This window comes from Salarias fasciatus, chromosome 11 (assembly GCF_902148845.1).
Source record: "Salarias fasciatus chromosome 11, fSalaFa1.1, whole genome shotgun sequence".
Lineage (NCBI taxonomy): Eukaryota > Metazoa > Chordata > Actinopteri > Blenniiformes > Blenniidae > Salarias > Salarias fasciatus.
Window position 1 is genome coordinate 1,602,843 of NC_043755.1, and position 125,515 is coordinate 1,728,357.

Consider the following 125,515-nt stretch of genomic DNA (forward strand, 5'->3'; position numbering starts at 1 on the left):
TCTTGCGTTGTAATTGAAAACTGTTACAGAGCTGCTGTCTCTCAGTCCTGAAGACTGTTATCTTTTCATTTTTTTAGAAAAAAAAAAGAAAGAAAAAACTTTAGTTTAACATAGAAGCAGTGGCCCAGTGATTTATTCCCAAATAATGACTTAAACAGAAATGTGTATTTCTTTAAAAGACTTGTGTGCTGTTGTTCGCATGTTGATAGTTTATTACAGCTGTTTTGTTGCAGCTTCTTCTCTTTTTCTTGTCATATTTAATTAAATTGAACTGAACCATCATGACTGAAAACACACAGACGACAACCAAGTTACGAACCTGTGAAATTTGTTTTTTACAAAACAAGATTTTGATTACATCTATACTCAATAAAAGTGCAATCCAGAAAGTGCCAATAATAACACAAAATAGTACAATTAATACAGTATATGCATCATAGTTATGTATTTAATGTGATGAGCTTGTTTCTGAGAAATAATTCCCTGTGTAGCTGTCGCTGGTTCCTTTTATCTGTCGTTGCATTTGCATTGAATTTGCCTGAGGGCTGGAGCTCAAACCGTCCACAGGATGAGGCCCTTCTGCGGCGGCAGGAGCTGCTCAGGTCCTCCAGAGAGGGGCCTCCTGCGGCCTGCGTTCGAACCCCTCTGCAGCTGTGCGGCCGGAGAACCGCACAGACACACAACATGTGAGTTTGCGCTCTCTGAAGCAATGTCGGTGAGGCACTCAGTCTGGAGATATACCAGGGTTTGGTCTGAATAGTAACTGTTCAGTGTTGAAGCCGCAGGTCAGGTCATCCTTCATGTGAACTCACAGGAACCACGATCTGAAAACCCTTTAACCCAGTTCTGCATGTCAGTGCTGACAGCTGCGTCCCTAGAGGTTGTGCATGCAGTGAAAGTCAAAATACCAAAACTGAGATGATGAACTCATGTCTAAAATGTCTAAACTGGAACAGTCTAAAATGTTTTATGAGCACCACAGTTTGACTTTCAGTCATCAGGCTGGCCCACACAGCGCTGACAGATCAGATCATTTCACAAAATTTCATCAAAAGAAGAAAAAAGATCATAAAACAAGGAGAAAAAGGGGTGGTGTGTGTCTCACCTGCCTGACTCATAAATCCTGCAACAGAAGGATGTTTATGAAGTATAATGTATGGCCTTGACTATGGCTCTGAAGCATCAGCAGCCTGACTGTGCCAAGCGTCAATAAATCACACTATTGATAAATATTCCCAGTGGGTCGTCGCTCCTGTTCAAAAATAACAAATCACTTGCTGTTTGCAAGTTTGCAAATACCATAAGACAGATAACTGGGCGAGGAACTACAGACATTTTTTTTCAATATACGGTTTTATGGCCATTTTTGAGGAGTTGCTTAAAACAGTTTTCCTGACCTCTTTGAGTCTTTTGGATAATTATTTGTCTTTAAGACAAAGAAATACAAGGTTTTAAAAAAAATGTCAGGATATTAAAATCCAAATATCAAACATGTGAAAATACTATAATGAGCATGATAAAAATAATTGTAAAAATATATAATAATAAATAAAAAAAATATGTTCTTTATCTGTTCAGGTCACATATTTTTATTTCTATATCAAAATCTGATACCATGAAGTCAATGAGAAATTAATCCAATACAATGTGCATGCGTGTATAAGTCAAAAAGAGATGAAAAACATTGTGTTTTTGGCAAGACATGAGGCAAAAAAAAAAATTACGTAAATGTCTTTATGCAGAAACACAATATTATTGAGCAGAAGTGGTTGAAGTTAAAGGCCAGTAGCTCCACATGTTGGCCTATATAATTATTTTAGATCCGTGGAATACTATCTATCTATCTATCTATCTATCTATCTATCTATCTATATGTTTTTATTATTGATTTCTTTCTTGGTTCATTCATTCATTCATTCATTCATTCATTCATTCATTCATTCATTCATTCATTCAGTCAGTCAGATCAAGTTTATATTCTGAGTGTGCAGCTTCCTGTACATTTCATGCAGAGACTGTGTGGTAATAGTGAAGAGGAACCCTGCTTTTACAATATTAATATTGTTATTTATCGACATATCACATCATTTCCAGTAAAATCGTCCTCTTTTTAGACTGTCATCATTCCAGATAAAGCTGGACATTTCTCACTTTTTTTAGGCTTCCTGTAAGGCTATATTAGTTCAAGGAAACAAACTGTCTCCAAAAAAAAAAAAAAAAGCAGAAACAGAAAAAGAGCAGAAACCCCAGCAGGGATGCTGTGTCTCCCTGCGGTGATGCGGATCCTGAGCTGCAGCTTCCAGCAGCTCCGCAGCGCCCTCTGCTGTTATGAAGAGTTACAACCACTGCAAGACTGCTGACATGAACTGAAACTGAAGGCAAATCACATGCATAATGTATTAAAGTTGCTCATGAAGCTGATAAATCATGGAAACAAAATCTGACTGCATCCTTGAGAAGGAACTCTGACTGACTGGCAATGAGAATAAACGATTACCTGAATGATATTGATTGATTTTATGTAATAGCGCACGCACTGTCTGTGCCACAGAGTGTCTCAGCAGTTTAAATCCTGCAGATGGAGCTCTGAGTTTATCATGACTAACGGCCTCCCAGACACAGAATTACACGGTTTTCAAAATATGGACAGGACTCCACTGAAATCTGGAAGTGGGATCATGTTGAAAAATGATTCTAGACCATTATGACATTATTGGCTGCTTGCAGCATTTGCTACTTTACAAAATGAGGGTCTCATTAAGGGGGAAAATGAGACGATTGATGAGAAAAGAATTTTTATTTACCTACTTACTGAATACAAAAATATTGAAAAATGTAATTGAGGATTTCAACAATACAGAATGGGACTCTTGAGAAAAGCGTTGCAGAGCAACAGTAGCTCATAAAAACTGAGTTTAAAAAAATGATCAAGAGATATATCTACTTGAATAACATTTTTTATTTGTGTGCCACAGTTCCAACAATAACTTTATAAACAGAGTTAAATTAACACCAATAGATTACCCAAGTAACACTGCACATATCCTTTTTTTACCATCTATCCTGGTTTATGTTCGCTTTACTAACCCAAGTGTCACGTTATCTATACTTAAAATTATAAATAAAAGTTATTGAACAAAATAATTTGAGAAAAGGATTCTTTACCGCTTGCTCTATGATCAGGGTTGAGGGTTGCTGGAGCAAATCTCAGCTATGAGTGAAGGCAGGGAACAGCCTGGACAGCTCACCACATACTGAGGGCGATCTGGAGCCAGTAATTAATGTCAAATACATGTTTTTAGACTGTGCACGGATGAATTCTACACATAGACAGGAAGAACATGCAAACTTGATACCGACTCACAGCTAACATTTGAACCAGGGGCCTTCTTGGCGAGAGGCCAGAGTGCTAATCACCAAGATGAGCCTGTAGTTACATACCATACTGATAGCACACAATTAAATCAAAATCAACACTGACGTGATCTACCATGCCGGATAACTCCAACACCGAACATCATTTAAATCAGAACGTGCTAAAAGCAACACTCCAGTTTTTGCAGTGTTTACACTTCTGGAATTCATTTCTGTTTGTAATACAGATAAAAAGGAAGTGACACACATTTGTTCATCCAGTCAATCACGGTGAAGCATTCAGTACAACGGAAGAGAACATTGCATGAAATGGCCATGCACTCACAAACCAGAAGATGGTGTTCAGCATCATGAAGGAAGTTCAGTTGAGTGACGTCAGCTGCTGCAAGTGAAAACCAATTGGAGGCGTTGGACACATCTTTTTGGATCACAGAAGGCAGAACAGGTATGAAGCATCAGTACTTTCTCTTCCTTTTGCACTTTGTAAAACTTCCATGTACAGCAAAATGGTTCTGATTACATAACAAAGGTCAGATTTAAAACTTATTTGACCCAAAATATCATTAAAACATTTAAATGTTGTCATTATAACGTAAATTACAGCTATGTTAGACAGAAAAGTCAGACTGACACAGTAACCTTATACCGATGATGTTGCCGTTTGTGTTTGGAGTAACTGAATTTGTCACTCTTCAGAACTTTCAGTGACGATATAAACAAACAATATGAAGTACCTGCGTTAAAAACCGGTCTATCTGACACATGTTTGAGTTATGTAACAGACTGTCTTTCAGATAACTGACCAGACTTCCAATGGCCCATTATGGCTTCACTGTCGCCCTGTTATTTCTTTGCAGTAAGTATTTAGAGCTTTGCTTTCTTTCTCTTTGCGTCGTTTTGAACTCACACTCGACACTTAGGTGGTCTCTTACAGGAAAATGAAACCACAACGGAAGCTTGGCAGACAAATGTGTTGCTGAGTGTCATATTTGTGCAAAAACTCTGAGCATTGTTTTTGGTCTCTTTCTCCTGCTTCCAGGCGTGACAGCTGCAGATGCAGGTAGGTGCAAACATTAAAACTGCACTAAACTCTTGGCTTCGTGAATGGGAGCGTGTAGGAAACAAGGCAGACTGACACGACCAGAGACGATGAGTCGAGTTTTTCCAGCTGTGGTTGTTCCAGCTTCCCACTCACTCGTTAACCGTCTGTGTTCATCAGACACCGCCGTGTCCTGCTACAGGATCGAGCCCGCCACGGTGGCGGGCATCGTCTGTGCAGATGTGCTGCTGACCCTCGTCGTTGTCGTGTGCACATACCGCTGGGCCAGCTCCAGACGTCAGAGGAGAGACAGGGGTAAAGGAGCCGGGGGAAATTAGTCATGTTCGCACAGTGTGTGTGTGTGTATCTGCAGTGTGTGTCGGTGTGTGTGTGTTGGCGTTTAAAAGGTTACCAGTCACTGTCTGGTTTCTCCAGCCTCTTTTTTTTTTTTTTTGTACTTTTTTATGCTGAATATTTGTTTCTCTGTTCACATCAAAAGTGTCTCTGACTGATGTCTCTTCGTTCATTCTGCCACAGAGTATTTGAAGTGACATATTCCCTCTTTTTCTGTTTCTCTTTTCAGCTGACAAAGTGTACATGAACGTCCGGGCCAACTGCAAAGCCTAATCTGAGATGATAATATGTATATATACCGTATGTTAACATATACTGCATGTGAAATATAAAATAAATTTTTTTTACAAATCTGATGTAAACTGTTGACTTCCCACAATTCAACAAAATTTTGTCAAAACTACATCATCAGCTCATAAATATAAAACTGCAGATCAACAGTAACTATTCTTGTTAAATATTAAACATCATTAAAAGGAAATTCATTTTTCAGGCAATATTTATTTGTTTTGATCAATTCATACCCAAGACAATTCAAAATGTTTCACAGCCACACACATATAAGAAAAAAGATTTTAACCATTGAACAATATACAAAATAAGACAGATAAAATCAGTCCGTAGAAGCATAAATATTTTGAAGTTCAGTTCTCTGATCAACAGGAAGTGAAGTCAGAGACTTGACTAATATGGTCGTACTTCCTGGTTGCGGTTCTGGATGTACTGCAGTCGTTTCACAGTTCCTGTAAGGAGCCCAGCATGGATTAGTCTCTCCAGATCTGGTTAAGATGCCTTGATTTGGGCAACATTATTCAGATGATAAAAATTGAGACTGTGTGAGGCGATTTCCCTCCTCCGTTTATTTTCCTGTACTGTAACATTACTGCAGGGTTTTTCTCATAAAGGAGGCGGATTAGTTTGTAATAACGTCTGTTGTGCTCTGAGGGCTTTCTGTGGTCTGTTAGCGTTTCAGTGAAACCTGAAGTTGACCAGAGTCTATTTACTGCCTTCATGGAGCTGCTTCCTCTTCATTACCACTTTTTGTCTCAACTTTGTGAAATCATTGTCTTCCTAAGACAAAGTTGTGGGTTCAATCTCCATCTTGATTTACACATCGATTAATTTGTCTGCTATCCCAAGTTGAATAAAATGGTATAGATAGAAGATGAAGTGTTCTTTATCTGTTAATTAGTTTGCAGTTATAAGGCAGATTAGACATTATGATGAAATACGGTAATTTAAGGCTGAATATCAAAGATTAATTCTCAAATCAAAAACAGTCACACTTTTTACCTTAAACAAAATATTATTTGATTTGATTTGATTTGATTTGATTTGATTGGCTTTATTTCGAAAACATGTATCCCATTATGGATATACAAGAGTACAAACAAACACAAGATTCGAAAAGGAGTAGGAAGAAGTGAAAAACTTATATGAATCCTACCCCTTTGTCCACTACAAAATCATCAGCATGAATCAGACAAAAAAAACATCACAACATTTCAGAATTATTCACCAATTCTCTCAATTTCTAGAGAGAATAATGACTGGCATCACTCAACATTTTCTCAACATAAATACTTTCATTCATTTCTATGGTTGCTGAACACAACATCTTTATATTTTCTTTTAAACACACTCAAATTAGTGGTTTTCTTTAGACCCTCAGTTTATTCCATAAATCCACACCACAAATTGAAAGACAAAAGCTCTCTTTTGTCGTACGGTGAAACTGCTTTTTGAAGTTTGAATCCCCTCTCAGATTATACCCTCCTTGCCTATTTGAAAACAAAACTTGTATATTACCAGGTAATGTGTTTTTTCGTGCCTTAAACATAAGTATTGCCGTTTTAAATTTGACCAGATCTGGGAATTTTAATTCCTTGGATTCCAAGAACAATCTGTTGGTATGTTCAAGGTATCCAGCTTTGTGCACTATTCGTATTGCCTTTTTGTGAAGTCCCACAAGTGACTGTAAATTGCTGGGATATGTATTGCCCCATATCTCCACACAATAACTGAGGTATGGCATTACTAATGAAGAGTACAAAATATATCGTGCTTTGTAATTTAAAAAGGTTTAGTTTTGTTCAGTAATCCAATACTCTTCGCCATTTTTGTTTTTATATTCTTTATTTGTGGCTTCCAGTTCAACTGTTCATCAAGTATTACACCTAAAAATTTAGTCTCAGTTACTCGTTTAATTTCGTTATTATCTATAATCATCCGTTCCTCAGTTTTTGTGTTTTTGTTTCCATATAAAATATATTTAGTTTTTTCCATATTTATTGATAATTTGTTTAGCCTGAAATATGGAAAAAACTAAATATATTTTTTATGGAAACATGTCATAACGAGATTCGGCCTGAGTACCTTAAGTCTCTGGATGTGCAGGGACTGTTTTGGTTGACACGTCTCTGCAACATCGCGTGGCTGTCGGGGACGGTGCCTCTGGATTGGCAGACCGGGGTGGTGGTCCCCCTGTTTAAAAAGGGGGACCGGAAGGTGTGCTCCAACTATAGGGGGATTACACTCCTCAGCCTCCCGGGGAAAGTCTATTCCAGGGTACTGGAGAGGAGGATCCGACCGATAGTCGAACCTCAGATCCAGGAGGAACAATGCGGTTTTCGTCCTGGTCTTGGAACAGTGGACCAGCTCTATACCCTCCATAGGGTGCTTGAGGGTTCATGGGAGTTTGCCCAACCAGTCCACATGTGTTTTGTGGACTTGGAGAAGGCGTTCGACTGCGTCCCTCGTGGTGTCTTGTGGGGGGTGCTCCGGGAATACGGAGTCCGGGGCCCCTTGTTCAGGGCCGTCCGGTCTTTGTATGACCGGAGTAGGAGTCTGGTCCGCATTGCCGGCAGTAAGTCAGACCTGTTCCCGGTGCATGTTGGACTCCGGCAGGGCTGCCCTTTGTCACTGGTTCTGTTCATTATTTTTATGGACAGAATTTCTAGGTGCAGCCAGGGGCCGGAGGGGGTCCGGTTCGGGGACCACAGGATTTCATCTCTGCTTTTTGCAGATGATGTTGTCCTGTTGGCTTCATCGAACCCAGACCTACAGCATGCACTGGGGCAGTTCGCCACCGAGTGTGAAGCGACAGGAATGAGGATCAGCACCTCCAAATCCGAGGCCATGGTCCTCGACCGGAAGAAGGTGGCTTGCCCCCTCCAGGTCGGTGGAGAGACCCTAGCCCAGGTGGAGGAGTTTAAGTATCTTGGGGTCTTGTTCACGAGTGAGGGACGGATGGAGCATGAGACTGACAGGCGGATCGGCACTGCAGCCGCTGTATCGGTCTGTTGTGGTGAAGAGGGAGCTGAGCCGAAAGGTGAAGCTCTCGATTTACCCGTCAATCTACGTTCCCACCCTCACCTATGGTCATGAACTTTGGGTCATGACCAAAAGGACAAGATCCTAGATACAAGCGGCTGAAATGAGCTTCCTCCGTAGGGTGGCTGGGCGCTCCCTTAGAGATAGGGTGAGGAGTTCAGTCACCAGGGAGGAGGAGCTCGGAGTAGAGCTGCTACTCCTCCACATCGAGAGGGACCAGCCGAGGTGGCTCGGGCATCTGGTTAGGATGCCTCCTGGACGCCTCCCTGGGGAGGTGTTCCGGGCATGTCCCACCTGGAGGAGACCCCGGAGAAGACCCAGGACACGCTGGAGAGACTGTGTCTCTCGGCTGGCCTGGGAACGCCTTGGGATCCTCCCGGAAGAGCTGGAGGAAGTGTCTGGGGACAGGGAAGTCTGGGCATCTCTGCTGAGACTGCTGCCCCCGCGACCCGGCCCCGGATAAGCGGTTGAAGATGGATGGATGGATGGATGGATGGACTTTGGCCATCTCCATTTTCTGTGGAAAAACTCCAGTAGTAAAAGAGAGGTTACAGATGTAGGTTAGTGGATTTTCTATGCTATGTATTACATTTTTTACTATCGTCATGTCAATCCCATTGCAATCAGTTGAAGTCTTGTTTTTGAATGATTTTACTGTATCGATAACCTCTTTGGTTTCTACCTTGCTTAAAAAGATTGAATTTGGATTCCTTGATATGTTTTCAAAAACAGTTGGATCAATGATCTGATTTCCTCCCATTTTCGCAGCCAACTTCTCCCCAACACTTACAAAATAGTCATTGAATCCCTCAACTATGTCTTCTGGGTTGCTAATGTGTCTGTCCTCACTAAAAAAAACGTTTGGGTAAACTTGAGTAGTTTTACTGTTCCTGATTAAATTATTAATTAATTTCCACATGCCTTTAATGTTATCTTTTCTTTTTTCTAGCTCTTTAGTATAATATTCTTTTCTGGATAATTGTAATATACTATTTAATTTGTTTTTATACTTTTTGTATTTGATCTCTGATTCTTTTGTTTGGTGCTTTATAAATTGTTTATTTAACAGATTCTTTTTCTTACAAGCATTTTTTAGACCCTTTGTGATCCATGGTTTATCATCATATTTCGAATTACACTTATTTTTTCTTATTGGACAGTTTTTATTGTATAATGATATAAATACTTTTAAAAAGTATTCATAAGCATCATCAACATGTTTCTTGCTGTATAACAATTCCGAATTAAATTCTTGTATTTCATTTTTTAGGGGATTTATGGTCTCTTCTGTTCTCCTCCTTGAATATTTGATTATATGTTTTTCTTTTTGTTTTAGTATTGCACAGTCATAGATAACAAAGATCGGCAAGTAATCTGAGATATCATTGATCAATAGTCCACAGTTAAGACTGCTTCCCATGTGGTTAGTGACGATGTTGTCAATCACTGTTGCACTATGAGCAGTTATTCTAGTAGGTGATATAAGCCCATACTAGAAATGGTCTCTATAAATTCATCAGTCATTTTGTCTTTTCTTTCTTTGGACAGGTCAACATTGAAATCACCACACACAAACATGATCTTACCTGTTGTAGGAAACAAACTCTCCAAACTTAGATCAATACGTTATGTTAAAGATATTAAAAATGTCAAATATGATTTCGAGCCCAGCGGTTTTCTGTACATTCAGGGATGACAACTGACAAAATGAAGAGAAATTCATAAACTGAAAAGCTCAGAAGAGAAAAGTTTCCCTTTAGAAAACGATGAATACAAGCAAAAACCATTTTCACATCCTCACAATTCTATTTAGTGATTTAAAAACTATACAAGAGCAAAAATCTCATGGAAATTAATCTAACAGTAATCAAGCAATTAGTTACACTTCAGAAAACCTATTATTTTTATTGTTTTATTGTTACTGTTTCGTTAAAAAATAGCAATTCAAGTTCCATTTGTCTTGTAACTGCAAAACATGAGACTTCATTATATCGTTCTTTGATTATGCACACCTTCATTTGTACATTTTCATTCAGAAAGCTTCTTCTGGCAGCTTCTACAGAGTTTGTTTTTCCAACATTTTCTATCATGATTCTGGTTTTCTGGCCTCCTGGTAATTTGCAGTGAAAAGTTCTTCCTCTGCTGTCAGAGCACATTTCTTTTAAAGGTGTAATATCCATTATTTTCATTAAATTCCCCACAGGATAATGCATTTGAAATTATTTCAAAATGAAACCAACATTACTGTAACACTGATGTGTATGTGTATGGCAACAATCTGTTGTTATTTGAACGTTTCATAAAGGAAAACTTGAATCTTCTCTTGGCCAAAACAAAATGAAGCTGTACTTTCATTTCACTGAAAGCGGGTGGTTTAAGAAAGCCTCAGAGAGCAGCAGCCGCACCTGAACATACACTAAACCACAGGTCAAGAGGAAATGGCGTTATGAACACACTTCAGAAGTGAGAAGTCCGATGTGAGGCGTCTAATCTTGATCAGCCTGAGACAAAGACATGATCTGATCAGTTGGGATCAAAGTCTAAATCTATATTGCAATTACTTCTTTTCATGAGACCAACAATCCTCATGATATAGGAGAGGCATAAAAACAAATACCAGGCTCCTCTTTGCATGGTGGACTGGCTCCTCCTCCTCCTCCTCCTCCTCCTCCTGTCACAGTCGAATGGTGGCAACGTGAAAGACTGACAGCTCCTCATCTGTGAGCCTCATGACCCTCTGGCTTCTCACATCGTGCCCTCTGGCGCCACAGCTCTGACACCTGGAAGGGAGCCTCTCCGTCTCGTTTCCCCCTCAGCCAGAGACGAGCATCAGAAGATGTCCAACGCTTTCTGTGTCGTGGAGTCGCTGTTTGGTGAGTGAGCCTCACCTGTTTTGACATATAATGTTTTTATCATTTGTGGTTTTATGAGCTCCTTTTTTTTTTCTTTGCATACAGGATCAGCGGCAGGACAACAAGGTATATATTGAATCTCTTCACCTGTTGATGTATGAAGCTCTGTGTTTTGAATTTGCATCTCTTAATCTATCTATGGACTTTTCCTCCCAAGAATGTGGCTCCTGCTACCTGGTGAGCATGGAGTCGGTACTGGGCATTATCGCCTCTGATATCATCTTGACCATCTTCATCTCCATCTCCGTGTTTTGCTTCGCCACTCACCACAGAAGGAGGAGTGAACGGGATTCACACGATGGTGAGCACTGACTTTGTGGGAATTACTGCTCATTTAAAAAAAAAAAAAAAATCCTTCCTGAAACTTTAATTTTGCTCAACAGGCAAAAGAAATCTGTCATCATCCGTTTCAAAGAAAGCAGCCACAGAAGTCACGGAATCTCCCTATCAGGTAAAGTAACAGTACACATTACTTTAAGTGCTGTATTTGCGTTGCAGTGATCTCAAACTGATCTGTCTTGTCTTGTAGGAGCTACATGGAGTCCAGTCAGACGTATACAGTGAACTTCGACACTTTAGGAAATGAAAGTTTAAAAGGGAACTGATGGCAGCAGGGAAATGGCAACAATCTCTAAAAGGAACCACATTAACAATCTTTTGATTTGCTACCTATGTAAACTATTTTGTATTTGAAATAAGAGTGAAATGTATCATATTCTGTACTAACTTTAAGTGTGTTGTGTGTCCGCTGTGAACTATGAATTCATGTTTTTAATTTAATGTAAATTAAACTGCACCTTAAACCAGATGGCTCTCACAGATTGTGTTTTATGTGACTGAAAGGTTGTGCAGTGTTCATCGAGCAGCATACGCCATTAAGATAGTCCACACAAGACACCAGTGTCACAACCTTTTAATTTTCAAGTCTTCTTCACATGATGCCAGGGGAAAAAAGATACATGTAAAAATCTAAATATAGGATGGAAAAAGTTCCAAAACTTGTGGAAGAAGAGTGTCTGCTACTGGTGAGTCAACAGACACAGGTCCCTGAATCACGAGGAGGAAGAAGTCCAATCTGGAATAGAAGAAAACAGAGATGTTCAACATCAAATTGAAAATACAACAAAGACAAGATGCAGAAAAGTGCTTTTTTCTTAGATGTGAACTTTAAATGCATAATATGTCATCAGCGGTTTAACTGATCAGGAAAAGACACATGCAGATAATGTTTCAACAGCAAAATACAGAAACAGACCTCCGCTATGAGCATCAGGAGGTACGACTCCATGCAGGAAAAGATGGCTGGATGGGACCGGGTCCTGGACGTGCTGGATCAAGAAGAAGAGAGCTTCAATTAATCTTTTTGGAAAGCAGTATTCACAATATTTATAAGTGGAAGAAAAAAAACTTACCATACGGATGTATTTCAGAACTCATGTACTCCCGGGTTTCTGAGGGAACATGAATGAAACCTGATTGCTCAGGCTGTAGTTTCTGTAACATCGTATTTGTTTGATTTTGGAGAATCTCGTCTTACCGTCATCGTCTGCATCTCGAGCTTTACCCACTGCAGCCAGTCTTTCCTCCAAACTCTCTTCATCTGGCCTTTCTCCACTCTGGCTTGGAGCCAACCTACGCTTCACCCCGCCGGTGTCTCTGCAGTGAGTTCCTGACAGGCTCCCAGTGTCCTGAGGCCGCATCATTGCTTCTTCCTCACTGTTCAGATCAGTGTGCTCTCCGCTGGCCTGCTGTTCCCCCTGAGGCCCGCTGTGGTCCGAGCTCCTGAGGTCCTGCTGCAGCGTGCTTGTGGTGTCCGCCGACTGCACGTCGTCACTGTTCACTCCTCCTGTCCTCCTGGAAGGAGACCTGAGGGTCTCACGGCTGCCGAGGTCTTTGAACGCATCACAGAAAGACAGAAGTTGTTTCAGCGCCAGCGTCAGTGTTGCAGACAGTGTGAAGGTTTATACTGCACCTCTGCTTTCACCTCCAGTTTGCTCAGGAGCTTCTGGCACTGAAACTGTCAGAAAGGGTGTTTGGTTGTATTTCTAGCATATTATCGTTGTCAATTCATTTGCTTGACATCAGATCTCACGTACCTGGGGAACGACTGTTGTGGAACTTCTCTGCAGATTTTCCCACTGACATATCTGCAAATTCTTCAGTTTGAAGAAGAAAAGAAACTCAGGAATGTGTGGAAAAGTTATTTTAACATTTTGATTAGAAAAAAGGACAAAAAAACCAAAATGGAACCTTCAGATTTTTTTTCTTCCTCGGGAGCTCTTGCAGAATTATTGCCTGCTGCAGAAATAAGAAAAATTATGATGATGATGATTTTAACAGTCAGATGATAAACTATTTATCACCCAACAATAAACCTGAGAGCAGGACTCATTCAGCGTGACTTTCTGTTCTTTTGTGATTTCGATTTTATTTTCTTCAGAAACCATAAGTCCTTTGAGGATCTGGCATGAAATATTATCCACCCTTCCTCTTTCATAATCGAATCTAAAAGTTGACATAACAGCAACCTGTTGAGCTACAGACCTGTGATTTTTGTTGGTATGGCCTTTTCTGTTGTTGCACTAAATGCATCTGCGAAAACCGAAAACGCACAAGTTAATTCAACAATTCAAACGCAATTAAACCTACTTTGCAAAGATTGAGTTAAGTCAGAATAACTTATTAATTAACCTCACCATTCAGAAAGCTTAGCACATTTTCCCTCCGGGCTGGAAAGGGAAATGAAGAATTGGTTTCATCCCTCCTACATAATTTGATTAAATCTTTACACATTTAGTGTGCTAAATGTAACATTTATTCACAGATTTTCCCATATGACTGCAGGTTACCTCTAACTGGGGATGTTTCCACCACAGCTGCAAATGGAAATAGTAGCAAACCACAAAAGAAGCTGAAATGACCAACATAAAAATGCAAATATTTGGATAAGATAAGATAGCAATGATTCATTTGAAGGTTTGCAATGATTGTATTGTAAAATGACGAGTGAAATAAATTTTATTAAACTCAAAATAATATCAAGTACTCACAGATTCATTGTTGATTTTGGCCCACAGTGTCCACTGTCTGTGGGGGAATGGGCAGCTTGGCCTTTTTGTACCGCCACTGTTCATTCATCAGTGGGCTTCGCCCTTGTTAATTACAGATTCTGACGAGATGTATCAGGTTGAGTTTGGTTCAAAGGGTATTTCTGCGTGTCGATCGGTGCGTGACGCGCACACAGAGAACCAACAGTTGTGCTACAGGTGTCCGATAAGCAAAACAAATCCCCATTCATTTCAGGTCAAACTGAAAGCAGCTGTTTGAAACATTCAAGCTCACAAAAGTGATATGATCTGATCTGATCTGATCTACCTATTATGTGCTGATTGCAGGTAAGTAGTTACTTTGTTAAACTGCCCCACTGACTATTCTGGTGCAGAACAGAGGAAGTCAATGTCACAGAGCTGGCATTGTTTTTTATAACTGTTGCACCATTGTCCATTCACACAGAGAAGCTCTATACACCAGTCATTCATCGGCATAATGCATTGTGGTCCAACACAAACGTTCTGCCTTATGAAGTCTTTACATACAAAATGATGCCCACACTTTGTTCACATCTTCATATTAATTGATTTATAAATTCTTTTGAGCTGCTGACCACACAATGCCTCACAGGGAGAAAACTCCTGCTTCCACATTTCATTGTAGATGTTTTGGCACAATGTGTGAATTTTAATGCTCAATTAGACAAAGTCTTGGTCAACATTAGTCCGTCAAAAAAGTTTCTGTGAGATTCAGGGTACATAAAGAAAAATGCTTCAGAAGTCAAGCACAAGTAATTGATCCATTCGTCATCTGGCAGAAAGACATTTAGTATCATTATATATTTGTGATAAACACAAAATGTATGTAACTTTACCCTTAATCCTGCATGTTTGCTGATTTCTGGCAGCTGTCTGCCTCCTGTCCAGGCCAAAAGATCCTTTTCTAAAATGAATAAAGTCTGTTAACTACATTTGAATCCAATATCAATAAGAATGATGCCTTATATGTTGGAAATTGCATGTTAAGATGGAAACTAATGTATTATTCTCGATCCAATACAGCCAGTTTACAGTCATTAGTTTACCTTTTCTGCCCTGGACAATGCTTCATGTCCCACTGATCATATGACCTCAGTGGTCTCATATACAGTTACAGCGTATTCTGAGGCTACACTGTATTGTATTTTGCATATTTCAGGATGATATTGTATTGAATATTGTACATTTCAGGAGTATTTTTTTATTGGACATCCCACGTTTCAGGGCTGTATTTCATATTTCAGTTTTTTTACTACTATTTTAAAAATCTTGCTGAACTCTTTTTCATGCTTGTGTTCTGTATTGTCTTACTTTAATTCTAGGTGTGATGAAATTTCAATTCTAGCCTTGTCTTGTATGAACAGCAATGCAATAAACCACCAGCAGGCCTGATGCAGCCACATGTGCTCATTATGTGCTCATTATATGTTGATGCGGTGATTCTGGGGAAACAATTGAGAAGTGTTGAGAGGGCAGTGGATGGCGTGACGCGAGGCACCAACACACATACAGAGAAGTTTCTGCTGGACTGAGACCTGTTGGTGGCAGCGCGAGCTGCAGCCCCCCTCGTGCTGACAGAAAAAGGAGAGCGCCCCCTGCAGGCGAGGCTGTTCCCACTAAGCTCTTCATCTCGAGCATCGCCATATTGACGTCCCAACAACGCTGAGAGGTAATCGTGTTATTTAATCTCAAATCGTCGTTGCTTCGGGGCTACCGTTGAGGGCTCCGGGTGCGGGGTAAAGCTGAAAACAAGTCCGACAGCCACGGTACCACCCGGCTGCCCGCTCCGCGGGTTTATTGGAGGTTTTTTCAAGGCGTTGTCAGCCAGTTGCCTCGCCAGCCAGCAGGCTATTCACTCCCCTAGCCTGTTAGCTTAGCACTTTTGTAGCTTCAGGAAATGTATTTTTCGAAGCTTTTTGTCTAGTTTTGCCGCAATAGCGACCGTTCGAGGGGTGTTTCGGCTGTTTGGGACCTCAGTTGCTCTTTTCACACGGGTAAAGTTTGATAACGTGGCTGAGTTGGTTGTGACTTTCCAGCCGGCTTTTCTTGAGCTAATGCTAACTAGCCCGGCTCGCCCGGTGGCTAGCTGCTAGCTGCTCGCTGTTAGTTCCGCTGGAGGCCTTCGGGCCACACTGGGTTTGTGCGGGCTGCCTCTCACCTTTTCATCAGACTATGACGCGGGCAAACTGCCTCTTATCTAAACCAACGAGTTCCACCCCGGGGACTGTTTGTGGTCTGAATGTTCATTTATTTAACACAGCCTCGCTTACGTTCGCTGTGTCGGTGCCGTCCGCTGCCTCTCACAGTTTGCTTTAATTGACAGTATTGATTTTAATCAACCTACTTTCTGCCCTTTTCCAACAGGAGACACTGCCTTGTTGTAGCCCCCAGTGATGACTGTATTGAACCCTGTACCTCCTGATTAGACTGGTTGGATGCCCCCATTTAACATCCAGGTTTCTCCATTTCGTACGCTGCCATATTTCTACAGAGCAGATAATGCTAAAGATTATACTGAAGTTTGATTTATTGACCTTTTACTGCATATCTGAAGTACGTGAGGAACGTGCACTCCTAATTTTTTGAGGAAATCAACATTCTGCAAAACAATTTGCTGATTAATTGTTTTCAACCTGTCGTTTAAACACTGCAGTGCCTCTTTATTTTAACAACATTTTTTTAAATTATTATTTGTGTCGTTCATTTAGATTTCTGACTGTAAAGGCATCTCAGACACTCTTGCTCCACTTTATCTTTCACCCTAATCCTGGAGGAAACCTCCCAGGTACTCCTGAATGATGAATTACTACTCATTGTGAAATTTTTTGGGGTTTTTTGTCTCTTGTAATTTTCTGACAGGTACAACAGATTCACAGTCTTTTCTTTTTCCCTGTTTTAGGAGATTTAGAGAAGATCCTGTGTAGAATATGTCTGGCCCTGTTCCAAGCCGCTCTCGAGTTTACCCCGATGTAAACACACAGAGACCTCGAGAATACTGGGACTATGAGTCCCATGTTGTTGAATGGGGGTAAGGCAGCTGGAAATTGTTTGAATATTTGTCATAGACATGCTTTGAATATCATTGACTGTGTTAATGTGTCTTTTTAGGAACCAAGACGACTATCAGCTAGTCAGAAAACTAGGGAGAGGCAAATATAGTGAAGTGTTCGAAGCCATAAACATCACAAACAATGAAAAAGTGGTTGTCAAAATACTGAAGGTATGGGAACATTGATTTAATATTTATTCTTTAAATGATAATTAGTGGAGAGTTCATGTGTGTCACAGTAGTTTTTTTTTTTTTTGTGTGTGTTGCCAGCCTGTCAAGAAAAAGAAAATCAAGAGAGAAATAAAGATCCTGGAAAATCTGAGGGGCGGCCCAAATATCATCTCACTGTTAGATATCGTCAAGGATCCCGTGGTAAATAAATAACTCTCCTTTTCGTCGCGCCATACTTCAGAATTTACAAAATTGCAAAAACTCAGGAATGCATGCTCTCTTCGATTCCAGTCCCGAACTCCCGCTCTGGTCTTTGAACATGTGAACAACACAGACTTCAAGGTAATAATTGATGCTTTTGTAAATTGCTAACATGAGATATGCTGTTTAATTTTATTCATTCACGTATTTTCTGGTGGCTAATGATGTTTTATTTTTACAGCAATTGTATCAAACTCTGTCTGACTTTGACATACGGTTCTACATGTACGAAATCTTAAAGGTGAGACTTTATCACATTTTCCTAACTATTTCCACCAGTTTAATCATGATTGCTAGTGTTATAAAATAGTTTTTTTTCTCTCTCTCTCTCTCATTTAGGCCCTGGATTACTGCCACAGTATGGGAATTATGCACAGAGATGTCAAGCCACACAATGTAATGATCGACCACGAACACAGAAAGGTATTGTGTGCTCGTTCATTCCATCTCCGGTCTGCCACACCAGCTGTCATTGAAGCATTTTATCTCCCGTTCCTTCAGCTCCGTCTAATCGATTGGGGCCTGGCAGAGTTCTACCACCCGAACCAAGAGTACAACGTGAGAGTGGCGTCCAGGTACTTCAAAGGACCTGAACTACTGGTAGATTACCAGGTGAGGCCCATCCGAGTGTGCAAATAATGAGATAAAGCAACAAGAGATTTGCAGGAAGTACCTGACTGCTGTCCTCCCCCACGTTTTACTGTGTGTGTAGATGTATGACTACAGCTTGGACATGTGGAGTTTGGGCTGCATGCTCGCCAGCATGATCTTCAGGAAGGAGCCTTTCTTTCACGGTCATGACAACTATGATCAGGTATGAGGAATCCACTCTGCTCGCTTCTGTCTCTGTTACGAATGAAGGGAGTGTGTGTGGCTGTATTCCATGAACCATTTCAACATTTATTACGCAGTTTATTTAATATAAACAGATTATTGATAACGCAGAGAAAAGACGTCTCTGGTATTTCTGCTCATTCCTAGTTTAGATTTAGGTTTGGCTAACATTCAAATCATCGTGTCACATTAAAACATTTTGAGATCATTAGAATTTGTTCACTCCCTCAGTTTTGATGTGTACCCACTTGTTGATATGCCGGAGGCTAAAATGCCTCTCTGTGTCACTACCGTAATGTCATATGATGAAGCGCACCCAACTATATAAGCCATAGCCACTAATTGAATTAAAAAAAAAAAAGAAGGGTTCGAACATTGATTGACGGTGCAGGCGTCCAGGCCCTTGTGGATTTTTAGAACATTAACAAAAGGCAACACCAGTAAAAAAAATTTAAATAAAGCAGCCCATCAGAAAAGTCACTGATCGCTCCCGTCATCCTGCTGCTGCTCACTGAAACCACTGAACTCCTCCATCTTGGTGTCGGAGTTGAACAGTCTCAGAAGAGCTTCATCTGAACCTCGTTCATATTTACGGTGTCGTGTGGTGCAGTGGAGTGCTCCGCTATCTTTGTCTGAGTGAATTTTCGAAACTTTTTCCTTGTACTTGGGAGGGAGCTGCAGACATAGTCATGCACGTCCTGATTGACAAGACGTTTCTCATCATAAATCTAAGACACCACGGTGATCCGCCATTAAAATCCTCGATCTTCCGCTCAGTGACGATTGTTTTGGCTTTTAGTCAGGTCTGCGTCGTGGAAACGCCTCGGCCGTCTGCTGAAGCTGTGTGTGTGAGACGCGCAAAATGACCGATCTGAATGTGGCTGAACTTTTCGGCTGCATTAAATCTTCTGCTTGCTGGCTACACAGGAAGCACCATGAACTCTGCTGCATTACGTGACATGACACTGGACCATCATATGAAGTTCGTTGAAACTGGGGAAAAAAGTCATAAATAAGCTGCGTTATTGTAAAAGCAGCAGGTTTCGAGATGTGTGGGGGAAAAAGTAGCGGCTTCTTGTCCGACATTACTGTAGTTGTGATTTAGGAAGCTCTCATTTATTATCACAGTTTCTAACTACGATTTAGTCTTGACGTGAATAACAAAAGCAAAATAAGATTTATTTAGTGAAACAAGGATGTCATCCAAATAAAAGATCTTGTAATTTACAGCTAAAATCAGGTTGTTTCATTGTTTGATATGCAGGGGAAAACATGAAATATGTTAACCCTTAAAGGAACAATACAAACATTTAAACATTCAAGTGTTTGAAAATACAATTTATTATAAAATCTAAGCAAGCTCACTGGAAAGCCTCAGTGACTTGAACACTTCTGATCTATAAGCTGGAGTTTGGGCCTGAATGTTTTGTCTTCCACCATGTGAAAAGTTATGGGATCCTGACTCTGCTACTTCCTGCATGACAGTGACTGAACACTGCAGCCTGTTTACATGCACACAGCAAAATCAGATCATTTTCTGCAGTTAACAGGATAACGTCTTGATATGACGACGAGGAATCAAATTAAAGCATTTACAAATCTCCTCAGTAATCTGTCTCTGTGTACCTGCTTATCTGATTTGCTTCATGTTTCTTCTCTGCACGTGTTTAAAAAAAAAAAAAAAAAAAAAAAAAATCTAAACTAATGTGGCGTAGTCAAAACAGCAGCAGAAGACAAACAGTACGTGCAGCATTGAGCTGTTTAAGGGTCACTTCAGGAGGAAGGAGGAGCCTAATTTAATGTTGAATGAACCCTCAGTGTATCGGCACTAAACCAGCTGGCATCGCCACGTTCACCAAGGTCAACCAGATGGTTTACAAACAACCAGAAGTGCGAGTCCGAGGTCACATGAACAAAAAGTGTCATGAAACTCTGCCTTTTTTTAATTTTTCACCTTCGATCGTGAAGGCATGACGTTTTGACATGGAAGCGGGATGATCAGACAGTTCTTTATAGGCCGAATAAAGGAAAGAGTTTTATTTATGTAATTTTCACACCAGTTCATATATAATTGATCTACAGAGGCAAAAACTGGAAATATCCTTTTTATTTCATGGGTACTTAAACAATGCTTTTGAGTAAAATTGTTCTCATTAGTGAGATGTTCACCTAAGAATACATTTATTTTGTGGTTAAATGTCTTGAGACGACTTAAAATTGCTGTTTTTGAGAATGCAGTGTATCAAAATAAACTCACTCTATAACACTTTATGACATTTGTGTCAGCTGTAACTGGTTTTTGCTGGTGAATAATGCCTGTTTGTTTCCTAAACTTTGCAGCTGGTGCGAATTGCTAAAGTCCTGGGCACAGAGGACCTGTACGACTACATCGACAAGTACAACATTGAGCTGGATCCACGGTTCAATGACATCCTGGGAAGGTGAAACCTTACAGCTGCTTGACCTCAATAAAGCATCCATGAAAGATTTGGGACAAGGCTTTGACAGATGAATATTCTTTTTTTTTTTTCTTTCTTTCTTCCCTTTTCTTCAGACATTCCCGCAAAAGGTGGGAGAGGTTTGTGCACAGCGAGAACCAGCACCTAGTCAGCACAGAGGCCCTCGACTTCCTCGACAAACTGCTGCGCTACGACCATCAAGCTCGCCTCACGGCCAGAGAGGCCATGGATCATCCCTACTTCTGTGAGTTTATTCCGGTCCGAGCGCCTCTCTTACCCCACAGCACACACGGGTTTGAGGCGCTCACACTCACACGCGCCTGTGTTCTCAGATCCCATCGTCAAAGATCAGGGAAGGGGGGCCACTCCTGGAGGGATGGCTGCCAGCTCCACTCCAGTCAGCTCCTCAAGTATGATGGCTGGTAGGTCACCTCTCGACCTTGAATCAGGATGAAATCAAAGAGACACACACACACATCAAGAGGTGTCCACACTGAAGCCTGCATGCAAACATCAGCATTAATTATTGACTGGCAAGTTTTAAGAATATCATTGAATGGGCTCAACATGACACTTTACTGTATTTCAGATCATTCAAATGCATTTTTTTACACCCCTGAACAAATGGTGACGTCCTAGATTGAGGTCAGAGGTGTCTAACATAAGGCCCGTGGGCCAATTCCAGGCCGTAACAGCCTCCATTCCGGTCTGTTTTTTTCCCCGTTCAGCCCATGCAAGTTGAAATTGGACTGTTTGTGGCCACTGAACTGAGCTGTGTTCAGCACGTCAGCAGCTTGTTTTGAAGCTCGTCCCGTATGTTATCTATTGGGTGTTGGAGGATCGTTGATGCATGTTTTAGAATGACTCACAGCCAAGTGACCTGTGTATAATCCAAAAAAAAAAAAAAAACCCACACACACTGATTAAATAAATGCCCCATCGCAGCTGGTTGAAGCTTCCCTAAATGTAGGGATTTAACAGAATCAGCTGAACTGAATGAGGCGCTCGGTGAAAAGAGTTAGATTTTTTGTAATCAGAAAACTTCTCCAGAAAAATGTTCAAATCTGAAAGATTGAAAGGGATCCTCTGTCTTTTGAAAGTTAAATAGTTTCAGTTATTTCCACAAACAATGAAGAAAAGAATCTTTTAAAAATAAATTGTTTATATGGCCTCTAATAAAGCTTTATGAAATATACTAATACTCTTAGATGCTGTAATTTACTTTAATAAGACAAAAATGACTTGAATCTTTCAGCTTGTGTGATACATGTGAAAGTTTTATTGTCTGAAATATTGTGAAAATCAGGTCCTATAAATACAATGCAAGTGTCAAGTCACTAATTAAAAAATATTAATTGCAATTAAACTTCTTTTTTCTTTTTTTTTTAATACATTGTCAGGCAATTTTAAGTTTGAATTTGATGTTTTTACCAATTGTATTAAAGTGAAATGTGTGGATTTTATCGACGATGTGGCGTCGGCGTGAACGTTTCCACGTGTGTAACGGTCCTGCCGTCTCTCCTAGGCATCACCTCAATGTCCTCCTCGCAGCCGCTGGCTAACATTGCTGGATCCCCCGTCATCTCCGCCCCCAACACTCTGGCCACACAAGTCCCCGCCGCCACCGGGTCCCAGCCCTGAAGCCACTTCCTCTCCTGTGTTCATGTGCGCTCGTGGCCGCGTTCCACAGAGCTCTGGCCGAGGCTCGGGGCCACGGCTCCCCTTTTTATGTTCAGAATAACAAAGAAGATTTAAAAAAAAAATTGCTTTTCACATTCAGTTATATTTTGACACCTGGACTTGACAGAAACGTATTGTTGCACCTGTCAGGATTATTAGAATTAATTTGGGTGTGTTATTTGACAATGCCATTGTCTAGAAATTCTAATAAGATGTAGACATGAAGAGAATGGATAATAAAATTTATTTTGTATGTTCCAAATATACAGTCTTGCTTGAAACTGTTTGATGGGGGATCCTGCTGTATTACACTGTGAACCTTTACACGACTTCACATCACAGAGTCAGGAGCCCGGTGCGCCCCGCCCCTGGACAGCGCTCGCCGGTTGCACACGATGTAATGTGCAGGAGTTGTTGGTGTGTTGAAGTTGTTAGATGCTATCATTCATTAATTGGACTCTTGTAGATATTCTACAGTTACTGTCAGGTTGCATGCACCCAATGCTGAGTTTCACAGGGTCAATAGTTTGCCAATTTTATGTTACTTTCACTTCTGTATGTGTATGTATGTGTTCATGTTTGTTTTTTATGAAGTCTCTTACACATGATTTTGATTACATAGACAATTTTGTAACTTTTTTGCTTTATGTTGGGAGGAGTCATCACCTACAAAAAAAAAACAACTTCAAAAATAAACAATTTAAACAGGGTTTTTGCAAGCACTACATTGTTATTGAGTGGTTGCGTTGGCAATAACACGAGCAAATTAACTGAATTCAGAACGCGTAATCCCATACCTTTGGGACGCAGTGGAGTGTATTTGCTTTGACTTGAACTGTGAATTTCTCAAGATTTCTTGAGCTCTGTAAGGCTGAAAGTACGTTTTTGGAAAAAAGCCGTGAAGTGCGTTCAGTCAGATGCTGTCAATACTGTTAAAAAACTGAAGTTGGTAATAAGTTAGCTTATTGAAAAGCTGAAGCTGCATAACTCCTTTACAGTGTGGCCTAAGATGATGAAATCCAGCTTGAATCAATCATTTAAAATGCAATCGGAAATAACTCCTGCCATTACGTGTAAGCAGACCTCTGAATCATCGAGCACCTGTCCTCTGTCTCCTCATCCAGCTTATGGGCAGGAGGCAGGATCGGCTGAAATGGTCTGAACAGAAACCACACATGTATAAATTTATCCATCAATATTCTTCCTCACATACTGGACATGGGGTAGCAGTATAAAGAGCAATGAAGCCCAGACATTCCAGTCCCTCCAGCTTCCTCCAGCTCTTCTGGGAGGGTGTAGAGTCACTCCCACGCCAAACCAGGGATGTAATTTCTCCAGCGAGTCCCGGGCCGACCTCGGGTCGTCCTCCCAGCTGGAGGCGCCTGGTGAACTTCTAATGGCAGTCGATCTGGCAGCAGATCAATGCACACAAGCAACCCTCCTCGCCACAACGTTCCGATACACTGAAACTGTGGATTTAGTGATCTCAGGAATCCTTCATAGATAACACCTCAAGACTCTCAAACTCCCCCACCTGAAGAATATCCTCCTACTCTAGAGATGCTGCTCTTCATCCTAACCTCTTCACACTCGGCTGGGAGCTGTTCCAGCTTCAGCTGGAGGCGATCATGTGATGATGCCACAGCATCATCAGCAGGAAAAAAAACAAACAAGAAAAAACGTTATCTGACCTCCCACGTGAAGCCTTCCTGACCTGGACTGTGCCTCGACACCCTGTCCATAAAGATCGGTAACAGAAGACGAGGCGCAGCCTTGGCAGAGTCCAATGCTCACCTTGAACAAGCCCGACTCAATGCCAAGTATTCAACCACAGCTCTCACACAGGAGTACAGAGATGGAACAGGCCAAGCTCCCAAAGCACCCCCCACAAGATATTGATTTAAAAATAGAGGAGGAAACAGAAAGTTATGGACAAAGCAGTAGAATGGAAACGTCCCCAAACCTGGACCAACTGATTTTTCAAACTGAAGTCTGTGCTGATTTTAATGTATTCCCCGATGATCTACTGTATTAATTACGGCTGGGACTGAGCCAAGGGATGAGTGAGGCAGCCCTGAAGCAACCTCACTGCAAGGGAAGCAGCATTGACATCAAAACCATACTGTGGGTGGAAATCTATAGCAACAGAAATGCTCTAAAAGTAAGATCAGATTCGATATACCAAATGGTGTATGGTAAGTTTGTTTACATTTGCTGGTTTGTGTTGCAGAATATGAGATATTTTGCTTGTATTTAAAATGCAGGTACATTATATGAATGATAAAAATTTAAGATCATTCCGTTTCCTGGTGATTGTTTATCTTTTTTGTGTGTGCTGGCCTCCTGCTGTATTCTTCTCAACTATCCATCACCATCTTTTTTAAATTCATTTATTTTTTTGAATAATTATCATGATTTTACATGTCAACGGATGTATGTTGCTCCTCAATCTGCAGAAAACCAATCCCAGTTCAATGCAGGAAACAATCTGTAAGGCGTTCATGAAGGCCTCTCGTGATCATTGATATGTTGCATTCAGGTACTTGTCAAATGTCGGAAATGTTTCTTTCAAAATTGAAGCAGCGTTCTTGTCCTCTTCCGTGGACAGGGCATTTGTGTAAAGCGTTGAGCTTTGAAACTGTATAGCAATACAAGGTTTCTATGGTGTGAGAAATTTCTACCAAGGCACCAAGAGAAAAAAAGGAGAAGTCGTTTGTTGTGGTATTTCCGTTGGTCGTGAACGCAGCAGCCTGCAGACGCGCCTCTGGAGACGCGCCTTCGGTTCAGCAGTCGCTCAATCTCACACACTTTGAAGAGTCTCTTTCATGATTTCACAATGGGGAAAGTAGTTGTCTTCACGCTTGCTGTCGCTGCGTTGTCGTTGCTTTTGGGAGAGAGAGTGATGAACTTGAGGTAATGTAGATTTCAGCAGTATCATCATGTGGTGGGATGTTTATTCCAGACTTTTTATACTGTATTGAAAACTCTTCAGGAAAAGGGCTCTGGCTTCCAGAGAGCTGGTCAAGAAGCACCTTCCCAACTGCGTTTTTCTGAAAGATCTTGGTTTGTATTGGTCTAAAAACAGCTGGATGGGTGATGTGAAGTTCAGGAAAATGTAGAATTTTTCATCTATTTACTTTTTCAGAGAATGGATCCAATGACATAACGATCCTTGATGATGGAATTGCGTTTATAAGCACTGTAAGTATTGAACCTGTATTGACCGGCTGGTATTGCAAACCTGTCGTAGTCAGTTATTCAAACCCAAATACCCTGAAATCATAAAAAACACAACCATCTTAGTTTTTCACATAATGCACTGCTTTTGTTTTTGATCACAAAATACTTTAAATTGTGTTCAGCGATCACAAAATCAACAACAAAATCGATTTCACGTGATGTGACAGTTTGCTGGTCAGTATATTTCATTTCTCTGGAACTTTCAGGGGCGTAAGGTTCCAGGACTGCCGACCTCAGATGCACCCGGAAAAATCTTCTACCTCGATCTGCAAGATCCTGACCTGAATCCAGAGGAGATGCGTATCAGTGGAAACTTTGATCTGGAATCATTCAACCCTCACGGCATCAGCCTATACATGGACCCAACTGGTAGAGTCTATAATAGCCTACCTGCTCTCATGACACACACACACACACACACACACACACACACACACACACACACACACACACACACACACACACACACTCATCTCTACAAATGTATACCTAATTGACCAAATGATATTCCTGTCAAATTGTGTCACATTCTGCTAAATCCATGACGCCAGTTTAAGTAAAATGAAAAAGCATTTCTTTTTAGCTCACTTGAGCTGAAGGCTCTTTACATGCAGCTGTTGCTGGTCGACATGCAGTTGGGTGTGTGTGTGTGTGTGTGTGTGTGTGTGTGTGTACAATATGTGGCCAAACCTGCTGCGATCACTGGTGGAGAAGAAAAACACTTGTAACATTATGAGTACAAAAGCCAGGGCAGTTTGGGGTGTGTCTGAATGTTTTGAGCTGAATGAACGAAGAAATCTCTCACTAACCGTACATCTGTGAAGCACATGTAGCATTTACGGTATGATTTGGTTGTTTGTTTGTTTTTTAAGGAAAACTGCAAATAAAAATGTGTTTGTGGCAGTTTATTGAAAAAAAATCTTGTAAAACAAGCCAGGTCAAACTGTAATTACGCAATCCTGTATCAACAGTCACCTTTGGCTTTATTGGCCGGCAGGACTTTATTTCCTCAGATGATTAACGCGTAGAAAAATGTACCTGTGCACATTATGAACAACTATCAGGCTTTAAATCATCTTGGCGCCTGTGCTGTATACTTCCTCGCTGTTTTAACTCTCTCAGGTCGTCTTCTCCACATTTTCATGTCCAATGCTTCCGTTGTGTCTCGTCGTTTCTTAGACAATAAGATATACCTCTTCGTGATCAATCATCCTCAACAAAATAGCCAAGTGGAGGTCTTCATATATGATGAAGGCAACATCTCTCTGCTTCATGTGAAAACCATCAAACACGAGCTCCTCCACAGGTAGAATGGTTAAAAAAAAACACTCATATTCCACATCCTGCTTTAGTACAGCGGATGTGTGTGTAGTCAATGTCATGCTGAAATGTAATTTTTTTTTTCCTTTCCCTCCAGTCTGAATGACATTGTCGCAGTGGGAGTAGACAGCTTCTACGCCACCAACGATCACTACTTTACTCAAGACACCATCATGGCATATGTGGAGCCATTTCTGGACCAGCCTTGGTGTAACGTTGTGTTCTACAGCCCGGGGGAGGTGAAGGTGGCCTCTGAGGGTTACTACATTGCAAATGGAATCAACATTTCACCAGACAGGAAGTAAGAAGGATTTTCTCATGCTGATGTTTCAGATGTCTGAGTTTCTTCTTCTTCATGATTCCTTCTGTTTACAGACACATATATGTGGTGGATATATTAGACCACAAAGTCCATGTGCTGGAGCGACAACATGACAACTCACTGGCCTCAGTGAAGGTAATTCATGACTTTATTTCAGTTTACAGATTGAGTAAATCATATTCTCTCAAATGTCTCTGGTACATGGTTGTTATTATTCCAGCATTGTAAACCTGATCTTACATTTGTCCTAATCGTCATGGGTCTCACCAGGCCGTGGACGTGGGCTCGCTCTGTGACAATGCTGAAGTTGACTTAGAATCCGGTGATCTTTGGTTGGGCTGTCACCCGAACGGATGGAAAGCTTTCATTTTCGACCCCCAAGATCCACCTGGATCAGAGGTTTGTCTTTTCCCTTCAACAAGACAAGAATGCGGAAATATAAAATCTGCTTCCACATTGATATTTATCTCACTTGATGTGTTTTTCCTGTTTCATCAGGTCATCCGCATCCAGAACATTCACTCCGACCAGCCGGTGGTGACTCAGGTGTATATGGACGACGGCAGTGTGATCATTGGCTCGTCTGTAGCAACCGTCTATGGAGAGAAGCTGCTCATCGGCACTGTCTTCCATAAAGCCCTGTACTGTGACTTGAGATGAGAACTAACTGTACAGATTAAATGTGTTTAGAGTGCAGCATAAACACTGATAACCAACAAACATTTGTATTGTTTCAATTATGAACTTCTTTACAAACAAAATATTTCAGATTGTTTCTTTTTTTAAAATCAAATAGGGTGACGATGTGTGACGAATAGTCACAAGCAGCTGGACCATGAAGGGTTAAATCTACTCTATATGGGCCGATATAATTCACCCAATATATAATCAGAGAACCTTAATAATGTGTCTTTCTTACATTTCTCCCCAGTCTCCAAAGTCCACAGCACCACATTCCAGTGAGATCTGAGAGATCTGTCTGCAGGACAGCGTGGTCCTTGTCTCTCTGTTGAGTTAAGGCAAGGCAAGGCGAGCTTATTTGTACAGCACCAGTCAAGACAAAGAAACGCATAAAATCACATTAATATCACTGAAACATGAGACATCATGAAAGGAACAGCACATTTAAAAGACAGTTGATACAGAAGAATAAGCTTATTTGCAGATGATGTGATGTTATACATAATAGACCCGTCTAAACCCCTTGTTCGACTACAATACATGGTTGGTTTATATGGTCCACTTTCAGTGTACCCAGTACATTATGATAAGAGAGAAATCATCCCACTGTCAACATTCAATCATTCTGAATGTCAAGGTATCTCTGCATTTAAATGGTCTCCCGAGGGTTTGAAATACACTCAACAAAAATATAAACGCAACACTTCTGTTTTTGCTCCCATTTTTCATGAGATGGACTTAAAGATCTAAAATTCATTCCAGATACACAATATTACCATTTCTTTCAAACATTGTTCACAAATCTGTCTAAATGTGTGATCGTGAGCACTTCTGCTTTGCTGAGATAATCCGTCCCACCTCACAGGTATGCCACATCAAGATGCTCATCAGACACCATGATTAGTGCACAGGTGTGCCTTAGACTGTCCACAATAAAAGGCCACTCTGAAATGTGCATTTTTTTTTTTTTGCTTTATTGGGGGTCTGGGGACTCAGAACCAGTCAGTATCTGGTGTGACCACCATTTGCCTCATGCAGTGCAACACATCATCTTCGCATAGAGTTTATCAGATTGTCAATTGTGGCCTGTGGAATGTTGGTCCACTCCTCTTCCAAGGCTGTACGAAGTTGAAAAGAACACCTCTCCGACGTGCCAGACGCCATCGAATGTGAGCATTTGCCCACTCAAGTCTTTTACAAGTCTTTTTAAAGACTTTTTAAAAAAAGTCTTTTTAAAAAAAAAACAAAAAAACAAAAAAAAAAAAGTCTTTTACGTCGACGATCTGGAGTCAGGTTAAAGCGATACTTCAACATTTTGGCAAATTGGCCCATTTAGCGCAATTATTTAGTCATTTCGAACAGCATACTTACTTTTTTTGTGAGGGCGAGCTGTTGTTTATTCAGAGGTGAGTCGGGGAAGGTTTTCGGGATGGACACAATGGAAGTGGATGGTATTTTGGTTCCCCCTCGTCAAACTCATCAAATACACAATCCAACAACCCCAAAACACTTTGGTGGGCAAATTATAATCCGCACATTCACTACGCTGTGGAACACCAACAAATAATATTGTAGCGTTACGACACTGAAGCAAATACTGGGAACTACTTTTTCTTTTGAAATCACTACGCCCAGACAAGTAGTTCCGTCTTAGCAATCTTCGCATAAACAACTCAATCTCGTAATTTTGCATTAATATTTCACAGCGTAGTGAATGTGCGGATTATAATTTGCCCACCAAAGTGTTTTGGGGTTGTTATATTGTTTATTTGATGAGTTTGACGAGGGGGAACCAAAATACCATCCACTTCCATTGTGTCCGTCCTGAAAACCTTCCCCGACTCAACTTTGAATAAACAACAGCTCGCCCTCACAAAAAAAGTAAGTATGCTGTTCGAAATGACTAATGAATTGCGCTAAACGGGCCAATTTGCCAAAATGTTGAAGTATCGCTTTAAGACCCCGATGAGGACGACGAGCATGCAGTTGAGCGTCCCTGAGACGGTTTCTGACAGTTTGTGCAGAAATTTTTTGGTTATGCAAACCAATTGTTTCAGAAGCCGTCTGAGTGGCCGGTCTCAGATGATTTTGGAGGTGAACCTGCTGGATGTGGAGGTCCTGGGCTGGTGTGGTTACACGTGGTCTGCGGTTGTGAGGCTGGTTGGACGTACTGCCATATTCTCTGAAACGCCGTTGGAGACGGCTTATGGTGGAGAAGTGAACATTCATTGCACGAGCAACAGATCTGGTTGACATTCCTGCTGTCAGCATGCCAATGGACTCTACGCACAACTTCACCACTTCCTTAACTTCAGGAGGCTCCTTGTTTCCTGTCTTTCATGATAGGACGAGCTGATTAATGCAGGTGTGTCTGACCTCTGTAACAACTTCAGACACACCTGTATTAATCAGCTCATCCTATCATGAAAGACAGGAAACAAGGAGGCTCCTGAAGTTCAGGAAGTGGTTGAGTTGTGCAGAGAGCCCATTGCACGCTCCCTCAATGCTTGCGACATCTGTGGCATTTTGCTGTGAGACAAAACTGCACATTTCAGAGTGGCCTTTTATTGTGGACAGTCTAAGGCACACCTGTGCACTAATCATGGTGTCTGATGAGCATCTTGATGTGGCATACCTGTGAGGTGGGACGGATTATCTCAGCAATGCAGAAGTGCTCACTGTCAAACATTTAGACAGTTTTGTGAACAGCGTTTGAAAGAAATGGTAATATTGTTTATCTGGAATGAATTTTAGATCTTTGCGTCATCTCATGAAAAATGAGAGCAAAAACAAAAGTGTTGCGTTTATATTTTTGTTGAGTATATCTTGGTATAACTGTGGAAAAAAGCTTAAAGAATCTGTATAAATTGAATTATAGCCCACTCATTAAAACGATAGAGGAAGACCTACACAAATGGTGAAGCTTACCAATCACTTTGATTGGAAGAATTAATTGCATTAAAATGAAAATTTCAGCAAGGGTGCAATATCTTTTTCAATCTCTTCCTGCTTCACCGACCAAGCTTTTCTTTTTAAACTCTCTTAACAAACTGTTAAGCAATTCATCTGGAATGGTAGAGTGGCCAGACGGTCTTTAGAAATACTGTCATGGGATTACAAATCAGCAGGAATTCAACCTCCCAACTTTAAAAATATTGTTTTGCAGCTCAAATGTGATTTATTTCATCCATGTTTGATGGTGAAACAACTCCTTCTCAGATAAATATTGCATTTCCCTCTTTGAGAGAGTTGCCTTTTGTGTTACTATAACAAGTACAACCTGAAAACCTTGTCCAAATTAACAGACAACCCAATATTAAAACATTTGAATAATTTATGGTATGGCATACAGTACGTAAACGTGTTGTACAAAGAATTGGTCTGTTGCCAAAATGTACATTTGAAGCATAATTATCTCATTTCGTTGACTTTGAACAAGATCCCTGAAACCTGGTGCCACAATGGGATCAGTATGTTGGAAGATCGGTTAATGGAAGGATCTTTGATGACTTATGAACATCTGAAAGGCAAATACAACCTGTGAAACGAAACGTTTTCCTGTTATCTCCAATCATGGTCGTTTCTTGGTAGCTCACTGGGAAAGGATATGGTGAGGCCCAACCTTACAGTATGTGAAAAATGATTACATAGTGGTGAACCATGTCAATTTATTTCCTGATTGAAGTCATTCTTGATAAAATATTATCCTAAACCAGCACAGAGAGGTAGGGAAACTGAATCTCTCTGCTCTGATTTATGTCAGGACAGCATATCTGCCACTATTAATTAGTGATATGGATGATCCATTACAACTTTCTCCATCAATTATACCTAACTCCAGAAAAAAATCCACAAGTCCAAATCTAAACTTTCAGATCTATGTTTTTGGTGTAAAATTGAAGTTGGCTCATTCATGCATTGCACATGTTGTGTGGGGATTTTTGGCTGGACCTGTGAGACACACCATCAAATGTTATGGAGGCCAATTCTCCTGGACCCAGAACTCTGTCTCGTGGAATTTTAATGAAATATTGAATTATTGAAGACGACCAAGCCTCACAGGAAGCCATTTCAAATTAGACACACTGGGGACTGAACAGTTCGTTTTTGTAAGTTGTTTCTACATTTATAACATTTGAACCTGAAGTTTCATCCATCCATCCATCCATCCATCCATCCATCCATCCATCTTCTATCTCGCTTTCTCCTGTTCAGGGTCAGAGGACACTGGAGCCAACCCCAGCTGAGTGTGGGCGAGGGGCAGGATACAACAAGGACCATCAGATCCATCACAGGGCCAACACACACACACACACACACACACACACCACACACACACACACCACACACACACACACACACACACACACACACACACACACACACACACACACAAACACCACACACACACACACACACACACACACAACACACACACACACACACACTTACATTCACTCCTAGAGGCAACTTAGGTCCAGCAGTCACCTTCACATGCTTGTTTTTGGACTGAAGGAGGAAACCAGAGTAATTCAGGAAAAAACAACTCATACTAGGAGAGAACATGCAAAGTCCACATAGAAAGACCTGGTCGGTATTTGAACCTATGACCTTCGCAATGTGAGACATTGAACTGAGATGCTGTATATTTTATGAATAATAATAATAATAATAATAATAATAATAATAATAATAATAATAATAATAATAATAATAATAATGATACCAGCTTTTTGCTTGGTCCCTAATGATAAGTTGTAGTTGTAGTAGAAGAAGAAGAATGCTTTATGTGTGACTAAATCCAAAATATATGCCAGTTTCACTGATTCAGTCTGATGATGGGAAAAGAAAATATTTCCATTTTATATATCTGGATTGATCTGTATCTGTAGCAGTACGTTTAAATGTAGCATAAGTATACTTCTGATTGAGCTGAGTCTGAATAGAATTTAAAAAAATGGAAATTCCTTAACTTTTATCCAGACCATGAACTCAACACAGAGCTTCAGCAACTCCACCTGTGCTGCGTTCACGCAGTTAACTCAAATATGATAATTCCAGGGACGATGGTCTTTTGGTTTATTTTTCACAGTTTTTGACAACATGTAGCATATAATCTGAATTTACTGGATCGGTGGAGATGCATAGTCAAATTCCTGAACACATTTTTTTTCATGTAGAAGACGAAAATGAAAAGAATTGTAAAATAATACGTCTAAAACACTGTTGTTGTAGAATTAGTATTAAATGTCGAACAGGAAGTCCGATAGCTTTCTCTGTGAATCGAATCAAAAACCTTTATTCAAAATGATTAAATCCTGAAAGTGTTTGGATTCAATATTTCCGATCACCGTGAACGCATCATGTAGTCACGCCTTTTTAACTGTGGCGGTCGCTTCTTCGCAAACTAAAGTTTTGCCTTCAACATGGGGAAAGTCATCTATATCTCGCTTGTAATAGCTGCATTATCGGCGCTGTTGGGCGAGAGGATTCTCAACTTGAGGTAATGCATAAAGAAACAGAGTTTATGTTCACTTTTCTTCTTGAAATTATGCATTTAGCGGCGATCACCTGCAGTTGTGTGAAATAATTCTGAAATCCCTGCAGGAAAAGAGCTCTCGCCTCCAGGGAGGTGGTCAATAAACATCTGCCCAACTGTGTCGCACTGAAAAACGTGGGTAAGTAACGCCAGCACGAGCCAAATGCATGAGATGTGTGCATGCAAAAACAAGTAAAGTGATCGTGCAACTATCGTGCTTGCAGATTCTGGGTCAGAGGATATCACGATCCTGGGGGACGGGCGCGCCTTTATCAGCACTGTGAGTATATTAGTGCTGCAGATCAGCCGAATGTGCAACCGCCGATCAATGCTTGAAACGTAAACTTACTCACTAAACATACATGTCCCTCTAGATTGGGGCCTGAAAAAGCATAGTTTTGCATAAGTGCTTTAAAGTGATTATTTTCTTTGCAATTGCAACGCATTCAAGCAAAAGTTGGACTTTGACTGAGTCAGATAATGAGAAAGACTAACTACACTAGCCAGGATAGGAAATGCCAGGGTTTCATTCCTGTCCAGCTTGACCTCATGTGACTTGTCTGCCTCACAGAGCCGGTCCTAGCCAGTGTGGTGCCCTGGGCAAATTCCATAACCCCCCCCCCCCCCCAATAAGATAATGACACTCAATTTCCATGCTTAAAATAACGTAAAAACATCAACATACTGTATATATGATGGTTCCTTGAAAACAAAAAAGAAAATCCCAATAGATGCATGTTGTCTGCTTTTCATGGATGATATAGATAGAGTGAAATGTAGATTATCAGATGAAAAGTTCAGCCTTTTTTCTGCTCTGGTGACGTGAAGTAGTAATTATTGTGATAATGTTGCATGTAAATAACATTTGCACATCATTTATACAATGGGAGCTAAAGGCGTCTTCACAGGTAAAACTGGACCATCTGGTTTGTGTTCTCTGTTTGCCCGTGCTTAATGACGGCCTGCTTTCTCCGGTCGGGCTGTTGGACAGGTACAACAAGGAGGAAGTTTTCAGGACCGATCCTCCCTTTTGTTTGCTGACTTTTAGTGAAGTTCAGATTCCCACAATAACAATTTAATCCATATCATGTGACTCATAGATTCAAGAAGAAATGCCTCCAAAATACAACCGAACCAAGTTTAAGCTCAGATTAAATGAAGCCTTGTAAAAACAAGTTGTATTGCAGAGACCAATACTCCTGTTGTCCATCTCATCAATTCTTTTGCACTGTGCTGTTTTTTGAGTTTTTTTTTAATTTTCTGGAATGTTTTTGTGTCCAGGGCCTCAAGTATCCTGGCATGCCGGTCACAGAAGGGATCGGAAAGATGTTGTTGCTTGACGTCCAGGACAGCCGGATGAAACCTGTGGAGCTGCGAATGCCGAGAAACTTCGACCTGGAGTCTTTCAACCCGCACGGCATCAGCGCTTACGTCGACCCGCGTGGTAAAAGAGTTACACCACGATAATGATACTGTGTGAACTAAAACACGGTCCTGCAGGGTCAAACCACTGCAGCACAGGAAGCCATTCCTATAATGAGCAAAACTGAATCCTGTGAAGGTGGAGCAGGGGGACAAACCTGTGGCCTGATACAGGAACCACAGTGGGTTATTTAGTGTTCACACTTCAGGAAGATACATAGATATCTAATAAAAAATGTTAAATTGTACCAATGGGAGCCTTTTATTTTCACTGATATTTCTAAGACAAACTTGAAATGTTTTTTTTTAAATGTATCTTCTATTGCTTTGCAGATTGTTTCTGACCAGTTCGGCTGTGATGCGTTTAAGGTCTAAAACCATTTGGGAGGCTTTTCTGAAGCAGTAGAGTTGTTTTATTTTGAGATATCATGGATTTGCTTCAGTTTTGAATCACGCCTTTGTCCTGCTGACTGTGCTTTGGGCTTCCTGTCCAGCTGAAGGCTCATGAGATCCACCTCAAGCCTTGTTTTTCACACTGGATTTTTTTTTTCTTTTTTAATTCTCTAAAACACAATTCAATCCTCTTTGGTCCCACACTTTAAGTGAAATGAGAATAATGATAATCTCCTTTTTTATGTTCATTCTTTGATTTTTTTTTTTTTTTTTTTAGTTGACTTTTTGTTTCATATTTTCAATTTTACACATTTCTATATATTTCTTTACTAGCGCTGCATCTCAATATGATGATTGAACGTTTTCGAGGTGAATTGTTAGAAGTCGTGCTGAGCTTTTGTGACTTTCTGTGTCCAATGTCCTCCCTGTTTCTCACCGTCGTCCAGATGACACGGTCTACCTGTTCGTGGTCAATCATCCTCAACACAAAACCCAGGTGGAGATATTCAAATTCGTTGAGGACGACCTCTCTCTGCTGCACGTGAAGACCATCAAACATGAGCTCCTCTACAGGTACACAGCAGTTTTTCCTTACATGTAAATCCAGCATAATCTTTTTTAAAAGGTCTTTCTGTCTCATAATGTGTATCTTGGCATATTTAACACGCGTGACGGTCGTGGTTTCCTTCCAGTGTGAATGACATCGTTGCGGTGGGAGTCGACAGCTTCTACGCCACCAACGATCACTACTTCGCCCAGGAATTCCTCAAAGCTATGGTGGAGCCCCTGCTGTGCCAGCCCTGGTCTAACGTTGTGTACTACAGTCCAAACGAAGTCAAAGTGGCCGCCGACGGTTTTTACTGTGCGAACGGGATCAACCTGTCACCCGACAAAAAGTAAGAATGATTCTTTAGCGATGTCGGTTCAGTCATTAGTCTCAGATTTTCATACGATGTTTTATCTTCTTGTTTACAGGCACATATATGTCGCAGATATATTTGACCACACTGTGCATGTGCTGGGGATAAAAGATGACAATTCACTGGCCCCTGTGAAGGTAACGAATGCATTTTTAGCAGAGCTCATTACATAATTTAATTTTTTTTTATGTATGATTCAAAATTTCTGATATATCAGCAAATATTTATGAAGTCTTCATACTGAACCAAACGCTGCTGGTTCAGTTATTCTGCCTTTTTCTGCTGCAGTAGAAGTAGCAACAGTGTGTGTAAGCCTTGTAACCACAGCACAGCAGGAGCACGCACACTATCAAATTATATGTCATGACTTCAGCCAGCGTTCTGAATTTATACACACACACACACACACACACACACACACACCCACACAGGGGTCATTTCATGTCACTGCTGCTTGTCTCGACCCTGTAAGCCTGTGTAAATGTGGCAGTTCACTGTTAGAGTAGAACAATGAGAAAAGTTTAATATGGGAAACAATTGAGAAAGGTTTTCTGTTATTGTGAGTCACTTCAAAAGGTGCAACATGGAGCTCATCTTGGAGAAATCTTCCGTTAGAAAAACCAAAACTGAATAAGCAAACAGGTGAATACACTCACTGTGGTGTTATTAAAGCTGTGTGTAAATGTTGGTGTTTAGTGTGTGACCCTGTGGTTCAGGTAGAAACACCAGGTGTGAAAACGCTGTACTTTTCTCCGGCTGTGTCTCCAGACCGTGGCCGTCGGCTCCCTCGCTGACAATATCGAAGTCGACCCTGAAAGCGGCGACCTCTGGATAGGCTGTCACCCTAACGCCTGGAAGCTTTTGATATTTGACCCCAACGACCCGCCAGGATCGGAGGTTTGTCCATTTTGCGTCGATGATGACCTGAGCAGTTGGATGAGTTAAAAGTTGCAGATACACTCGTCCGTGAACGCATTCATCCAGTATACCGAGTTTCCCCACTGGTTTTGTTTCGTGTCTTCAGGTCATCCGCATCCAGAACATCCACTCCGACGAGCCGGTGGTGACTCAGGTGTACGTGGACGACGGCCGTGTGCTCATGGGCTCGTCTGTAGCAGCCGTCTACGGAGGAAAGCTGCTCATCGGCAGCGTGTTCCACAAAGCCCTGTGCTGTGATTTGGAGTGAGCACGGAGTGTTGCAGCCTGTCCTGCTTTTAAAATGGTAGTTTTCATCTGGAATGGATTATTGAATCAAAGATAAAGAAACAGAGAGCTGTTCCCTTTTATTAATCAAGCTGATAAGTGAGGACCGAACTAAACCAAAGTTAACCACTTGTGAAAGTGTTTGTCATTTTTTTTCCTATATTGTGTAATTTTTTTTATTTTTGGCAGAGTGCCACCTGTACTAATTCATAGACTTAAAAACAAAAAAAGTGCAGGAAAAGCATCTCACTCTCAGGGATTTGAACAGAATTACAACTATGTTGCACTCACAAATCCGGATAAACGGCTCCACCGCAAACAAAGATAGTTTCACCACTCTGCAGCGTAAACTGCTCATTTTGCCCTCAGATCCTGAAGTATATATTTTCTCTGTGGAAAAGGTAGATCTGGTTTAGCTCTTTCCAAACAGGACAATGAAATCTGATCACTACTTTGTCATGTTTTCTGCAAAGAGGAAATTCAAGTCTGCCCTGCAGAAAACGAGGATCTGATAGCAGCTGAAATGTCTCGGTCTGAGGCGTGTCTGAGGATCCCTCACACTGGGCCGGAAGAGGATCAGGTTTCTTTTACCCAGACAGTGATTTCAACACCTGTGAATTTCTGTAACTAGCCAGAAATCTGTGCATCTGTGAAATAAAACAATGCCTCAAAGGAAGCGGTGTATGCAGTGGTGTGTTTCCTGTCATTGTTGATTCAAATGCATCGTGTATTTGTGAATAAAATTGGGTCACAGATGTATGAATGCACTTCACTTATTTCTATTCTGCCTCTCTTCCTCTTTACTCTTTGGGACAGAATCATGTTAAATTAGTTGGTGACTGAATTGCCCAATTGTGTGTTTGACTCTGTTGATCTTTCCACAGAATATTTATCCATTATCTGGTGTATAAGTTAACATTATGTCCCGTTTCAAACCTCTTCAACACGTCAGGAGGGGGTTTCATTCACAGGTAGCGTTATTGCCCCCTGTGGTGCAGCTGTGTTACTACACCTCTCAGAAGTCCCCATCTCTAAACTTTGACCGCGGTAAGGCCAGCCCTCTCCTCGGAAAACGAAATGCCGCGGTGCGCACCTATACTGGGCATTACGGTAAGAAGAGCCTTCCGAAAATATTACTTCTGGAATTACATTTCCCCTAATGCGCTATTCCTGGAGGGCTGTTATTTTGAAATGCCACACCAGATTGTTCTGAAGTTTGTTGAGTGACATCCTGGGATGGCCTACTATGAGTGTAAAGTGAAATGGATAGTGGATATCAAAGGGGATTATTATAAATAATTTTTTCGGTCCTTTTTTGTATGTTTTTCTTTTCCCATCTTTTCTTCTTCTTTCATCTCTTTCTCTTTTTTAAATGTGCTTCATTTAACTTTTTCTGTCAATAGTGTTGTGGTACTATTTTATTATTGCTGTTGTTTACAGAGACAATGTTCTAATGTTAGACTGTTCTGTTTTAAAAAAGGCAGATAATATTCAATATTTTTGCTGCCCTGTATTGTATTGCCGCTTAAAAAAGATAAATAAAAAACTTTTTTTTTTTTAAATTTGGGTAAATGTAATCCCAGATGTGCCATTTTTGGAAGGCTGTTACTTTTAAATGCCATATCAGATTGTTCTGAAATTTTGGTGAGTGATATCTTGATATGTTGGGATGGCCTACTCTCAGTCTGAAGTGAAATGGTTCGGTGAGATCAGAAGGATTTCTTTCTTTTCTTTCTTTTTTTAAGCAAGTCCCTTATGAGCGTGCCTGCGCGGTTACCGTAATGCCTAGTATAAGCGCGCACCGCGGCACGTAGTTTTCCGAACAGAGGGCTGGCCGTACTACTGCGGCGGTAAACTAAACTTTTGCCCAGTTCAACATGGCTGTCTCGAAGAAAGTGGTGCTTGCTGTCGTTGTCGGTGCCTTTGCAGCATTCATTGGACATGCATATGTCAGAATACAGTGAGAAGTGTCTCTTTAGGAGGACCCCAGATGGCGTTGAGGGGCACACAGCAGATGAGTTGACTGAGCGATTGTGACTTTCTGTTATTGTTGCATTAAAGTAAGTGAAAGTTCATGTGTGGTCATGAGTGCTTTACCTTGAGCAGGAGCTTTGGATTAGAAGGCCGACTGGGAGTCAAGCAGTGACCATGCTTCTGATCTGTTCTGAATAAATGTCTGGAGTTCTGTTGAACTTTCCTGCAGGAAGCTGCGCCTGGTTGACAGAGAGCTGCCTGTCAAGCACCTCAACTGTCACTACTTACAGGGCATTGGTATGTATGTATTTCAGTTGTCATACTCCAATTTGAAATGTTATTTGTTAGTTTCATCCCCCTCTGATCGTTTTCTACACAATAAAAACCTTTTCTTTCTCTGTTGTAAACTAGACGGTGGGATTTTACCACCTCACAAGTCAAAACTTCCCACTTTCCCAGTGGGAATCTTCCAGTTGAGCCACAGTCAGCTGCCTTATTCCCAGTGACCTCTGAGCACTGTATGTTTATTGCTGTGTCCTGTGCAGATTATGGAGCAGAGGACATCACTATACTGAAAGATGGACTGGCCTTCCTGAGCACGGTATGTTGTTGGAATAATATCACAGAGCAGCATAAATTACAATTACTTTGACTTTGCATTGTGTTAAATGATGGGTTATCATTTTATAGCAAGGTGAATTTAAATTGCACCATGCATTCACGGTGCTTTATAAAGAAGCAAGTTAGACGTGACAACCAGCCAGTTTGTGAAATTCTGCCTATGAAGATGAATTTGTTTTTCACGCAGGGGCTGAAGTTCTACGCTCTGCCGTCGTTCTCTGACGACCCAGGGAAAATGTACATTCTGGATCTGCTGCACCCGAGGCCAACGCCAGTGGAGCTGCAAATCAGAGGAGACCTGGACCTGAGCTCATTCAACCCTCATGGCATTAGTGCTTACACTGATCCAGCAGGTAGCAGACAGAACGTGCACCAAGTCTCAGGTCCATACAGAAAAAGACTTGATGTAGGGTTATAGCAGCCAATAATGAAATTATGGTGTAATATCTGCCAATATTTTTAGTTTTTTTAGTATTATAAATGTATTCAAGTCTAATGATTCTTGCCAAAAGTGTAATAACAGATTAGAACCAACATTTTTCCCACTTTTTCTTCACTTCTTGATTACTGACTTGAATGCAAACCAACACATTTAAAAACTGTGTTGGAACTTTAAATTCTTACTTTTAATGAATAAATTGACATAAAAAGGCACAAATAGCACAGATGCACAGCGGAAGAGTCTTGAACTTGAGTCCAATAAAAGTAGTTCATTTTGCTTGAATGTCAGACTTCCTACAGTTTTTCACATAATATTGCTTTTGGGATCTAAAATGAAAGTTTTTTGTTTTCTCCAGCTAGTTTGATGTTTTTAGTTTTAAATATAACCCATGTCTTTTTCAGTAAAATTATTTTATCATTTAAATCTGCCTCAGTTACAGATCTAATTAATGACTTGCTGAATATGTATAGTTTGATGAATTTCACTGGGGAAATATATTTTTTCCAGATGTGATCAGGGCCGATAATGCATAACGTGCTGGTCTTGCGTTGCAGATGACTCCGTCTACCTGTTTGTCGTCAATCACCCAGAAGATAAAAGCCAGGTGGAGATCTTTAGATATGTTGCTGAGGACACGCTTGAGCACCTGAAGACCATCATCCACCCTTTACTCCACGAGTATGTATTACATCAGGGGTGTCAAACATTAGGCCCGTGGCCCAAAATTGGCCCGGGAGAGGCTCCAAGTCCGCATAATTCAACAGTTATGGAAGAAGCTTCTTGACATTTCACTGTATTTTGCACCAGAAGGTGTCATTCAGATCGTTCTCCGGGGTTTTTAGTGTGAACGACGTCCTCGCCATCGGGGTCGAGAGCTTCTACGCCACCAACACTGGCTACTTTCAGAATGAAGTTCTTCAACTCTTGAGCATTGTCCTGAACTGGCCCTGGTGTGAAGTGGTGTTCTACAGTCCGGACGAGGTGCGAGTCGCCGCCAATGGCATTCTGGGTGGAAATGGAATCAACATGTCCCCCGACCAGAAGTTAGTCTGTTTATCTTATCTTTCAATGATGATGTGTGTCAATGTCAAACGGAATGCCACAGCCATCTGCCGAGGTGAACCAATAACAAGGAAATATTGAATGTTTTTACAGGTATATATATGTTTCAGACATCTTAGACCACGAGGTTGATGTTTTTGAGAGACAAGAAGGAGAGCGCTTGGTGTTTATTAAGGTAAGAATGCATCTTCTAAATTTTATAACATTAAACAGGAATTGAACCAACAGTCATGCATTTTGAGGAATCAGTTTTTGACTTTTTGCACTCATGTCTGCTCCATAAATGTAAAAACTGCCAGAAACAGCTGAACTTTGATCAAACAAATGACATTTACATGTGGAGAGATTTTTCCCACCTTCACGTACAATAACAAGTCAGCTTGGAATCAGTGGACTGTTTCACAGGACACTGGATTATTGTTTTGGTATTGCGTTAGTCTGTCTAAATCTAATCCTGAAATCATTTATTGCACCAATACGTGTTGATCGGGTCTCTTTCCCCCTGATGTGATGTTCAAACCAGTCGGTCGGCGTTGGGACGCTCTGTGATAATATCGACGTGGACCAGAAGACAGGGGACCTGTGGCTCGGCTGTCATCCAAATTCAGCAAAGCTGCTGCCGTTTAACCCCGAAGATCCACCCGGCTCTGAGGTTAGTGATCAGTTACTGACAATATTATTAAAGGTGCCATAAGGAGTTTGCACGTTTTATGCGAAACAGCGCCCCCTGCAGGCCTTGGGCGTAATGCAGCTTAGTGAAAAACTCGTCCCTGTGGCTCGCGTGCACGGAAGAGGGGAACTCCTTCCTCGCTCTTTTAGTAGCGCTCGAGTAAAATTTAAGTTTCTTTAACCTGGTGGAGTCTGTGCTGGAGTTGTGGCAGTGCTAGAAGCCGGTCTTTTCTTACTTTCTGGAAGCTCCTGCTCAGTTGTTGCTCACTAAGCATCTGGCAGAGTAATGGCGGACAAAACGAAACTTAACTATATCAGGCCAGCCGGTGCGCGCATTACGTCATTCCTTTCAAATTCTCCTGAAAAAAATTCTGGTGCCGGACCGGCACTGCGACTTTTAAACCTACACTAAGGAACTTTTCAACCTTAATAAAACATTTTAATATCTTTTGTGATGATACTTTAACTTACAACTAGTTGAATGACCCCTCTGTCACGGGCTGAGGGCGTCAGTATTGCTTTCATTTGGACTGAGCAGCTGTGAGGAGGGTGGTAGGAACCCTGCACACCAAAATCTCCAAATGTGCGAACTGCTTTACGTGTCACATCACGATATAAAACATTGTTTAACCACCATTAGATTCATTACCTCGTCGCTATCCATCCTTCACACAGCCACTGGAAACAAATGAAGGCGAGTTCAGTCCGACAGCATGCCACCGGGAGCAGCAATTTACGACGCCACGCGCTAGTCCTCATGGGAACTGTAGTATTCGGTCAGGCAAAACACTACCGCTTTTGTCCACTGGCGCCGCCAAAATCAACGAAAACTGAAAGTTCCTTAGTGTCGCTTTAAGTGACAGTTTAGCGCTGTTAGCGGTACTTGCAATGAATATGTCAGGGCACATTGTACACATCATTAAAAATGTGTAACATATTTATGGTGGAAAATAACTATTTTTAAAGTTGAAAAACTCCTTAATGCACCTTTAAGAAAACAATTTTTTTTTTCATTTGCCACATCTTTTCTTACACGTCTCCCCAAGATCCTGAAGATCCAGAACATCCACTCAGAGCATCCTGTCGTGACTCAGGAGTACATTGACGACGGACACATAATCATGGGCTCCACCATCGCCGCTCCCTATGAGGGGAAGCTGCTCATCGGCTCTGCCTTCCACAAAGCCCTGTACTGTGATCTGAAATAATCAGTGTATGTTTTCATTGCGTGATCACAGTCGTTTACAGCGTTGAATTTCGCGACATTCATAATGCATAAATAACAGTGCAGAGGTTCCATCTTGATCAACTGGAGGCTCATTATTTGCAGCTAAAACTTGAAAAATCACTGATCAGACACGGTCAGTGAAAGGCAGGAAATCACTCCACAACACACTGTTTGATTTCTAACAGTATTTGTGATGTTATTATTATACAAAATATAACCAGCTATCACAAACTACCCCAACTGGTCCTTTCATCCTTTTTCTGCTGTGTCAACTAACAAGTCCTCCTCGACCACCTTCGAGATCTTGAACCGGGTCTCCCCTCCGGCAGGGTGCTGAACGCTCTTTTCTTCTGGATTATCTTTGGCAGACACCGCGAAGACGATACCATCTTCCTCTAAATCAAAAACACAACTGTCCGCCTTCTCCTGATCGCCCGCTCTCGCGATGTCTGCAGGTTCGGGGTCTCTCAGGCTCTCCTGTATTGCCGGATGCTCCTTCTCCCGTTTGCTTTTTTCCATGTCGACCTTGACGCTGGAGAAGACCTCGCTGATGCTGATCATGCGCCTGTGGCGCGGCGAGCGCTCCAGAGTCTGGATGTTGTTGGCCAAGATGTCGCTGCAGCTCTTCGAGCGATTTATTTTGTCCGCCGGCTTGTTTTTTTTGGCCGCGATCCCGATCTCCTTGATGATGGTGCTGTAGTTTTCGTCCGGCCCGGACTGGAAGTGGAAGATATCGACAACCGTGGGCCTCTTCGAGTCCTCCTCCGGCTTCTCCTCTTCGGGCTCCGCCTCCTCGTACTGCTTGTGCCTGTGTCTCCTCTTTCGCAGCACTTTGTGAGCTTCCACCACCATGTTGACCTTCCAGCTGAAGAACAGAGACAGCCAGGCCAGGCCCATGTAGATCCACAGCTCGGCGAACACCCGGTACAGGCGAGGGTACTCGATGTCTGGGTTCACACCTGAAACGAGAGTCGCCGTTGGAACTTTTCTTCAGTTCACGTTTGACAAATCACACCGTAATTCAGACCCCACCTGCCACATAATCTCCAAACCCAACGGTTGTGAGAGTGATGAAAGAGAAGTAAATGCCCTCCAAGTAGCTCCACCCTTCCATTGACATGAAGACGAATGGAGGGATCACCAGGTGCACAAACAGCCCCCACAGGAGGAAAATGGCCGTGCAGGTGAACTGCACCTTTTTCTGACGAAGGCGAGAAGAACACAGGAACCTTCAGTTCATCACGTTCTATCTGAAGACTCAGACAAATCCTTCTGCCCCCACGCATCAGACCCTCACCACTGACACTCCTTTGCGGATCAGAATCCCGGACAGGCGTTTGGCCCGATCTCCAAAGAAGGAGCCCAGCCGACTGATCCATACCAGGCACAGGGGGATCCCGAACAGGCCGTACAAGATGCAGAACACTCGCCCACCTTTTGTCTTGGGGGCAACGTTTCCATAACCTGTAGATGACGAGAAGAAAAATGAAGTTATTCAGATGCAGTGAATGTTTTTCACAGTGTTAAAACACTTTCTAAATGAAAATTTGTCTCATTGTATTGTGGCAGGCTTCATAATAGTTCTCTAAAAGCCCCATGCATGCGATCAGGTAACCACAGGCAACATGTAGGCTAACAGTAATATCCTCTCTGCTGATATGGCGTGTGTCGCTGTGTATTATGAACAGGAGAGGGGAGCGCACACACCAGATAAGTCCGTGGAAGAATAAATTTGTTCAGAAAGTGTTAGATTCACGCCCACATTTTCCATCGGGAGAAAAACAAGACTCCAGTCCGCAGGGCAATTATCCAGTGACATAACATGTAATTCAAAGAAGTGAAAAATCAACAAACAGATAAGAAAATCATATTTATCCCTCGTGTTGGGACTGTTCTCACTTTAAAAACCTCCTCAAACTAATGACTAAAGTCATTTTAGACGTTTTTTCAAAGAAAAGCTGATATAAAGAATATATCAGTTTAAATATAACATTGACTTTTCTCCACCAGCTTGAGAAAGTTGTCATACTATGGAGGTAAACAAATAACATCTGTTCATTTCAGGATTTTTTTTTTCCTGCGTTAAATAAATTGTTGGTGTTAAGCAGCCTGAGGGAGCGTTCATACAGACCTATGGTGGTTACAATGGAGGCGGCGAATATGACAGAGTTGGCCCAGTCCCAGGTGTTGCGGTGATTTTCCCCGGTGATGGTCACACCTTGGCCCGCAGCCTCTGACACAATCTGAAGCGTAACACAGTGAATCAGACACAGCCCTCAAAACCAAACTGTCGCACTTGAGTTTTCAGGTTTCCGGACACATTTGAAGAAAAGGGAAAACTACTTATATTGTGCCCTTGTAAACTGAAACGCAGGCGGTGTAACGCCAAGTTTTGCGTGACTGCGGAGAATTTCGCACCGGGGCGCTCCTTGCGCAAACATTTTGACGGCGTGTTGTGCGTAAAAAGGCGCGACACACACTTCCACCCGCCGTGAGCCGATAAATCCGTCGTTTCATGCAAAATGAGACTTTTCCCAAAGCCTTTGTCTGTTAATGTTGTCAATCTCGAAGAACAGGTTCGAGGTGTGTCTGGTTTTGAGTTCTGTGTCAACAGACTGAAGGAATTGTCTCCATATTGCGCTTTTCCTCGCCTGGGTGGCCAATCTCCGCCGCATCTCCGCGAGATAAGAGACCCCTTAAAAACAATAAGCGGCGCCTCTAAACGTTTTTTATTTCAATCAGATGCGTCCATACCTTCAGTATCTCATCCAGACCTTCTTTGGTTAGGCAGGCATGGTTCCTCAGGATGTTTTCCTTCTGCAGGATGTACTTGTCTTTGGCAAAAACCCAGTTGGACTCCTCGAGGATTTGAAATATCGCGGCCCCGACAGACAGGTAGAAAATAATACACGAAGTTAAAAACGGACCCGTGTCAGCCATGTTAAAGTCATAACTTCTGCCTCACGGCGCCGAGTTGCTCATATTCTTCCCAGAGGTGGTGGTTATGTGTCCTCACTGTGCGCGCTTCTTCCTGGTAGCAGCCGCAGAATAATGGGCTTCCTCACCTGACTGCTCTGTGTGTGGACTGATGCAAATCATCAGCTCACCAGGGGCTGGAAAACTTTCTAAAAACTCATGTTGGGAGAGACGCAGGTGAACCGCAGAATTCTTAATGGAGGAAGAACCAAAAGCAGGGATGCAAAAGTGAGAAAAAAAAATGAAAAATGAAGGTAGCAATGGGCAATTCAATGTTTATACTATCGTGGAAATAAACATTTAATGTGCTCAGTTTGTGTGTTTATTTCTTATCTTGCGTTTGTTGGCTAAATTAACATTTTTTCAGAATGGAATTTCAAGAAAAATCAACATAGGTTGGAATAGAGATGTTATCCTGTTTCCATTGTTCCCACCAAAACCATGCCTTTTTAATGATTCTGTTAGCACAGGAGTTTGCATGTTCTCCCTGTGTGTGTTCTCTGCTTACATTAGTTCCCCTCACAGTCAAAAACCATATGTGACAGCCCTAAACTACACCTAGGTGTGGATATGAGTGTGTGTCTGTCTCGCTGTTTGTCCTGCGATGGACTGTTGACCTGTCCAGGGTGTTTCCTGCCCTCGTCCAGTCAGCTGGGATTGAGTCTCCTGTGACCCTGAACAAGATAAAGTCACATAGAAGTCCAGAATGTGACCAGAATTACTGGGCCAGTACCTCCACAGTGTGCTGAAGAATAACGGGATATGGCTGGATGGGTTTGGTCACATCCACTGACATTTTTGACAGAGAAAAGTACATAGCAGCACATTCAAATGAAATCAAGGACATAAGTCTAAATATGCTCAAATTACTGTCAGGTTAGATTATTTATTTTTTTATACAACACAAGCACATTCAGTCTAAACCACTCACACTGAGGGACAATTTAGGTCCAGCAATTGACCTGACATGCATGTTTTTAAACTGTGGGAGGAAGCTGGAGTACAGGGAGGGAACACACACATGGGGGAAACATGCAAACTCTGCACAGAAAGGCCACAGTATTGGATCCCAGCTCTTCTTGCTGTGAGGCAGGAGCTCAAACCACTGTACCACCATGCAGCTCAAGGCAATTCCTGAACAAGACAATAAACTGAGCCTGTGTTCCATGATTAATAATACCAGGAAATTATAATAGACTAACATTGTTAGTTAATGGATTACTGGCAACTTATCAGTCAGTGGAAATTCCCTGACAAAAAAGGTTATTTATTACAGGCTCATTGCAGATGGAGGGGAGGGGAGGGGAGGGGAGGGGAGGGGAGGGGAGGGTGGGTGGGTTGGGGCATTAAACATTTTTAAAAGAACTGTAGGTTTGACTGGGCTTTTATTGAGAGTGGAGATTGGATTTTAGAGTCAGGTTGTGGGTGATCAGATAAATGCAATGAAGAGGCCCTACAACAGGGGGCGACATGCGTCCAGCAGCCCACCAGCGACGGAGCGCAGGAATGCATGCATGCATGGACTTGTGCAGTCCTGCACTGACAGTTACTCTTATCTCGTGTGCAGACATGCAGAGGGCTGGAGTTAAGTGCTGGAGGATAATCACACTGGGTGGACCCTGGCTGCTCCGTGTGATAATAGAGAGAAGTGTGAGGCTGCAGTGCAATAACTCTGGAATAAAAAAAGAAAGAAAAATGAATGGGGAGTTCATACTGTATCCATGTCTGTGAAAAGACAGGGTAAAGGCTGAAATGTCAAGGACGTTGAAGCACTCATTGTTTCAAAGCAACAAATACATTTTTACATTGTTTCTGCATGTTGCATTATTTCAAGTATTGAGTGCATTCCATTTATTCTTTTGTAAACGTTGAAGTTTATTTTTTTGAAGATTATTTATGGTAATAAAGAGTCACTTTAGGAAACCTTTAAATCTACTGTACATCAAGTGAATATATACCTATATGTAAAAAAAAATAGCTAGACATTTGTTATTATGTCTTCCCTTCAATCAGTTATTAATCTGATCAGACTGCTGTAAAATAAAATCTTATTAATTTCATTGGGTAACTAATAACAAAGTGATATAATGGAAATGATCGATCTGTAATCCCTTCCAATAGAAAGAATAATTTACATAAAAAGTGATAAGCAATGCATGTCTGAGACAATATTAATTTCTGGTTAGTAATTATAATGAATGTAATTTGTTTATTCTTTTTGGGGGCGGGGGGGGGTATGAAATCTTTAATAAATCTGATTTTATAGCGTATAGCATAAACACTCATACTTGTATTTTGTGTACCAAATCAATTCAATTGAAAGATGAGGTGAAATAAATCCACGATTGAACCTGCAACCAGTAACCCAAAAAATAGTTGAAATGTTTGTGAAATTCAGAGAATTTTGTTAATATTTGATACACATTTGGAAAGCTGACACTTCATTTTAATAGTCTTCCTCTTTGATGATCATGTCTTTCCATGAGAAAAACAATCAGTAGACTCATTTCCTCCACTTCCACAGCTCCTCTCACACTGGCTGCCTGATGCAAAAGTGGACTTTAAATACTGTGTCAACAGGGATGAAGAATACATATTTGTATTGCCATAACTACAACAACTTAAATTTTACAGACGATAACAAAATCAGCTTCTGAAAAACATTGCAAGAAACAGAGGATTTCTGAGCAAACACACTTCAGAGAATCTTCTTTATGCATTTATTTTCAGAAGGCTATTGTTCAGAGGTCTCAATAAAACATGTGTTAGACTAACTGTGTGTCAAAGCATGGCCTCTGGCCTGAATTTGTAGAAAAAGAACCATCCAGACCCCTGAGGTCCTCAGGAAGAGGTTTGCCAAGTCCTCCCAGAGTCAGAAGAAACAAGTTGAAGCAGTTTTTAGTTCCTACACTCCTCATGTGGACTAAACTTCCTGAACACCTAGGACTGCTGACACACTCGCTTTTTTCAAATCAAGCTTTAAAACACTATTTGCAGTCTTTTCATTATTGTACTTTATTTTAGTAACTTTATGTTAATAAAGCTTTTGCTTTATTTCTTCTAATTTTAAATGCCTTTCTTTATTACTTTGTTTCAATATATTTTTTTAGAATTTAAGATTAATATTCATTATTCATTCATTAAGATGATCACACATGTCGTTGTAAACCACTGTGACTTGATTTCTGTCCGAATGGTGTGATTGAAATAAACTTGAAAGTTTGCTTTCGGGGCTCCATATGATGCTGACAATGAAATTAAGGAAAACGCTTGCAATCAAGGACAATTCATCATCTGTGTGCACATTATTCGTTCCACCTCTGTTTTGAACCACCAGATGCCAGAGTTCACCTGAAGGACTCGAACATAGCACCCTGTCTCTGGGCCAGGTGCAGCGTTTGACTGAGCGGCTCCCTCCTCTGATCTCCGCCTCGTGCTGCGTCACGGCGGCTGCGTCACCGCCCCGCGGTGGGAGCGCGAGCGACACTTTCAGCCGCGTTCCTGGAGGTAAACACCGGAATTATGGCAACAGAGCCGCAGGTGGAGTGAACCCGCAGAGGAGCCCCGGTCCGCGCAGGTACGACTCGCCTCGGCCTCGTGTCGCTTCGCTGTTTATCGTCGCAGGTTTGACCCGCGGTTCCGGCTTTTCACCTGTTTTCACGGTTCGTGGAGAGTTCACCGCCCGCAGAGGGATTAAAAGCAGCGGGGTCAGAGATATCCGCAGTGTTAGCAGACAACAAAACACCCCGACACTCCCGATAAAACACAATTTCACCAGTTCATGACACTAAATAATGAGGTTTGTTTGTAAAATGTTGTCTGGAGGTTTGCGGCAGCCTGGTTCCTAAGTGCTTTAAAGGTACTTAACCTAATTATTAGAAACCAGACAGTCTGAGATCAACAGTGGTCCTGCAGGGCCTGAGCTAAAAATCTCATTGTTATTCTGCTCAGCCTTCACAAGGTCAGACACATTTAGAATAATTTTACATTATTCAGTTTTAGAATGCATTAAAGCTTCTTTAATCTTGCCGTATTTCAGTGATCTGTCGCTTGCAGAAGTTGATAGAGAAAATTTGCAGTTACATCTTGTTTAAAAGTATTGCCATTAAGAAAGAAAAGCAAAAGTACAAATCTACTCGAAGTATAAGGAATTTTTTTTAACTGTATTGCTATTGAATGACTGCATTTGATGCAACATACCAGCACAAAGTATGTACATTCAAAGCACATTTATCAGACAAACAGAGAAGACGATTAAAGATTATGTAAACAAATGTCAATAGTTGATGGTTTTTGCCCCTGTATGATGAATATAGGAGATTAATAATGAGGAGGAGGAGGATGTTCTCACTACTTATGGATTTGTGATTTGAAAGCAGATGAGTAGAATACAGGGTTTAAATAGCAGTGTGAGTATTCCTGAAAAAGTAGTGATGAAAGTACAAATACTTCTTAAATACAGCAATGTGAGTATTCCTGATTGTTTTAGATATTTTCTGAACTGACGCACTCTTCTCTCTCTGTTTCTCTGTCTCCTGGACCTGATGGCACCACCTGGGGATGTCCATGCTCTGTGGCATGATCCTCTCCATTTATATGTTGTGAGTATCAACAACACACTCAGTCCTTATTCTGATAACAACTTGGAAAAAATAATTGTATCTGTGGACTGTTTTTCAGTGTTTTATGGAAATGTGTGTATGATTCCTCCTAATACACCACACAACACTTTGCAGTGCAGTTTCCACTCTAGATGAGAAACTCTTCTCTTCTGCAAAAAAGCATTTCATTCATATTTATAAAAGATTTCTGTTATGGCAGCACTCATCAATCTTCTTAAACAACAATCATGTCAAACTTGATTATTTAAATTTGATGCACTATTCCCTTGTGCATGCCCTAAATATGCCTGATTATAATATTTTGTCATTATATTTTTTTGCCTGCATATATTATAAGCAAAAAATGTCCATTACTACTAATGTAAGCAACAGCGTCACCACAAACCCTTTTAAAGCTGAAATAATTGTATGAGTCGTGACAGAACCTTGCAGCTATAATTGCTGAAAGCCGTCTTCCCTGACCTGGTGGTGCTCCTAGCTGACGTGTTTTGGGAGGGGTAGTCTGATCGTGTCACCCCGAGGCATCTGCACGCAAACACATCTTTATCTCTGGAGAACACATGGTGTCAGTGCGCCTTCCACCTCTGAGGTGATGCAGAGTGAAAGTGGCGGGGATTCCCTCTGCCACACACCACTTCTGTTGACTTCTTAGATGAAGTGGGGATTAGATTTTTCAATGGAGTGTTGTTATATGACGACATGCAAAACGCACAAAATTAAACCTAGAAGACACCATTTATTACAGATATGCTTCTGTAGAGCAAGTTGAATGATATTATTGCGCTACTTGTTTTTATGTAGTTCAATGTATTTTACTTCAATGAAATTTTGATTTTTTTGTATTGACTCCAGTGCCATTACTGGTTTGTAACTGAAATCAACAATTATACAAGCATGCTGCATACACTGCGTCCACCAGGTGGCAGTGTACACTAACACAACTGGCTCATTTGCAGCGGCATTAGGTGATGATCAAACACAATGTAGCAGGGACTTAGTTGGCCTAGAATGTCTGCCATGATGTGTTCACTGTGCCGTGGGCCTCGGGGCTTGTTGCAGGATCTTCTGAGCAGTCTTTAAATCTCAGAAGACATCCAGGCGCATGCATATTCATTGGCGCACCATGTTTAGCAACCTGACTCATTGTTTTTGCATTGTCTGAGGATGCAAATGGCGGTTTTAGCAGCTGTGCCAAGTCTTTCCTGCCATGTTGTCTCTGTTGGACTGTGCTGCAGAATACAGTTGAAAATATGTCTTGACTGTGTCTTTCGGGAAATCCTCACGTTGTGTGAATTGGAAATCTTTTTTGGGATGGGTGGGCTCAAACTTCACTTCTTCATGTCTACTGGCAGAAAAAGGGCGGAAACATGGAACATTCCTGCTTCATAAATTCTTCATAACATAATGGTGCGCCATGAATATTGATGCGCTGTTACCATCTATCCTGTTAGCGCTCCTGAGAGCTCGGATCTGAGCACAAATAAAAACCCCTGCAGCCCTGCCTCCGTCACAGCCACTCAAAATTTCATATTTCAAGACTTTTCAAAGCTGCACACATTATTTTACATAAGAAGGCGACTGTGTGTGTGTGTGTGTGTGTGTGTGTGTGTGTGTGTGTGTGTGTGTGTGTGTGTGTTCAGATGCAGTGTTGAGAGGCAGGCAGAGATGAATTGGGTGGAAGTGGTATGGGGGTATTATGTAACCACAGAGCGACGGTGCCAGGGAGGGATAAAGATGTTCCAAACAAACATAACCCTCCTGCACTCAGCTGGAGTAATGCGCTGCCGCTCCGTCACATGTGCGTGTTTTGCCTGTGCTTTTGAACAAATGAGGCAGAGTAACCGGGGCGCATGTGCGCCAGCGTTTTGGGTGTGTCTGCCGTGCGAGGAGAGCGGGTCGCCTCGGAGTGAGTGTGCGGTTCCAGGCTGTCACCGTCTCTGGGGACTGCGAGTCTGAGCGAAGCGCCGCTCCTCCTCTCCTCCCCTCTGCGTTCTGTCTCTCCTCCCTCTCCAGGGTCCAGCCCAACACCTGCTCCTTGCAGTCGGCACAGGGCCGGGCAGGGGTTCCTAAGCAACTGGAGGCAACGCAAATGTTCCTTATTGCCTTTTGTTTGCCTCCCTTGTCTTGATGCGATATCCCGTCCATCCTGGTAGGCGATTGTCCTGGAATAACACGATCAGACTTCCCCTAAAAGTATGCACTTCTTGTTTACTTTATGTTTGTGCCCCTGTTAATTCAATACGGCGCCATAGTAAATGTTTAACATCCCCGGTTGGTGAGTTGCAGCACTGCTGCTGTTTCGTCACTTTGCTCTGGACCAAAGTCTAAAGAAAAACCACAGTTACAGCACGAGAAAGAGAGAGAGAGAAGAGAGATTTTCTTGTCTCTTCCGTCATTAGCCTCTATTTCTGGATTCTTGCTCACAGAGAATCAAAACGCATTGGATTTGTGGAATTGCCTTTTAAACTGGTAAGACATTTTCTGTAGTGCTTCGCGGACAAACAGCTGAGAAAGCAGCGATCGCGCCGAATGCCTCCCTAAAACAAAGGTGATGCCTTACGCCGTGGAGTTAAGATAATAATCAACTCCTTCACTACCCCCTTCTGCCCACGACACGTATGTCTCTAATGGGGTCAGGCAGATGGGCGGGGACCGTGCCGCGGTCCGGAAAGACAGCTTTGTGTGTGTGTCTGTGTGTGTGTGTGTGCATGGACATGATTGGACGTATATGTGTCCGTTTGTTTTTGAATTTTTGATTCATTCAGGGTCGAGTGTGTGTTTCCAGCAGGTACTCTGTAAACCTTTTCCTCTTGGCTGGATAGTTGGCTTAAGGTCGAAGCCCTCATGACACCCTCACTCTGTGCAGATTAATGCACTGCAATAATGTATTAAGAACCCAGCATGAGTGGGCGGGTGAGTGTGTGTAGGGGGGGGATCCCTGCTGCTTCACTGCCACTCTCCTATTTCTGAGTGCTTTGTGCTAAATACATCCCCAAAATTTGAATATCTTTGAAAGATTATTTTAATTCTTCACTCATAAACTGTAAATAAAGAGCCTCTTTACAAAATGTAATCATATTAATTAATTATGGCCTCTGATAGAAAGAAACCCTCTGGAACGCTGCTCCCACCACTCCCCAAAGCCATCCACAACTCCCTGTTTGTGTTCACATTTAAGAAATCACTTGAAATTCAAATTTTCAGTACTAAATCAATCAATCAATAATATATATCTTTGGAAGTTTCGAATTGAAATTCTTCTTCTTAGAGATGCGCCTGAATTCATTCTTAAAAGCAGTTATTCACAGTTGTGGTGCAGCTTTTTTGAAGGAACTGGTCTTTTTTTTTTGTCCTGTAATAATCCCGCACGGAGCGGTTTGGATGTGAGCGTGCGTGTCCTCCTCCCGGAGCCGCTCCTCGGAGCCTCGCGCACAGGCTCCGCCCCTTTACGCGCATCGGACACCTCCGGCACAACAAAGCATGTGTCGCTCCGGTACATTGTTTCTCCTCTGAACCAGCGGAATATTGCATTTTGTTCGGATTTTGTGGCGCTTGCTTCCCCCGCTTGATGCTAATCCTCGAGTAGGTAAGCTCGGAATGTTGGGTCTGCGCGCGCCGGGCGGTGCTGATGAGTTGGGGTTTGTTTGTTTTGTTGTACATTGGGCGCCATTTTCATACACAGATTGTTTAAATACCCTGGCACGCTCTCAGCTTTAATTCCGTTGAAGAGGGGAAAAAAAGTTGAAAATTCTATTGTTTTTGTTTATTTTATTTATTTTTTTTTTTTAGCTGCTTTACGAGGCAGCGTTTTGACGATGATTTGTTCGCGGCGGTTAATTCTGGAGCCGGTGAATCACACCGTTATAAATCCTCCATAAATCAGATGCGCTCCGTGTTGGAGGCGTGTTGTTTATTTCTCTACATGTGCTGCTGCTGCTGCTGCTGCTTTCTGTCAGAATGAATGGATGTGCAGGATGTGACGCTGCTGAAAGAGAACGCTTTAAAAAAAAAAGATTTCACACTTTGCAGAACAGCCTGCACAACACAATTAAACAAATATTATAGTGTTATATAATGTCTACTGGCATTTGGAAAATGTTAAAAGAATAGTGTATTTATGGTAATATTTGTCTGAACAGTGGTTTATTTGTCTCTTCACTCATGGGCACTGCTGGTGGATTTAGTGCATTTCTAGTCAGATCTCCCTCTGTGAGCTGTGTGCCAAGGCTGTTTCCAAGACTCTGCCTCACACGTACAGATGTTGTTTTATTTCATCCTGTTCCAGGATTGCTCCGCTTTGAATTTCATTTTCTGCCTGACTTGACTTGATTTAACCCCCATGAGGAGCGCACGGGTTAAAAATATCCCATCTTTGCTGGAGGGCGGCATATGTGAATGTGTGCCTCTGCTCCTCACATGCACACACGCCTGTGCAGTGCAACCCATAACGCACTTAGGAGGAACTCATCCAATAAGCCTCCCCTCGCCATTGATGATACTGCTGAATATATATAGTCAGATAATCTTTTATGAAGCGCTGCAGATATGACGTAGGGAGGATGAGGGAGAGAGAGAGAGAGAGAGAGGCGGTATTAATGCAGCGGAACGGACAAGGGTTTTGCATGAGCAACACAAGTAAACAGAGAGGTTAAAAAATGAGGGCGATAAGAAGACCTGGCGGCTGGATGGGTGGGTGGGTTTGAGTGCGGCCGCTGAATCAGCAGCGCTGCGAACGCCGAGCTGCTGAAGTGATGCTGAAGGATGTTTTTGGCTCTGCTGTGTGAGAGTGAGGTCACCCAGGTCCCAGAAGAGCTTGCTGGTGTTAATCCTCTTTTGGGAGTTATGATGCATTCGTGCGGTTAGACTACTACTCTGTTGTGCGAGCGTTGCTAAATAGGGAACGGACTACACATCCTACAGCGGCCGCTTGCTCTTTTCTTTGTGAATGAGGCCGAGGAGTGATTCCATTAGCTTCAACGTGAAGCAAGTCGGCTGCTCCAAATAATTTTATTCAAATGGAGAAATACATAAATTGCACCATTGTTTTTCCCATGTCATACATAAGCAGTAAAATGTGCACATTTGTGCAGATGTAAAGCAGGAGGCTTTATCTGAGGTGATGCTGGAAACCAGCTCCAAATTGCTTTCAAGGCGACCGCAGTTAATCAATGCTGCTACTTCATTCTTTTCCCATGTCGGTTCATGTTACAGCGCGGGGCTCACAGACCATCTGTGTGTATTGATTAGTTTAGAACTTGGTTTGGGGTAGGTTTACATGGAAAAAGTAGACTAGAATTAACTGCAGCGCCCTTTGTCCAAAGCGCCCCCGAGTTTAAACCAGGGAGCCAAGTGGAAAGGATGAATTGAAACGTAGATCCCACCTGCCTGTGAGCTGTCATTCAGGTTAACTGAGCGGACAGATCAGTGAAACACGTGTTAGCGTGTATGCTGGCATGTGTGTGTGTGTGTGTGTGTGTGTGTGTGTATGTGTTTACTTAGAGAGGTTAATAGGAGCCACCATGTGGTCAGAGGACTGATATCTTGGCCTTCAGTTCATTTCTGTTGATTTTCAGCCAGGTAGGCGGGGCTCAGCTTAAAACCATGAATCAGCACAGCGGATCGCCACTGTGCTTCTGCCAGCTCGTCTCTCTCTCTCTCCCCCTCGTGCGCACACACCCATACAGACGCGCGCGTGCACACACACACACACACACACACACACACACACACACACACACACACACACACACACACACACACTTAGAATGGGAGTGTAGGGGGACAGTGAGATAGCCACTGTAGGCAGGTAGATGGAGATAATCTCACTTGGTCCCTTGGGGGCTGATTAACTCTAAACTCCTTCTAATTCCTTAAGCTGTGCGCAGGAAACATGCTTTCTTTATGTCCTAGTATACCGGCATTGTAACGGCCCTCATGCATCTCATGCCCTTTTCAGCCCGGCGATGATAACGGCGAAAGAGTGTTTGCATGTGAAATAAATGGAGTGCTAAATAACAAGGCCAGGAATGTAAATGCTGCACGTGCACACACACACACACACACACACACACACACACACATATGGACATGTGCGTGCCGTGCGAAGGAAAGAAACGGTGAACGGAAATAGATATGAGCTTGTCTTTGAAGGCCAGCTAATGAGTCCCTGCATCTTGCAGACGTTTAGCTATTTATGTAACGCACCTCCGCAACCTCTGTAAGATCTTCCTCGATCAAGCCATCTCCTCTCACGTCGTTACACAAATATATATTCAGATGCACACAGTAGCCGTGTAGCATCAGTGTTGAATAACACAAAGTCATTTCCATCCAAATCAAGTCATGTCAGTGTATTCATATTAATGGCTGGAGATGATTTTAGTTTTAAAGACATGTTTTCACTTTTTTTTTTCTTTGTTTTAGTTAAAATAATTAACCGTACACAATATTTTAACTCCCCGCAGTTAAGTACGGTTCACTTTAAATGAAATTTACTGATGCAAATTAAATGGCTACAGATATCAGATTGGCTTGCTGCAGGCACAAGGGATTCAATTAGAATGAACTCGCTATGAAATCCTTATTTAACCCCAGTCCTGGTGTGCGCACCTGACCCAGCAGGTCTTTACGAGCTCAGGGTGGCCTACTTCATCTATAATTTCCCACATTACAGACACTAATTATGCACAATTGAGGGCAGGTTTTTTTGTTTTTTTTTTTTTTTTTTTTACACTGCAGAGCAATATTTCATCTAATTACCTCCAGATCATTGCGTTCTTTACACTGAGGGATGCTGCATTATCTGTGGCTGCCTTGATTGCTGAGCTGATGACGGTTCACGCCGCTCAGCTGGCTGACAGCAGAGATGTTAGAAAGGCAACACAAAATGGAGGAGGCAGCAGACACAAGCTCAGCTGGTCCATTAGGAGCATGTCTGTTTCCTGACAATCAGAATTGAGATGACAGAGCATTAAAAGACCCAGAGGAGCCCAGGAGCACTGATGCGTAGTGGTGTGTGTGTGTGTATATATGTGTGTGTGTGTGTGAGATGACCTAGGGAATAGGCCAATGGGGGTCTTGTGGGGGGAAGGGTAGCCAGGATTAGTTATATTGTGCAGCACAGTTATTGGTCACTGGACACAAACAATGGGAGGGCTAAAGAGGATTTGGTGTGTCTGTGTGTGTGTGTGTGTGTGTGTGTGTGTGTGTGTGTGTGTGTGTGTGTGTGTGTGTGTGTGTGTGTGTGTGTGTGTACCCCCTCCTCCTCCTCCTGCTGTCCCGTCGTGCCAGTGAGAAGCGCATGGTATAGCGGTGGTCCGGGCTGCGCCCCTTTGGGGCGGCCCTGTACATCTGGAAGATTGGCCTGTCTGCCTGTCTAGCACGGCCCCTCCCCCCCTCCCTGCTCCGGGACTCGGACTACATATGGAGGAGACAAACACAGCCACATTAGTCATCAATTAGGCAAGGCCTCGACAGCGATGCTTTTCTGTCTTTTCGAATAGTGCAGCCCGCCGTGATCCGGGCCTTTGCGGCTGATATGTCTCACCTAAGAGAGGTGCAGCGCGATTGCATAATAGTGTATTTTAGTACATTGTGTGATTTAATCAGCGGTTAGAAGTTTCTAAATATACCAGATCTGTCCTCATGTTGCCACATCAGCGAAACAAAGCCGTGCTCGTTAAACTGCGGTCTGTCACAGCGAAGCACATCGTCCCATCATGATACTTGAGGCACCTTTCTTCTTAGTTTTCCATCATGTTACAGTGGGATTACAAAATAAAAAAAGCAACACACTTTATTGATTGTGTACGTTTAAGGACTATATGGCAATGTGTCCTAATCCCAGTGCCTTAGGTGACCTGAGTGGGATGCGTATGTGTGTGTGTGTGTGTGTGTGAGAGCCGTCGAGCCGGGCATCCTGGGCGAGGAGGATCCATGCGGTGCTAATAAGCAGATCCAGAGCAGAATGCCTCCTTTGTGTGAGTGAGATTTAATGAGGCTGCAATGGGCAGCGTTCGGAGTTCATCCTCAGAGCTCCGTGCGGACACAGACACACTGTACAACAAGGGAGGCTATTGTGCCGCGACATGATGTTTGTGTACGTGTGACTGAGGATGTGTGTTTGAGTTAAAGTGCAGTGTGTGGGTGGCGGATTGGCCTCATGCATTAAAGAATGAGTCCGAGTTGAGTTGAATAATCTGAACCCCGGACAAATAGTAAACATTAAAGTGAGCACAGTTTGGACTGAACACAGATGTCATGGTAAATTTAGTTGTAACATAAAATCCAAAGTCCTGCAGCTTAGGACAACCAAGGATTATATTCATTTTTTTTTAGCTGCTTATTTCCATCATTTTAGATTCATACTGTCAACAAAAAAAATTTTTGTGAATATAATGTTCCTGTATAACTGCGTGGGTAAAAATCCACGACTCGCCGCTTTCCACAGGACTGTAAGTAAGCCGTACCTGACCTTTGTTTGCATTCAAAACAAGGTACAAAGGTGCGAAGTGCAAGGTTTCCCACTCCCAGGTGAACGGTCCATCGCTCCTAATCCTGTTTGCCGTGTACCAAGTATAGCCGTGAAGCGCACCCTCACACCCTGAGCAGCACGGCGACCTTTCCTCCGTCTCTGACTCCCTTCTGCTCTCCTTCCCAGTGGCTACCATGACAACAGAGGCGAGCGCTGTGAGTGAGGCCGACACCGAGGGCAAGCAGAAGGCCAGCGGCGCCGAGCCCGAACCCGAGCCGGAGAGCAAGCAGAAGCCCGAGGCGGCGGCGGCAGCGGAGCCGGAGGGCGAGCAGTCCAGCAAGAAGGCCCAGGAGAAGGCGGCGGAGCCTGGGCCCGCCGATGCTGCTGCCTCCCCCGAGGAGGAGCAGCTGAAGCCCCGCACCAGGACCTCCGCCGGGAAAGGCCTCTCCCGCCTCTTCTCCTCCTTCCTCAAACGCCGCTCGCAGTGCTCCGAGGGCGAGGGCTTCGAGGCAGAGAAGGCCAGGGAGGAAAAGGCAGAGAAGGAGGAGAAACCTGACAAGGCAGAAGAGGAGAAGAAAGACGAGGTGAAAACTGAGGAGAAGGAGGTGAAGCCAGAGGAGGAGAAACCTGAGGTCAAAGAGGTGAAGAAGGAGGAAAAGGTCGAAGAAAAGGAGGAAAAACAGAAAGTGGAGGAGAAAGTTGAGAAAAAAGGCAGTAAAAAGAAAAAGAAAGAGGCCAAGAAGAAAGCTGAAGAAAAAGATGAGGCTAAAGTGAGTGAAAGTAAAAAGGAAGAGGAGAAGTCAAAAAAGAAAGAGGAGGAGGAGAAGGAGAAAGAGAAGGAGAAGGAGAAGGCCCAGCAGAGTGTAGAAAAGGAGGAGGAGAAGTCAGAAGCAAAGGAAGAAGAGAAGAAGGAGCCTGCTGCTGCTGAAGTAAAAGGAAAAGAGGCAGAGGCTGGGAAGAAAGAGGAAGAGAAAGGAGACAAAAAGAAAGAGTCGAAGAAAAAAGAGAAGGAGGACAAGGTGAGAAAGAAGGAAGAGGAAAAATCCAGAAGGAAAGCAGAGGAAGAGGAAAGGGCCAAAAAGAGAGAAGAGGAGAAGGCGAAAAAGAAAGCAGAAGAAGAAGAACGGGTGAAAAAGCGAGAGGAGGAGAAAGCAAAGAAGAAAGAAGAGGAGAAAGCCAAGGAGGCTGAAAAGACAAAAAAGAAAGAGGAAGAAAAGGCGAAAAAGAAGGAGGATGAGAAAGTGAAGGAGGAAAAAGCAAAAAAGAAGGAAGAGGAGAAACCAAAAGAGGAGTCGAAAAAGAAAGAGGAGGAGAAGGGCAAAGAGGAGCTGAAGAAGAAAGAAGAGAAGGAAAAGGAGGAAGAGAAGAAGGAGGAGAAGCAGCAGGAGAAGGGGAAGAAAAAGGAGAAAGGGAAGAACAAAGGAAAGAAGGAGGAGAAAGGGAGCGAGGAGAAGTTGAAAGCACCGATCGCTGCTCCGGAGCCCGAGCTGAAAACCGAGCCAGACGTCGAGGCGACTCCCGACCAGCACTCTGTGAGCAGCGCCGAGGCGCAGGTGAGTGGCTCCACGTCGCCCGCGGGCCTTCGAGCAAGGCATCGGGACGCAGACGAGGATGAGGAATGAAAGAAAAGCACGTCTCAGACCGACGTGAGCCGGTGTTCACAATCCATCCGACGTCTTCCGTCAGACTTTGACGTGTGACGCTCCAAGCTAAACTATGAATAAAATGTCAAACAGAGCAGAGATAATTCCAAATCTCCAGTAGTTTTATAGACTCTCCCTCCATGTAAGTCAGTAAAACATCATTACGAATCAAGGTTATAGACAAAGCCCTCCTCACAGATTCATGTGGCCCAGTGTCGGCGTACACTAAGCCGTGTTTTTTCTTCCTGTTAATGAATTTTTCATCATGTGGAGACCTCCCTCTGCTGCAGCGTCTCTGCTGATTGGTTCTCACAGCTGCTCTGAAGCAACACTAACTCAGCTGGTCTGAGCTGAGAGCTGCTATCAGTATCTGCAATATCCACATTTCCTCAGAGTGATAGTGAATTTGCTTTTTTCATTGAGGATGAGAAGTTAATTCGAACTATAATTTGCATTTATAGTTAGATTTAAACCTTTTTGTTTATGTTGTTTATACTGGCAGCTCAAGTCATAATAAAAACTACAAAATATAAATAAAGGTAGAAAATTCCAGAATGTGCTATAAATGTAGAAATAACTGACAAAGCAAATAACTTTTGTCACTCCGTGTTTGCCGTTTCCTCTGCCAGCCCCCTCAGGAGGAGGCGACAGCAGAAGCTGCAGTGAAGAAGGACCCTGAAGTCGCCGAAGAGGTGACAAAGGAGGATACAGACGAGAAGCAGGCAGAAGAACCTGCAGAGCCGAAGGAGGAAGAGGCTAAACAAGACGAAAAGAAGACAGAGCAGGCAAAGAAAGGAAAGCCTGCAAAGGAGAAGAAGACTGAACAGAAGAGTGAAGAAGCCAAAGGCTCCAAACGTCAGAAAACCATGCAGTGCAAAGTCACCTTACTGGACGACGCTCAGTTCGAGTGCGAGCTCGATGTAAGAGACCAAACTGCTCGCCTCTTTGAATAATAATGTGGGTCTAGAATCAACCTTAGTGAACCCTCTCTCTGTTTCCATGTATTTTAGAAACATGCTAAAGGACAAGAGCTCTTCACAAAGGTCTGTGACCACATCAACCTGCTGGAGAAAGACTACTTCGGACTGGCGAACTGGGAAACCCCAACCAGCAAGGTGGGCGTGCCGAACAAACAGACTCTCTCTGCGACACAGAAGAAATGTGTTGTTAACCAGTCGTATTTTCCTCAGACATGGTTGGACCCCGCCAAAGAGATCCGGAAGCAGGTTTCTGGTGCTGTCTACGAGTTTACATTCAACGCAAAGTTTTACCCTCCCGATCCTGCTCAGCTCACTGAAGACCTCACCAGGTGAGAGTCTGTGGTGTTTGACCCGCTCAGAATGGGACAGATGACAGTGTCGTTTGATAGTGAAAAGAAAAGAGTGCGTCGGTGCATCTGGATGCTTCAGTGTACCCAGCTGCTGCCGTTTCCCTCTGGATGAGCAGCTGAATTTAATAAGTTGGGTTTTTTTGTTGCGTTCCGTCCTCTGCAGGTACTTTCTCTGCCTCCAGCTGAGGAAGGACATCATGCGTGGCGTGCTCCCCTGCTCCTTCGTCACGCTGTCCCTGCTGGGCTCCTACACGGCGCAGTCTGAGCTGGGCGAGTACGACCCAGAGCTCCACGGAGCCGACTACGTCAAAGATCTGAGCCTGGCGCCCGGGCAGAGTAAAGAGCTGGAGGAGAAAGTGATGGAGCTGCACCGCACATACAGGTGATTCCCGGAGACTGGATTTAACTGTGGTGACAGTTTTTACAGTTTCTTCATTTTCTTAACCTCTTTAAACGTTCAGATAAAACATGTCCGTCTTATCTGTGTGTGTCCAGGTCAATGAGTCCCGCCCAAGCAGATATGCTGTTTCTGGAGAACGCTAAGAAGCTTGCCATGTATGGAGTTGACTTGCACCAAGCCAAGGTAAAATTTGTTTTAATGAAATGCACATTTTTGAGAATTTGTAAAAAAGAAAAAAAAAAAAAAGGAGAGAGCAAGAAAAAGAAAAGCAAAGTCAGTTTATTTCCTTTGTTTTTCAAAATACTTGCCGTATTTGCTGTTGCTTGTCTAGCTTGTGTTACATCAGTGGCGTTGAGGATTAATTACAAAATTGATGTCAGTCCCCTTTCAAAAAACCGGAGAGATTAATAATGTTTCAAACCCCATGACCTCAAACGGCGTGGCCTCATTGTGTAAGAAAGTCTGCCTCCCAGTGACGGTTTGTTGTCTCTGCAGGGTGACGGTTTGCCGTGCTCTAACGCGATGTTGTCTCATCCTGTGTGTTTTTCCTGCAGGATCTTGACGGGGTCGACATCACGCTGGGGGTCTGCTCCAGTGGGCTGATGGTTTACAAGGACAAGCTGAGGATCAACAGGTTCCCCTGGCCTAAAGTGCTCAAGATCTCTTACAAACGGAGCAGCTTCTTCATCAAAATCAGGCCGTCTGAGGTAAATTAAAAAAAAACAAAAAAACATGTTAACCCCTCACTAACCCAGTTTATCATCAGTTACTGTTAAATCTTCACGGAACACACAAAAAGACAAAAAACTTAAAGAATCCACTGATTTACTGAAGGACTCATTTCTCTCTGGTGATACTTTGAGCTTATTTAATTCCCATTTAAACATTTTCTGTTTCTAAGTCTATCTTGAAATGTTGATGTTGGCTCACAGTATTATTTTACTTTTCTGACTTGTGTCAGATGTTAGCAAAATAATTTAAGATTTGACTGAATTTTAAATTTTATTCCTTCCAGCAAGAGCAGTATGAAAGCACCATTGGCTTCAAGCTGCCCAACTACAAAGCCTCCAAGAAGCTGTGGAAAGTTTGCGTTGAACATCATACCTTCTTCAGGTAAAGACGTCTCGAGTCTGAATGACATTTCTCCGCCTGGCAACAGAGGTCATACGCAGGTTCCTGCTCTCCGCGGGATAATTGGCTCTGTGGTCGCCGTGGTTAAACTGCCAAGGAGCCAATAAAAGGCTTAAGCCGCAGAGGAAGAGCTACACACTCATGGTCCTGACCTTAGAATTAATCCTTAAAGGTTTTGTCTGCTTTAATAAGATCAAACTAAACACCATTGGAAGGGTTGTTACATAACATCAACATTTTGACAGGAAGAATGCGCTTTCTTTGGGGTTGTTTTAAATCTTTTGTAACACTTTAAAACTGTGTCTTTTGGCTCAGGGTTTCGACCGTGGAGCCTCCGTCGTCACGCCGCTTCCTCGTGCTGGGCTCCAAGTTCAGATACAGCGGTCGCACTCAGGCCCAGACCCGCCAGGCCAGCTCCATGATCGACCGGCCGGCTCCTCGCTTCACGCGCTCCGCGAGCAAGAGGCTGTCCCGCAACCTGGACGGAGGTATGTGTGAGTGTGAGTGTGTGTGTGTGTGTGTGTGGAGCCGTGTGGAAACCGTGCACTTGGCATCACAGACCCCTCTCTGACGTGTTGCGCTCCTGCAGCTGGAGAAGACACACTCCAGTTTCTGCAGAGACTTTCTGCATCAGCCAGGTCTGAGGTCGATGACTGGTCGCTGGTGATGGCTTCTGACAAACCCCAGCCGTCCCCTGAGCTCTCAGGTACCAGCTGGCGTGAGGACCTGCACACTAATCTCCTGCCGCACGATTTAACACACTCATTTTTGTGAGTCATTTGCGTTCTTGTGCTTGAAGCCTCGGAAATGTTGCTTTTGGCCCAGTCTGCTCTTCGGGATCCGCTACCTTAGAGACTCTGTGGAAGAAATAAAATGAGAAGAATTTTCTAACAGGCTCATCTGCGCTTGAACCCGCTGTTCATCAGTTTTTGGCATTTTCATAAGCGTGCGCTTGATGTGAGTTGGACAACGAGCTTCATTTGCTTGCAGTTTGTTGGTTTCGCCTCCAGACTGACAGACAGGCTCACTCATCACCAGCAACTGCCACTAAAAAAAAAAAAAAAAAAAAAACTGGAAGGTTTTACAGTTTTCCTTCCGTCTCCTGCTCTCGTCCTGCAGCCTGACAGGCATCCTTTCCTCCTCCTCGTACTGACATTGTCTTACTGGACTCACAACAGTCTGCTTGGCGTCCCGCTTGGTAAAAACATGCTTGAAGCACTGTGAGGCGTTCACAGTGGTCGTCATCGCTCCAGCTGAATGGTCGTATAACCGCCACCACCTCGTCATGTCTTCGCAGCCAGAGGGGCTTCTCAGCAGGCTTTCTCTCAGTCCTGGGAGGAGGGCCAGTCCATTCGAACAGTCTCAGTGACACAGTCTGGGAGCGCCGGCTCTCAAACCGCTACCCAGACAGGAGAGGAGCTGCTGACTGGGGAGCAGCAGCCGAGGACGGAGGACGAGTGGTCTGCCCTCCTGCGTCGCCAGCCTCCTTTTCCTTATCTCCCACCTTTTGATTCTGTGAAACAGCCAGGTATCAACGCAGCACAATGTTTGTCTTCCTTTTTCCTCCATTCGACTCATCCAGCAGTGAACAGTTTGTGATCCAGAGTCAAGATCTTGTCTTGACCATTTACTGTGATCAATATTTACTAAATTAACACTGCATTCTCCATTTAAAAAAAAAAAAAAAAAAAAAAGAACGGTCTTTTCAGCCATTAGCAGTTTGATATCTGTGGGTGTTTGTTCAGTATAAAAATGTGTTGTGTTTCCGATGTTGTCAGCTCAAATAAGCTTGTCTGAAAAGAGCTCTATGGACCGGCTATTGCAACCATCAACGATGCAGCAAGACGATTGGTTTCTCTACTTTGATCGAATCTTCAGCTCATCCTCCCTTGAGCCTGTTGGAAAACCTCCGTGTGAGTTTCTTCGCCTGCATTTGCACGGACCTGTGGTATTTTATCCTCTTGTACCGTTTCTAGTGAAACCGTCTGTTGGCTCACTGTGTCACTTCCCTTGTTATTCCTCAGTCTCTCCCGCTGAGCAGCTCTTCTTCCAGGAGGAGGAATCTGTCGTGCGTTCTGCAGAACAGGAGCTGAGCACTCAGGAGGTCATAGAGAGGTTGCAGGAAACCGTCACCATAGTGGACAGGATGGCAGAGGGAGAGGCTTTAGAGGTGAAGCTGAGGGAGGTGAGGGACCTTGAGGAAAGGCTGCAGGAGGTCGATGAAAAAGCAGCCAGACTCCAGGAAGTAATCGAGAGAGAACTCGGCCAGGAAGAGGTGGAAAAGTTGAAAGAGGAAATGAGAGCCATGCAGGAGGAACAGCAAGCGAAGCTTGTGACAGAAATGGTGGTGAGGAAATCTGTGAGGGAAATAGGAATGGAAGACGGTGGCGTAGATGAACTGGAAGAACAAATCAAACAGGTGTTTTTGAAAGGCTTATTACCTGAAGACGAGGAGGTGACGGTGAAACAGGAGAGCAAAGTCGAGGTGATGGATGGAACTCTGCTCGATGATAATTTGAGGGAGAGGTTACGCCAGATAGAAAGGGAATGGCAAGAAGAGGTGAAGGAGAAGTTTGGCTCTCCAGATGTTGTCGGCACCACTTCTGTAGTAACGTACCAGAAGGTTGAGACGACGGAGAGCAAAGACGAGGTGATGGATGGAAGTCAGCTGGATGATAATTTGAGGGAGAGGTTACGCCAGATAGAAAGGAAATGGCAAGAAGAGGTGAAGGAGAAGTTTGGCTCTCCAGATGTTGTCGGCACCACTTCTGTAGTAACGTACCAGAAGGTTGAGACGACGGAGAGCAAAGACGAGGTGATGGATGGAAGTCAGCTGGATGATAATTTGAGGGAGAGGTTACGCCAGATAGAAAGGAAATGGCAAGAAGAGGTGAACGAGAAGTTTGGCTCTCCAGATGTTGTCGGCACCACTTCTGTGGTAACGTACCAGAAGGTTGAGACGACGACGAAGAAGAGCGTGGCGATTGTAGGACAGAGAGGTGAAAGTACGGAAGATGTGCAGATTCAATATAACGTCTCCGAGCGGACGATTGAGAAACAGAGCATAGAGGAGAAGTCGGGTTTACTGGAAGAGAAGACACAGAGAGAGGAGACGGAGCAGCTTCAGCCTGAGAATCAGGGGGAGGATTTAGATGTGTGGTTCCTGCGTTTTGACCGACCTCCATACAAATCAGTTTACATACCACCAGGTACAGTATTATGGTTTGCAGTGAGACTAATCTTTCTAATATACTCACATCGCTATTGAGGCAAAGAAGTAAAAGTCATGTTGTTTGACATGACGGTAACATATTCATTAACTAAATTTATTTTTGTTTCCTTGTATTAAATTTTCACTAACTCCATAAACGAAATGAATCTTCTCCATGTTCCTCCAGACAGCTGAAACTGATGACTGCAAAATGATGCACTGTGGAAATAGTAAAGCAATAGCTCCAGAAATCACATAGGACGCTTCCCAGCTTAGTCAGTTCATGTTTTAAAGGTAGTTTGTATAAATTAGGTATCCTTACATCATCATAGCAGTCACACATTTTATGAAGCAGTAGCTCATAAACATCCACTTTTTCTTGTTGCAATTTTATTTTTCTGTTTTTTTTTTTTTGTTTTTTTTTTGGCTGCCTGGCAGCTTATCCCTTTAGTGAGATCGATCTGAGCGTCTCATGTTGCCAGAACAGATCTGCTCTTTGCAAAAGAATGATTTGACAAACTCTTCATGATGCAAACTTCATTGATTCATTATTGATTTATTGACGAGGCCACCGGACCTGAGTGGAAAGCGAGAGGGAGAAAGTGCGTACAGTGACAGAAACAGCAACAGTGACAATACCACATCAAGGGGAGGGGTGTGTGTGTGTGTGTGTGTCACTTACATTTTTAATTCAAAATCTTTAAAAATAGCTTCTTCTTCTTTCTCCAATAAATTTGATTGAAACTTCTGTATTGTTTTTAGTGCTGGAGGGACTTGGATCAATACCTCGAACATTTCCTTTCAAGCGAGGACAACCTGCTCATATTGTGCTTTGCTTCTCTTGAAACAAACCTCACGTGTTACAGTACATTTAATGCGTCTCCCTCATTTCTCATGGTTAGTTACCCCTGTGGAACGTGCTCAGGCGGAGGAAGGCGAGTATCTCACGTCAGAGACTGAGATCACGAAACGTGTGGTGAGAACTGAGATTCAGGTAGAGGAGGGGCAAATGAGAGAAGAGGAAGTGTGGCGCGCACCAGAGATCCCTCAACCACCGACCGTCACAGAGAGGGATGATGACTGGTTTGTGCTCCTGGATGTGATTCCAAGAGAAACGTCTTATGTACCACCAGGTACTGCTCACATATCTCTTTCTGTTCATAAAAACATGTTTTCATTCACTTTGGCTTTATTTGATGCTCGCTTGCTTACGGTTGAAGTGCCACCTTTTCCAAAACTTACCGATCAGTCATGTTGGCCTAAAAAGAGAGGATTGAGGAAGGATTTGTTTCTGTGGTTTGCGTTGAAGAACATGAAGATATGATGAGAGGAATAGTTAAAAGGAGCTAGGCATCTTCTTTATGTACCAGCAGATACTGCTTTATTCAGCACAATTTTCTGGCCTCTTCAGCTTTTTTTTGCGCTTGCTTGCTCATGAAGAAGATGCACATTGCTGCTTCTGACGCCCCCTTCAAAAAAAATCTATCTTATAAGTTGCGGTGGAGGAACGAGTCCAGATGGATGAAGACGCTTCCTTCTCCCAAGTTGAAGCTGCAGAACCTGAAGACACCAAAGAAGAATTGTTGGTAATTGAAGAGAGAGAAGCAGTAGAGGAGACACCGATGTATCTGCAAGAAATCCCTCAGCAGCCAGTGACGGACAGAGAGGACGACTGGTTTGTGTTACTGGAGCTTCTTCCCAGAGAAACATCCTACGTACCGCCAGGTACTGCTGCTCTCTTCAAATCCATTTCTGGGCTGCTTGTGCTTTACTTTGTGCTTGCTCGCTCACTGCTTCTGATGGTGGAAAAAAAAAGCTTCTATCCTGACTCTGCTCATCAGTTGCTGTGGAGGAAAAAGTTCAGGTGGTTGAAGAGGTTTCAGAAGATGTGGTTCAAGTTCCAGAAGCTCAAGTTACAGAAGATGAAGACAGCAAGGAAAAAGCAGTAATAGTAGAGAGAGAAACCGTAAAAGAGGCCACAAGATATCGGCAAGAGGTTCCACCAGAGCCCGTGATGGACAGAGAAGATGACTGGTTTGTGTTGTTGGATCTTCTTCCCAGAGAAACTTCGTATGTCCCAGGTATTGGCAAGCCTCGCCCGCGCTGCCCTGCAGCAAGCAGTCGTGGTTTAGCTCTGCACTTGACGCTTCTCTTGCCGTGCGTGTGCTGCCCGTTAAAGGTTTATATCTCTTTCTGTTTTAGTTGTTGTTGCAGAACGTAGTCAAGCGTCTTCAGACGAAGGCGTGTCTCTGACTGAGGTAGCAACTGTTTTGCGGAGAGAAGAAAAGGTGGAATTGCTTGTCGGAGACACTGAAATGGAGAAACTTCCAAGTAAAGAGTCGATAGTGGCGGTGCAACAGGGAGTGCCGGCCAGAGAAGATGACTGGTTTGTGCTGCTCGATGTTCCTCTGAGAACGCCATCCTTTGTGCCACCAGGTACTGCACCGTCTGGAACCTCTATTTCAGTTGGTCTCGAGACCTCCGTGCTTATTTTTCTCAGTGCGTCACAGTACTCTTCGATTGTGCTTCGCAGTAGTTTCCCAGGCTGACGTCCGTCCGAGAGAGACCATTTCTACTGTGACTGAAATAAAAGCAGTAGAGTCCATCACGGAGGTGGTAGTTGAAGACACTGTGGTACAGACAGAGCGGGAGAAGTCTGTTAAGCAGATTATAACGCAGCCAGAAGTCGTCCAGCCTGTGAGGGAGAGGGAGGATGACTGGTTTCTGCTTCTTGATGCTGCTCCCAGAGAGACTTCCTATGTGCCCCCAGGTACCTACAGCCTTCTGTCACTTGATTATAAATCATCACCCCAAAGGCAACAATCTGTAGCCCAACTTGATTTACGAATTCTTTTTCAGTTTCTGTGCTGCCACGCACAAAACTCTATCCAGATATTCCAGTTGAAGTGAAGGTTGAGAAGCAAAAGTTGATTCAGACTGAAGCCGAAGTGATCCCAGCTCGGCCTTCGCCACAGCCACTGCCAGAGAGGGAGGATGACTGGTTTGTGCTGTTAGACGTCGTCCGTGAGAAGGCAGTCATCAAACCATCAGGTATTAAAATAATAATAATTTGCAAAACATTAGAATTCACTCAAGAATCGTGCCGATGGGTTGTTCATAGGATGCATCAATAAGACTCTTGGACTCTTTTCTGTTTTTGCCAGTTGCTCCAGTTACGATTATTCCGGATGTGAAGAGGATGTTTGAGGCTAAAGTGACAACCACAGAGACTAGAACATGGGAGAAGGTGATAATTACTGAGGAAAGCAGGCAAGACAGGACAAGCTCGTCTGAAATTAGACCGAGCCAAAAATCGGAGCGAGTGGGAGGAGACGATTGGTTCCTGCTTTTCGACCCCGTCCAGAAAAAGCCTGTCGTCATGCCTCCAGGTAGTTTTCATCAGCTGATCTGCTCACTCTGTGCTGAATGGTTTGCCCCGGATTGATTCACCTTCATGTTTATACATCAGTTCCTGTGGTCAAGCGTGTTGTTGAGGCAGCTGCTCCCGCTGAGCCGAAACCAAAACTCATCATGGAGGACGTGAGGCCGCCGGTGAAGCTGGTGGAGGTTAAACCAGTACAGCCAAGAAGAGTGGATGATGACTGGTTTGAGCTCCTAGATGTTACAGCAAAGACATCAGGTATACTGCCGTTTGGCTGTGAAACATGATGTCTGTGTGAGAGTGTTTTGATTTTTTTTTAGACACAGGTAAAATAAACCTTGAATATTAGCTGATTGGCAAAAGTTTAATTGTAGCCGCTGTGTGTGTGTGTGTGTCCCCTGTCAGTGCCCGTGGACAAACCGCTTCGTGTGTTTTCTGGAGTAACACCAGCTGCTGGAGTGCAGCGGCTTGCAGTCTCTGAGCAGAGAGTGCAGCAGAGGGTTACAGTAGTGAAGCAGACATGGCGGCAGGAGGCTGTGGTGCGGCAGGAGGCTGTGGTGCGGCAGAAACCACGCCCAGCAGTCAGACAGGTGGACGATGACTGGTTTGTTCTTTTCGATGCGGCCCCGAAGAAATCAGGTATATTCCATTATAACTTTGTCACACCGAAACATTTTTTTTGAGTTGATTTTCTAAAATTCCATCATGAAAATGTGATTCAACACAGTGTTATGAGTTTAGTGGGAAAAATCCATACTTTGAAAAATGTTGTTGCATTCCCACATTAACACCTGTTTATGTTTGCATTAGTTGCTGTGCCCCAGCGTGTCCGCTTCCCAGCGGAGGTCAGAGCTCCAGCTGCGGCCAAATCAAGGATCACTGTGTCTGAGAGGAGGCCGCAGTTTGAGAAACGCATCCTGGAAGAAAGACGTCCGCTCACTTACACGCACGTCAGTGATGACTGGTTCACACTGCTAGATGTAGACCTCAAAGAGTCAGGTATCCTCATTCTTTTCCAGGTTGATTTTATTCCTCGCAGACGAACAACTCACACGTCGCACTCTCATCGCTTCAAGACTAACATTTGCAGATTTGTAGACACTCTGGCTTCTTGTCGCAAGTCTCTGCTTTCGCCGTTGTTCAAGAAGCTCGGATTTCCCAGCGGTTTGCAGACCTGAGCGAATATGGATTCCATGTTATCAACATTTCACAAGTTCCGCTTCATTTAACTTGTTGCTTCTTGGAGCCTAACATCATCTCGCTGCTGGATCTTGTGAGAAAATAAAACTTGCTTGTTATTCACTCCGCTTTTGCCGACATAGACGTGCGGCTCGCCTCGTGCTCTGATGTGTGCAAAGCTTTTTCAAACACAAGGAATCGAATCAGGTAGAGTATACGCTCCAGACATTCACATTTTGACACGGAGAGTAAATCCTGTAAGTATGATAGCGCCGCCTCGTTTGGAGTGATAATGTGTGCCGCTGTGCCGTTTCTCTGAGGTGATCCTTCCACAGAGCAGTGCATCCTGAAGCGTATTTCCTCTCATTCATTTCCATTCTTTCTGCATTTTTCCTGCAGTTGCTGTGAGCACACAGAGGGGCACGCGTCCCGTCAGCGCTCCGGTCTTCTCCCAGGCAGCCCTGATGGAGGCCGGCATCCCCATGGCCCCCTTCGACCAGCCACAGACCTCGACTCCGATCAAGACCAGCCGCCAGGAGGAGCGAAAGCTGGAGGTCACAGTGGAAGCAGTGGAGCCGTCTAAAGGCGAGGCGGAGGCCAAGGTGCTCAATGTTACTGTTTTTTTGGGGTTTTTTTTAATTGTTTTATACTGGGACTAGTTTTAACTGACGTCATCGTGGAGATGATTCAGTATTATTGTTTACTTTATGATAAACCGAAAACTTATATTATAAATGGATCAGAAGGGGAAAAAAAGGCTCCAGCAGTGAGCAGAAATCCCGCCCAGTGTGTCTGAATATGAACTGTGTCTCTCTTGCTGCTGTAGTCGGCAGCTTGGAGATCCCAGAGAGAAGTAGACTCGTCAGTGATCTCCACCATCAATGGGGACGTTCAGGTTGGTTCCTCTGGCCGCTTTGCATGAGAGACGTGCGCGCCGGAGCCGATGCTAACCGGTGTCCCTCTCTCCTCCCTGGGGTAGCACGAGTCTGAGATGTCGAGCGTGGAGGTGGTGCGATTGCGAAAGGTCAGAGTCTTAGCGCCGTACATGTTAGCCGCAGTCATTCCTCCACCCTCATTCTGACGACTCAGAGCGTCTCATCCAAGAAACAGCCGATCTCACCTTCTTCTCATGTTGTGCTTTCATAAAACTAGGTCTAAAATGAAATCCACAACAGGTTCGATGCACACGGTTTACTTAAGAGGTAGACTGTGATAATGGGTAGCGTATCCAAACACTGGGTTACTAGTGTTTAATAAAGTGCTATAGCACTTCAGTATGACGCCTATCTGCTTGCCTTAGTCTATCTTTAACATATTCTAGTAGTTTGAATGTTTTCAAGGTGTTCATTTCCTCTCATTGCTTGCTGTTGTAAAAACTGGAATGCACACAATGCATGTTTATAGAATAGATGCACTTTATGAAAAAAGAAGCATGCTAACTTGTGTTTTACCAACATTTGTGTCGCCGTCACTCTTTGTTTCTTTCTTCATTACGAGAGTAGAAATCTTAAGTCAGCTGTAATTCCCTTGCTTTGTTGTCATAGTGCAACTTTGGCCCCTGTGGTCATTTTAGTATCAAACCGTTTTGCATGCAGTCTATTTGTGTGTTGTATTAACGCTGTAGTCATAGTGTGCATGTCCAACCTGTGGCAGACTGATGCCAGCCTCTAGGAAAACTGAAACAAACCACCCTTTTTTTGTTCTTTTCATTTTTCACAGAAAAGAGCTAAGAAAATTGAGGGTGACTCAATTTATGTCAGACATAGCCTTTTAATGTTGGAGGTTTGTATCCCTTCCGGAGACGTCGGTCTCCGGCTGTATTTTCTTGCTCTTTGGCTCACTGGCTGCTGTTTAATATCACGCTTGCATGCGGGGCACGATTCACATTTTCCGCATCAACCTGAATAACTGGCTGTCGAGTTACACGATCGCTGTGCGAGTCCAGGTCGATTCAGGAGAGTGCTGTTGAGCTTCCAGCAAAATGTATGTGAATGCTGGTCGGGTTTGTTAAAAGCCGCTCTGGTGTACATGTTAAGGATGCTGCACCCTGATTGATGAACTGAGGTCAAAGCCAATCAAGTACAGTCTGAATGTGTTTGTTTTTTCATGCCAGTGTTCATCAACAGCTCGGTTTTATTTAACTTGGAGATCATCAGTATTCTCCTGTTCCTGCTTCTGCGCTGTTTACCGCCGTCTCATCCTTCTAACTCGTCAGCAATGCATCGCACTTTCTCAGTAATTATGCAAATGTCTCTCTTGGCTACAGAAATGAAAATCAATCTAATTATACGTCTCTGCTGTGTTATGTTTGAAAGAAATGACGTTTTGGAGAAACACTTATCATTAAGTTGTTCTTTAGCACCACAATGGGTTTGATTAGCAGCCGAGCCGCGGTGCGTCTCCTGATATGACTCTCAATACCAATTAAATATATAAAGATCAACTTGGTGCTAATTGTTGCCAAATCGGTGCTTCTACTGTTGCTTTTGTTCATTTATCCTAAATGAACAGGTTTCCATCTGTACGAAGGCTTCATCTTCAACAGCCCGACCCATGTCTGCCGTCATCGCCTCTCCTGCTCTTTGATTTGCAGCCTGTTTTTCTCTTTCTTAACATGTTTCACTGCAGTGAAACGGACCCTTAACTCTCTGCTGTTTAGTTTTGAGCTTCCGCCCAGATAATAATCTACTTTTGATAAATCATGGCACTGACTCCTTCCTTCCGCTCTCATAAGCTGCATTTTAAAGAAGGAGTCGCTGATCATCTGTAAAGAAACCACATAGTCTAAACAAATAGACTAAAGGACCCCTTTAATTTGTGTTTCCTTAGAATCAGCTGTTAATCCTGCTTCTGCTTGTTTTGTTTTCTTTGATCAGCTCAAATTCCTCCGAGGAAGCTAAAAAGCAGCAAAATCTGACTGATTTTTTTTCTTTTTTTTTATTCTCTCCTGTTTGTTAATCTTCCCCTTTCTCCTATTTTATCCTTTAACTTCCCTTTCACACTCCCAACAAACCCTCACTTTGTATATTTTGCCCGTCCATTGTGTCCCTTCTCCCTTTTTTATCTTTGTTGCCCTCCTCCATCCACAATCTGCACCCCCACACTCCACACCGTCTCCTCCCTCCCGGCCTTTCCTCCGTGCAGGAGTTCGATAAGCCGCAGGAGGACCTGCTCAAGCATCACGCCAGCATCAGCGAGCTGAAGAGGAACTTCATGGAGGCCGTCCCGGAGAGCCGGCCCAGCGAGTGGGACAAGCGCCTGTCCACACACTCGCCTTTCCGCACCCTGGGCATCAACGGTCAGCCGCTGGCCGGTGCAGACGGGGTAAGTGTCGCACGGGAACTCACAGATCCGCTTACAAGTTAGAGGTAGCTGTGAGGGGGGCATTTCGATTTCATTCCAGAAAGCCCCTATCTCAACCGATTGTGACAAATTGGAGACGCATATGCAAGAAAACGCACAAATTATTAGAAACCGTTTTCACTTGGAATCACAGTGAATGGTTAATTTGCTTGTGTTGCAAGAATGTCAAGCAAACACAATGTTTTGAGCTAAATTTGTGAGTTCTGAGACATTTGTGGAAGACATATAAGACAACTTTGTTGGGGAAACATAGTCCAAATTTTCTCAACATGATTAATGTGCAGACAATTCTACTGCCAATTTTATATTCAGTTCTATAGCTTAAACTAATAGTTTAAAGAAAAATCAGAGCTGGTCTTAGGGTCTTTCTGCTGTTGTTGATTGCTCTCTGAGAGTTTGATCATTTTGTAGCATGTCGCACAGTCGTTTCCAAAGCTGCAGCATGTGGTCTGCAACACATGCATGTGTATGAAGAACGCAGTCAGGCCTGTCGGGCCGGGCCGTGACTCTCGCTCCCTGACACACCGGACTGCTGTGTGCGAGGCATCTTTTGGAGGAACTGCTGTGATCTTGATCGGTCTGACCTGCACTGGATGCCTCTCGGCCGTGACGTCTGCACTGCATGACAGACTGACCTGACTTTATTTCCTACTGCATGACACAAAGATGACCACTTTTTTTGAGGTTTTGCACGTTCAAACCCCCCCCCCCCCCCCCCCCCCCCCCCAAACAGAATTATTCTTTCCTTTTTCTCTGTCCCTCCTTCGTCATTGAGCTTCCTTTCATCCTCTGAACCTTTTGTCTTTTGCTTCATTTTCTTTTCATGCTGCTTTCACATTTTTATTTGGCTGCTGCTTCCTCCAAGGATTGCTTGTTATTTTCTCTAAAGAGACAAGGCCTCATTCACAGTTGTATCAGCAGTTAATCTCCCTCTGTAGTAAACAGTAACGCAGATGTCGAAGCACAAGCTAATGCATTATTATTATTATTGGCAATAAAGGTTTCAGTTCGGATTACTGCATAAAAGCCTTTCAGTGAAGTGCAAAATTGTAATTAGTTACGCTGTTGTCACAGGAATAAATGTAATCCACAGAGAGTCACTTTGCATGCCCATCGCATCAAGTGCTTTCACCAGTGCTCGGACACAAAAGCACTTATACGGTGGAAAAGCAAAGCCTTAACACACATCGTACTGTCAGGATGCATTAGCGTAATGGAAGCGCAGTAACCTGATCACTGAAGGCATGAAGACCAACAGATGTTTGACGTAAACAGTCACATAAACAGTTTGTTATTCTGAGAGAGAATTTCTACTGACAAAAAAAAAAAAAAACTCTGAAAAAAGTGAAAATTAATGCAACTTATTTGTCCCTGAGTGCACAGTGTGGATGACTTTCTCTCTTTTTTTTTTTTTTAAAAGTAACACGTGTTTGACATGGGAAGGAAAAAAAACCGATGCATGTAAGCATTAACGCTCCCATGTTCTGGATAATGAAAAGCATCCAAACCTGATTCCCACTGAGATGAAGCCTGCTGATGATCCTGTTCTGCAGCTCAGTCGCTCACGACACACATCGCCGAGTTCCTCTCTCTCATGTCTGTTCCCTCCTCCTCCTCCCCTTCAGTTTGTCATCCGCCTCCCTCGCGGCCCCCTGCTAGACTTCTACTCCAAGCGCAGCTGAGGGGCCGTCTGGACCCTGCGGAAAGCCCACACAGGTGTGAATGTGCCCCGCGGAGACCGCGCCCCGTCCATCTAACCATCAACTTCTCGCTTTTTTTTTTTTTTTTTTTTTTTTCTTCTCCTGCTCTCCTTCTTTTGCCTCCTCTGCGACATCATTCCAGCATCCTTCATCCCATCCTTTGCTCCACCTGCGAAGCTGAACTCTTTTTCAGGCCTCTATTGAACTGTGGTCCTTTTCTTTTTTTTCCACACTGCGATGCATTTTTTTTTTTCCCCCGCCGTCTCCAGACTCAGACCCGTTTTACAAAAAGACTGATTAGGACTGGAAATGACAATCAACATGTTTTACATTTCCCGCGATGTATTTTGGACTTTAAAGCTGCATCAAACATTTCCTAACAAGTGGATTTTATCTGGAAGTTTTTAATGTCTGACCGTGTCACTCTGAGCCCACTTTTATACACACATTGAGGTACATTTATATCAGTCGTCTTTGGATAATTTGACCACTGTGAAACCACCTGAATAGCACAATAGAACACAGATCAGTCTTGTTCCTGCAGAAAATGTCAATGTTCTCGTTCACAGTTTAGTATTTCTTCCTGAGGTGGGAAACCCCGACGAGGCAGCTGAATTATGATTCTTAGTAACCTCTTTGTCCTTCACCGGTAGCAGGCAGGCAGTATGTAGCAGCTGCAGACATTCCTTGTTGCATGAAGTTTGACAATCGAGTCTGACCAAAGAATAAAAGTCATTCCATATACAGATCACATGACTGTTTTTTTCCCCTTTTAAATAGATGTTCGAGACAGATAAAGAAAACTAGAATGTGCACCGATCGATTTTCAAAGTTAAACAGCAGCATGCAAAGGTTTTCAGCAAGTCTAACAGGAAAGGCATTATTGCACCATGCAGTACTGACAAGAAAACTTCTGACTGTTCAACATTCACTCAGCAAATAAAATATTTCCAGCGTTTTGTTACTAAATGTTTGGGAAAGTGTTGATCGGAGCCGTTATTATACAAATGATCTGCTCTGTGGTTTGTTGCTGTGGTGTTAAAAGCAATACTTTAGATTATTTGAAGTGAGGTTGAACCTCATCCTCGGCCAGAGACTGACTGTGGAAATCCAATTTTTGACTTTTTTTGTGTAAACCTTGTCAACACTTGTGTGTCTAGGGTTTGTTTTGCTGCTAGGCTACATGATTAAACATATTTCAGTCACCCTGAGGAAGTGATACTTGCAGAAATTAGAAACCTGATGAGGCTGATACTTGCAGAGTTTATTCTCTTTCTCACAGGGATGTGAAACAGTTCAGTTCGTCTCTTTGCAAAGCCAGTAAAGTCCCTGGCCTGAGTTTAAGTGATACATTTTTCTTGTTTCATTTATATAACATTGAGGTTCCTCTAATGAGAAGACTGACGGCTGCCTAAGGCACTTTAAATATTACAAAAAAAGCTTTGTGCTATGTCTTTCTGTCAGTACAGCCATCTGCATCTCATAAATATGAGGACATGCCGGTTCCATCTATTACAGCTTGATGCAGCATCTCATACAACCCAACATGAGATAATTCAAAGGACCTCTTTGATAAAGAGTTGATTTGCCCATAAATATTATTTTCCTGGACATCTGTTCTATGAATCGTGTCAATATGTCCTGCTTGTGTTCAGATGTACCTTCTGTGTTCAGAGGTTATTGTTACATAAATCATGTACAGGCCTGATATTCTCACATTGTCAGTAGGATATGACTTCACCTGCCCATGATCACAACGTGGATATTTTATGTCTTCTTTTAGAGCGTGTTCTTTAGTTCCCATTGCAATGGTGCAGAGACAAAGGCCGCACACCAGGAAACCAGCAGTAATCTGGGCTTTTCAGACATATCCAGTCCCACTGTGAGCCACAGGAGCGAGCCTGATAGAGGTGAAGCCCGCGGCGCCGTGGCGGAGGACGAACCGTGTGATCAGGAAGACTTTGCGGTCTTTGAGACCACCTCGGTGCCGGTGGTAGAGGTGGAAAGGGCCCAGCTGCTTCCCTCCTCCAAGGCTTTAGACGAGACGCAGGACCGCAGAGGACCGTCTCCCGGAGCGGCCGAGTCCTCTGGGAGGATAACCGGCTCGTCCCCAGCTTCCTATTTCTGGAGCGATGGTCCGCAGGTCACACGCTGCTTCCAGGTAGCCCCCCGACCCCCCCCCCGACCCCCTCGGGTCGACGCCGATCCTCTCTCTGCTTGGCCTGTGGCTGCCGCACTTGCTCACTCCTTTGCAGCACCTTGACCAATCAAAAGCTGTGAATCGGTAGCGGTGGCCTGAGTGCGGTGAGGAAGCTGAAGAGGCAACGCGAGCTGCTGCAGAGGCGTCGCACAGTGGCGTGCTCAGTTTCTCACTCTGGTGACGGGTCGCTTCAACACGGGCTGATTCTTCTCCACCACAATATGAGAACATTGACTCCATCTTTTCCAACCCTCTAATGGCATGGCATCGTTATTCAGCGTTTCATTCATAATGCTTGGTGACGGGGGCGGAGGGAACACTGCTCCTCTCTCCTTTCCTGAAGTAATGACTGAAACACTCTTGGTGAAAGAAAGAAGCGGGGGTTGCAGTGAAAAGCATGGCGTGAAAGGAAGTGATTGCTGTGAGATTCAAAGTGTTTGATTACGTAGCTGCTCATGGAGCTATGCTCCCGTTCACAGCCCCCCCTGGTGCAGACCCAGACTGTCACCATCACTGCCGCCTCCAACTCCTTACCCAGTGACATCTCCACCACAGAGGTCCCTATCGTCCCGACCAAGACCGTCACCTATGTGTCTTCACAGGTAGGGGCTCCGAGCTGCTCCGCCCACAGCCGCCTCGGCTGCAGGTACTCGGGCGGCAGCAGGAGGCGACGATCAGCAGGTCTGGGAGGACTAGGCGAGGTGGGGGAGGGAGGGGGGCGCTCCGGCGAGGAGCAGCGTGAGGCAACACTGCACCTTTCCTCGGCGGAAACTCTGGACCGGGCCGTTTGGAAGCCGCCTCTCAGCCGACTCCTCCCGCTGTGTTTCAGGTGGCCGTTGACGGGACGGACGAGGACAAAGACGGCGCGTCGGAGTCCACCGCGAACACCATTACCTCAGAGACCATCAGCGGCACCACCGTCACCACCACCACCACTCACATCTCCAAGGTCGGCCGTCACGTTCACACTCCGTCCTCTGCCGCCTTGTTGTACGCGCCCATCAAATACTCGGTTTCTCTCTTGTACAGGTGGTGAAAAGTGGCTCTTCAGAGACTCGTGTGGAGAAGAGAATCGTCATAACAGCAGATTCTGACATCGACCAAGATAAGGTACCCAAACTTCTTGTTCCCAAAAAAAAAAAAAAAAAAAAGGTATTGTTAATAGTAAATGTTTGAAAGAAAACATTTTCAATAGATTTCTTCCGAGGAGCAGACACAACATTTAAACCTGAGCAGATGTCTGTGATGCTGCCTTAAAAGCTAGCTACCTTGTTATTATAGCTAGCTTCTGACACTGTTTTACTGGTCCAGCACACTAAAGATGACAGTGGTACAAATCATACAAGTCATGATTGAGTTTGTGCCATAATTTTTTGAATTGGATCAAAGAAGTGTGGAACTTCTGCAGCTTCAATAGTAAAAACTGTAACCGTCCACAGCTTTGACCTTTTCAGTGGAACTCTGAATAATCATCGTCAGAGGCCGAACAAGTATGAATGTAGGCATTAAATAAAGCTGCAGATCGCTGAAAAATCAAGGGAAGTCGTGCTCATTAGCTGTGCGTGTGTGTGTGTGTGTGTGTGTGTTCCAGGAGAAGCATGGAGGAGCATCAGCGTTGTAACTGAATCAGGACCTTCTCTCGACTCGGCCTCCCTCCTCGTCTCTTCTCACACATATCTCAAAGAAAGTCTCTCATAAATCTGCACCTGAATGGATCAATAACTGAGTGGGTAAAACATAGCAGATCCTTTTTTGTTTGTTTTTTTCAGTTAAACAGTTTCTTAGGTAGAGCTGCACTGCGCACAGACTCCAATCCAACTCTTACGTCGTCCCGTTGTTGTGAAAGCTTAGCGAGTACATATTCCGTCGGCTCCGAAACCGGCATTTTGAGTTGCGTGATCTCAGTTAAGTTTGCTTTTAAAATGCTTTGATTTTCACATTGTTGATTTTCTACGAGACGTACTGTTTCCGTTGTAGCGTAGACGACCATTTGTCAGCATCTCCTCCCTTGGTGCTGCTCGGGGAACGTTAAGACCACATTCAAGGGAACTCTTTTACTTCTTCTCGTTGCTGGCCTGTCTTAACTCAGGAGCGACGTGGCTTTTATTTGTGCAAAGGACAAATGACATACCTCTCTCATCCACACGTGAACGACAGTTTGGCTCTGTTCACTGCTCAGGTACAAAAACTGAAATTTTAAGTTTGCTTCCCCGGCCAGCCAAGAAGCCGTAGCCTACACACTCTTGTAATTTAATAAACAAATTGATCTATTTTGAAATATTTCTCTATTTTATAGAAGTAATGTTTTTATAGTATTTGTACAAATTTGAGGTTTTTAATTTAAATTGTAGGTTACCGTTGTGCTGTCGACTGAATTTGTAGGTCTCTTTCAGACCCGTCTTGCCTGACACCCTGAATCGTTCTTACTCGTTTCCTCTTGTAGTCCACCAAGTCGATCAGGAATATTGTCACCATTTTAGCGTAGGCAGCGGAGCGCTTCCCCTCAGTTTCACAAAGTCGCTTTGAACAGATTTGGTTGATGAGAAAGTTTCACAAGCTTGGGTCTGTTTTCTCTCAGGTTTTGATATTCTTTGTAAGACCACACAGACCTCCATATGATTGTATGAGGAATGTCCATGTATGTATATCCATCTCTATTGTAAATGTACATTTTATGTCCAGTCAAGTGAGGTCAATGAATAGAAAATGCTCATCTGTCACAATAACCGCGCGCGCGAGACGACGGCAGCTGCCCCGCGATGCGTGGTTTTGATCACAGGAGCAAACTTTTTCTTTTTTTTTTTTTACATGTTCTACTATACAGTAATTTATTTGTAAAGTAGAAAAACAAACTGTTTCATGTGATTTGATGTACTGTGATGTTTCGGCACAAGCTGGTTTCCAAGCTTCCACTAGAGATGTCACAGTGTTTTAAATATTGCATTCATTATCAACCAAGTTTGTAAAGCCTTTCTAACCACATAGTCCGAGTAGGTCGCTCTCTCACTCGCTGTTTTCTTGTACTTTTTTTTTCCATAGAGAAGAAAATATGACTCCTGTCTAGATAGCATGTTTGTTAGCACTTTTTTTTTAACCCCAAAATGAAGCCATTGGTATTGTAGCTACACGAACAACAACCACAACCTCTCCTTAATGAAATGTAGAGTTTCACGTCAAGGGAATAAAAAAAAAAAAAAGTAGCTTTTAGATCATGGAAACTATTGTTGCTTTGTGACTTCTCCCTGTCTTTTTATGAAAACAATAAAATAAGCATTATTTTGCATTTCCTTGGGCTCTTTTTCTGCGATACATGTGAAGTACACAAGAGACAGATCTCAGTAGGAAATATTTAATACTTGCTCCATGGTTGTTCTGCATGTTTTTTTATAATCAGAATGTAAACATGGGCTATGAATACAGCAACGTCAGGACATGGAGAACTGAATACAACTGATATCAAGCTCAGGTTACTTTGAAGATTAGCTAAGACTTTCTAATTTGGTGTGTGTATATATCCACTCTTGAATGTAGCACCCGAATCGTATTGCTAAAGCTAATCAGCACATTGCAACATCTGTTTAGAAGTCTTGACGGTCATCGATAAGGCAAATCTTTCTTGGGCTGGTGGTGAGATTTCTCGTTACATTCAATCACCTGTATTCAAAATCAACACGTGGAAAGAGACTGACATCAATTACAAGATTAACCTCGAAGGAACGGGAGCCTAACCTGCTTCACTGTGACAGAACTAAATCTGAAAGGGGTTGAAGGGGAGAAAAATGGTTTGCAGAACTGTACAGGAATTTATTTGGAATTTGTGATCCAGTGCTTCAAACAGGTTGTAAACAGCTCAGTCTTTGAGTTCCCTCTGTGTCAAAGCTGAGGCCTTATCGGACCGTCTTGGCCGGGCTCTTGAAACTCGATGCAGCCTGGAGCTGGAGCTGATAAGCCATGGGGTGAATTTTAAAGCCATATAACCTGAAAACAAGAGCAAAAAAAAAAACACAGTCACTCTCTGGACAAGTTGGAAAGGTGACACACAACTTTAGAAGTCAGGAAATTTGTTCCAACATTTCAAGTGAAATATATTTTCCTTTCAGGAAAGTTTCATGTTTTACACAGCAAAGTTCAGAAAACTGTCCATTTACAAGGTAACAGCAGGAAGGTATTTCACAAAAGTTGCGTTTTCAGGGGCTCCGAGTGCCACTGTCGTGTAAATGGAACCCTGAAAACGCAATGAAAGTTTTGTGTTTTCCCTTGAAAACGCCTAAAGGAACAAACCTCGGCACAAACTGGTTGGCGGGACGCTTTGGACGGTACTCTGGGTGCACCATGAACAGCATGTGAGGGAAGCCGGTGCCAAAGTAGGCTCCGTCTGTGTGGTGGTGTCTGGAGGACTTGGGGGTGTACACGTCCATACACTTGGGGCAATAAAGCTTCACCATTGCTTCACCTGGGATGTCTGACAAACCTACGACAGACAGGGAAGGAGTGACGGATGTGAGTTTCCTCATTACAGATGTCAGAGGGGAATTTCTTTATTGTGACGGTTAAGAAAAGAGAGGATTACCAATAGGAAGCATGGGCTGGTTCTCGCAGTACACTCTGGGGCAATAACCAAAATCCCCCTGTTGGTACTTTTCCAGCTGTGAAGAAAAACACTGATAAATGACTGCTGCTGATGTTGTGATGAGAGCTTTGTGTTAAAGAGCAACAGCTCACCATTTGTGCGATGCCTCTGTTTGTGAGGATGTAACGTGCATGTATGAGCCCGTACAGCATCTCCGCTGCCTGCTCGATCAGGTCGCTCTGGTTCGGGTTATCTTCGAGTTCCTCATCTTTAAAATGAAAGCCACTGAGGTGAAGAACTCGTCATGTATTGAAGGCACTGCTTGATGATGCGTTTGGTAATCTCACCCGGTTCCAGGTCGAGAATCATGTCCAGAGCCTGCCGGTAGTGAGGAACCTGCTCATTCAGGCCCGTCAGGTTAAATTTGTCCTGAATGTAGTCCTCATCAACCTATAACACAGCGGGAGGAGATAATCAATGGCTATTAATGGCATGAATTCCTGTCACAGCAGCACATTGCTTCAGCACACTGATGTGGAGTCATTACATAAGAGCTTAACGGGATTAGTTGGCTGCTGCTAGTGAAGAAATGGGGAGGGGATAAAATTAGCAATGGAGCGTTTGCGTGCAGACACACCAGTGTGTTACACACTGATCACACAATCCCGGGTATTTTTATTTTAGCTGCACTTCTCTGAAGGTGATGACCCCCTCTGAGGTGCAGTGGAAACAATAAACACACAGCAGCTGTTTGTCTCTTAAGGATGACCCGGATGGAAGATTTAGGAGCCCGACTGGCAAAGAAAAGCACTTAGTTATTATTTGACATTGTCTGATGAACTGAAGCAATAAATAGTTATGTTCCATGACCTTTAAAGTGAATTCTATCAGCTACAGGGAGATTTCTTAAATATCTGAAAAGAAACTATGATGAGAAGGAATATTTAGAATGGAATATTGCAAACTGTAATGGTACACTGTGGTATTATTTTCGATCTTAGTAAAAGATCATCTGCTAGCATATTTAAGATGATGTCCACAAATGCCACATTCAGTGGCAGTAGAAATAAGCAAGAAACGTTTTAATTCTAAAGTGCTACCGATAATAAGAATATATTCTGTGCAATTACTGGAGCACAGCGGTGAAGCCGTGGTTACTGCTGTCACCTTTATGTAAATACCAGCTGGGCTTCTCTGTGTGGAGTTTGCATGTTCTCGCCATGTGTTTTCTCCATAGTTGTAAATGGGAGTATGTGTGATTGTCTGTCTTTCTATATTTGCCCTGTGATGGACTGGAGATCTGTCCAGAGTGTATCCTGCCATCGCACCACAGTTAGCTGAGAGTGGTTCCAGCGTCCTGTGAGCCTGAACAGGATGCACTACCTGAATCAGGTGTGTGTGTGTGTGTGTGTATTTGTTTGTGGTGTGTGGGCGCTGACCACGGGCCCTACCTCGCAGAAGAACTCATTCCCTCTGAGTCCACAGAACCAGGAGATCCAGGACACCTCCTCTGAGCTGCTCATCCTCCTGACACGCCGAGCACAGGTGAACTCAAACACAGTTCCAGAACCAAAACGCACATCTGCAGCTCCAACGAGCTGACTGACCTCGCTTCAAATGTACATATTCAACACCGTATTTCACCATTTTCGTGTTTGACTGAATCTGACACACACCAAGATTTTTCTAAAAAATGTAATCTTAACTAGCACAATGTTTGTTTTGAATGTTTTCAACGTTAGCTTCTGAGCTAGCTCGCTAGCTAGCCTTCGTGTTAAACTGCGCAGTGCAGGCAGTAAAATAGTTAACCTAAGCGAACACGGCACGTATTTAAACGTACTTTTCCATTGTTGCTTACACAGAGTCGGTTTTACTCACCCTTTTCTCGGTGCAAATCAACACATTAACCTGAAATTGTGGCTAGTTTATCTTCTCTGTAGCGACTGACGCCTCTTCCGGTCAGTCGGATTTCAAAATAAAGTTCAGCTGTGGTGCGTATGCACCGTAGCTCAATTGATTAAAATCTAAATTGCTGAATAAAGTCACAGTTTTTCTACAGATTTCAATAAAATCCTAATAATGTATACATTGTGGCGAGTTTGGTATCTCTCTGGTGACTAAAAGCACTTCCGGTTAATCAGATTTCAAAATAACGGTCGCTACAGTCAATGCCCCTGATGGCCGCTTATTTATGTGATGCAAAGGATTAAACATTAATTAAGAACTAAATTAAAGAAGAAAACATTTTCCTTTCATTTCAACTTTTACTGACGTTCAAATAACATCACAATAAACGGTGGTACATATTTTTGCATTTCACTAAGTTAATTTAGTAATGTACACGCAGTAGAGTGAAACACTTTAAAAAGTAAAACATTACAAGACAAAGTTGGGGCTGTTTTCATAGTTTTGTCTGAGAGATAAATTTCATGGTGGTTTTCTTCTGCAGTTAATTCATTTCAGGGCAGGTCTGAGAAGGTTTTCCGGCAAGGTGGTCCAGTCTCTTTCTGCTCCTGCTCTTTCCCCTTTCCTTCAAACATCAAGATTCTGAAACCAGACAGAGAACACACACATGTATGTCACACAGACACACACAGTCATATCACATTGTTTCGATTTTTAGAGGTATAGATTGGTATGATTATGTCCACTGTCCATAATTCACCCTTAAGAGCCCCAATTAACAGACTCTTAATAATCACCTCCATGTAGGCCTCAGTCTATTTACGAAACCAGTAGCACAATACAAATTTACAGTCACATTTTGTTTCTTTTTTTCCCTTGACTCGTTTCCATTTTCCATGACTCCTAATACAACTGTGACCTGAATTTGTTTCGACATATTCTCTAAATTGGCAAACTGTAAACACTTACAGCTTCAGAATAGCATTTCTTTTTCCCAGCATCATATTGAGGAAGTCGTTGTAGCAGATAACGTCCTTTGACGCCCCTCCGGCCACCTCGGACATCATCTTCTTTAGCTCTAAGTGGGTCTTTGCCAGTCCAAGTTTTTCCAGCATTCGTTTCAGACCCATCATATCTGTGAAATTGCAGGATCACAAGGAAAGAAGTCGATTGTATGAAAAGATCCATATAAGTGGGTTAAAAAAGATTCTGGTCATTCCATCCATCCATCCATCCATCCATCCATCCATCCATCTTCTATATCCCTTTATTCAGCATAGGTTCTACTGGAGCAAATCCCATCTTACTCTGCACAGGGTTCACTATGAACACACACTCACATTGTCACCTCTGCATTTTGAATTCACCAATTAGCCTCACATGGATGTTTTTGCGCCAACAGAAAAGTGACGAGGACACAGGCTGAATCTGGAGTTGAACTGTGAACATTGTCACTGTGAGTCAAGAGTGCTATGTAGTATTAAATGATGATCCTAAACCCCCCTCACACACACACACACACACACACACACACACACACACATACACACAAAAGCACTTTTTCCAGTTTTACCTATTTCCCCTTTGTCATTGAGATCAAACTCCATGTATTTCTCTGTAAAACAAACAAACATTTAAAATATAGGTCTGCATAAAACAGTTAAAACTGAAGGCATGCCAGTTGTCACTGAATACTGACTTTTAAACATTTCAAGCTTTGAAGCCAGGTCTTCCTCATCTGCATACTTGGTATCTGTCAGAAAGGCCTGGGGATGAGAAAAATATAAATGAAAGAAATACATGCAAACAATGTAATATTGACAGCCAATAGGTCACTTATATGTGTTCCTACTAGAAAAATAAGTGACCTGATGATAACACCAAACCTTGCCACTTGTGAGTGCTGCTCACCTCATTTATGGAGTTTAACTTGTCTTCCTGTTGAGACTTCAGAAGACCATATGCTTTACCGCCTGTACCGAACAAGTAATGAACTCATAAAGACAAATGAATTAAAGCAACCACCAGAAAAAAAACTAAACCTGGACCGAATAAATTAGCAGGAACCCAAAACGACAGAAAGAAATCAGACTAACCTTGAACGCTTTTGTCCATTTCTGTGAGCAGAGCTGAGAAACTGTGAGACCGACACTAATAATAAGTAGTTTGTGATGGTGTTTCTGTAAATCAAGCCAAAAGAGGAAGTGAAGCAACGGTGTCACTTTGCTCTGGTGAGGTTCCTCTGCTGTATTTAAGGCTGCGGCACACAGAGGTCAACTGCAAAAAAATTCACTGCCATGAAGGCAGGAAATGGGTTTGAGTTGCTCAGTAAAAACAGATTGTTAGCAGAATAGCTGCTTTCATTTCTTGTAGTGAAGTTCATGTGAAATAACAATTTATCAGCTCAAGTTGAAATGTAAGTTTTAATCTAAGGATGAAGACTGAAGAAGCGAGGAGAGCTGTGTTAAAGGAGACAAACTTGTCTTAACACTCTGTCTGGATGTTTCACAGACATCTCAGTTTTACGACTGACATTTTTTTCATTGAGATTTAGAGATCAAACTTCTGTCACGGTGCACATTTGATATCTTGTCTGTTTCCGGTTTTATTTTTATTTTTTAATACTGTCTCCTATTTCATGCTCCTTGAGTTCCCTGATCGCTGTGCCTGATTGCTGCTCCCTGCTCTGGTGGACTTTTCCCCTGCCTGTGTGTGTCACTGTCTTTGCCAGGCGATGGCAGTATAGATTTGATTTCATTTCTGTCTCTGGTTGTCTGTGTCCATTGTGTCAGTCATTCTAGCATTCCGTTCGTAGTTTCAAGTGCCATGTTTCCGTCCACCCACCCTCCATGCGGCGACAGGTCTGCCCATTCCTCAAGTGAATGTGGGATTCTGACCTTTGCCTGCATGCTGCCGTCCCCGCCTACTCTCTCACACCTCCACCCACCTCAGCCACTGGCCAGACTCTGAGTCCCACGTCTGCAAGATCCTGACCTGACTCCTCGCCAATCAGCTCTTTCTGAAGCCTGAAAAGTGCAAGTTTCATGTCTCCACTACCTGTCCGAGGGGGAGACACGCATAGATCCAGAAAAGGTAAAAGCTGTTGCTGAATGGCCGACTTCTAACTGCAACCAACACCAATACTTCCTGGGATTCATTAACTTTAAGAGAAAGTTCGTTCTTGTTTTCAGTTCTTTGCTTCTGACTGGTTGGAGCTGTCTTCTTCCAAAGGTGACAACCTTGCGCCTTCATGTAGAGATTCTCCTTCGCAGAGCAGAACTATGACGTTGCGAAAAAACAAAAAAGAGAACTATTGGCCATTGAGCAGTATGGACTGAGCTTCAGTCATTCTGGTGTAATGAAGTCTTCCAGCAGATCATCTACGCTGAGAGGCCATCCCAACAGAACCATCACCTGCTGAAGCTTTACTTTACTGGGCATTTCTGTTCTCAGCTTTTCCCTCTTCTCTCTTCTCGTATGAAATAAATGCAGTATACAGTGAAAAAAAAAAATGCAGTCTTCATGCGAATTCTCTTGTTTATACATTCAATTATAAAAGGACACCTCTAGTTAACACGGGTTACTTTTCAAACAGTCTGACACAAAGCTAAATCTCTAGATCTCGATACCTAGAAAGTAAACTGATGATTTTTTTTTTAATTATTTATTTATTTGACAGAGACATTGCACAATAAATGTATTGCACAGACCAGATATAGCTCGAAGCTAATTTTCATCTGTAGTCCCTGAGCAGAGGCAAAGTGAGGCAGGTTTACACGGTGCACAAAAGTCCACACTGAAAATACAATTGATATACAGCACAACAGCAAGAGACACCGACAGAATTAAGATTAAACCAACAGCAAGTCACAGTTAAAAAAATGATTAAATATTTACAACAACTTCTTATTACATGTTTACAACTTTAAAAACACCCAGTGATCACAAACCTGACTGTCTTTTAACCAATTTTTCAATTTAAGTTTAAACTGTTGTAAAGTGTTACACTCACAAACAGTTAAAGGCAGAGAATTCCACAGCCCAGCAGCTTTTACAGAGAAGCAGTTCTGACCAAATGTGGAGGATCTAAAGTTTACACAACAGTCTCCTCGAGAGAAGGCTCGAGTAGATCTGACGCCTACTTCATCACGTGATTTTACAAACTCTCTGAGGGGCTGAGGTGCCAGGTTATGCAGTATTTTATACACAAGACAGACATTAGAGAAGATGATAAAATTTTCAAATGTTAACAATTTGTACTTTTTAACAATATTGCAATAAATATTGTGGATACATTAAATGTTTCTTTTATGAGCGAAACTCAGCCAAAGGAAATTATCTGTGGACATATTAAAAGTCTTAAATTGAGTTTAGACGCAACACAGCTCCAAAATGACATGTCAGACAGCTTACCTTTGATGGTAAAATGAGAAAACTCATGGCTTGATATACTCATATATTTAATCCTATACCATATCAACTAGTTTCACCTAAAGGCCTAAAAAAGTCTTTCCAATAACGGTCAAGCAGGATGCAGTGTTTTATATTTGCCATGTAGTGGCACTGTTGATCAGCTGAATCAAAGTTAAAAAAAAGAAGAAAAAAAGTGCAGGTCAGAAGAGTTTTGTGGAGCTTGAGGGTGGGTGGAAATAAGACTCTCTTCACTTGCATGCTAAAAATGGCTCGTTTTTCTGTTTATGTTTTGTTTCTATTGATCCTGATTATTGTCTCATCAGAATGCAGCGGTGAGTATATTTCAGAAAGATTTTAAAAAAAAATTTTTCTGTAATGATGTAACAGCTTTACTGCTTATTCTTCTTTAATTCTTTGCTTTGAACTTGCCTCCACAGATATCCAAACTGTGGCTGCATATGATGCCGTTACTCTCTGTAGATTTAATTCAAGTGAAATCGATACAGGAGGCTTAGTCAAGGTGACAAAGTACACCTCAGACAAAGAAGCCAAGGTCATCTCTGAGTGGCCCACACAGGATCAAACAGCTAAACAACTGCCATGGGAGCCTGATGGAAATGGACTGATTTGTCTTCATCTGAAAAACGTACAAAAATCTGATGAAGGGACGTACAGCTGTGAAATGTGGCGAGGATGGGAACGTGTCCGGGTGAGAAACATGACTCTGAAAGTAAAAGGTAAGGTGGAAAGATTAAAATACTGACATTTTTAATGATAATCTCGCTGAATTTTAAGATCTTTCATCTTCTTTCAGATTGCAAAACCCGTCCTGCAGTGAAGGCAAAACCAGACTCATCCGTCAGGCTGCAGTGCTCTGTGGACATCACACCAGAGAAGCAAAGACCACAAAATGTCTCCTGGGCAAAGCTGAAAGGACTTCACTCTGAACCTGTTGACTCTCAGAGGGTTGGACCAGACAACACATTGATAATCCAGACTGTGAGTTACAGTGACAGTGGCTGGTATCGGTGTAATTATGTTCTTGGAACAACTAAGCGCTGCGTTGAGGTCCGTCTAAATGCCCAAGGTAATTTCTACCATTATAAAATGTTATCTTTGGTTTTGTCTCTAACAGCAAGCATTAACATCTCTCTATTTCCTGAAGAAGCAGACGACGCCTCTGAAACCACAACAGCCACAACCACCCCAACCCCCCAAACACAAACGCAGCAAGGTCTGTTTGCTTTATCACTGTGATAGAATTATTAAAGCTACACAAATATAAACTGAAGAACCATGTTCTAACATCTGAGATGTATTTCTAGGATCACACCGGGGAGCTGAACGCAGTGCGACATTGATTGCAGTGGTAGTTTCTATCTCTTTTGGGTTAGTGACGGCACCCTTACTTGGACTGTTCTTTTACTGCAGACAACAAAGGGGGAAAGTTACAGCACAGCATCAGACTGCAGGTTTGATCAGACTCTTACCTCTTTCAGTCCTTATATAAATCTACTGAAGTGACTGTACAGTTTTGCTTTTTTGCTCAGGTGCACCGACAGAGACTATGGATAATTATGAGCAGTTGATTTGGTCACATTCACAGGGTAAGTGCCAGTTTACAAGGAAAAATCTCAAAGTAAAGGCTCTTCAAGTAAGCGAACAATAATAGCTAAGACTGAATTAAAAGTTAAATTAGTCCTTGGGTTCAGTTACAAACTTAATAAATTGAGCTACTTTGAATACTATGACAGTAACTCAAGTTTCCATTCAATCACAGAAATGGAGGAGGTGTATGAGACTTTACATGTTTCAGATCAATCGTAAGTGCCCATCTTTGTTCATGTTACCTTCCCGATCAAAGCACCTGCTTGTTTAAACCTTCACTGACAAGTTTTTTTTTTTTTTTTGTCAAAATATTTCAGGTCCTGCACACTAAAACATGAATAAATCTCATTACTCTGGACATGAACAGCTGCATACTTGTAAGTACAAATCTAAAGTCATAATCACATGTCTCTGAACTCATACTGGACTGAAAAATGTGACTAAAATAATTTTCTCTCCTCTATCACCAGCTTTTCTAGATATTTGATGCTAACCTTGGAAAAGGAAGATTTTTCTCTTAAATTTCAACAACTCCATGTTTAATCTGGATCATCATTGCACTGAGTCCATTTTTGTCACTGATAACATGTCACGCTTGATTCTTGTATTATTTTATTATATCATCTGTATTCTGAGAACGATGTGTTTATTATGTATTTTTGAATGAAATAATGTAAATGTCAATCAACAAATAAATCTTCTTGTTACAAGAGGGTGTGCTGTTTCAAACAGAGTGTAGGAGCTTAAATACAGTTTGAGTTTATCCATGTGAAACTGTGATTTCCTGTTTAAATGTTTTTTTGTGTTTGAGATATGAAGGGACTATATTTACAGATGCTTATGTACAGTTCATGGTGTGGTTAATTGCAATTGAAAATATGTGTAGAGATTAAAAATCCATATGGATAAGGTTTGCTTGATATTGTGGAGCAAACTGAGGTTTTCTTGTAAGTTTGCATACTTAATTGCCTGTTAAAAAAACTGAGGTTTCGTTGTGGGTGGCTGTCCTGCATCAGACAGAAAGTCGGGGCGAGTGGAGTGGAGCCACACAGTGTTTTGATCTCTCTTTCTCTCACTCACACTTTCACTTCCTCTCTCTCTCTTTGTCTTTGGATATTGCCTTTGCTATTTCATTTATTTTTCCGTGGGCATTATTTTTTTTTGGCACATGACTTTGACTTTAACTAAACAGTTCAACTGAATCAAGAGGATTCTGTGGAGTTTTTTTTGTTTCGCTTGGGGATTGCAACAGGGAATATGAGCATCAAGCTTGGGCTTCAGGAATGAGGAACCTCCACAGAGGTTTACAAATCTAGTTACTACCATTTAGTTCACAGACTCTAATAGACGATAGTGTCACGCCCTGTGCCCCTGCGGCCACGTGGGGGTGCTGGGGTCCTGTTTTGTGTTTGTCTGCCCTCGTGTTCTCCTGCCAGGTCACCTGCCTGCTCCTCTTGTTCTCCTGTCTGGTCACCTGTCTCGTTAACTCCCTAATGTGCTGCACCTGTCCTGCCCTCTTTATAAGCCCTGCTCTCCTGGTGTGTCTTATTGGTTTCTTGTGGGTCTGTCTGCGTGCTTCCGTGTCCCTGCCGGCACCTCCGCTCAGCTTGCCTGCGTTCCTGGAAATAAAGGACTTTTGTACTCTGCCTTCACGTGGGTCCTTCCATCTCGCACCCTGACAGATAAAAATCATCTGTGATGGCTTGCTTATTTTCTTGGTCTTGGCTGTTGTTGTTCCTCATCATTGTCTTAAATCACATCGTAGACATGAGTCTTGAAAAGAACAATAGAAATGTTAGTACATTGAGATTTGCCACAAGTCTAAGTTCAGCCTCTGTATTGAATATTTTTGTCTGTTATGTTTCCCATTAATTTGTATATTCCAGCCTCTTTGTTCAAGCTACCTTTGATTTCTTCACAAGATAAATGTTTCAAATGATTAATGTAAAAATTGATCTTTCAGCTGCTGAATCAAGGTCCTGACTTATTGTATACGTGTTGTGCAAATCTAATAATGTCAGCATGATAGGAACCACAGTATGAGAATTGTAACATGTTGATATAAAGAAATGAAACAGAATTATCCAGGTTTTTTAAAATCTTTTGTTCCTGAAGAACTTCATCTTACCTTTCAAATACTTGGTGATACTGGCTGTCCTGTGCTGACTCCTGATTGGGCAGACATGTTTCTGTCCAATCAGACAGGGGCCCACGTGGCCACGCTCTTTATTTGCCTCAGTGTCAGGGTCAGCCTGATGAGCTAGCTTAACATTGTTGTAGCCTGCTAACCGCCATTCTCTTTCAGCATTCATTTTGGTATCTCACTGTGCGACACGCCTCCTGCGCTGTTCCCCAGAAGCAATATTACACAACGCCAGTCCAGACTGGAAGACGGATGTAACGTCGGCTCTCCAGGGGAGGGACTTCCCCTTGTTGTAAGAGCCCGACGCTGACATCATCTCCTCAGTCTTTCACCTCTTCTCGCTAGAAGCACCTTTCAGACGCTTTTGTGGCTAATGGGTTAGCATACTGTTCACAGTGCGAGGTAACACCTCGGTCACTGAACGCCATGTATTGGCCACGCTTATATGGGCCCCGTATAATGGGATTGTAAGGTGAAGCGGATAGTAAATGCGTCATATAAACACCTGAGTGGATCCACTCCACTCGGAGTAGATTGTATTTCGGATCCGATTGTACAAGGTCGTCTACGCCGATCAATAATCCGCTCCATGTCTCATACGGTGGGTACAGAAAGTATTCAGACCCCTTGAAGCGCACAGGTGCACGGGATGCACATGAACTGCTTGGAGCTCCTGACTGTCTTACTGGCGCTGAAACATTTTCTGCCTTTTCTGAGAGGACAGCATGAGCTGGTGAGAACAGACAATACCACAGTGCGCAAACGCAGGTCTGATTGCGTTCCAGAGCCACGAACCTGCTATCTTGACATTTCTGCAGGAGCTGTTGGACAAAGGTCTGGCCTTCTCCACCGTTAAAGTGTACTAAGCTACATTGGCTTGTAACATCGGTTCTGGGGATAAAACGCCAGCATCTTCTCATCTGTCAGTTTATAAAAGGAACACGACGGTTTTGCCCGGTATCCAGGAGCTTAACTGCTCCTTGGAACTTATCTTTGGTGCCTTTTGAGCCACTGCAACAGGTGAAGCTGAAGACGCTCTCCCTGAAAAAGGCTTTATTACTCGCCCTGGCATCTGCAAAGCATGTCGTGAGCGACATCCATGCGTTATCGGTGAAACCGTCTTGCATGCAGTTTTTAATGGGGGATCATATGGTTTTTTTGAAACCAACCAAACCCAACCCCGCCTTTGTGACTCAGGTTTTTAACCAGGCATCTTCATATCGCCCTATTGAGTTGTTGGTGTTTTATCCTCCTCCTTTCCTGGCGCAGGAGCATAAAAAGCTGAACGCACTGTGCCCTGTGCGGGCTCTGAGAGTATATGTTGGCAGGACAGCTTGACTCAGGATGTCTGAGCAGCTGTTTGGGTCATGGGCTACATCACATCTGGAAGAACCACCTACAAAACAGCATTTATCTCACTGGATTAAGGACGCTATTAGCACGGCTTATATAAAATCAGGGGGGCTGAGCGCGTATTCCACGTATGGTGTGACTGCGTCTTGGGCACTTTTCTGGGGAGTTTCTGTGTAAGAAATATGTGCAGCCACCAGCTGGGCAACGCCTCACACTTTCACCAGATTCTATAACCTGGATGTTACTGCGCCACCACTGTCTCGTGCAGTGTTGAGTTCAGTGGCTACTATGTCTGCCTGGCTGGCAGGACATATGTGTATGTACCAGGTCTTCGAGGTAAGCTTGTCTGGAAATACGGGAGAATCTATATTCCATAGTGAGATACCGAAACGAATGTTGAAAGAGAACTTAGGTTAAAAAGTTAACCCCAGTTCTATGAAACATGAGTGAGGTATCTCACCAGACCACCCTCATTGCTCAGAGCGAGGAAGGGGTGTGCTGCTTCCTGAGACTGAGGAGGTGACGGCAACGTCAGACTCTTATAGCAGGGGGAAGTCCCTCCCCTGGAGAGCCGACGTCACGTCTGTCTGCCAGTCTGGACTGGTGTAGTGTATATTGCTTCAGGCAACAGAGCGGGAGGCATGTCCCATATGTGAGATACCTCACTCATGTTTCAGAGAACCGGGGTTAACTTCTTAACCTAAAGTTCGCTCTAGCTCTACGGGACTCACGAAAGTGGACTCTGTAAACCAACCACAGTAAACCAAGAGTTACCATTATAAGCCAATCTCCGTCAATCCCACCACTGTTTTGAGCTCGTTTGGGTTTTTGAACAAAATTGCATCTTTCTCTGTACAAGACTCTAAAACTGGCCCATAAAAAGCTACGAACCACCAAATAAAGTAAACCCGACGGAAAAAAATTGAGTCCCTCAAGAAAAATGTTGAGATTCTGAAGAAAGATTTTATTAATCAATTTTATTAATAATATTTATTATTTTATTAATGTATAAGGCTGAGAATGATGTTTGTACAACCAGGAGGACTCCGGAAGCCTGCGCGCAGGCAGTCTTTCTGTCCCTGTGGCCTGAAGCCTCCATCTGTTAGCTGACTTATAATTTGCCCTCATACACTGCAGAAACAGTGAAACATGAATATGTCCTCCTAGATTTCATCGGGAAGAATCGAGGATCTCTGCTCCCATCAGGAATCCCACCAGGCCCTTCCTCACTCGAGAAGCCCCATTTCAAAGGTGAGACACTGCAGGGAGGATGGGCTCCAGCACCAGCAGCTGGATTGAAACAACTGACTTTTCACTGCTTTTGTACCCCCTGTGGCACTCACTTCCTCCAGAAATGGATTTTCTAAATGCATTTCTCCAACTGGAGCAGCATGAGCATGTTTACATTATCTTAAGAAAAGATGGATAACACTACACTTTTTTTTCTGTGACTGTGACATTTCTTCAAGACAACAGAGTCCATGAATATCTCTCTATTTCCTTATGCAGTCACAATTGGATGAGAAAATCCAGATGCGCCCACAGGGTCATCGGCCATGGGCACAGGGATCTGGTGAGTGGACTTGAGCCGGCAACTCTGGTAAGATCTCCTGAGCTGAGGAAACTCTTATCATACAAAAAAAGAGATTTTTTTTTCCTTCAAATTTTACATAAAATGTATTTTTTCCTAAAAAACCCACATACACAAACACAAATATGACTCTGCATTATTTGTTGACAGTGACAGCGGTGGACGACCGGCTCCACATCTTTGTGCGTGTGGGTGTGGAGCTGACCCTGGAACGTAATCAAAGCTCCCGGGAGCAGATGGGCCAGCTCCTCCTCCAGCGGGTTCAACAAGAAACCCTCCCCAAGACGCAGTTCTACAAGGGGTCAGTCCACCTGCTCTGTCTTAAAAACGACTCAGATGACCATGTGATCTAAGAGGAAAGAGGATTTTGTTGAGTTGTTTTTATAATTTTGGGCGAGGCCCAGTTTGTGAACATCTGTCCTCTTCCGTCCTCTCAGGTTCTCAGACACACTGCATTTCATTAGAAGTCAAACCTGCAACGTCGGTGTCTGAATCTTTCTCCACTCAGCTCATGAGGAGCGGTTCTCCATTGTTCTGTATGTATGTTGACGAAGCTGCTCACTTGATTTTCTGTTGTCTCTGTCGTTTCACAGCGAACTGAACAAACCGTTGCTTCCTGCCGGAGGAGCCGGGCTCTTAATTTCACAAATATTGCACGTATTGTGCAAGGAAAAGGTCAGATCGGCTGTGACGCACCGACATCCACTTCTTCCTCCCCCACCTGCAACACTCCAGGAACGTGTGTGAAAACAAGTGTGTGATGTTCTCTTATGTTCTGTGGCCTCGGTTTGGAGGGAATCTGGCCTCAGCTGGGCTGATTTCGTAGCAGAGGGAGAGGATGTCCAGGCCTTCATCAGTCAGCAGGTTGGTCATTAATACCTCAGTTCATATCAACATGTTCAGTGTCTGTGTTGCGGTCCTGAAGCTGTGTCAGGATTCATCTAACACAGTATTACAAACAGAACTCTCCCCTGGCTGATTTCATCACATAAATCACTTCCCTCGTCTGAACTCCCACAGGAGCTGCAGTTTACTCAGCCGGACCGCCGTGACCCTCTGCCACGTTCCACAAGCGGCAGATGAGCAGAGACGACGGCGAGCAGAAGGGAAAAGTGGAGCCCATCGAGTCCACCATGCCCTTCCTCACCTTCCTGTGGGTGTGCGGGTTTGAGGAGGATGTGGAATGTGAGCAGCGGACAAGAACATGGAACTAGGGGTAGGAATTCAGCATAGGGAGCGGGGGGGGGGGGGGGGGGGGGGGGGGGGGGGGGGGGGGGGGGGGGAAATAAGGTCAAAGAAAAACCAAAACAAGAGAGCCAATTTCCAGGCACAAATAAGTTACCCCCCCCCCCCCCCCAAAAAAAAAAAGAAAAAACAAAAGAGAAGTAGATAAAAAAAAAAAAAAAAAAAAAGTGATAGCCAAGTTACAGGCACAAATGGTTTGGGCATTTTTTTTCTTAAAAAGCACCTTTTATTAAGGAACATTGAAGCAGGAACACCAACATGCTGACGGACAAAAACAATGCAGGTAAGTAGTAGTAGTTCAGTCTGAGGACTCCTGTGAGGGACGGTCTTGACAAAGGGCCGACGTGACTTCCTTCCTTCATCCTTCTTGAGCTTCCTGGTGAAGTTTCAGTCGCTTTTGTCGGCATTTCTCTTCTCCTTGCCTTTGTCCTCTGAAGAGTCCACACAGGAATCCTCAATGTACCTGGCTCCTTCATTCACTGGGCACATTTCTTCAATTTATTCTAGCATTCCACACTGAACTGAAGTCAGGTAAGTCACGCGTTGAATACTTTTTCTGTTTCTTTTCCAAAACATTCTGCAATTTAAAATTTTCAATAAATATTAAATATGAAAGACAAAATGGTATTGTCATGATTTCTTCTTTTAATCAGTGGAGATGTGGGTTGAAGAGGACTTTGTTCCTCTCTCTGGTTTAATGTGTGATTTTTGCATTTCGTTGGATTACAGCCAGTCTTGATGCCTTTTTTCAGTGGATCACTTGCTTTAAATTCCATTATACTCCATCCAGAAGATGCAAAATGAGTTTCAGGCCTGGACAAAAATGATGGTACCCCTAGAAAAGACTGAAAATTATGTGACCAAAGAGACATTTCAATCCAAGGTGTTTCCACTAATTAGCATCACAGGTGTCTACAATCTTGTAATCAGTCAGTGGGCTCATATAGAGGGCGACAGGTAGTCAATGTGCTTTTTGGTGACATGAAGTGTACCACACTCAACATGGACCAGAAGAAGCAAAGGAAAGAGTTGTGTCAGGAGATTAGAAAGAAAATTATAAACAAGCATGTTAAAGGTAAAGGCTATGAGACCATCTCCAAGCAGTTTGATGTTCCTGTGATTACAGTTGCACAAATTATTCAGAAATTCAAGATTCATGGGACTGTAGCCAACCTTCCTGCACGTGGCTGCAGGAGGAAAATTGATGACAAATCAAAGAGACAGATAATACGAATGGTAACAAAAGAGCCCAGAAAAACTTCTAAAGAGATTAAAGGTGAACTTCAAGCTCACGGAACATCAGTGTCAGATCGCACCATCCGTCCTTGTTTGAACCAAGTGGACTTCATGTGAGAAGACCATGGAGGACACTATTATTTAAAACAAATCATAAAAAAGTCAGACTGGACTTTGCAAAACTACATGTTGACAAGCCACAAAGCTTCTGGGAGAATGTCCTGTGGATAGATGAGACAAAAACAAAAGCTTTTGCCAAGGCACATCAGCTCTATGTTCACATAAGGAAAAACGAAGCCTATGAAGAAAAGAAGACTGTCCCTACTGTGAACATGGAGGAGGCTCTGTTATGTTCTGGGGCTGCTTTGCTGCATCTGGCACAGGGTGTTTTGAATATTTTAAGATTTTAGAGAAATTTTTTGTCAGACGACTTGATAACTTTGTAGATAAACATAATTTGTTAGTTGAAAATCAATATGGGTTTAGATCAAATAGGTCAACATCAATGGCAGTCGTTGAACTGGTGGGGGCAATATCAAATTCAGTAGATGAAAGAGTACACTGTGGGAGTTTTTATCGACTAAAGTAAGGCCTTTGACACCATAGACCATTCACTGCTGTTAAATAAAATGGAAAGGTATGGGATCAGGGCAATAGCACATACTTGGATTAAAAGTTATCTTAGTAACAGAGATCAGTATGTCCATTTGAATAATGTGAATTCAGACAGGACAAATGTAACTTTTGGTGTCCCACAGGGATCTGTCTTGGGACCCAAATTGTTTAATATGTACATAAATGATTTATGCGAAGTTTAAAAAAAAAAAAAGCACTGTATCCTGTTTGCTGATGATACCAGTCTGTATTGTTCTGGACAAGATCTTGAGCAGCTTTTGGACACAGTGGGAACTGAAGTCAAAACACTAAAAAAGTGGTTTGATACAAATTAACTCTCAATAAATTGAATAAGACTAAATGTATTATCTTTGGAAATAGGAAAGTTAATACACAAAGTCAAATAAAAATCGGTGAAGTATCAATTGAAAGGGTCTTTACCACAAAGTTTCTGGGAGTTATTATTGATGACAAACATAATTGGAAACTGCATATAAATCACTTAAAAACTGAAACATCAAAAATTATTGCTGTATTATATAAAATTAAAACCTCTGTAAATCAAAATGCACTCCATATCTTGTATAATTCGCTCATACTTCCATACCTTAATTATTGTGTGGAAATATGGGGGAATAATTATAAATCAAACATTCAACTGATTTTTCTGTTACAAAAGAAAGCTATCAGAGTTGATAATTATGCTAATTATTATGCCCCCACAAATGCACTGTTTATCAAACAGAATACTTCAAAATTTCATGATCTTGTTGATTTAAACACAGCAGTCGTGATGTATAAAGCTCACAATTTAATGCTTCCATACTGTGTCCAAGAACTGTTCAAACCGAAAAAATATAGATAGATATAGATAGATAGATATAGCCTTAGAGGACCTGGTAACTTCTATAAAGCCAAAGTTAGGACAAATTTGAAAAGTAGATGTATCTCTGTGCGTGGGGTTGATCTATGGAACAACTTAGATGAACAACTTAAAGGCTCCAAAACTATTAATGCATTTAAAAAAAAGCTTTAAATTAAGAATTATTGAAAATTATAAAGCACTCGAGTAGAGTTGATTAGCTTTCTAATGGAGACTAAGTAAATCATATTGCGTCATGTTGTTACTTCATTATTATTGTGTCAATCACTTTATCATTGCTGTTTTAATTTGTTTTATAATGCTGTGTTTCGGCAGTGTGTAAAACTGGTGATTGAATAACAGTTTATTGTATGTGCCATCTTCAATTCTGTTAGAATTTAATGGGGGTTAGGCAATTATAAGTTTAAACTTCAGCCTAATCCCTTTCGGTCAGTATATATGTATATATGTATGTGTATGTAAGTATGTACATATGTGTATGTGTGTGGACGTACGTGTATATGTATATATAGATATATATATAAATATATAAAAAGTGTATTTAAATGTACAGTGACCGGAAAAATAAAACTAACTAAAAATATGTGCAGGGTGCAATGAAATCTCAAGATTATTGAGGGATTCTAGAGAGAATTGTGCTGGCCAGTGTCAGAAAGCTTGGAGTCAGTCGCAGGTCAGGGGTCTTGCAACAGGACAGTGACCCAAACACACAGCTAAAAACACCCAAGAATGGCTAAGAGGAAAACATTGGATTATTTTCAAGTGGCCTTCCATGAGCCCTGACCTAAATCCTATTGATCATCTATGGAAGGAGCTGAAACATGCCGTCTGGAAAAGGCACCGTTCCAACCTGAGGCAACTGGAGCAGTTTGCTCACGAGGAGTGTCATATTTCAGCAAAATACCTGCTGAAAGGTGCAGAAGTCTCATTGACAGTCACAGGAATCATTGGATTGCAGCGATTGCCTCAAAAGGTTGTGCAACTGAATATTAAGTTAAGGGTACCATCAATTTTGTTTAGGCCTGTTTCATGAGGTTTTTTTTTTTTTTTTTTTTTTTTTTTTTTTTTTAATAGTTCTGTTGAAGCATGGTTGAAAAGCAATGTCTGACTTTTATTGGTTGAATTTCAAAGAGTTTTATTTATTACTACTTTTGTCAGATTCAAGTTGTTTCTCTGACCACTGTGAATTTTTCTTTAAGCGAACAATTTTGTCCACGTGTGTAAACAGTCCCTGTTTTGAATAGATTTTATCTCACCGTGGAGAAATTTACCATTACAGAGGCTCATAGAACACACAGGGGGGTGCAAAAAAGTGAGGAAATGTGCAAAATAAGGATAAGTAATAGTGCAAATCTTAAAAAGAATAATAATAGAAATCTAGAAGAAGAAAATATCTAACTTTATATACAACATAAATCTAAAATGTGACAGGGGCTATAATATATACAAGTATGTACATGTTTTAGTGCAAAGAATGAGTGGTATAATGATTGATTATGGGGGTTGTAAAGTGACAGTGACTGCAAGATATTATAATATCCAGGGTTATTGCAATATTCTAAATAGTCTCTCACAGCAGAGCTCCATCCCTGTACACACAAAAATACTTCAAAAAACCAAAACCCTCTTCTAGTGACCAGCTTCAGGTGACTTCTTTTTTGATCTGACTTTATTTTTCTCCGTCCATTTTCATGCATACTTGTCACTCCCAAGGAGCCTTTCATTCTGTGCTGCACGTGAGGCAGACAGTCAGCAGAGGGCAATGTTTCACAAAAATTAACTCGTAACTTTTTTCCTTTAACTATATGCAGTGGATCACAGAACAGCTTTAGCCCACACTGGAGCCTGCTGGTACATCACAATATTTTACTTATTTTTTTAAAGCAATCACGTCACGAAAGCTTCAGTGGTTAGAGTCCCTAATTTACCGGAACTGCAGAAATTTACCTTCAGGTCCACAATCCTTCAGTCGCAAGAGCGTCCTGATCCAGGGGACTGTCCTCAGTCTCCATAACCTTCTTCCTCACCCTCAACCCATTAAGACTTGGTGTTATATTTGTGATCGTCATATTTGAATCTGGGAAAGTTCCAAAAAACTTTTTCCTCTTGATCAGATTTTACTTAGGACTCTGTACTTTTATTTACCTCTATTTAAGATTCTTACACTTGTATTCCTCTGACTTCATCAATAATAAAGTGGTACCAAAAGAAGAAATTTTGCTTTTTTTCAGTGCTTGTTTGTAGATTTGATGTGTTCACTGATTATTATTTTATATCGTCTTGTAGAACTCTAACCTAGCAAAGCAAGCTTTATTTGAAGATGACAGTTTACCTGTTTGTCCCTGGGCATGACCTTTGACCCCCAGTTGCACCCCCAGTTCCCTGGCACTGCAATACAGCAGCCTACTTATAGTGACTTCAAATATCCATTGATGTGAGTGTGGTTTGTCCACTGAATCCCAGACATGACAAAAAAAACTCTGAGCATCGGTGATGGCTGGGAGTCAATCTGTCATCCTTTGTTTTCTTTCTGCTGGGAACTCTTTCCAAACCGTGCAGCCTCGGTGACCCCTCCCCAGTGGCTTTGTTCCAGGAGTTGTGCACACCTTTTGTCTGCCTCCGGTCGCCCTCACCTCACTGCTCATTTCCTGGATGCAGTTGCTTCCTGATCAGACGCACACTCCTGCCATGCACCTTGTCAATAAACTGTTAACCCAACTACCTTTCATTTCCCATGAGGGTCGCAGGACCGGCGACTTCCCGAGAGGAATTTTTGCTCCGGGCTGCTTCTTTCTCTGCATGACAAGAAGACAAAAGCCGAGGCCCGTCACATTTACTGTCATTTATTTAAGATGGTCCCATAAGATGCTCACAGAGATGTTGAAGGGTAAATATTCTCTTTAGAAGAGGTTGTGGCTGTGGTTCAGTGGGGAGAGCAGTCGTCCCACAATCGAGAGGTTGTGAGTTTGACTCCCAGCTCCCCCCTGTCTGCATGTCGAAGTGTCCTTGGGGAAGACACTGAACCCTGAAATGCCCCAACTGTTGTACGTCGCTTTGGACAAAAGCGTCTGCTAAATAGAATTGTAGGTTGAAGAAATGGCCTTTTTTTTTCTGTCAGAAGTGAAGTGCAGTGAATGAGCCTCTGTTGTTTGAGGAAAAAGAAAAGAACTGTACTGTGAGCTTCTCACCACTGGGGTGGTGTTGACCTCCACTTTTTAATGGAGAAACAAACCCACCATATAACTGATGGGCATTTTATCAAGTGAAGCTTGAGAGTGATGATCGCATTCAACCTCTTTTCCTCTATTTGAATAAATGAAGCATAACTTGTGAGTCTACTGATATTTAAATGGACTGAGAACGTGTAACAAAAAGTACATGAAAATACATTCAGGTCAATAAGCATCGGTTTAAAATCAAAATTTAAAAACACAACTTAAGTTAGAAAACTTTATATTGAAACTAGAATATGGAACAAGGGTCATGCCACCCTGGAGCCCCACATGTTTGTTATTGTCCATCAGCTGGGGCATGAGCAGAAGAACTGTGTACCTTGGCAGTAGTGCTCATGCTCAGCAGCAGCAGCTCCACTGTCTCTAAGGGCAAAGCCTCAGTCTTTCAGAAAAGTTCCACCTCTGGACTCGTTTTACCTCTGGGTGTCTGTTTACAAGACATTATTAAAACAATAAAACAAAAATCAATATATAATTGAAAAAAAAAACAGCCACACATTCATCGAAATTGTGTGTGCACTCACATACACACACGCGCACACACTCAAACACGCACACTCACACTCTCGTCACATACATTTGGGAGACATGGCATGGCACTGAGCATCATGGGCAACACCACCAGGGCCGTCCACACCGGGAGAAGTCATGGGCCAAGACTGCTGGGACACTGAAAATACTTGAAAACTGGCTTCACTACTGAATCACCTTGATAAATGTGATAAATATAATGTGACATGACTTCACTTACTGTGGACAGGTGGACAGGTGGACAGGTGTAGTGATGGAGCAGCAGGCATCTGCTCTGTCTGAGCCTCTGAAGCTGGAGGAGTCCTGCACAGAGCTTCCTGGATCACTTTTGCTGCTTCTCTCCATAGACGGATTACTGCATGGGCATAGTGGGCATGTGCCCAGGGCCCAAGAGCCAATAGGGGCCCTCAGCCAGGCTTTTAATTTTTTTTTTTTTTTTTTTTTTTTTGTCCAAAACAAAAAAAAAAAGTATGTACAACGCAGAAGCATAATTTACGTGGAGTTGGTAGGTTATGAAAACCCACGGGCCCTCTTGTGGTGAAATACACTGCCGAGGATTTTCGTATGTTTGTTTGTTTAAATCCGAGGCGGAATGAGTGCAGCAGCTGCTTCTCTCCGGCCAGAGGCGCCACTATACATAGCGCCCCGGGCTGGAGGGGCCCCGAGGGACGGCTGACATCAATCAATTTCAATGACGAATTAAAAGTGCTACACTCGACGCTGCAACGACAGAGTGTCGAAAATCCCTTTCCGAGTGCTCAGCGGTTAGTTGCTGGGAGGACGGCCCCGACAGACGGTGGATATCAGCGACACAACTGAAAGTCCCACGGATAATTTACAATGACACGTCGGGAATCTACCTAATGGGGCCCCACGACTACCCGGCTTGCATCAACGTGATGCATTACAAATGCGGCGCCATGACTGCATTTGCACTTCATGCCACTAGGTGTGCTGTTTGCATGTTCAACCTTATTTTACACAGACACCACAGAAGAAGAAGGGCCCCTGAAGTGCAGGCTCTCTCTGCTTTGTCTGTTTCTCTCTGTGAGAAAACGCCAGCAGGACACCGTTTTTTCAATAAAAGATAAGAAGTGAACTTGTTACTCTTGTTGTAACCAGGTTGAACCGATAAAAAGTGGTTGTAAACAAAAATGGTCCACATGTAATGGGCTTTATGTTTGCACTTATGAGCGTTTCCCATACATTTGTTAACTCGAGATTATTATTGTTATTATTATTTACTACGGAGCCCCGGACATGACATGGTAAAAAAAAAATTTAAATTGTGGCCACGAATTACTAATTCGCTCCCTCGAATTAATAAATCGTGCGCACGAATTACTAATTCGTTCCCACGAATTAGTTATATCGTTCATACACTGAACAGTTCAGTAAAGTTGGCAGCATATTGACAGATACGGACTGTCAGTCTCAATAACTCTTTAACAAAATGTCAGTAACATACAAAGGGCGCTGCATCCCATCGTTGTGAGGTGGACGATATGCTACAAGTTCATTTTTATTAAAAATATCTGTCTATCAAGCAGCAGAAACAATATTGATTTCAATCAGCACCCGGTAGTGCTGCGGGCTTCAGGGACCGTCTACAACTTACAAGACGATGCAACAGTGTAGACAAATAGCTCAAAAAAAAAAAAACAAAAAAAAAAACCCAACAACTAAAACAACAACGACAAAAAAAAAAACGTAATACCACCACTGGGATTTACTACAGTGTCACCATAATCGCTACAACCTTCATTTGTCTCCTATCAAATTTATTGGATATGGTGTTTGTCTTCACTGTTGCAGCGTCTTGTAAATTGTAGACGGTCCCTGAAGCCCGCAGCACTACCGGGTGCTGATTGAAATCAATATTGTTTCTGCTGCTTGATAGACAGATATTTTTAATAAAATGAACTTGTAGCATATCGTCCACCTCACAACGATGGGATGCAGCGCCCTTTGTATGTTACTGACATTTTGTTAAAGAGTTATTGAGACTGAAAGTCCGTATCTGTCAATATGCTGCCAACTTTACTGAACTGTTCAGTATATGAATGATATAACTAATTCGTGGGAAAGAATTAGTAATTCGTGCGCACGATTTAATTATTTCGAGGGAACGAATTAGTAATTCGTGGCCACAATTTAAATTTTTTTTTTACCATGTCATGTCCGGGGCTCCGTAATTTACTGCACTTTTTGGGCTTTTTTTCTGTCCTCTATTCTTGTATGCCAAACATGCGGGCCCCTTTGACACATATGAAAACCCATGTGGAATACATCCCAGCTAATGTCACAACAGTTTGTTTTCAAAATGGAGAAGCAGGCGCTCAGCGGTTCAGAAAAACGAAAGCTAAGGAAAGAAAAAGAAGATAAAAATTCTGCTTTGGTGCAGCAAATACCAACAATTTCAACATTTTTCTCAAGAAAACAGAGGCAAGATGATAGTAGTTCTACTCATAACAGCAGTGGCAGCAGGACTTTTCCTCGAGGAAGGCCAGGAAAAAGCCAGCAGTTTCGGTAAGTTTTGGTTTATTTTATTTGAGTTGTGTTTTATTTTTAGGTGGCCTGGTACGTGCATCAGTGCTGATATATATATAGATGGATCATCGGGCCGAGTGTCGTGGACAGCGCCAGAGCTTTCTTTTGTGGTTGTGTATTGCCCAGTGTTATGTGTGTGACGCACACTGTGTTTGTATAGTGGCCGTGGGCCCATGACAAGTGTGTGTCCAGGGCCCTTGGTGATGATAATCCGTCTATGCTTCTCTCAGCAGCTCCGGGCAGGATTTGGACATTTTGCAAGCAGCGCACCTCGTGTTTACTGTCTTTACGTTGTGTTTTATCTTTTTTCACCAGGCTGAGATCTGTCTTGACTTGATGTACAGGGGTAGAGCTGCGTCCACTGAGTTTGATGGTTGAGTTTGACAGGTGAAATGTGTTAAGAAATATTTTTTCAAATGTACTTTATTCTTTCCATGATGACAGGTGAGACTCTGCTTCTCTTGCCTCTAATGACTGCACATTACTTGCATCTACTAAAATAAACCAGCTGACCATTTCAGAAAATGGAAACATCATCTGACTCACAATGATGTTCTCACAGCCACCATTCACACAGCAATAACAGTCACTACACTGCTATTTTAATCCAAATTAAAGTTGTGGTTTATGCTGTATATGGATGAAAGATTCATCCTGCAGCAATCAGATGGATTCTTCAAACTGAAAATGTCTCCATTTAGTGCTGAACCATCATCAGAACTCCACCTTAGGTTCTACCTGCCACAGATCTTAAATGGTATTTGAGGAGCTGTCCTCATGAAGAGGAATAAAAGCTTACTACTGCTGTGGTTGAATGCAGGTGCACTATAGGAAGAGTATATATTTTTGCCAGATAGCACTGGAAACAGCCTGTTGTTGTATTTCGGTCTTTGTCATCAAAGGGAAAAATAATCCCTTTAATGTTCTCTTCTATTTGTAATTGTATATGTCAAACAGATGTGCCTCCCCTGACCGGGTGTTATCTATCAGAAGTGTTTCTATTGTTCCCGTGCTGTTTGCCTGATGCATATCATTTTATTTACATGATAAACATTTAATTCTTCCCATTCAGATGATCACATGCAATAATACAACACTCAAAAGAGACATATCAGATATTATACAAATGGACTCAGTGCATCAATGATCCACATAAAATGCCAAGTTGTTGAAATTGAAGAAAAAAAATCTCCCTTTAACAGAGATGACATAGAATGTTTAGTAGGCTGTGACAAAGGAAAGGACATGGATTCGCTCTTATCAGAGATATTTTTAAAAAATCTGTCAATGAAGATTCAAACAAGAAAGTCATGAGGAAGGTAACATGAACAAAGATGGTACAGACAATTGATTTGAAACAGGTAAATTCTGATACATATTCAGCCTTTCTGTGGTCGGCCCTCAGTAACAGGAAACTTGAGTTATTGTCACACACTGTGGTGTAGTCGTCAGCACTGACACGATGCAAGAAAAAGACCACAGTGATATTTCTGACTTGAACCCTTCCTGTGTAAAGCTTGCATTTCAGTGAGACTGCACAGTGTTTTATTTTCTGTGGTTGATGTTTCAGTTAAATTTAATCGAGAAGAGTTTTTCTAAAAGGAAACAGTTTCCTGCTCGTGCTGTGAACGAAGTGAGCGAAACATCTAAAAAGTCATCTAAACAAGGGTAATATACAGCAGGACAACTCTTGAACCCAAGGATTATTAGCTACACGAGGAGGTTATTTAATCATGTTGGTTTGTTGGTTGGTTGGTCTGTTAGCAATATTACGGAAAAAATAATGGACAGATTGCAATGTAAATTGTGGAAAGGTGGGTCTTGGGCTAACTTAGAATCCATTAAATTTTGGTGACGATCCGGATCACTGTCTGGATCCAGGAATTTTTTAAAGGATTCTTTATCATTGAGAGATAGGGCAGTCTTTCACATAGTTGGGCAGGCCCGCCGACAGGGGGCATGCAGCATTCAGCGTGGCTTGGTGACTGATTTGACCTGTGGCGGAGGTCTGCGCTCTCTGACTGCCAAATTCTAGTTTTCAGTTTTAATTCATTCTGACCTACTTGACTTATTCAGGTTTTTTATAGCAAATCCACACTGACTGTCCTTTGTCACTAAAGTTACACTTTGAAAACCTCAGTCCGAAAAAATTATTGTTTTTTGCAGAAAATAAAACACACACATTTATTACACAAGTAGAATGATAACTGGTAAAGTCCTGAACTTTGAGTGCACTTACCTTGTGAATGTGATGGAATAAAATTTATGTAATTGTACACAAAACTCTATATTCCATGAAAAAATAAATGCAAAATTAAAGTATCACTTCCGTACATTTATATATGGACTGAAAGGTAAGAGGTAAGAGTCTGATCAAACCTCCAGTCTAAAGCTATGCTGTAACTTTCCTCCTTCGTTGTCTGCAGTAAAAGAACAGTCCAAGTAGCAGTGACCAACTCAAAGACGACAGGAGCTACTGGTGTGATCAAATTTTCAAGGTGTGATCCGAGAAGAAGTACATCTCAGCTGTTAGAACACAGTTCTTGTGTTTATATTTGTGTAGTTTTAATAATTATGTCACATTGATAAAGCAAACAGACCTTGCAGAGTTTATGTTGGGGTATTTTGGGTGTTAGGGGTGTTTGGGGTGGTTGTGGCTTGTGTTGTGCTGTCTGCCTCCTCACGATATAGAGAGATATTGGAATGGAACGCTACTTTATTGTCATTGCAACAAGTTACAGAAGTTACAAGTTACTAAGAAATTACTTGGGTTTTAAAGACACCCAGGCAGCCAGTTACGGCGCTCCTTCTTATATTAAACTGGCTGTCAATGACAAAACCGAATATAACATTTAGTCAAGCTACAAATTACCTGTGACATTTAGATGGATGTCAATGCAGTACTTAGTTTTATCAAGAACATATTTACACCAATACCAGCCAGACACGTCAGTCCATTTCCATCAGGCTCCCATGACATTCGTTTAGCTGGTTGGTCCTGTTTGAGCTTCTCAAAGATGACCATGTTTTTGTTTTTTTTCTGAGGTTTCCTTTATCACCTTGACTCTGCTTCCAGCATCAATTTCATCTGAATTCAGCCTGAAGAGAGTAACAGCTTCATATGCACTCACAGTTTTGATATCCGTGGAGGCAAGTTCAAAGCAAAGAATTAAAGAAGAATAATTAGTAGTTACTGGATGTAACTCCAGTTCTACGAGTAAGTGCGTGCCCGCCTACGGGCGTCGCTATGGGGACTCCTGTCCTTGTGCACTCAACTGAGACAATGAAAAGCTTGACGTACCAATCCCCCATGTGTGATGGCGCAGCACCACGCCCCCTTGCTGAGGTTATATCTCCAAGGTGGACTCTTCCGCAAACACTTTTTCTGACATCAACAAAGTAAGGGAAGCAGACAGCTGGGCCAGCAAGGTAGACGGGCACGCACTTACTCGGAGAACTGGAGTTACATCCAGTAACTACTAATTCTACTTCGTAAGTGCTTAGCCCACCTACGGGCTTCGCTATGGGGTACTCACCAAAGGCGAAGGCTGTAGGTCGATGAATGTACTCCCAGCTGGCATGCTGACGGGATTGGTGCGTAAGACGGAAGTAAACAGACCATACGTCCAGAACGATCGTAGAACTCCCAAAGAACGGAGCGGGCATCCATGCGCCGAAGCGCAGCCTGCGACGTGAACAAGCATCGCCATAGCGACACACACACGCCAGCCGGGGCAAACCGCAGCGGCAGGCGCGAATTCCCAGCCTGCGACCACACACGGGAAGTGGCAGCAGGGCAGGAGTCAAAAAACGGCAAGCAGCAGAACTCCTGTTCCCGCTAGCACCGTCGCAGACAAAGTATCTGCAGGCTGTGGCAAAGCCAAGCGGCAGGTGGGAAAGCCCTGGACCGCGGCCCCATCCGGGACGTGGCAGACAGGCCAAAAGGACCAAACGGTTAAGCGACCGAACTCCTGTTCTCGTTGAAAACCAACATGGCCACAGAGTCTGTGCACATATGTGTCATGAACGCACAAAAGTTAACGCAGAGGCCCAGGAGGCAGCCTGGCAGATATTACACACCGTGATCCCGCTGCACAGGGCCGCAGAGGCAGCCACACGCCGTGTGGAATGAGCACGAATCACTGCCGGTGGCGAGAGATTCTGTGCCTTGTAGGCAGCTGCGATAGCGCTCCCCACCTCGTGGGCGAGACGCTAAGAGGTCAGCGGGGCTCCACGCCCCTGGGCTCCAAACCTCACAAACAGATGGTCCGTGGTGCGAAAGCCAGCTGTGCGCTGGCCATAAAAAAGCAGGGCCCTCACAGGGCACAGCAACCGCAGCCGTGGGTTGTCCCCAGATGAGCCAGGCAGGGAACTAAGCGTTCTGATCCGGATCACTCGTGACCAAAAGTCCAAAGTGATCACCTTGGGATGAAAGGCAGGATTAGGTCAGAGGTGTCCCCCATCCTTGCTGAACACCATGCAGGATGGGTGGACCGACAAGGCGCAGAGATCCCCAACTCTCTTGGCGGACGCTAGCGCTAACAAGATTGCGGCCTTGACGGAGAGAAAGCGGTCCTCCGCCTGCTCCAAAGGTTCGAAAGGAGCTCCCTTAAGACCCTCCAACACCACGTGGAGGTCCCACGGGCAGACCACATGTCTGGGGGGTTGCCGTAGCCAACACACCATACGCAGAAACCGCTTCACAAGCAGATGGCTGCGTGCAGAGAAGCGGCCGAAGCCGCTGTGACCCGCTACGATGGCCGATGCAAACACCGCCAGGGTGGATGCAGCACGGCCGCTGTCCAGCAGGGCCTGGAGGAACTCCAAAACCCCACTGATACTACAGGAGACTGGGTCCAAGCCCCTCTCCGAGCACCACGACTTGAAGAGCTGCCACCGAGACCTGTAGGCCTTGACAGTAGAGGGGGCCCTGGCATTCTGGATGATGGACACCACCGCTGGGGGGAGATCTCGTTCCAGTAGTCTCCTCCTCTCAGTCTCCAAGCCAGGAGCCTCCCGCCCAGGAAGGGGCAGGATCGAAGGGTGCCCCCTGCCTGCAGCAGCACGTCGGGCCCATCAGGAATCTGCCACAGGTCCCCGACAGCCAACTGTACCAGGTCCGGGAACCACCGCGTGCTCGGGGTGTCCGGAGCCACCACAATCATTTGGAGATTGTGCATCCTCACCCTGCGCAGTATCGGAGTCAAGAGGTGGACTGGAGGGAACGCGTACAGGAGGCCCGACGGCCAGCTCCTGTGTGCGAAGGCGTCTACCCCTAGAGGGGTTCCGTCTGACGACCTGTGCGAGAACCCAAGTGGGCACTGTGCGTTCTCTGCACTGGCGAAAACGTCTGCCACTGGGAGTCCGAACTGGCGCCAAAGTTGGGCTGCGACCCGCGGGGACAGGCCCCACTCGTCGGAGAGTGGGCCTCCCCGGGACATCCTGTCCGCACCGACGTTGAGAACCCTGGGCACGTGTCACGCTCTGAGAGACCCGAGGTGCCGGTCCACCCACATAAGGATCTCTGCCGCTTTGCGGTGAAGAAGAGAAGACCGAGTCCCCCCCTGCCTGTTCAGGTGCATGACCACCGTAGTGTTGTCCATCCTGATGTGCACGTGGCTGTCCTTCAGCCTGGCTTGGAAATGGAGCAGGACCTTCTGCACCGCAATCATTTCCAGCACATTGATGTGAATGGGAGTCGAATCCCAAGCACCGCCCACCGTGTGGTGGTCTAGAGTGCCTCCCTATCCTGCGAGAGACGCATCCGTGAACACCTCGATGTGATGCGACACGCAGCCCAGGGGGACTCCTTGCATCAGGAGAGCAGGTTCCATCCAGTAGATGAGATCCTGGCGTGTGTGGGGTGGGATTGGGATCTTCCTTCATCCGTCCCGCGTGTAAACCACCGTTGCAGCCTGCGCATGTGAAGAAGGCCCAACCGTACCACTGGGGGAGCCGAAGCCATCAGACCCAGGACGGTCCTGATCAACCGGACCCTGACCAGAGGTGTGGTCATCGCAGATCTCAGGGCCAGGAGAAGGGAGGTTCGTCTCTCCTCGGAGAGACGGGCCGTCATGGAGAGCGTGTCCAGCTCCAAACCCAGACAAGCCGTGTGCTGAGCTGGGGTGAGCACGCTCTTGTGTTGGTTCACCGTGAACCCCAGGAGCTCGATGTGGTGCAGGACCTGAGTCATATGCAGCACAGCCTCCTGATGAGAGGACGCCAGTATGAGCCAGTCGTCGATGTAGGTGAGGATCCTCAAACCGCGATGATGGAGGGGCTCCAGCGCTGCTTCGACACACTTGGTGAAGGTGCGAGGAGCGAGAGAGTAGCCGAAGGGGAACCGGGTATATTGGAAATACCGGTCTCCCACGGCGAACCGGAGGAAGGTCCTGTGCCTCCTCAGAATGGGGATGTGGAAGTAGGTGTCCGTCAGGTTGACTGAAGTCATCCAGTCCCCAGGTCGAATGCACTCCAGGAGGTGTTTGACCGTCAGCTTGCGGAACCTCCTGGTGGCTGTGTGACTGTTTAGGACCCGCAGGTCAGGAATGGGTCTCATGCCTCTGCTCTTCTTGGGAACCAAGAATTAGGGGGAATAGAAGCCCGAGTGTGCCTCCTCCGCGCTCAGCTCCATAACCGCGCCCCGGTGGAGGAGTGAGGAGACTTCTGCTTCGAGAGCGGCCGCCCCCGCAGGGCATGCGAGCCGCGTACGAAGGATGCCGTTGAAGCGAGGCAGAAGACAGGCGAACTGCAGGGCATAGCCGCTTCTCAGCGTCCTGGACAAGAAGGGAGAAAGCGGACCCAACATAGCACACCACGTGTGAAATCGGAGCGTGAGTGGCTGCACCATGGCCAGCGGGGACGGCCCACCCGTCCTCCTGACCTCGGGAGACGGGGGTGCCCTCGGCGAAAGGGCCGTGGAGGGGGCGTCCCACGAATGAGCGCGGGCAGCCGCTTCGGGGCCGCGGACCGGTGCTTTTTTGAGGACAACCCGGGCAGAGGCGGCATGATCCCGGAGTTTCCCGGGCCGGGCGTACTGCAATCTTTCCACACGTTCTCTTGGAATGATGGCACGGCGGGACATAACACCGCAGTCCGGGACCGAGTCCATGACTGGGTTGCTAGCCCGAGTGCAAAGTCGCGCTGAACCGGCTCTGGAGGCTGTGGCGGCTCGACGGCAGAGGTGAAGAGCCCCACGAGGTGTTCCACGGGCTCGCAGGGGGGCTCTCGGCGGCTGGCGCGGGAAATGGTGGAGGTGGAGTCGTCAAGGCGGGAACTCCGCGACACCGAAGCACTGCTGCTGTTGCTGATGCTGCCAGTGACTTCCTCCCACTCATAGGTGATGGGCGCAGCAGTGTCATTGGCGTCATCGGCGTTGTCCTTGTGGGCGGGAACCGGAGAGGTGTTTCCCACGAAGGCTGCTCGCCGGTGAAGCTCTTCAGGCGGCAGTGCGAGGCAGGCCGGGCAGGTGGACCGCTTGTGGTGATGCTGCCGGCCAAGACAGAGGAAGCAGCACTTGTGATGGTCTCCTTTGCAGAGCGGAGCGCCGCAGGAGCAGCAGGTGAACGGCCCGATGGCAGCTGGTAGTGGGCCGGCGAATCCATGGAGTGATCCGAGGGTCTTGGTCCAAAGGTCTTGATCCAAGGAATGGTTTCTAAGGTCTCAAAGCTTCTGAGGAAGAAGAAGGGTTTGCGGAAGCGTCCGCCTTGGAGATATACCCTCGGCGAGGGGGCGTGGTGCTGCGCAATCACACGTCGGGGATTGGTGCGTAGAGCTTTTCATTGTCTCAGTTGACTGGATGGGGAGGGATACAGTCAGGTCGGCACCAATCCAAGTTGGCCCTGGCCAACTTGGCACCGCCCCCGGGATACAGTCAAGTCGGCGTCAAAGCCAAGTCGACATCAAGCCAAGTCGGCCTCACGGGGGGGCTCTCAAGTGGCCGAGTTGGTCGGTGCCGACTTGACTGTAAGCTGCTTACCAACTCGGCCAAAAGCCTCTTTTTTTATCACGATGCGGCTGCGGCGCGACAATTTGCACAGTTTTTTGACAATCTGTTTGAACCGAGTAGCTTAGCTACGAGCGCTTAGCGGCTGTGTGGTCATGTGACCGGTCCCCAAGGCATTCTGGGAATCATAGTGCAACGATGCCGGCTGCAGCGCAACGATTTGCACAGTTTTTTTCGTGCCGGCTGCGCCACTTCTCCTTACGTAGCAGGCGGGGGACTGGAAGACAAACTGTGTGATTCTGGTGACTGACAGGTTGGAGGTGGATAATGTACCTGGAGCTTCATGTTTGACATCTTGTTTGAACCGAGTAGCTTAACTACGAGCGTGCAGTGCGAGCGGCTGTCTGGTCATGTGACCAGATCATGTGACCAGGCGGCGTTTGATTAAACCAGTCGCCTGCATTATAATTACAAAACTGTGCAAATCATCGCGCCTCAGCCGATATCAGCTCCAGGATTTGCACAGTTATAATTATAATGAAAGGCGACTGGATTGATCAAACGCCGCCTGGTCACATGATCTGGTCACATGACCAGACAGCCGCTCGCGCTGCGCTCTCGTAGCTAAGCTACTCGGTTCAAACAAGACGTCAAACATGAAGCTCCAGGTACATTCTCCACCTCTAACCTGCCAGTCACCAGAATCACACAGTTTGTCCTCCAGTCCCCCGCCTGCTACGTAAGGAGAAGTGGCGCAGCCGGCACGAAAAAAAACTGTGCAAATCGCCGCGCTGCAGCCGGCATCGTTGCACTACGATTCCCAGAATGCCTTGGGGACCAGTCACATGACCACACAGCCATGCAGCGCTCGTAGCTAAGCTACTCGGTTCAAACAGATCGTCAAAAAACTGCAAATCGTCACGCCGCAGCCGCATCGTGATTAAAAAAAAGAGGCTTTTGGCCGAGTTGGTAAACAGCTTACAGTCAAGTCGGCACCGACCAACTTGGCCACTTGAGAGCCCCCCCGCGAGGCCGACTTGGCTTGATGCCGACTTGGCTTTGATGCCGACTTGACTGTATCCCGGGGGCGGTGCCGAGTTGGCCAGGGCCGACTTGGATTGGTGCCGACCTGACTGTAATCCGGATGAGGACAGGAGTCCCCATAGCGATGCCCGTAGGCGGGCTAAGCACTTACAAAGTAGAATCAGTATAAGATGTTACATCAAGACATAAAACATTGAAGAAATCTATCTGAGATATACTCACCACTGCATTCTGATGAGACGATCATCAGGATCAATAGAAACAAACCTTGAACATAAAAACGAGCCATTTTTTGCATGCAAATGAAGAAAGAATTAAAATTCTCTCAAATTTTTTGTTGGCGTTTCTCTGGGGCTGAATGATTTTATAAAGATATGAAATTGCTAGTTGACCAGTGCCTAGTCCTCAAGTGAATATGGGATTCTCACTTTTGCCTGAATGCCTATATACCCCTACCACCTCCTCTGACCTTTGCCTACAAAACTACATCTCTGCCTACACTTAACTCTGCTTCTCCTCTTTCCTTTGCTTCATAACAGAGAGAAATCTAGTCCCACTCCAAAAACCTGGTAATAACTTCTGGGCTCTAACACTTCAGCCACTGGCCAGACTCTGAGTCCCACATCTGCAAGATTCTCACCTGACTTCTTGCCAATCAGCTGTTTCTGAAGCCTGAGAAGTGCAAGTTTCATGTCTCCACTACCTGGCCGAGGGGGAGACATGTATAGAAGAGAAGAGAAGATAAAAGAAGAAGAGAAGGTAAAAGCAGTTGCTGAATGGCCGACTTCTAACTGCAACCAACACCAATACTTCCTGGGATTCATTAACTTTAAATGAAAGTTCGTTCATGGTTTCAGTTCTTTGCTTCTGACTGGTTGGAGATGTTTTATTCCAAAGGTGACGACCTTGTGCCTTCATGTAGAGATTCTCCTTCGCAGAGCAGAACTATGACATTGCAAAAAAAAGAACTATTGGCCATTAAGCTGTATGCACATTGCTTCAGTTCTTTGTTTCAGTTCCAATTTGATTGTATTCTTTGTACCAGTCATTCTAGTGTAATGAAGTCTTCCAGCAGATCATCGACACTGAGAGGCCATCCCAACAGACCCATCACCTGCTGATAATGCTTTACTTTACTTGGCATTTCTGTTCTCAGCTTTTCCCTCTTCTCTCTTCTTGTATGAAACAAATATTGTATACAATAAGAAATAAAAATGCAATAAAGTAAATCAATCTTTCTGAGAATTCTGTTGTTTATGGAGTCAAATATAAATGGACAATCTAATAAACATTGATAACTTTTCAAACAGTCTTATACAAAGCTAAATCTCTAGATCTCGATACCTAGAAAGTAAACTGATGGATATCGTGGACCCATTAAATGTTTCTTTCATCAGCTAAAGGAAATTACCTGTGGACATATTAGAAGTCTTAAATTGAGTTTAGACGCAACACAGCTCCGAAATTACATGTCAGACAGCTTACCTTTGATGGGAAAATGAGAAAAATCAAAGCTTGATATACTCATATATTTAATCTTATGCCATATGAACTAGTTTCACCTAAAGGCCTAAAAAAGTCTTTCCAATAACGGTCAAGCAGGATGCAATGTTTTATATTTGCCATGTGGTGGCACTGATGAGAATAAAAGTTCAAAAAAAAAAAAAAAGAAAGATAAAGAAAAGAGCAGGGCATAAAGGTTTTGTGGAGCTTGAGAGTGGATGGAAATTAGACTCTCTTCACTTGTTTGCTAAAAATGGCTCGTTTTTCTGTTCAAGTTTTATTTCTATTGATCCTGATTATTGTCTCATCAGAATGCAGTGGTGAGTATATCTCTGAAAGATTTCTTTTGTTTTCTGTCTTGATGTAACAGCTTATACTGCTTATTCTTCTTTAATTCATTGCTTTGAACTTGCCTCCACAGATATCCAAACTGTGACTGCATATGAAGCTGTTAATCTCTGTAGATTTAATTCAAGTGAAATCGATACAGGAGGCAGAGTCAAGGTGACAAAGTACACCTCAGAAAAAGAAGCCATGGTCATCTCTGAGTGGCCCAAACAGGATCAAACAGCTAAACAAATGTCATGGGAGCCTGATGGAAATGGACTGATGTGTCTTCATCTGAAAAACGTACAAAAATCTGATGAAGGGACGTACAGCTGTGAAATGTGGCGAGGATGGGATCGTGTCCGGGTGAGAAACATGACTCTGAAAGTAAAAGGTAAGGTGGAAAGATTAAACAGTGACCTTTTTTTTTTTTTAATGATAATCTCACTGAATCTTAAGATCTTTCATCTTCTTTCAGATTGCAAAATCATTCCTGCAGTGAAAGCAAAGCCAGACTCATCCGTCAGGCTGCAGTGCTCTGTGGACATCACACCAGAGAAGCAAAGACCACGAAATGTCTCCTGGGCAAAGCTGAAAGAACGTCACCATGAACCTGTTGACTCTTGGAGGATTGGAATAGACAACACATTGATAATCCAGACTGTGAGTTACAGTGACAGTGGCTGGTATCGGTGTAATTATGTTCTTGGAACAACTGAGCGCTGCGTTGAGGTCCGTCTAAAGCTTCAAGGTAATTTATACAATTATAAAATGTCGTATTTGGTTTTGTCAGTGACAGCAAACATAACATCTCTCTATTTCCTGAAGAGGCAGACGACACATTTGAAACCACCACCCCAAACACCCCAACACAAACTCGCCAAGGTCTGTTTGCTTTATCACTGTGATAGAATTATTAAAACTGCACATACTGAAGAATTGTGTTTTAACAGCTGAGATGTATTTCTTGTAGGATCTCACCAGGAAGCTGAACACAGTGCGACTTTGATCGCAGTGGTACTCTCTGTTACTTTTGGGTTGATGATTGCTACCGTACTTGGAGTGTTCTTTTACCGCAGACAACAAAGGAGGAAAGTTACGGCACAGCGTCAGACTGCAGGTTTGATCAGACTCTTCCCTCTTTCAGTCCTTATATAAATCTACTGAAGTGACACTACAGTTTGGCTTTTTTGCTTACAGGTGCACCTACACAGACTATGGATAATTATCAGCAGTTGATTCGGTCACATTCACAGGGTAAGTGCCAGTTTACAAGGAAAAATCTCAAAATAAAGGCTCTTCAAGTGAACAATAATAGAATTAAAAGTTAAATTAATCCTTGGGTTCAGTTCCAAATAAATAAATGAAATACTTTACCTATGTTGAATATTATGACAGTAACTCAAGTTTGTGGTTCAATCACAGATATGGCAGATGAGTATCAGAATTTACATGTTTAAGTAAGTGCCCATCTTTGTTCATGTTACCTTCCTGATCAAAGCACCTGCTTGTTTAAACCTTCACTGACAAGTTGTTTTGTCAAAATATCTCAGACCCTGCACACCAGTGCATGAATAAACAATATTACTCTGGACATGAACAGCTGCATACTTGTGAGTAAAACTGTCAAGTCAAAATTACATTCTTTGAAATCATACTGGACTGACAAATATGACTAAAATAATTTTCTCTCCTCTATCACTGGCTTTTTCTAGATACTCTATGCCACCTTTGGAAAAGGAAGACCTTTCTTTTAAATTTCAACAACTTCATGTTTAATCTGGATCACCGTTGGACTGAGTCCATTTATGTCACTGATAACATTTCTCTTTTGAGTCTTGCATTATTTTATTATATCATCTGTATTCTAAGAAAGAAATATGTTTTTATCATGTATTTTTGAATGTAATAATGTAAATGTCAATCAACAAATATATCTTCCTATGTTACAAGAGGGTGTGCTATTTCAAACAGAGTGTAGGCGCTTAAATACAGTTTGAGTTTATCCATGTGAAATTGTGATTTCCTGTTTAAATGTTTTTTGTGTTTGAGATATGAAGGGACTATATTTACGTACAGATGCTTATGTACGGCTCATGGTGTGGTTAATTACATTTGAAAATATGTGTAGAAATAAGTTAAGGCTAAAAATCCATATGGATAAAGTTTTTTGATATTGTGGAGTAAACTGAAGTTTTATTGTAGGTTTGCATCTTTAATTGCCTGTTAAAAAACTGAAGTTTTGTTATGGGTGGCTGTCCGGCATCAGACAGATAGTCGGACAAGTGGAGTGGAGCCACACAGTTTTCTGACCTCTCTTTCTCTCTCTCTCTCACTCTTTCTCTCTCTCTTTTTGTCTTTGGACATTACCTTTGTTATTTCATTTATTTTTCCATGGGCATTATTTTTTGTAACATGACTTTGACTTTAAATAAAGCAGTTTAACTCAATCAAGAGGATTCTGTGGAGTTTTTTGTTTCGCGTGTGGATCGCAAGAGGGAATATCAGAATAGTCAGAATCAGAATAGTCTTTATTGTCATCGCAACAAGTTACCGAAGTTACAAGTTACAACGCAATTGCTTGGGTTTTAAAGACGCCCAGGCAGCCAATTATGGCACTCTGTCTTGAAAAAGAAACAGAGTTAAAGAAACTCAGACAGAAATTGGGGGAGGGGTGGTGGTAAAAAAAAAAAGATACATCAATTCAGATCACAGTTCCAAAAGGGAGTCGTGATTAGAAGTGAGAGAAAAAAAAGCCAACCTGCGCACATACACAGCAAGACACGTGAGACAAGTTGCTATCAGACTAACGGTCGCAGCTATAACATCAGCGCAACACGTCATCACCACTAGTCGTCAGCAGAGAAGTGTGGTGGAGACGTTGAAAGTCGGGGAGGGAGTGTGTGTGGCATGTATGTGGCATTTCAGTTCATCAGTCCATGTACGTGTGTGTGGTTTGGCCCGCCTCCCTTTGCGCTCCAGCTCAGATGGCAGTTGCCAGGATGGCCTTGAATGAAGCAGTCCAAAGGTGAACTTGTGTAGCAGCTGGGAGAGAGAGAGGGAAGATAGAGAAAGCAATCAATCTTGTCCTTGAATCTTCAGGGAGATTGTTTAGTCTTCCAGGGGCGCCAGACACAATCAGAAGGTATCTTGTTTTGGAGGAAGGAGCCGTTTGACCTTCCTTTGCTCGGTATCTCCACTTGTCAGACAGAAGCTGGTTTAACCCTCTCGGTCATGGTGACATCCAACTTGCGCCTCAGTCGTCCATAACCCATATTGTCCACCTTTTGAAAGAGTTCGCACAAACGGTCAGCCTCAGTTTTTGCCCGTTGATTTGAAAAGACCGTCCTCCCTTGGACGTCTTTTGTGGTGGCGGTCTTCTTAATCCTCCAGAGGATCAGGTCTCAGCACAAGCCAATCAGCAGCAGGCCGATCATCATAAATCCGAAAATGTAAACATCCATAATGACCTTGACGGACGGGGGTGCCAGGCATGTGACACCCCTCCACTTCTCCCAGACATCCATCACATACTCAGCATGCCGAGTCCCGTCTGGACAGGCAGGTTACCCTGCACCTGTGCTCTTTGTTGAAAACCTCGTATCAATTGCGTCGAAAGACCAGCTGATCAATTCCATGGTTGATATTTGGTTTCTTCGAAAAACCAAGTCAAGTGATTACTCCGGTAAAACAGACGAGACAAGAGTGCAGCAAGCAGAGACAATGGGGAGGGAGAAGCAAGTAGGGAGCGATAGAAAAAAGTGTCCGCCTCCTCCGAGAGCCAGCATAAAAAAAGACTTTTTTTTTTTGTTCCCCAGAATATGAATGTCAAGCTTAGGCTTCATTCATCAGGAACCGACACAGCCACTGCAATAGGTGAAGCTGAAGATGCTCTCCCTGAAAACGGCTTTATTACTCGCCCTGGCATCTACAAAGCACGTGCGTGACACCCATGCGTTATCGGTGAACCCGTCTTGCATGCAGTTTTTAATGGGGGATCAGATGGTTTTATTGAAGCCCAACCCTGCTTTTGTGCGTAGGGTTTTTAACCAGGCATCTTCAAATTGCCCTATCGAATTGTTTGTGTTTTATCCTCCTCCTTTCGTGGCGCAGGAGCATGAAAGCTGAACGCACTCTGCCCTGTGTGGGCACTGAGAACATATGTTGGCAGGAAAGCTGGACTCAGGAATTCCAAGCAGCTGTTTGGGTCATGGGCTACATCACATCTGGGAGAACCGCTCACAAAACAGCATTTATCTCACTGGATTGCGGACGCTTTTAACATGGCTTACAAAAGCAGGGGGCTGAGCGTGCATTCCACGAATGGTGTGGATGCATCTTGAGCACTTTTCTGCAGTTTCTGTGTAAGAAATATGTGCAGCCACCAGCAGGGCAACACCTCACACTTTCACCAGATTCTATAACCTGGATGTTACTGCGCCACCACTGTCTCATGCAGTGTTGGGCGTGGGTCCAGTGCCTACTATGTCTGCCTGGCCGGCAGGACATATGTGTATGTGGCCGGTCTTCGAGGTAATCTTGTCTGGCAATACGGGAGTCTCCATATCCCATAGTGAGATACCGAAACAAACCTTGAAAGAAAACTTTAGGTGAAGAAGTTAACCCCGGTTCTATGAAACATGAGTGAGGTATCTCACCAGACCACCCTCATTGCTCGGAGCGAGGAAGGGGTGTGCTGCTTCCTGAGACTGAGGAGGTGACGGCAACGTCAGGCTCTTATAGCAGGGGGAAGTCCCTCCCCTGGAGAGCCGACGTCACGTCTGTCTGCCAGTCTGGACTGGCGTAGTGCTTCAGGGAACAGAGCAGGAAGCGTGTCCCATAGTGAGATACCTCACTCATTTTCAGAGAACTGAGGTTAACTTCTTAACCGAAAGTTGGCTCCAGCTCTACAGGACTCACCAAAGTGGAGTCTTAAGAATCGACAGACAGCGGTGCGTAGTATCGCTCTCCACAGTAAAGTAACCATTATGAGCCAGTCTCTGTCAATCCCACCGCTGTTTTGAGCTTGTTTGGATTTTTGAACAACATTGCATCTTTCTCTGTACAAGACTCCAAAAGTGGCCCATAAAAAGCGACAAACCACCAAATAAAGAAAACCCGGCGTTAAAAATTTGAGTCCCTCAAGAAAAATGTTGACATTTTAAAGAAAGATTTTAATAATTAATTGTATGAATCATTTCTATTTTGTTATGATGATGATGATGATAATAATAATAATAATAATAATAATAATAATAATAATAATAATAGTAATAATAATAATAATGATAATTATTATTATTATTATTATTATTATTTGTTGTTGTTATTTTACATAAAATTTGGCAATTCAGAGAGTTTATTCAGGGAACATCTCAGCAAGGTCACTGGTGAATCATGTAAGAGGAAGACGACAGTCAGAATTTCCAAATGTTGACATAACACGACTAACTATGAACGCTGCTTTGAACGCTTGGCCGCCACAAGCTAGTTATTTCTGTGATAACTTTTCTGACACCTGCTTAAAACCCAAAAACCCACAAACCACGGACCAACCCTAATGAGCAACTCCTCAAAGCATGGCTGGGTTTTGTTTGTTTGTTTAGGTTTATTTGAGCATTTGAACATTTGGTTAAACCAACTCTTACAATCCAAAACAAATAAGATACAAAAAGTAGTAAACAAGAAAGAAGTCAAATAACTCAAAAGGAGTAGGCTGAAGCTATTGCTTATATATGCCCACCCTGGACATTACAGTCATTACAGTCTCATAGTGCAGCTACGTGTACTAAGACGTACTTGAGAACTGCAACTGAAAATACATTTACGTTTTACATGCAAATGAACCTACCCATAGAACCAGAACCCACAATTTCCATCCCAGCCACGTACACACTGTAGTGCATAAGTGTCTGTCCATGGATTGATTTACTTATCTTGGGGATTAGTTCACTCATTGCTCTTTAGCATATTCTTTAAGTGCATATATTTTGTATAGTTTTTTTGAATTGTGATTCACTACAAGATGTTTTCAAGGTGTTGTCTAATTCATTCCACAAGTGCACGCCTTTTCTGGTGATACATTGGCTCTTCAGGGTTGTACGCATACACTGGACTTTAAGGTTATGTTTCCACCGAAAATTGTATCCACCTTCTCTTTCTCAGAACCTGTTTTGGATGTTTCCAGGAAGTTTACTGTAAACGGCCTTATACATAATTAGCAGGGTTTTCAGCTTTATAATCTCATTAAGTTTTAGAATTTGGGATATTTGAAACAGTGTGTTAGTATGTTCCCTAAAGCCAACGTTGTGTACAATCCTTATGGCCTTTATTTGTAATCTAATAAGAGGTGATAAGTGGCTAACATAGGCATTTCCCCAGATCTCAGAACAATAAGTCATGTAAGGCAGAATTAATGAACAATACAACATAACAAGGGTTTTTTGGTCTGGTATATATCTACATTTCCCTATTCTTGCAATATTTTTTGCTATTTTCTGGCGTATGCTGGCAATATGTGATCTCCAGCTAATGTCGTGACACAAGATCACTCCCAGAAATTTATATTCCTTTACACAGTCAATATGTACATCGTCAATATGGATTTGAATTTGGTGTTCTCTTCTACCTTTCCCAAATAACATCATTTTTGTTTTTGATAGATTTAATGATGGTTTATTTCTATGAAACCACTTTTTGATTTTATGTAATTCTACTTTGATTTCTGTCAGTAATAGCTGCAGATCTTTGCCAGAACCCAGAATTGTTGTATCATCTGCAAATAATATAAATTTTAATTTTGTTGTTACGTTACACAAGTCATTAATGTATAACAGAAAAAGTTGTGGCCTCAAACAGATCCTTGAGGTACACCACATGACATGAATTTTAATTCTGATGCATGTTCCCCCAACTGCACATACTGTTGTCTGTTATTTAAATATGATTTTACCCATTTAAATGCCAACCCTCTGATCCCATATTTGTGTAGTTTATTTCGTTGTGTAGGTTAAAAGTGTTCTCCTAAACTCTCTTCCGAAAATTTAAAGTTCTTTGGATTGAAAAAGGAGCACTTCATATCAGAACCTGGATTTCATCTTCCAGACTTCTCATAAAGGCTCAGAGCGCACAGGTCACAGACCCTGGTTCCCCCCACAATTATTTTACCAGTCCCTGTTTTGAAGGTCATCCCTGTACACACTCAAAATACTTAATAAAAAAAAAAACCTTGTCTGGTGACCAGCTTCAGGTGAGTTCTTCATTGATCTGGCTTTTAATTCTTCATCCATTTTCATGCATACTTGTAACTCCCAGGGAGCCTTTCATTCTGTGCTGCACGGGGAGGCAGACAGTCAGCAGAGGGCAATGTTTCACATAGATTAACTCATAACTTTTTTCCTTGAAATGTATGCAGCAGTGATCACAGAACAGCTTGAGCCCACACTGCAGCCTGCTGGTACATCACAATGTTTTGTTTATTTTTTTAAAGCAGTCATGTCACCAAAAGTTCAATGGTTAGAGTCCCTAATTTACCTGAACTGCAGAAGTTGGACCTTCAGGTCCAAAATTCTTCAGTCACAACTGAGAGCGTTCTGATCCAGAGGACTGTCCTCAGTCT

The 125,515-nt window shown here is 43.2% G+C and overlaps 11 protein-coding genes across 25 annotated transcripts; 7 read left to right on the top strand and 4 right to left on the bottom strand.

The window, feature by feature from the left end:
- Positions 1-10,601: 10,601 nt before the first annotated feature.
- On the top strand, positions 10,602-11,812 carry tyrobp (transmembrane immune signaling adaptor TYROBP). Its single transcript, XM_030103297.1, has 5 exons — positions 10,602-10,974; positions 11,059-11,079; positions 11,171-11,314; positions 11,397-11,464; positions 11,543-11,812. The coding sequence occupies exons 1-5, from the start codon at positions 10,938-10,940 to the stop codon at positions 11,597-11,599; spliced, it is 327 nt and encodes a 108-aa protein (XP_029959157.1). The 5' UTR covers positions 10,602-10,937; the 3' UTR covers positions 11,600-11,812.
- A 140-nt stretch (positions 11,813-11,952) lies between these two features.
- Positions 11,953-14,124, bottom strand: LOC115397109 (uncharacterized). 3 transcript variants are annotated; one of them, XM_030103290.1, is made up of 11 exons: positions 14,064-14,124; positions 13,863-13,924; positions 13,710-13,742; positions 13,558-13,605; positions 13,264-13,308; positions 13,110-13,169; positions 12,986-13,030; positions 12,551-12,904; positions 12,426-12,464; positions 12,269-12,341; positions 11,953-12,088 (listed from the first exon to the last, which is right to left on the bottom strand). In XM_030103290.1, the coding sequence occupies exons 1-10, from the start codon at positions 14,069-14,071 to the stop codon at positions 12,283-12,285; spliced, it is 753 nt and encodes a 250-aa protein (XP_029959150.1). In that variant the 5' UTR covers positions 14,072-14,124; the 3' UTR covers positions 11,953-12,088; positions 12,269-12,282. The 3 variants fall into 3 exon arrangements, with proteins under 3 accessions (XP_029959150.1, XP_029959151.1, XP_029959149.1); XM_030103291.1 differs by having other exon boundaries at positions 12,998-13,030; positions 13,264-13,311; XM_030103289.1 differs by having other exon boundaries at positions 13,264-13,311.
- Positions 14,125-15,702: 1,578 nt separating this feature from the next.
- Positions 15,703-23,266, top strand: LOC115396938 (casein kinase II subunit alpha-like). 2 transcript variants are annotated; one of them, XM_030103025.1, is made up of 15 exons: positions 15,703-15,771; positions 16,467-16,558; positions 16,811-16,887; positions 17,002-17,130; positions 17,211-17,322; positions 17,422-17,523; positions 17,614-17,664; positions 17,765-17,824; positions 17,923-18,006; positions 18,085-18,195; positions 18,296-18,397; positions 20,758-20,858; positions 20,972-21,120; positions 21,209-21,298; positions 22,402-23,266. In XM_030103025.1, the coding sequence occupies exons 4-15, from the start codon at positions 17,030-17,032 to the stop codon at positions 22,515-22,517; spliced, it is 1,179 nt and encodes a 392-aa protein (XP_029958885.1). In that variant the 5' UTR covers positions 15,703-15,771; positions 16,467-16,558; positions 16,811-16,887; positions 17,002-17,029; the 3' UTR covers positions 22,518-23,266. The 2 variants fall into 2 exon arrangements, with proteins under 2 accessions (XP_029958885.1, XP_029958886.1); XM_030103026.1 differs by having other exon boundaries at positions 15,709-15,771; positions 16,467-16,571.
- Positions 23,267-25,327: 2,061 nt separating this feature from the next.
- LOC115396702 (serum paraoxonase/arylesterase 2-like) lies at positions 25,328-28,905 on the top strand. Its single transcript, XM_030102693.1, has 9 exons — positions 25,328-25,469; positions 25,549-25,619; positions 25,702-25,757; positions 26,003-26,165; positions 26,976-27,102; positions 27,214-27,417; positions 27,492-27,573; positions 27,709-27,837; positions 27,937-28,905. The coding sequence occupies exons 1-9, from the start codon at positions 25,393-25,395 to the stop codon at positions 28,096-28,098; spliced, it is 1,071 nt and encodes a 356-aa protein (XP_029958553.1). The 5' UTR covers positions 25,328-25,392; the 3' UTR covers positions 28,099-28,905.
- A 4,574-nt stretch (positions 28,906-33,479) lies between these two features.
- Positions 33,480-38,332, top strand: LOC115397470 (serum paraoxonase/arylesterase 2-like). Its single transcript, XM_030103803.1, has 9 exons — positions 33,480-33,622; positions 33,727-33,797; positions 33,883-33,938; positions 34,940-35,102; positions 35,920-36,046; positions 36,166-36,369; positions 36,449-36,530; positions 37,162-37,290; positions 37,418-38,332. Exons 1-9 carry the CDS (start codon positions 33,546-33,548, stop codon positions 37,577-37,579), a joined length of 1,071 nt encoding a protein of 356 aa, XP_029959663.1. The 5' UTR covers positions 33,480-33,545; the 3' UTR covers positions 37,580-38,332.
- A 1,096-nt stretch (positions 38,333-39,428) lies between these two features.
- On the top strand, positions 39,429-43,818 carry LOC115397401 (serum paraoxonase/arylesterase 2-like). The gene is made up of 9 exons (XM_030103684.1): positions 39,429-39,556; positions 39,800-39,867; positions 40,116-40,171; positions 40,379-40,544; positions 41,188-41,311; positions 41,476-41,676; positions 41,789-41,870; positions 42,219-42,347; positions 43,411-43,818. The coding sequence occupies exons 1-9, from the start codon at positions 39,474-39,476 to the stop codon at positions 43,570-43,572; spliced, it is 1,071 nt and encodes a 356-aa protein (XP_029959544.1). The 5' UTR covers positions 39,429-39,473; the 3' UTR covers positions 43,573-43,818.
- On the bottom strand, positions 43,366-46,644 carry LOC115397400 (potassium channel subfamily K member 5-like). Its single transcript, XM_030103683.1, has 5 exons — positions 46,347-46,644; positions 45,724-45,835; positions 44,890-45,056; positions 44,625-44,793; positions 43,366-44,551 (listed from the first exon to the last, which is right to left on the bottom strand). Exons 1-5 carry the CDS (start codon positions 46,530-46,532, stop codon positions 43,842-43,844), a joined length of 1,344 nt encoding a protein of 447 aa, XP_029959543.1. The 5' UTR covers positions 46,533-46,644; the 3' UTR covers positions 43,366-43,841.
- Positions 46,645-51,051: 4,407 nt separating this feature from the next.
- Positions 51,052-82,399, top strand: LOC115396237 (uncharacterized). Of its 11 annotated transcripts, none has more exons than XM_030101981.1 (34): positions 51,052-51,169; positions 59,850-61,216; positions 61,936-62,226; positions 62,317-62,421; positions 62,497-62,615; positions 62,800-63,018; positions 63,132-63,219; positions 63,591-63,743; positions 64,052-64,149; positions 64,483-64,655; positions 64,757-64,873; positions 65,465-65,695; positions 65,946-66,080; positions 66,192-67,376; positions 68,281-68,511; positions 68,873-69,103; positions 69,220-69,459; positions 69,581-69,814; positions 69,912-70,148; positions 70,238-70,429; positions 70,543-70,767; positions 70,848-71,018; positions 71,166-71,399; positions 71,571-71,759; positions 72,339-72,541; positions 72,766-72,834; positions 72,919-72,963; positions 73,659-73,721; positions 75,084-75,263; positions 78,786-79,163; positions 79,682-79,804; positions 80,032-80,151; positions 80,232-80,312; positions 80,794-82,399. In XM_030101981.1, exons 2-34 carry the CDS (start codon positions 59,858-59,860, stop codon positions 80,821-80,823), a joined length of 7,749 nt encoding a protein of 2,582 aa, XP_029957841.1. In that variant the 5' UTR covers positions 51,052-51,169; positions 59,850-59,857; the 3' UTR covers positions 80,824-82,399. The 11 variants fall into 11 exon arrangements, with proteins under 11 accessions (XP_029957841.1, XP_029957840.1, XP_029957838.1 ...); XM_030101980.1 differs by lacking the exon at positions 51,052-51,169 and adding an exon at positions 54,641-54,776; XM_030101978.1 differs by lacking the exon at positions 51,052-51,169 and adding an exon at positions 54,643-54,772.
- A 136-nt stretch (positions 82,400-82,535) lies between these two features.
- Positions 82,536-85,796, bottom strand: LOC115396238 (casein kinase II subunit beta-like). Its single transcript, XM_030101988.1, has 7 exons — positions 85,651-85,796; positions 85,224-85,299; positions 84,120-84,222; positions 83,925-84,040; positions 83,773-83,848; positions 83,484-83,673; positions 82,536-83,180 (listed from the first exon to the last, which is right to left on the bottom strand). Exons 2-7 carry the CDS (start codon positions 85,293-85,295, stop codon positions 83,090-83,092), a joined length of 648 nt encoding a protein of 215 aa, XP_029957848.1. The 5' UTR covers positions 85,296-85,299; positions 85,651-85,796; the 3' UTR covers positions 82,536-83,089.
- A 232-nt stretch (positions 85,797-86,028) lies between these two features.
- Positions 86,029-87,895, bottom strand: LOC115396769 (allograft inflammatory factor 1-like). The gene is made up of 6 exons (XM_030102786.1): positions 87,774-87,895; positions 87,589-87,650; positions 87,377-87,443; positions 87,251-87,292; positions 86,647-86,812; positions 86,029-86,319 (listed from the first exon to the last, which is right to left on the bottom strand). The coding sequence occupies exons 1-6, from the start codon at positions 87,790-87,792 to the stop codon at positions 86,232-86,234; spliced, it is 444 nt and encodes a 147-aa protein (XP_029958646.1). The 5' UTR covers positions 87,793-87,895; the 3' UTR covers positions 86,029-86,231.
- A 2,278-nt stretch (positions 87,896-90,173) lies between these two features.
- Positions 90,174-92,486, top strand: LOC115397135 (uncharacterized). Of its 2 annotated transcripts, none has more exons than XM_030103330.1 (9): positions 90,174-90,422; positions 90,528-90,827; positions 90,905-91,177; positions 91,256-91,324; positions 91,416-91,562; positions 91,641-91,697; positions 91,871-91,913; positions 92,016-92,075; positions 92,169-92,486. In XM_030103330.1, exons 1-8 carry the CDS (start codon positions 90,347-90,349, stop codon positions 92,038-92,040), a joined length of 990 nt encoding a protein of 329 aa, XP_029959190.1. In that variant the 5' UTR covers positions 90,174-90,346; the 3' UTR covers positions 92,041-92,075; positions 92,169-92,486. The 2 variants fall into 2 exon arrangements, with proteins under 2 accessions (XP_029959190.1, XP_029959191.1); XM_030103331.1 differs by having other exon boundaries at positions 91,259-91,324.
- Positions 92,487-125,515: the final 33,029 nt, after the last annotated feature.

What these genes read in the sequence shown, in the direction of transcription:
- LOC115397470 (XM_030103803.1), top strand. Translation starts at nt 33,546, where the DNA reads ATGGGGAAAGTCATCTATATCTCGCTTGTAATAGCTGCATTATCGGCG. An exon ending in TGTCGCACTGAAAAACGTGG is followed by an intron (nt 33,798 to 33,882) that starts GTAAGTAACGCC and finishes TCGTGCTTGCAG; the next exon opens with ATTCTGGGTCAGAGGATATC. An exon ending in ATTCACTGGCCCCTGTGAAG is followed by an intron (nt 36,531 to 37,161) that starts GTAACGAATGCA and finishes CTGTGTCTCCAG; the next exon opens with ACCGTGGCCGTCGGCTCCCT.
- LOC115396237 (XM_030101976.1), top strand. An exon ending in AGAAACTTCGTATGTCCCAG is followed by an intron (nt 69,460 to 69,580) that starts GTATTGGCAAGC and finishes TTTCTGTTTTAG; the next exon opens with TTGTTGTTGCAGAACGTAGT. An exon ending in AGGTCACACGCTGCTTCCAG is followed by an intron (nt 79,164 to 79,681) that starts GTAGCCCCCCGA and finishes TCCCGTTCACAG; the next exon opens with CCCCCCCTGGTGCAGACCCA.
- LOC115396238 (XM_030101988.1), bottom strand. Translation starts at nt 85,295, where the DNA reads ATGAGCAGCTCAGAGGAGGTGTCCTGGATCTCCTGGTTCTGTGGACTC. An exon ending in GGAATGAGTTCTTCTGCGAG is followed by an intron (nt 84,223 to 85,223) that starts GTAGGGCCCGTG and finishes GCTGTGTTATAG; the next exon opens with GTTGATGAGGACTACATTCA. An exon ending in ACAGAGGCATCGCACAAATG is followed by an intron (nt 83,849 to 83,924) that starts GTGAGCTGTTGC and finishes TTTTCTTCACAG; the next exon opens with CTGGAAAAGTACCAACAGGG.
- LOC115396769 (XM_030102786.1), bottom strand. An exon ending in CAATGACAAAGGGGAAATAG is followed by an intron (nt 86,813 to 87,250) that starts GTAAAACTGGAA and finishes GCAATTTCACAG; the next exon opens with ATATGATGGGTCTGAAACGA. An exon ending in AGAAATGCTATTCTGAAGCT is followed by an intron (nt 86,320 to 86,646) that starts GTAAGTGTTTAC and finishes GTCTGGTTTCAG; the next exon opens with AATCTTGATGTTTGAAGGAA.
- LOC115397109 (XM_030103289.1), bottom strand. An exon ending in CCACAACAGTCGTTCCCCAG is followed by an intron (nt 13,031 to 13,109) that starts GTACGTGAGATC and finishes CCTTTCTGACAG; the next exon opens with TTTCAGTGCCAGAAGCTCCT. An exon ending in AACTGGAGGTGAAAGCAGAG is followed by an intron (nt 12,905 to 12,985) that starts GTGCAGTATAAA and finishes ATGCGTTCAAAG; the next exon opens with ACCTCGGCAGCCGTGAGACC.
- LOC115397135 (XM_030103330.1), top strand. Translation starts at nt 90,347, where the DNA reads ATGCTAAAAATGGCTCGTTTTTCTGTTTATGTTTTGTTTCTATTGATC. An exon ending in CATGACTCTGAAAGTAAAAG is followed by an intron (nt 90,828 to 90,904) that starts GTAAGGTGGAAA and finishes ATCTTCTTTCAG; the next exon opens with ATTGCAAAACCCGTCCTGCA. An exon ending in TTACATGTTTCAGATCAATC is followed by an intron (nt 91,914 to 92,015) that starts GTAAGTGCCCAT and finishes AAAATATTTCAG; the next exon opens with GTCCTGCACACTAAAACATG.
- LOC115396938 (XM_030103025.1), top strand. Translation starts at nt 17,030, where the DNA reads ATGTCTGGCCCTGTTCCAAGCCGCTCTCGAGTTTACCCCGATGTAAAC. An exon ending in ATATCGTCAAGGATCCCGTG is followed by an intron (nt 17,524 to 17,613) that starts GTAAATAAATAA and finishes CTTCGATTCCAG; the next exon opens with TCCCGAACTCCCGCTCTGGT. An exon ending in ACATGTACGAAATCTTAAAG is followed by an intron (nt 17,825 to 17,922) that starts GTGAGACTTTAT and finishes TCTCTCATTTAG; the next exon opens with GCCCTGGATTACTGCCACAG.
- LOC115397400 (XM_030103683.1), bottom strand. Translation starts at nt 46,532, where the DNA reads ATGGCTGACACGGGTCCGTTTTTAACTTCGTGTATTATTTTCTACCTG. An exon ending in GTCTGGATGAGATACTGAAG is followed by an intron (nt 45,836 to 46,346) that starts GTATGGACGCAT and finishes GTTACGCTTCAG; the next exon opens with ATTGTGTCAGAGGCTGCGGG. An exon ending in TCCGCAAAGGAGTGTCAGTG is followed by an intron (nt 44,794 to 44,889) that starts GTGAGGGTCTGA and finishes CGCCTTCGTCAG; the next exon opens with AAAAAGGTGCAGTTCACCTG.
- tyrobp (XM_030103297.1), top strand. Translation starts at nt 10,938, where the DNA reads ATGTCCAACGCTTTCTGTGTCGTGGAGTCGCTGTTTG. An exon ending in TGTCGTGGAGTCGCTGTTTG is followed by an intron (nt 10,975 to 11,058) that starts GTGAGTGAGCCT and finishes CTTTGCATACAG; the next exon opens with GATCAGCGGCAGGACAACAA. An exon ending in TCACGGAATCTCCCTATCAG is followed by an intron (nt 11,465 to 11,542) that starts GTAAAGTAACAG and finishes CTTGTCTTGTAG; the next exon opens with GAGCTACATGGAGTCCAGTC.
- LOC115396702 (XM_030102693.1), top strand. Translation starts at nt 25,393, where the DNA reads ATGGGGAAAGTAGTTGTCTTCACGCTTGCTGTCGCTGCGTTGTCGTTG. An exon ending in CGTTTTTCTGAAAGATCTTG is followed by an intron (nt 25,620 to 25,701) that starts GTTTGTATTGGT and finishes TTACTTTTTCAG; the next exon opens with AGAATGGATCCAATGACATA. An exon ending in AACATTTCACCAGACAGGAA is followed by an intron (nt 27,418 to 27,491) that starts GTAAGAAGGATT and finishes TTCTGTTTACAG; the next exon opens with ACACATATATGTGGTGGATA.
- LOC115397401 (XM_030103684.1), top strand. Translation starts at nt 39,474, where the DNA reads ATGGCTGTCTCGAAGAAAGTGGTGCTTGCTGTCGTTGTCGGTGCCTTT. An exon ending in TCACTACTTACAGGGCATTG is followed by an intron (nt 39,868 to 40,115) that starts GTATGTATGTAT and finishes TGTCCTGTGCAG; the next exon opens with ATTATGGAGCAGAGGACATC. An exon ending in ATCCACCCTTTACTCCACGA is followed by an intron (nt 41,312 to 41,475) that starts GTATGTATTACA and finishes CGGGGTTTTTAG; the next exon opens with TGTGAACGACGTCCTCGCCA.